Source organism: Macrosteles quadrilineatus, unplaced genomic scaffold (assembly GCF_028750875.1).
Source record: "Macrosteles quadrilineatus isolate MER2022 unplaced genomic scaffold, UCM_ALF_1.0 Scaffold_5__1_contigs__length_97177068, whole genome shotgun sequence".
NCBI lineage: Eukaryota > Metazoa > Arthropoda > Insecta > Hemiptera > Cicadellidae > Macrosteles > Macrosteles quadrilineatus.
Window position 1 is genome coordinate 38,915,854 of NW_026542598.1, and position 117,071 is coordinate 39,032,924.

Consider the following 117,071-nt stretch of genomic DNA (forward strand, 5'->3'; position numbering starts at 1 on the left):
GCATTTTTTTTTATTGCAGATCCATTAATCTAACTGTCACAACCAGTTCCCACACTCCGGACTGCTCGCCTTGACTACTTCCTTCACCACTTCCTACGTCGTAAGCATGTTTCCCTCCCTTCCTATGGAATTTTAGTATTGCGGGTACATTAACCTAACTGTCACAAAGGGTCCCCTACACTCCGGACTGCTCGCCTTGACTACTTCCTTAACCACTCCCTACGTCGTGGACCTGTTTTCCTCCCTTCCTTTAGCATTTTTTTTATTGCAGATCCATTAATCTAACTGTCACAACAGGTTACCACACTCCGGAGCGCTCACCTTGACTACTTTTTTAACCACTTCCTACGTCGTGGACCTGTTTCCCTCGCTTCCTTTAGCATTTTATTATTGCAGATCTATTAATCTAACTGTCACAACCAGTTCCTACACTCCGGACTGCTCGCCTTGACTAATTCCTTCACCACTTCCCACGTCGTAAACATGTCTCCCTCCCTTCCTATGGCATTTTAGTATTGCAGGTACATTAACCTAACTGTCACAAAGGGTCCCCACATTCCAGACTGCTCGCCTTGACTACTTCCTTCACCACTTCCTACGTCGTAGACCTGTTTCCCTCCCTTCCTTTAGAATTTTTTTTATTACAGATTCATTAATCTAACTGTCACAACGGCTTCCCACCCTCCGGACTGCTCCCCTTGACTACTTCCTTCACCACTTCCTACGTCTTAGACCTGTTTCCCTCCCTTCCTTTAGCATTTTATTATTGCAGATACCTTAATGAAACTGTCACAGAGGGTTCCCACACTCCGGACTGCTCGCCTTGACTACTTCCTTCACCACTACCTACGTTGTAGACCTGTTTCCCTCCCTTCCTTTAGCATTTTAATATTGCAGATACATTAATCTAAATGCCACAAAGGGTTCCCACATTCCGGACTGCTCGCCTTGACTACTTCCTTCACCACTCCGTACGTCGTGAACCTGTTTCCCTCCCTTCCTATGGAATTTTAGTATCGCGGGTACATTAACACTGTCACAAAGGGTCCCCACACTCCGGACTGCTCGCCTTGACTACTTCCTTCACCACTTCTTATGTCGTGGACCTGTTTCCCCTTCCTTCCTTTAGCATTTTTTATTGCAGATCCATTAATCTAACTGTCACAACGGGTTCCCATTCTCCGGACTGCTCGCCTTGACTACTTCATTCACCACTTCCTACGTCGTGGACCTGTTTCCCTCCCTTCCTTTAGCATTTTTTATTGCAGTTCCATTAATATAACTGTCACAACGGGTTCCCATCCTCCGGACTGCTTGCCTTGACTACTTCCTTCACCACTTCCTACGTCGTGGACCTGTTTCCCCCCTTACTTTAACATTTTATTATCGCAGATACATTAATCTAACTGTCACAGAGGGTTCCCACACTCCGAACTGCTCGCCTTGACTACTTCCTTCACCACTTCCTACGTCATGGACCTGTTTCCCTCCTTTCCTTTAGCAATTTTTTTATTACAGATCCATTAATCCAACTGTCACAACGGGTTCCCACACTCCGGACTGCTCGCCTTGACTACTTCCTTCACCACTTCCTAGGTCCTGGACCTGTTTCCCTCCCTTCCTTTAGCATTTTACTATTGCAGATCCATTAATCTAACAGTCACAAAGGATTCCTACACTCCGGACTGCTCGCTTTGACTACTTCCTTCACCACTTCCTACGTCGTGGACCTGTTTCTCTCCCTTCCCATAGCATTTTTAGAATTGCAGATACATTATTCTAACTGTCACAAAGGGTTCCCACGCTCCGGAATGGTCGCCTGGACTACTTCCTTCACCACTTCCTACGTCGTGGACCTGTTTTTCTCCCTTACCAATGCGTTTTTAGAATTGTAGATACATTATTATAACTGTCACAAAGGCTTTCCACACTCCGGAGCGCTCGCCTTGACTACTTCCTTCACTACTACTTCCTACATCGTAGACATGTTTCCCTTTCTTTCCATAGCATTTAGTATTACAGACATATTAATTTAACAGTCACAGAGGATTTCCACACTCCGCACTGCTCACCTTTCCGCTTCCTTTACCACTCTCTACGTCGTGGACCTATTTCGCCCCCCCCTTCGCATAGCATTTTAGTATTAGGTACTAACATCTTTGAATATTTAATATTCAACACCAACATTAAATTGAATAATGTAAAAAGCTGCTTTGTTCTAAATATATACATAGGCCTATATATTTTTAGTTTAAAGGTGAATTTTAATACTGAACATAAACGGTATATAACTGCCGATTAATATTGTAAAGTTCAATTTATTATTCAGAAAGTTGTGAAATTTAATTAACTTAAACAACATTATTCTGATACCTGTGAAATTATAATGATATATATTCATAGACGCCAAACTGTTTACTCCATGAATGAAATAGCTTAAAGTAAAAGTCGCTCTCTCTGTCTTAAGTAGACAACAAAATTGTTGGTCGCAAAATGTAAACAAATAAAAAGAAGAAGAAGGTAGCTCCTAATGTTATTCTTATGGGACAAATTAAAAAATGTTTTTAATGTTTTTATAATTACTACTGAACGGAATCGTCTAGAATTTTAATGAGGTCTTCCCACTGGTGTCATAATTATTTGTGCAAAATTTGAACGCTATAAGTGCAACGGTTCTTGAGTTTTTTGTGCGAACACACGGAGTCACGGACTCACAGACAAGCGGACAACTTTTCTCCGACTCCGCTATACACGATACATAGATTTGTTCACTCATCTATTATCTTTCACTGTTATTTGGAGCTTATGTGTAATAAATTAACTTGGTGTAATAGGCGACTGCAAATGTGAGAGTGAGAGGAATAGGCCTATGAGAAAAAATATGCAACACTTCTATTACCACCATGAATCATTTTAAGTTTTAATAAATATTCTTTGTGAAATGTAAAACTCTACCTAAACTTACCTTAACTTTTACATTCGCAATCGAGCCTTTTCATTTTGCTTAGTTTGGTTTGTTTTCTTCTTCATTCGAGGCATCTAGTTGTATCATTAAACCAAAAACATTTGAATTCTATTAGTTAATGTAACAAACTCCAAAACAATAAATAATACCAGACACACTAATTGCTTAATATTACACAGATTATTGTTGTATGTGTCAATTGTATGGGGAAATAAATGTAATACTTACCGGTACGGTACTGTACATCTACATAACAATAATTAAATAACATTTTAGGTTTAATGAATACCTAGGTTTGCTGCTACAAGGAAACTAATAAAGTGTGTATTTTAGTAAAATATTAATAGCTTAGTATAAAATAAATAAATTTCCCAAGTTTGATCAAAATATATCACCAAAACAAGCAAAATACGACAGTTTACAATATTCTCCATAAGAATAACATGGGAATTTTAAATTTACAATTTTTTGAATTTTCTCCGTTACCAATAACCGTACAAAAACACTTTGATATACTAAATTATTTGTTTTTTTAAACTCTTTAAAAAGGTCTAGAGAGAAATTGGGAAATTTTGTGTTTTGAGGGTCAAAAATGAGAAAACCCATTTTTTTACCCCATAAAACCCCGTTGCCATGGTCCGATCATGCTGGTTCGCGAACTCATTCAAGTTTATCCCGCCTTACACCGTTAAGCCAAATTTCATCAAAATCGGACAAAAATTACTCAAGTTATCGCGTTCACGGACGTATATATATATATAAATAAATATATATATATATAAATATATATAAATATAAATATATATATAAATATATATATAAATATACATATATAAACATTTGAACGAATGGTGTTTTTGGCCTCTGGGGACATCAAAATGAAAAAGTAAATCGGTCCCGGGCCTAAGTCTTACCATGCCACCTACGGTAATAGCTACTTCCCTATAGGGAAATTCGCTAAAAGAAGAAGAAGGTAGCTTCTAATGTTATTCTTATGGGACGAATTTAAAAATGTTTTTTTAGGGTTTTATAATTACTACTGAGCGGAATCGTCTAGAATTTTAATGGGGTCTTCCCACTGGTGTAATAGTTATGTGTGCAAAATTTGAACGCTATAAGTGCAACGGTTCTTGAGATTTGACGCGAACACACGGACTCACAGACAAGCGGACAACTTTTCTCCGACTCCGGACTCCGCTATACACGATACATAGATTCGTTCGCTCATCTATTAAAATAGGCTCAAAAATAAGCATAACAAATGAATTTCCATTTTTTTTAATTGACATGGGCCTTGGGTTGCTATGCTTGTGACGAAGTAATGACAAAATGTTAAACAGTAAATCAAATCGAATGGAAGAAACCCAATTTCTTCACGAGCCGTAGGCGAGTGTGGAAAGTTTCTTGAGTGCAGCAAAGGTAGTATGCACTCGTGTTACACGTTATATTTTTCCTACAGTTACTATAAATCATAAATGCTTAGTCTTTCAAACACTGTACAACACATTTTAGGTTAGGTTAACCAAACATTGAACGAAATGGGAAACGCTGTACCAGCTGATCGTAGTCGTAGTATCTTTAAGTGATGCCAACCTATTTCCAAGCGTACACGGATTACGCGAACAAAAAAGCCGCTGTTTTGTGTTGTTTGGTTGGAATACTAGTTTGCGTTGCGACAAAGTTTTTATAATCAGTGCAAGGAAGCCCACTTTGTCAGGTGACTGTAGGAAAACTAATATCCCTGGCAGAAAGTATAGTATTAACGTTATTACATACCTGCATAATGCATTTTAATGTCTGCTCTGTTTAAAATAAAAATTCCAAAGTACCGTTCATGCTGTGTGTTTATAATATAAACTAAGAAACATTTTCAATAATAATCTTCATGACTATTAATTAAATATATATATAAATTTCATTGAATATAGACAAATTCACTTAGATAACACACATAGAGATAATGTCATCCTCCAAATTGTAAAATAATGCCAATTCTATAAAAAAATCTCTCTGAAAACAACACTTGTTGTATAGTATCCATTTGATTTTAGTCGATTCCTTGGTCTTCATTTGGTTCTAGTACTATTTTAACATAATCTGGCCGCTTTACCCGACTAAAAGCAACATAAAGTTGACCATGGGTAAACAAACACTGGTTTTTTCAAATAAATGCCAACTTTTGTGAAGGTTTGGCCTTATGCTTTATTTATAGTAATAGCGAAAGCTAATCGCAAATGTAATTGAATCCTTGTAAGCTTAAACGGCATTAGGATCTGTAGATATTAGTTTTATAGATTATAAGGTTTGGAAGAAGTTAATTTATGTTTAGGTTTAGGAGCAATTGACGAGATAGGAGATACTAATGTACCACATTATGTACTTTACTAACAATAAAGTTCTTGATTCTCATGACGTCCATGTACCCCTGATATCTTCTGGCTGGGAAGAGTTCTTATTTCAATTGCTCGCTTCGGACATTCGCCTATTGGGTCTGATGATGATTGGAGTGTCCAATCAAAATCGATCACCACTTACCATCTTTTAGCGAATTTCCCTATAGGGAAGTAGCTATTACCGTAGGTGGCACGGTAAGACCTAGACCCGGGACCGATTTACTTTTTCATTTTGATGTCCCCAGAGGCCAAAAACACCATTCGTTCAAATTTTTATATATGTATATATATATAGACTTATATATATATATAAGTCCTTATATATATACTTACTTACTTATATATACGCTTACTTACGCTTACTTACTTATATACGCTAATTACTTATATATATATAAGAACGTATATATATACGTCCGTGAACGCGATAACTTGAGTAATTTTTGTCCGATTTCGATGAAATTTGGTTTAAAGGTGTAAAGCGGGATAAACTTGAATGAGTTTGCGAACCAGCACGATCGGACCATGGGAACGGGGCTTTACGGGGGGTTTTATGGGGTAAAAATTGGTTTTTCACACTTTTGATCCTCAAAACACAAAATTTCCCGATTTCTCTTTAGACCTTTTTAAAGAGCTTAAAAAAACAAATAATTTAGTATTTAAAAGTATTTTTGTTCAATTATTAGTAACGGAGAAAATTAAAAAAATTGTAAATTTAAAATTCCCATGTTATTCTTATGGAGAATATTGTCAAATGTTGTAGTTCGCTTGTTTATGGATATATTTTGATCAAACTTGGCAAATTTATTTATTTTGTACTAAGCTATCAATATTTTACTCAAAAACACACTTTATTAGTTTCCTTGTAACAGCAAACCTAGGTACTCGTTAAATCTAATGTTATTAAAATATATTTAACTGAAAATCAATTCAGACAAATGGAAATTCGCTTAGTCGGCAGGTTTGCTGCGGCGGGGGTATTTTGTATATTTACTGTCTTGTGAGTAACAGTATACGCGTAAATATATGTTTTAAGTGTTATAAGACGTTTCTTTTATTTACTTTCCGTAATAAAAAGTTTCAAGACTTTTCATCCTGTTAAATGTAAAATTGTAAATATACACGATTGATAGTGAGCAGGCCTACAGTAAACCCCCTTTTAACCAAATCCAGGTACTTACTTACTTTCCGTGTCCGGACCAAACCCAGGTTAATTGAAACTATGATAAAACAATGATTAAATTAATTGGAAGAAAAATTTTGTAGAAGACGGGAACTGTTCACTAAGGCACAGGCTTGGTCTGACTTGGCCTACGGAATATAAAGGACCAGACGACAGACCTCAAGCAGTAATTAAAATATTCAGGGAACCAATGTCTATTGTTTTAAGAAATTGATTTTGTGTATGCTGATATATTTAAAAACTACTGCTGTAGATGTCTTTGAACAAATATTGACCAACTCAAAAATAGGTTATCCGAAACTAGAAACGGCTTCGGCTCTTTTATTTAAGTTAATCCTGATTTTACTGTTCTCTTTTAAACATGAGTGGTAAAACAAGGAATACTAAATAAAATCAAACAGTACATTTAAATTACTTTATTAAAGTAGTGATCATACTAATATTATAATAAAGAATATAAACGAACAACAGACAACTTCAAATTTAGGAAATTTCTAAAACCTTTGGGGGTTTAAGCATAGGAAAATAGACAAACGAAACATTGTAAAGTAAAAACAAACAACTCTGAGAAAATTGTACTTGAAATGTCATCAAAATAGCTCGTCTTACAAGTGTGTGCAAAAACTACAGGCATTTGTCAGTTCAATTAAAAACAATGCTTGAATCTTTTCAAAAATTTTTACTTGCATGCCAATAAACTGCAATGAAGCCACACACCAGGAAAATAAATACTGTGAAATCTAATATCTTCACAAAAGAATGAAAGTACCGGTACTCTACTTGACATTTTTCATTTTTTAAATCTTAAAACCTAGTGTCACATTATAAAACAAAACATTTTGGAAAACTTGTGTATCAATTAAAACTAAATGGCTTAGTTAATTTCAGTCAGGAATTTAAAATAATTTTTTTGAGAAACGTTAACATTTTGCAAAATTTTAACTTGCTACACAAAACTAAGCGATACCTATACTACACTATATATGTACACAAAATACAAAAATATTGCTTAACCTAATGAGAGCAGGGTACAACTCTTGAGTTCATGTTTTAACTGATTCCACAAAATTGTTCCAAACACTGTTTCTGCACACTTTCCATTAATGATAAACACGACACTGTGCTTTATAAGGTTCAAAGTTCATAATAAGTAGAGTACTTCTCACCAATGGATGTATTTACAAACCATCTTCACTGTCTCTTTATGATGAAATCAACTGTAACAAAAAATAACTGTTATTGATTTTGTATTTAACAATATTAACAATACATAAAGCCGATAGGTCAAATTTGTTGAAAATTCAGTAAAACCTGTAGGTATTGACAACACTCTATCTATGAGTACCTACATCGTAAGGAACTCAATTTTCAACTACTGCTTCAACCATGGCTTCCTCTAATACAAGACAGTGGCGAGACAAAAGAGGCAACGCAAGCAGCCCCAGCCTACCGAAACATCTGTATACCAATTTATAATCTGTACAATGTTTATGTTTACATGTTTGTTATTACTGTTGTTGCCATGGCAATAGGCTGGCTGATGAGACGTTGCAACCACCAATGCCACGGCTTCGTATTAGAGGTGGTTTATTCAATCCATGAATAAACAAAAAAATTTCCCTCTATTCTTTGGAAAATCCCTTGATATTAAAATACATCATTTTATTAAAAAATATAAAAAATTATATTACAGCTGACGAAATTATCAACAGCTTAAAATGTAAAAATACATGGTGACACAAAAATGATTTTTCAGAAACAGTCAATCTTTTATTACTGTGCAACAGCTGTTTTGACAACATTTTGGTGTAGCCCGCAATGCACTGGGATTTACTCAAGGGAGGTACAGAAGAGGATTCGATGACGTCAGCTGTCAGAAAAAAAGTTGTTGACGTAATCGATTGAGCGATCTGTTGAAGGTGGAATATCGTACTCGTACTAAGTTTATCACTATCGTATCGTTTCGACTTTCGTTAATCGTTATTGTATGGCTGTCGGCTGCCGTTTGTTTATGTTTATGTGCTTTCCTCATCACTCTCCTGCTCCTCCTTCACTTCAACTAAGTTACTAAGTTTAAGTTTACTATTTATTTATAGGCCTACATACAGTTTAAAGTTAAAGGTAAGTAATTATTCCTAATTAACTTTTGAGGTATTAATAATTAGGCTTAAGTTATGGCTATTTTTAATTTGTATTAAGGACCACATGATAGTCCAAACCCAGAAAAACCTAATCTTAACCTGATTTGCTTAGTTAATATAGGCATAGGCTAGTCATTGATTTGTGTTTGTAAAAGTCAGGCCCAGAGTAGGATGACCAGGTTGTTTCAGAATAAAAACAGGACATTCAAACAAATCTCGGCCTCCCCCGTAACTTATAACACACACCTGAGTGTCTAATTAAATTACACAGAGGGTCTCTTATTTGCTAATTTTGTTGAGGTAGAAATCAAGTACGTTTAGGCCCTTTTATCAACCTGTTTTTAAGCTTTTAGACCAGTAAACTTACCTAATCTTATTTTACATTAAAACTTATTTACACATCACACGATTGTCATAGTTGTTTTAAAAATACATTAATGGCATGCAGCTAGGGGCTAGGCAAGGTAAATACTTTTGTGAATCACCACAGGCCAACTGAGAATAAAATAATCCAACAAAATTTTTAAGGGTTTTAGATCTTAGGGTACAGTTTCTTAACTGGGCTATGCTAATATCGATTGAAACTATCAATTCGATTAGCAAACTTTCATGCGATTTTTTTCACCATCAGCAAGTTTGGTTGGTTAAGTTAGGTTATGATAGTTTAATTTTATAATAGATATATTTTTAAAAATTTAAAATATATTTTTAAAAAAATATATATTTTAAAAATATTGATTAAGTTATTAATCAACATTTCCAATTCGATAGTTTCAATTGATATAAGCATAGCCCAGTTAAGAAACTGTACCCAGATCTTATTACAAGATTTGTTACGGGTACAGTTTCTTAACTGGGCTATGCTAATATCGATTGAAACTATCGAATTGGAAATATTGGTTAATAATCGATATTTTAAAATTTATCTATTATAATGTAAAATTAAACTATCATAACCTAACCTAACCAACCAAACTTGCTGACGGTGAAAAAATCGCATGAAGGTTTACTAATCGAATCGATAGTTTCAATCGATATCAGCATAGCCCAGTTAAGAAACTGTACCGTACCCTTTATTACTAATAAAACATAGGTGGTAATAGCCTACCGGTATGTGAAACTAAGTTATTGATTTTAAGTATCATGAGCATCTTAAATTGAATTTTGTTATCGTTAATTTGTATGCTGGGAATAAACTTAGGCCTACAGTTAACTTATAAATTACAGAAATTCATAATAAACTAAAAAAATGTTTTCTGTTTTGTTCTAAGAATAACTTGCTCACTTGCTTAAGAATAACATTAGGTTAAGTTATCCTTTTCGCAGAGGATACGCAACCGGGACTGTGGACGTGGATTATGCGTCCGGCAGTTATGCCTACAGTCATAACCTAACCTAACCAACCAAACTTGCTGATAATGAACAAATCAAATGAAGGTTAAATTCTGTTCATAAAATAAAAATAAATGCCAAAAATTCTAACCAAAGATGTACAGTTAAGAAGAAATGGGATTCTAAGCAAAATCTTTGACAAAAAGTTAGTAACTTCTAGGGCCTATCACCGATGTGATTCGATCTAGATACCTCATGTACATCAGCCATGTACTTTATCTACACACCACGAACACCAATGGCTAAATATCGTATCGTTGTGGAAATGGTGTTCCGGTCCCCCACAACCCGGTGACGTCAATGCCGGGTGCCTAAGTAATCCACATTCAATAACCAGACGCGTATCCTCTAATCTGCGTTTTTTTTTTTTTTTATAAAGCAATAGGCCTTATTTACGTATAAAAGTTATAGCCAAACAAATTGAAAAACAAACCAAAGTGAACTTAACCAATTTCAAATAATAATAGGCCTAAGTTAATACTATCTATAACCCTCTAAGATTTAGCCAATACATAGTGTAGGCTAATTGAGTTAAAACTTTGATATTCAAATTCATCGCCTCATATTACTATTGGTGTTTACAAACAAGTCAATCTATTGATTACCGGTACCTAAGTTATTTTACCTTCAATTAGTTACGGTAATCATATAGCAATAATGGTACATTCATTGAGTAGACCTAGGCCTATTTAATGTAAAACAAAAGTAAGAATGTAATGCATAATACGCTATGGTTGACGCGCCGAGACCCTGAGTCCTTATCTAACCCAACCCAACCACAATGCAATAATATCATTGTTTTAAATTATTCAAAAGTGTTATTATCATTAGTCGTAGAATCAAATCCAATCGACAAATTATAAATATGAACGACTAAGATTGATTAGTAAGAACAAAGTAGGCCTAACTTACTTATAGACTAAATTTTGTGTAGGCTACTTCAATGTGTATCGGCAATCAAACTGTCGATGTGTTCACATTTTGTGTTTTTCATACTAACCGATTAAACTGTCAGCACATGCAGGAGCCCGGAACATTTACATTCCAAGATAATGTGTGTTTTTAATAACTTAGCTGATTTGTTGTCACGTCAATTTATTACACGTTCTTATTAGAATATTTTGAAATAATGCCTTAGGCCTATGCAAATATTTAAATAAAATGAATAATGTTAAACTCTACTCTTTGACAAGCACTCCTGATCATTCAAGACCCCAGCATGATTAATATTGACTACAATCATACCGATAATTAAGTTAATCTATTATATTTGTTTCAGGGCAAAAAGTGCTGCTGTCGCAACCATCAATGATTAGGATTGGAGTGGACGAAGAAACATTTATTTCCATTTTATTTGATTTTAAAAGTTTTTGTAATTTCTTTACATAATTTGGTTTTAACTTGCATAGAATATAATAAATAGTTTTGTCTAAACTTTGAGTTTTTATCCACCAAAAGTTGAAAAATAGATTTATTTTTTAATGTAAAATTTATAGTTGAAATAGATAACTGAACCAGACACTTTGTGTGTCACCAAAGATTGCGGCTTTTCACTGTTTTAGTCAAATAATCGTAATGTCCAATTGTACATAAATCGAATTACAGTTTTATATTTCACTGTTTTTAACACTACCTAAAAGGTTTAGGTTTAAAGGGGTTTATCTTATATCAAATTGATCATCAATTGGACTAAATATACACATCAATGTTTGTGACGTTTGTACATTCATTGAACATTAAATAGTCTCAATTTGTACAAACATGAATGTGCATATGATGTTCACTAGATGTCCAATTGAATCTTAATTTAACCTAAATTGAATAACAATTTGATGTAAAATTGATCATCAATTGATCGAGATACGCACATCATATGTATATCGATGTTTGTGACGTTTGTACAATAATTGAACGTTAAATAGTCGTAATTTGTACAAACATGAATGTGCATACGATGTTCAGTTGAACATTCTTGAACATCAATTTAATGTTCAATTGATGTACATGTGTTATATGGGTAGGAACATATTAAAGTGATGCAAACAAATGTTATGTAAACGGTTAAGGCCATTTACCAAATAAAAATATAGACATATGGAATATCAAAATGAAGCTTAGAGTGTGTAGATTTTCTGAAAAGTTTTGATATGGACAAACTCCCTAAGAGGTCTGCCCCACAGACTGATTTCCAAAGGGCTACGCCTTGCATGTTTTGGAAGTTAACGTTATTTGAGTAATTTAGTGAACAACAGCTGGCCAATGCAATTTACAATATAGTTTGTTGGTTTATGTTCTTAAAAGAGGTGCGGTGAATAGACAGTGAAGCTATCTCTAGCCGTTTGATACAAGTGAGTGGTTAAAGGTGTTCGAAACACGATGAATATGAGATTAACAAACCATGTATGTCGTTCGTTCCAAGAGGTTGTAACCGATTTTTAACAGGTTGCCATTTCATTGACAAGTATTTAAGTAAAGTATTAAAGACGTGAAAGAGAGCGGCGAGTTCAGGTACAACCCTACCCACCTTAGGACGTAAGGTTTGAAGGCTCCAATGATTTTTACCATCCTTTCAGATGACAATTTCTCGAACTTGGGCCCTTTAAATGAAATATAAAGTCAAAGTTGATTACCTAAATTAATTTAATGGTGGCTTCTGTACACCCGTGAATTTGCGGGTAGAACCTCTTATATTGTTAATAGCAGTTTTCTTAGACTTAATAATATATTTTATCTAACAAAGTAATGTACCGGTAATGTCAAATCTGACGTGAGAAGCGAAGAGAGGATGATATGTTGTGTAAGTGCTGTATCTTTTCCTGCAATTTCGTTGATCCTTTTTATTCCAAAAACTACAGTTTGAAACTATTTTATGCCAAATTTATTTTCAAAGTTAAGGTAAGTTTTTTGGATCTATTGTGACTCATACAAATTAGTTGGGGTCTATTATTGTTTTCAATTTAGGATTGTTGTTATCTTGCACTAGGCCTATATCATTATTCTGGTGGAAAGGTTGGTGAGATTTACATCCCTGGGTAAATCTTGACACCATCTTTGACCAAATGAAATTATTTGTACAGGAATATTATAGTAGCCTACCCGTTATAGCTTTCCTATATTCGATTAGGTACGTTAGGTGTAGCCTACCTATACATTATTCAAAATTCTTTATTTGGAGGATACAACTTAATAAAAAAAGCAAGACTTTTCCGCTTTAAATTATCAATAGTGCTGATTTATTGATGGCATTCTTAAAAATTAACTCCAAGACAGAAACTGGCCTAAGTTAATATAAATTGGCTTTGGAACCGTAATGAAAATGAATGCCTTTGAACCAGTCTTTAAAAGCTAAACGAAAAAGGGACCTAAATAAACCATTTTTTGCCAAGTTAACCAATCATTTCAAGCTAAAGATTTCTATTTCAACCGGTATATTTAACATAATTGATAAATGATTGATCTTATTTCATGGAAGCCCCTGAGTCTAAGTTTGGCAATGTTTTTGTAAATAGAGTATAAACGTGGTATAAGTTAATACCTTGGATAAAGAACACTCAAACTGATTAATTTTTTTTTATGTTAATACAGTATGAGTATGTTCCCATAGTGAGGGATTTCGCGGTATATTCCATATACACAACTCGCTGTCAATTTTTTTCAAGTGTCTGTCGTAACATAACCACAAACCAACCAGTCCGATTACCGATTACGATGACGTAAGCGTACGACTACGATGGGCAAATATCGATTGTAGTAGGATCTATCGATTATATCGATAGTTGGCGACTGACGACTCGAGTACTCGACCGAATCAACGATGACGTCATGGCCTGCTGTGCTCTCTAATACAGCGCTGTTCACGGAGGAAATTTGAACTAAATTTGCCTCATTTGTACCTCCCTTCAGTCAGACCCCAATGCACTGGTTCCTGATCGTATATTTATAATAGGTTGGGTGACTGCATCTCGGACAGCAGGGTTCGTCATTAATGGTAAATCTACTGGACGTCCACCAATGGCAGTTACTCCAAAAACATCGAGACCGTTAGAGCGCCAGTACTTCAAAGTCTGCTACGTTCTTTTTATGGATTTTTATTTTTATTTTAAAATTTGTATGGTTTGATTAACATGGCCTACTAGCAACTTTGTGTAATGGGGCATTTTAAAGTGTCCAGAAACACAAGTCAATACAATCAATCTTGCGTTATATTAATTTCAAAACCAACCATCCTTTTTGCGCCACCCTGTATTTAACCATCAAAATTTAAAATGCAACAAACATGCACCAACTACAAGCACCTCGATTAAAAACCAATGCGAAAAACCGACGTGAGTGAAACTCACATTTTTGACTGTAGTTTTGATAAAGTCCTTCTTATGCGCGAGGTCGAAGTCTGGATAATGCGCGTACACATCTTGACACACCTTCTTCATCGTGATCAGCTCCAGGTTCGCTCCTTCGAGCAGGCTCTTGACATACGTCTTGATCTCTTCGTCCTGTTGAACCAACAGTCAGTCCGACGGTCATTTTATAAGGTCCCTAATAGTTGCAGCTTTGTTTCCGAAACTAGTTGGCAAATGGAAGAACAAGAGGCATCGCAATGTGTCCAAGCAGGTTTTAGATGGCTGGACCAGGGTAGGCAGCCATGTGTATTTTCAATGGTGTTAAATTTAACTTACAGAATGCTCCATAAAACCTAATTCTCAATGAGTACTGGAAATTAAAAATTTTAACGAAGTTAACTTTTTTCTTAAAACTAGATCGGTATAGGTTCAAACCTTGAAACACAAAAACTTCAGAAACAAAGCTGCAACGTAAAAAGTATTTTTTTTTACTGCCTACCTTTAAATCATAGGGCCTGGAACTGCTTTACACATTACTTCAGGCTAGTCCTGGAGGGTTGCGGCATTATCACATGGATAAAATCCATTGGTGATTGGAGGGATTTGAACCCACGACCTCGGGAACCGAAGGCCCGTGCTCTACCACTAGATCATCTCAATCGCCCAATATAAAGAGTATTATAGGACTAATAAACACTAACACTACGAAAGTTTGCTTGCTTTTTCTAATAAAATGAAAATGAAACCATGTCGGCCCGTGGTACGAAAGCTATTTTTCACCACACTATACCCTATTACCACTATTCACCACAATAATAAAGCACACTGATATTTAACACGACTACAACTTTAAGATTATGTGAAGAAATAATTTGATGCTTCAGCAAAAATAATAATAAATAGTTGCTAGGCAACCGGTGATAATAAAACAATGTTATTGCAATGTTATGGTTACTGCCTGTGTATTTAATATGCATTAATGTTTTAAGAAAGTAAGCGGGCAGCTGATTTTGCGGCCCTAGGGATGTAAAAACCTGCTCGGTCCCCAAATGACAATGACAGCTGGCATGGCCAGCAAAACGTAACTTTCAGCCACCAATTAACATATGTAAAACAGCTAAAAACATCATAGTGTGGTGAAAATTATTGAATATTTTTCTTTATCTTACTCCAACATTTTTAATTAGGTACTTGCCCATTGAAATTTGTCTTACAAAAATTGTCCTAACTTCCATAGATTCTAATGCATATTATCAAAATTGTTGCTTTGCTGAGTTTACCTATAACATGTAGGCCTATTCATTTCCCAATTCATCACATTCTTTATCCTAATGATCAGCATACTACTACGATACTAAAAACTATTTTACTTTTTGTATATTTTAACATTCCCATTTCGTTATGTGTACCTTTAATTAACAAAGTATAATCTTTTATGTTCAATGCATTTACTTTAACAGTGAAGCTTGGTAATGTAGCGATCAGGACCATTTATTGAAAGCCCAATAGTCAAGGACAGCTGGGTCCATGTTTCGAAACATCAACAAGTTACACTTTCCTCAGCATCGAACCTACGACCTCTTGATTAACTATGCGAGCACTACAAACAATGACCTACCCAGCTATAGACCCAGATTTTTGACCTAGAGATGACTGTTATATAGTTAAGTGCAAGTAGTGTGTAATGATTTACTTATACCTTAAAGTTTATGTTATTTTAACCGTGTAATTTTTGTAAAAAAACAATATTATGAAACGATAAAGATTTTTCTGGATTCTGGTATACAACTGATCTTAATATTTTCAAGATAGTTGAACATACATACATAACTTAGTCATTAGGAAGTATAAAGTAAGTTTTTCGCATTGATCGCAAGAAACACATTAGCGGTATGCACTAACTATAACTACACATTCACTTGACAACAATTATTACGCTGTTGGGGGGAATGTTTTTACGACTAGTCACATTGTGAGAAAAACTATACTGTAGTATGTTCAAATAACGAAGGCAGTCGGGGATGGGACCTACCTTTGGCCAATGAACACAACACTTTTTCATTGGCCGAAGTTAAGCCCATACCAGACTGCTTTTGTTATCTATTTTTTAGGTTAGGAAACGTTTTGGATTTTTTTTTTTAACTATGACTGGTTAATATGTAGGCTTAACAAAAACAATTTGAAACAAAATATATGAGTTTTCCATATTTTTTTACCAGGGTGACTATTATTTGTATGGTTTTAACTTTTAACCATAAAAAATGTAAATCAAACTAAGATAAATATGCTTTCCTTATTACTTTTTATTTTTAAAATAGGTATTATAGAAGGTGGAACACCTATAGTTGGATTGTGGTATTGGAAATTTTTCCAGTCAATGGACATCCTGTAAATGTTGAATGTTGACCTTCAAGTTCTTTCTTTGCTTAGGGGAATAACATTATTTTTTACGATTCATAAAAATCACATTATATTTTAAATTAACATAGGTACAAGGTAAGTTTTGGGAGCTGTAATGTGAATTGATAGATGATTTAGCTTCCAATTATAGTCTAAGACTCATAAGACAACACAAGGGTGGTAAATTTTCAAGAATAATAATGGAACGAAAGCTTTCAAAAACAAGACATCTCATAACATTACAAAATATTGCTACATACGGTAGGTGGAGCCTTTGATTTTTTGGCTAATGGTTCGTCGTCTTCCGAATCATCATCACCGTCTGCCTCCGCCTCGCTGTCTGACTTCTTTTCAGCTGCTTTCTTTGCTGCGGCTCGTTTCTTCGGTGGAGCTTTTTTGTCCGCTGTGTCAAATGCTTTCTTGCCTTTCTTTGCTCCTTTCTTCGGCTTCTCCTCTTCTTCCTAAATTTTTTATGAAAGTGATAAACTGGAAATATGTAACTGTCAAAATTGTGCCACACAAAAATCAAAGAAAAGACTTCAGTAATATCATGAACTAATTTAATCAAGTTAATCGTATTCTAATGAGAACTAATATTATTATTTTTATTTCCCACCTTTCATATCCTAGGATGCTAGGTTCTAGCCCTGAACTGTTCTTACACATCACTTCAGGCTAGTCCTAGAAGGTCGAGGCATTATCAGATATGTATTTTTTTAAATTTAAGAGTTCGGTGGCCTCTTTTAATCTTGAATTTGCCCGTCCACATAGACTAACAGCCGGTTCGTGGAACGTATCCAGCAAAGCAAGGGGTGAGCCGGTACAGTACATTGGTGAACTGTACAGATAAAATGTTTGTGGCAGTGATCAGGATCCGAACTCACATCACTGCCTTGGGCCAGAAATCTGTAATGCTATCGACTGAGCCACCGACTCACTTCCATCCATTGGTGATTGTCAGGATTTGAACCCAGGACCTCAAATTGGAAGCCCCACGCTCTACCACTAGTTCAGTTTAATCACTATTTCCATTCAGAGAAAAATGTATGTATTACCCTAACCTTAAACAAATAAACTTAAACTTTTCATCATTAGACACTTGAAAATATTGAATTGAATCCGGTTAAGAACAAAATGCAAAATGTCAAGTAATAAATGTAATTACCTCTTTTTCCTCATCTGACTCTTCGTCTGTTTCAATCTTTTTCTTCTGGTCTTTTTTCTCTACTAAATCTTTCTCTTTCTCCTCCTCCTCTTCTTCATCATCCTCGTCTTCTTTCTCGGACTCTTCAGACTCATCCTCTTTCTTCTTGGCCTTTGTGCTTTTCTTTCTCGATTTGTGTGATTCCTCACTTAAAGTACATTACAACTTATGTTATTGAACGATAGGGTAGCAAAGTCTGAATTACAGTTTGACTAAGGAGAGAAATTTTGTTATTGAAACAGTTTGTCATGCGAATACTGCAGCTTATGAGAGAGAAAGGATTACTAATACGAATAGGTAAGGAAAAGAGAGAAGTAACATGGTGATTGGAAGAGATGGAGAGTTGGAACAACCTTTAAAAGTAGAGGGGGAACTGCTTCAGTTAGTTAACAAATTTACACATTTAGGCAGGGCGTTATAGAATGATGGGAGGATGGCACAAGAGGTAACAGCTAGACTGGGGAAAGGTGAGGGATTTTATTTTATCAAAGTATTAGTCATCTAGTCTGGGATAAAAATAAACCAGAGGACTGCAAAAGTTACTATGTATAAAACATGGTATATAGTGTGTTACATATGGTGCAGAAGTTTGGAATATGAGGGAATGAAGTAAGGTTTAGGCAAGGGAAATGAAGTTTGCAAGAGGTACAGTGGAACCTCGATAAGAACACCCTCGATAACAAGTCACTCTCGATAACAAGTGTCATTTTGAAATCCCCTTGAATTTATTTGACCCTAAATCACATGTAATTGCAAACCTCAATAAGGAGTCAACCTTGATAACAAGTCTCATTTAATAATCCCCTTGAGAGTCTTGTTATCAAGGTTCTACTATTAAAGAGAAAACAAGATTGGATAGAAATAGGAATGAAGAGTTGAGAAGAAAATAGTTGAAGAAAGTTTGAGAGAAACGAGTAGAGAAATCGAGATAGAGATGGTTCGGCCACTTAAGAATGGAAAATGAGAGAATCCCCCCAAAAAATTAGTGAGCTTCACATGAACTGAAGTGAGAAGACCAATAGGAAGACCTAGAAAAAGGTGGATTGACGAGGTAAGACGATATGTGGAAGCAGTAATGAAAGTCGATGTATGTCGATGTAAGTGGAGGAAGAGGAATTATGGAGGGACAAAAGAAGCAGGAGAGGCCTAGTGAGTACACAATCCCGACGATAACCAGAACGGAAGAGGATATGTAAAACCTAACTTTCGACCACTTTTGAAAACCATTCGGACTTCAGCCACAAGTAAATTTGTGGAGTTTCACTTCATTAGAAGTTAAATATAGCTTAAGCTTTACTGAAATAAACTAACTCACCCTTCTTCGTAGTTCTTATTAGAAGCTCCTTTTCGTTTGGACCTCCCCCCTCCCGGTAACTTCTTTCCAGAATCCACAGGGCAAGTTATGAACTTTAATATTCTTTCAATAAGTTCATCTTTAGATCCACTTCGTTCGATGTCAAGAATGTTACAAACATTCTTCAAATGAACAACAGTTACTCTGGAAATAAACAAAATCATAGATTCAACAATTTCAGATACAGTAGACTCCCTCTTATCCCGACTCCTCGGGACCAAGGCCCGACCGGATCACAGGTTTTCCTGTTAACTGACGTCCCCAAAAACTCCTTACAACGGACCGTTTAAATGCATACTGTATACGTCAATAATGATTATTATGTAGGCTATTTAGACTTGTCATCACTGGTCTCAATTCTTTCCAATGAGAACAATCGTTTCAGTACCGCCCACTTCCTGCCAATCTAGTCCGATCTAGGTTAAACCGATGGGCTGATAACAATTGTTTGGTTAAAGATATGTCATTTCTGCCAAGTGTAGTCCGGTTAAACCGATGTCCGGTTAAAAGGTGTCCGGATGAGAGGGAGTCTACTGTAGTGAACTCGGTTACGATTTGTACTTAAAAATAACATTAAAACAGAGGGGAATTTGATTTAGGGAAAGGAATACACAGAGTTAACCGTCCTTTTTACCATACATGTAAACTATGATTTAGACTATAAGTAGGTCTACTACATTTAAATAAATAATATCAGAAATCTGACACATACTTTCTCCCATTAGACAAAAACTCTTATCATGGGGCGGGAGTAGCTATGATTTTGAAAAGAAAAAATCTCAAAAGTTGCAATAACTTTTATGGCAATAATTAGGGTTGTACCTAACTTGTTCAGAGTTAAAAGCGCTTCACTGTAACATAGCCTACATAGGCCTACTTAATTGTTATAAAAATATGCTAGAACATTTTATGGAAATACAATGTTTCTGTTATTTTTTTAGTTTTATGAGAAAAACAACAAAAGTTGCATTGCAATAACTTGCAGGCCTAAAATTTAATTTTACAGCAATAGGGTTTAACATTTACAACAATTTTTTTAAGAGCTATGAGGACTATTAACATAGTAAATTTAAGTCAAAATCGTCCAGGCCATTATTGGAAAAATTCTACTTTTGTTATTTTATTAGGAAAATTACTTACAATTAGAAATCAAAATTTCAAAACCAATGAAATGAAAAAACCGCCTGGTAATACCATGGATTAATACCCACGTACCAAATTTCATCAAAATCGGACCACAGGTGTGGTCTGTACACATCAACATACACAGATATCATCACTTCAAGAACTACTTTCTTTGGGTTTAGCGGGACCCAAATTGAAAATGTTGACGAAAACAATACTTTCTCCAAATAGCCTACTAGGCTAATTGATAACTTGTTTATTTTACATGTGAAGGTTTAGACCAAAGGTCCACTCCACCACCTTGGCAGTGAGGGGGGGGGGAGTAAATAGAAAACCCAATAGGCCTATGTTATTACTTACTTTTTGAAACTTTTGTCTACAAATTCCTTCTTTTTCTTGAATTCTTCTGAGTCCACATTATACTCAAACCCGTTGAATTTCTTTAGAGTTTTTTTCACTGCTGCTGCTTTTCCTGGTTTGCCAAAACATAATCGGTGAAGAAGTTTCAAATCTTCAGGCTTGGCTCTCTATAAAAAAAAATACATGATTAAAAACATCAATAAAAATGCAATTTGACCCAAGGTGTTTCTGGCAATAAGTGTTTATGTTCCCATGGTATTTTTGTTTATACAGTATTAAAGAAATAATGAACAATAAATCTTTACAAACTGTTTAGGCCTATACAAATTGTCGGTGTACCTACATTTTATAACAGTACTGTATAACTTAACATCAAACTCTGATAACGATTAGTTTTTCTGAGATCTTGTAATTTTAAGAACTGAGAATTTGTCTAAAAATAAAAATAATGTTCCATAGTAGGAGTATTATAGTGTAGGTAGTGTTTGCCCTATAGCCTACCTAAAATTTTAAGTTTTATCCACAAATTCAGTACGGTAGCTAGTTCATAATAGCCTATATATATAAGGCTACAGGAAATAAATCAAATTCCAACTCAAATCAATATCATAGGTTTTACCTGAATGTTAAATTCAATCCTCTCGATTTCTCCAAGAACTTTTCCTTTGCCTTCAGGAATCTTTACCTCCTTACTCTCCTCTTCAGGCTCGATAGGTTTAAACCTTTCTACTACTTTACTTCTCCGTTTACCTGTTATCTCCAGAGGTTGGTCCAACAAGGGTACAGCTGTAAAACAATAGCCTATTTTAAACTCTCAGAGCGTCAGAAACAGTTGGATAGTATATATGTTGGGACTAAACAATTTATTTTTATTTTTTAACCCTTCATTTTGTTTACTAATAAAGTGGAACAATAGAGAATTACAATAAAAGGTTAAGACGGTATAGAAACGTTCAACCATGATTTAAGATGAAAACAACAAATTCTTTCTGTTGAGAATCTTTCTGTCCGAAACATGACTTATAAAAAGATCTTTTATCTAGCAATGATTTCTTACGCTTGTGATTTGTATCATTTTCTTCTCCTGACTCCTCATCCTCCTCTTCTTCATCTTCCTCTTCTTGTTCAGCTGCCTTTTTCTTACTTTCTTTTGTATTGTTCTTTTTAGTATCTTTTTCTTCTTGGTCAGATTTCACTCGCTTTTTTGGGGGCTGTTTGATTTTTGGTGGTTCGGCACCTTTCTTCTTGGCTGCAGCTTTGTTGTTTACTTTGTCTTCTTTTGGGGTTTCCTCCTCCTTTTCTTCATTTTCCTCAGCGGATGAGACAACTTCTTTGGAAATCTCATCGACATTCTAGAAAAAAGGTTGATTTTGAGTTAAAAGTTAGAATAGGCCCAACTAAAATAATCACGTAGGCTACCGTACGGAAGCTTATTAAGTTATGCATTGTTGTTGGCCATTCAATGTGAAACTGAACTGTGCACCTTAATTACGTTATTCCACCGTTAGGCCGAAGGCCTAATCCTCCACATTAATGGAGTGGACAAGGTAATTTTTTTTTTCTTTCCTCACAGCCAGTCAATGAAATAGGGTCGCCACTAATTAAAATTTGGAAAAACCACAGTTTAGGTTAGGTTAGAACATCTATGTTACCCCACAAACGTAATGACCAACGTCACCTGCTTGTCCGACACAAAACAGGCTAATGCCATGGAATTCCAGCTATTACAGGTAGCGGCGTCACAAGATAGATTACGTACGGTTGATAAGATAACGCCTGACAACTGAACCTGACTTTCAAAAAGCACCAATGTTGATAGTTTTCAATTCATTTATGACTCACTCAATACCAAGTCCTACTCAAAAACAATTTAATCATCAGGGAAACTTTTAATAGTGGTGGCCCTCTTCTAAAAAAGACCCAAGGGATAAGATAAGCTTCGGGATTAGACTCTGCCATCCATAGGCCTATTTGTTGAGTATCGGCTATAAAACATATTTTTGTAGTCCTAAGTAAACTTTTTAACACTAATAGGCCTACCAAAATCCCAGTCTGACAGACCCACGGGAATTTTTACAAACGCATGTTGGCAACACTGTTTACTTGTAGGATTCTATTCCCCCAATACCTTCCCCCCTTTTTCTCCCCTACCTGTTGATACATTGTTTGTTCATTTTGCGTGGGTGCCGCGACCTTGACAGGTTGTCTGTTCATAACATGCCCGTCTCAGAAGCCCAGCGTTACAGTAGTGTATTTTAAAGCGGGGTCTCACAGGCCCAGGGTTTTGGTTTGTGTGTTTCAAAGCGGAGTCCATTATTTTAAAATGGGGTCTCACAGATTGAGGGTTTCGGTTAGTGCCAGCCTGAGTAAATTAAGTTAGGGTTTTGGTATTAGTGTTAAAATATAACTTCAGTTAGGCCTAGGCCCAAGTGAAAAAACAAATAAACTAAGTTAGCCTAAACGATGCTGGTCGCTCCCCACAACACCGCTCCAGTGCAGTGAATTATTCAATTCTGCTTATGTGCTCCAAGACTCAGGAGTGATTTGTCTGGGGGTCTGGGTCTGAGTTAGAGCGCATTTATTTAACCTAAGGCAAGCGGAGTAACCTGAGTGATAGGCCTAGCCGGAGCTGGATCTAATGGAGAAGATCTGCCGGAGCTACTAAGGCACACATCTAAACTCTTAAGTGATCAGCCTATTTGGCCTAAGCTACAAATCACAATAAGTCAACAAATAGGCCTAGGTCTATTTAAACTTACTGGAAACAAACGGTTAGGTCTAGCCACATTTTACCCATTATAAATAGTCATAGTCAAACAAAACACCCACTAAGTAAACTTAAGTTTAAGTTAATAAGACTTAACTTAATAAGTCGGTAAAGATGCCATACAGTAAGGTGATGTTAAAGATGTTGGTAGCTTTACGCCTAGGCTATGACTTCGGAGGTAGCGTAAATAAGATTTAAATAAGTGTAAAAACAAGTTCAGGGGACATAACAAATAACTTAAGTTACAAGCAAGGAAATATAAGTAATTAAACATTGTTTAAGTGTATTTAGTAGGTGTAACAATGTTCCCGCCTTTTTGGTCACGGTGATGCTGATGTAGACCTAGCACGGACATTTTTATGAGCAGATCCATTCATAAAAAGACCCGGTGCCAATTTTAAAACTATGCAGTATTTATATCAACGCATATTTCTACAATAATACCTTTTGATCCGCTTCGTCAGACGACATTTTAATCCTCAAAATATCACAAAGGTCTTAATCACTTGTAGTAAAATAACACAAACAACGGTGATGACCGGTCGCTAACGCCAATTACGATACGATACGATATGAAAACTGAAAACCGAACCGAAAACGAAACGAACGATGGATGGCTCGGATGGCATTCATTGGCTCCAGCGTTCAGCCGTTCAGCGTCAGTATCAAATCAAGGCGGCAATGTCAACGTTTTTTTCTTTCCTTTTTCTCACTTTTGGCAGGTTAAACTAAATGTCATGTAGTTTCTTTTATTAGTATTTATTTTGTCAGACTGATATATCTGTATTTAGTACTAGCTGTTTGCCCGTTCTACGTACGGGAATATTGTAGTAAGTTGAAACCTTATATTCAGAACAGGAGTTGGTTTGCATATTAGTGTGCATTTTAGCGAATTTCCCATATAGGGAATAAGCTATTACCGTAGTACTCATGGTAAGACCTGGACCCGAGACCGATCTAATTTTTCATTTTGAGGTCCCTAGACGCCAAAAACACCATCCGTTCAATTTCATATATATATATATATATATATATATATATATATATATATATGTGTGTGTGTGTGTGTGTGTGTGTGTGTGTCCGTTAGCGCGATAACTCAAGCAAAAATGATCCGATTTTGATGAAATTTGATACAAACGTGTAAACCTACGTTTATTCGAACGAGTTCGCAATCCAGCATAATCGGACCATGGGAACGGGGGGTTATGGGGGGTTTTATGGGGTAAAAATGGGTTTTTCCCATTTTTGAACCTAAAAACAAAAAATTTTGCGATTTCTTTCTAAAACATTTTGTAGAGTTTAAAAAAAGAAATAATTTAGTATATTGAAGCGCTGTTGTATGCCTAACGGTCACGGAGAAAATTCAAAAATAGTGTAATTAAAAATTCCCATGTTATTCTTATGGAGAAAATGAAAATTGTTGTAGTTTACTTGTTTATGGGTATAGGCCTATATTTGGCAAATTTATTTATTTCATCCTATACTATTGATGTATGGTCAACACTTTTTACCTTCCCCGTAGCAGCAAACCTAAGCACTTGTTAAATCTAATGTTATTTAAATAGGGAATAATATGTCTTATTTATGGAAATATTTTCGCTTAGTAATAAATTCGGAAATAAATTCGCTTAGTCTGCAGGTTTGCTGCGGTGGGGGTATTTCCAGATATGCTAGCAAAACTATTACTGTATAGGAATACAAAGTAACCTTCGCAAATACAATATCTGACAGTTTCAAAGCCAAAACGAATGCTTCGCAATTAAATGTCACCCGATCGTGTTAGTCCATATTTTATATCTAACGATAAAAGGAATTTCTTTATAGATCTATGAGGCATAGCCCTAAGGTAGGCCTGTAATTGAAAGTTACTTTTCACACCGGCAAAAAGTAGTTAAAATACTACCTCAACCTCACTACTGCACACTTTATTCGGGTAATTTTTTGATGTTTACAATTTATTAATAATTATTGTTCCTCTTCTTTATCTTCTGTCAACACCAGCCGGACTATTGACAAGATTCATTAATTTTCAATGCCGTTATCCTTCACTTCATTTTCGTATCTTTTAACTTCTCACTATAAATATTTCTTGCATTTTCATGGTATATAGCATGTAATTGTTGCCATTTCTCGTATAAAAATCGTTTAAAACATTTAAATGAATAAATGTTTAGGTTATAAATTACGATATCGCAGTTGTCAGTACGGTCAATTACAATAATTATCGTATCCTACCATAAAATATCGTATATATGGTAGACCTGACTGAAGCGAGCAGCTGATGCCATTCCCACAATGCAACATTCTCTTCAATTATAAGCTATGCCCCAAAATCAGGATTATAAGGTATGACTCAAAATCAGGATTATAAGCTATAGAACAGAATCGGAATTATAAGCTGCGCCACTATTTGACCATTATAAGTTGTGGAACTGAAAATGTGTCATACCTTATAACGTTTTAGAGAAATTGTGGCATAGCTTATAATTTTTCGTGAAAGTGTGGCATAGCTTATAACTGATTATAAGCTATGCCACATTTTCAACATTATAAGCTATGGAACAAATTCACGATTATAAGCTATGACATTATAAGCTATGACACCCCACGGAAATTTTCATTAACAAAGGTGCTCTTGTCTTTTCCTCCACGAAACACTGAGAAATAAGGACATCAATGCGTTAACAACATACATACACACACAAATACAGAATTGAATTAGGGGATTTGCTACGCTTTAACCAAAGCAAAATACAAACAAAATAATTATTTGAAAGTTTTGATAGTGTCATCAAATGTTATGATAATCGTTTTTAGGCCTAATCAAACTGTAAAATTTGCGTAAATCCGTTGGCAAATATATAAATAAGTAAATAAATACACATTCCACAAACCATTTATACGTTAACAACGCCAAGCTTTAAAAGTTCATGACGTTTTGCTAAAAAAAATCGTTCACTAATGTTATATCATTTTCATAGCATAAACCAACATTTTGGAGTCCAGACAGAAAACACAAAAATTATACATTAAGACATCAATTAAATTTAATCAGAAATAAGGTGAAGTACTAACGATAACTATAGTTGTAAATAGTGATGTGTTTGTACGTAAAAATAATTCTTACTGCTACCACCGGCTCTAAGGAAAAGTAGCAGTTCATCAGATGGAAGAATGGTGCAACGACAACAAATTAGTACTAAATGAAAACAAAACATCAGTTTTAAATTTTTTCAACACAAAGGCACCTGACCATAGCCCTCTCTTAAAATTAAAAAATCAAAACTTAAAAATAAATGATAACGTAAACTATCTTGGAATCAAAATAAGCAATAACCTTAGATGGAATATCCACATTGATCATATAACCTCAAGACTTGTGGTAGTATGTTGTCTTATGCGCAGACTACAAAACATAGTGGATCATCATATCCTGATGAAAGTTTATTATGGCTGCTTTCATAGCGTATTGAGTTATGGCATCGTACTTTGGGGCAACAGCAGTGAAGCAAACAGAGTCTTTCTACTACAGAAGAGAATTATTAGAATATAATTTGTAAAACCCATTTTTTAGAACATTGCAGACCACTTTTTATTAATCTTAAAGTTCCCACCCTTACCTCCGTTTATATATTGGAATCAGCTATGATGATATGGAAATTTCCGGAAGTCTTCAAACGCAACCACGAAGTACATAATTACAACACCAGGCAACAAAACCATATACACCTGAATTGTCACCGAACATCATTAGTGACAGCTGGACCACATCACACTGCAAGTAAGATATACAATAAATTGCCGGAAGAAATAAGAAGCTGCCAAGACAAAAATTTATTCAAGAAAAACCTCAAAAATTATTTAATAGAAAAGGCCTATTACAAGTTGGAAGAATTTTGGGAGGAGTAAGAGAAGATAGGCCCTACCTGAAAATTAAACAACTTTGACGACCACGGCTGGAAAGCTACTAGTGGGATCAACACAAGTATACAAGTAAGTAAGTAAGTATACAAGTAGCAGTACCAAAAATCAACGTTTACATTGAAGAAAAGAACTATATAGTACTTACGACCAATTCAAACTGTCCTTCTAATCAAACTGTATTATAGGTGTTAATACGTTGGCAAATATATAAATAAATAAATACACAGGTCACAGAACATGTAACATGTAACGTTAACAACGTAAAGCTTTAAAACTCACTATGGTTTGCTCATAAAAAACTTTCACTTGATGTGGTGCAGTACCGAAGTTATTAATCTTCCTTGGTTTTTAAGTTTTCGAAAATCAAAGTTATTTCCCATTAATATCATTATTTGTAAGCAACTTTTATAATGACAGTTTCAAGTAACCACCTTTTCCTACAGTCACCTAACAATGTACATGTTCTCTCACTGATTTGAGAAAGCAAAGTGGCCAATTCGCTATCAGTGAGACAATGTTAACATCGGCTGATCAGCTGTTGTACTGCTGTATTTGTCATTTCACATTAAATGTCATATTAAAAGTTCACTTCTGTGTTAAAATATGTTACGTTTCTTTACTAATTTATTTGTTTTATGGTAACTGTAGGAAAAATATAATGTGCAACTTTAGTGCTAAGTGCAATTGACTCACTCGAGAGAAATCCTTACTCACGAGCCGTAGGCGAGTGAGGAATGGTTTCTCTCGAGTGAGTCAATTGCTCACTTTTCTCACTAGTAGCACAAATATCTATTTTCCAAACAAAGGTTTCTTATTTAAAATATTACGTAATCACTAAACCATAATCGGTACACATATCTACCAGACATTCGGAGGAAATGTGACAAAAAACGCAAAAATCTGGGGTTTTGGACGTTTATAGTTTTACTTCCTAAGTAGGAAAGGTACCGTTATCGTTGTCGAAATGTAAGTAAGTAGAAACCAAAAGTGACACATTGGAAAAGCGAGTTTAGCTACATCTGTAAGTTGAACCTCTGTTACGATCACAGTGAAATCAGAAAGATCTTTCAAGATCACAGCAACATCCACGATCACCCACTGCAGTTGTGATTTTGTTTACTTTACACTTTACACAACTGTCCTTGAAGCGCCGTCAATGAGTGGAAACCTTTTTTGTAAGCTATTGATGACGATGATAAAAAAATGTAAGTTTCCCAGCACTAATACAACACTGATTCACCTTATTTTCCCCGGTTATCAAACTCAAGAACAATCGTTGCACTTGCGATTAATTAAATCGGTTAATTAAGGCACAACGTGTTTAATCTCACTTGGTTTGGATGTGCTAACAAAACTTGATCGGAAATGGTTGCGGTATTTGTAAACAACTTTAAATGTAAACATATCAGTGACAGCTAGAAGGGAGAACTAATCCAAACAGCTGATCGTTATTTCATCGGTGGGGCACACGGGAGGGACTAAGGCTAACATATCTTGTAGTGTCAGCGTTCGCCGCTAGAACCGCTAAGTTGAAATTTTTTTTTTATTTTTAGTTATAAAATTTACTTTTTAATTATAAAATATTGTTTTAAAACTAAAAAATAATTTTTTTTTATAAAACTGTCATAACTTAACCTAACCAACCAGACTTGCTGATAATATAAAAACTGTTATAGTATAAGATAATAATCTAATTAATGATTACTTATAATTTTTAATTAATTATAAAATTAATTTTAAAATTTAGTATTATAAAATTAAACTGTCATAACCTAACCTAACCAACCAAACTTGCTGATATGAAAAATTTGTTGACAAAAAGTTAGTGCCACCAGCGAGATTTGAACCCGGGAACTCCTGAACACCAAAACGAAGCGCTACTAACTACGCTACGAACGCCGCTGAAAACACATCGTTTCGTTACGGTAATCGTATTGCCTCAAGAGTATACATTAGCTACTAGAGACATGACGTCACTACACCTTTAGCCTTAGTCCCTTCCGTGTGCCCATTCCGTTATTTCATAAAATGTAATAGTAAACATTGGGAGAAAATTTGAAAAAAAATCGAACAAAATTGGGTTTTTGATGGTTTGTTATTTTGTTTTCAAAGAAGCAAGGCCATGTTTTTATAGCCAAAGACACTCTCGCCAATCCAAAAAATGCAGAAAAATGATTAGAACCTTGATCGGTACTCTAGTTTTCTAGGAGTAGGCCGCGTAAAATTTTGGCGTCACAGACGGAATCACAGAATGGACAGACAAACAGACATACAGACAGAAATTGAGATAAGACTCGTTTCGGCTTTCTTAGGCTATGAAACGTAAAAATAACCAAAAACTGCATGATTCTAAGCAATGTACAGACAAAACTGTAATTTTATTTATATAGATGGATATTTATAGTATAGTATTTAGATTGATATCATCAGACTGCGTGCTGATTAATTTCTCAAATTGCTGCATTTATGACTTTGAAAAATATCTTAAATAAACATCACAAATAGGGTAGGAGTTCACTTTGTACACACGAAAAACTAGGGCCTACCTATATTATGTTGGTGTATACGTGTATTCAATTACTGTAACATTTTACTGAAATTACTAGACCCCGCTAGCCTTTAAATCATTGATTGGGCTTTATACAAATAACCATGGCTAAAGAAACAGTCGTAAGCTAAAGAAACATGTACCTGAAGCTGACGATGGTGTTTTAACACCGAAACATGTCCTGAATAGACATATTTTATCGAGCTGTGACGGGAATTACGTAAGTAATTTAGTCTTACATTATGTCCAACAGCTCAGGGGCTACACACATGGATTTAAATTAAAGAAACAGTTTTTGATCTTAGTCAGTGACTAAGTTAACCCCATAAACATATGAAAAAATCTTGTAAACATAACATTTTCCCACTGTTTTCACGATAATCTGTCAATGAAATAATTCACGTGAGATTAATTTTTAAAACTTAAAGACAGAGTCTAGATTAAGCATGTCCTTCCTTCACATCAACGAAACTAGGCTTTAGCTCAGTGCTCAGAACACCGGGCCAGTTTTACTCATTGATCCACACTAGATCTAGACTAAAGGGTCACGGCATTATTACAGCCATGTTATTGGTGGTATTTGAACCCAGGACCTCGGGAACCGAATCCCCGTGTACGAGGTCTACCACTGTACCAGCTCGGTCACTCTTTGTGTCGAGCTTACTGATGACAAACAAAGAATGAATCAGAAAAAGATGTAATCACAATTTTAACAACAAATACCAGGGTTAGATTGTGCAGAATTGCGCTTTATGTTTGAAGCTAAGCTAGGCCATCCGTAGCGACGGGGCGTCTATCATCGAGCCTTGGATTGATACCTAATTCCCGTTCACCATAAATTACATTTTGTTACGGGATAAAGTGTTGTAGCAAGGTGGTTCGTGGTTCGAAGACTAACTCAAGGTTAAGGACCTCAAGGTTATGTAAAAAAAGAGACGTGCTATTACTATCAATGCACGGAAGGAAGCAAGCCCGTTTTGTAAGGTAGCTGTAAGGTTATTTTCTTTACTGATTTGTCCCCCTTTTCATTAAATTTATTTCTAGAGTTCACTTTCAAAGATCCAGTGGCGCTTACCAACTCTCTTTATGACATTAAAATGTGATCCAACAGCTGATCTTTCAGTTCAATGTTTAACCACAGTCACAATGTAAACTAGATACGAAACAGTTTATGAAAATTGATATTAAATAGGATACATCTTGAAAACTGTAACCTAATTGAGGTAAATCGCCCTAATGGTGTAGATAAAAAATACTACAAATTAGGAGTTTTATTAACTATCCTTAATAGACATAACCTTTGAAGGAAAGGCGTAATTTGCAACGCGTCTCCTCGTCAACTTAAAATCAGTCGAGAAACCCATTGCATTTTGGACACCTTTATAAAATCACACCAAAATTATCTCACTACAGATAAGTGAAAAGAATTAAGGGTTGAAAGGGGAATTTAACTTCGATATGTGACTTCATTGTGAAGTTAAGTCCAGAACCCAGAAGATCCAGAACTAATCTCCCAGGATCCGAAGTCGGGATGCACCAGCGTGGAAACTCCTGATAACACGTGAGGGGTTCTTGAGCCGTCAGTAAATTAACGTAAGTAAACTTTTTGTTACAAAACCCCTTGAATTAGAAAGATTGTATATTTTCAATTAATTTCTTTGCAGTATGGTTATTTTTGTAAACTGGTCCAAGCTATCCTTATCATTAGGCAAAAGTGATCCTGACCAATAAACAACTGATCTTAGTCAATAACAAACATCACACTCATCCTTAAATTTAATCCTAGCCATTTTCCTTCAAGTAATTTAACATAAAGTCTTATTGTGATTATAATTTAAATGATTTGGGATATATTCTTACTTATTTTTTAACACATACCACAGAAAAATTTAAATTTAAATTGAAAAATTCATTATTTTAGGCAAAGTTAGACAGAAAAGAGCCTAGGGAGAAGCTGAAATTGTACAATTTTACAAGTAATTTTTTGTTATTGAGAAATCATTTAGATAAACTGAAATATAGAAAATATAATATAAAAATATAAGTATATGTATCTATCGTTAGTATCGTTGTTGGTCCTGTTTTGATACTTTTAATCTAAATGATTGTACCAAATATTGTTATGATTCTATTGAATCGCGACTTCTAGACACGGATGAAGATTAACTATAGATTATGAAACCCTTATTTCTTATTCTAAGAATAAGTAAACCCTATGCTACAAGGAAAGTGTATTTCTCTGTACACTTCATCGTCACTCAGAATTTCTTTCAACGCCAGGCCTATTTTTATTACAGAATCACATAAGAAAATAACGGTAACTTTAGATAAGGTATAACTGTAAAAAGGCTAGGTGATTGGAAGTTAACTTAAGTATTTGTAAGAAAGTAATTGTTAATAAGTATTTGTTTAAACATTAACGTTGGTGTTATTAGAAAAAGGTTCAAATTATAATTGAAAATGGATTTTAATTATTTATTTCCAGAATAGAATTACCTTACACATCTGCAGGAAACCTAAAATTAATAAAAATATGAGTAACCAGTTGCAAGTGGAAGACGGTAAGAGGAATGGGAAGGTTTTTGGAAACTTCAATTTTTCCCTCTTTTTAATTCAGATGAATTCCGTTCATCGTCCTCAGCAAATTGTTAGTTTTAAATAGGCTACAACATGCAAGTGTGTCAATTTTTCAGTAGACTTTGGATTAAGTGGATAAGAGTTTTGCGTGATCAAAATTCCATCATGGCCGTTATTTTCCAAGTATTCAAATCTGAAAATGGAATTATTGAGGAAAATCGTTATAGCAAAATTTTGATTACTCTCAATCGTGGGTATATTTATATTTAATGTAAATATGTCCACGTTTGAGAGTAATCATTTAATTATTGTCAAGTTATGTATCTAAAGCTCAAACTAACTGAAAAAATACTAGGAAATGGGCATTTGGGAATACATAAATGTAAAAGCGAAAGAGTAAAATGTTTAATACCTGGATGTAATTTCACAACTTATAGTTAAGTTTTCGCTGTCTCCGCCAATAAAAAAGGTAAAAAATAAGCACTAGGAAACATAAAATGGTATTAACTAAGCCTGCCGAAATAGGGAGAAAAGTCCGGACTCGGATTTGTGTGTAGTAAACTGTATGGGGGTGAAAGGTGTAAGGGGGGGAGGGGGGGCATGTTGGGGGGGGGGTGGGTCTGTAGGATTACGTGCTCGTACAGCGCGTGCTCGTACAGCGCACCAAAAAATGGCGGAATATAGTGCTCGTACAGCGCAGTCTACTTGGAACGCCCGTCTGTCTATCTGTCTGTCTACCTGCTCTGTATTTCAATGAACTAGTGGTGCGAGCTTTGGGATTTGTCTAATTTTTGAATGGCCGTATAAGTCCTAATTAAAACAACCGCCACCAAAATCGTAGTTTGAGGATCCAGATTTGCACTTTATGTGAGAGTCAATAAATTTAAGCTACGGTATGTCTTTAATACTTTTTAAAATATTTAACTGGCCCAAGACTTTTTTCCACCCTGTATATACAGTACATGTATGTATATAATATAGAGTGAGAGAGAGAAAGAGTGACCGGATATAACATGTCATATTAACTCCCGTGATCGTTGTAACTTAATTGTATTATTGGTCATTATTATCCAATACTTATTCTTTTGTTTTGGTTAAGATTGTATTCCCATGTTCGGTTATTACATGATATTCTTCAACCAAGCCCATACAAAAAAGATCAAATTGTCATTATTATAAAAAAAAAAAAACAGCATTTGCACCAAAACCGTTTACAACAACAAATCGAACGATTAGTGTTTTGACAGGAGACATATAGTTATAATCAATTATATTAAGAAATAGTTTATATTTTGGGTTAAATTTTTTTAAAGTTTTTAAACAATAACATTTCTATGCGCCCTGAAAAACAAGCAAATAATATTCTGCGAAATTATTTTTAAGCACATCTAAAGAGATGAGTGGTATATTATACATTTCGTACTGGCATTTGATTTGTCCCTTTCATATTTTTCACTCATATTTAACTTATACCTTATTGTAACTAATGGAAGGTTAAGAAAACTCAACCCCTGAATAATAAGAATTGAACTTGATTGAAATCAAAGAAGTACCTACTAGAGAAGTTCTTCACAATCAATAAAGGTCAAAATACTATAGCCTAAAACTAAATGTATACTGTAATAACATAAGCCCTCAGAAAAGTGTGGTCTTTAGTCATTATCAAATTGTGATTAAAACTAGACAAATTATACATAGCAGTATACGGAAATATGTAGTTAGATTGTATAAAATTTTCAGAATATTTAACGTATTTACTGTTTGGTATTCAATTAATGAAAATTATTACATCTGAATAACGTATTTTTTTAATGTACCGTACGTGCTTAAGATTTAAAAGAAAATCTATATCTATCTATCTATATATACTTATTTAATACGCAAGCAGGTTTTTTGTGACAATTACTCCTCCGAAACTACTGAACCGATTGACATGTTTTTGGTGTCATTGTAAAGAGCGTAACGTGAAGTTGTGCAGGAAACTTTCTTTTTAGGGAAATAATTAGAGAGTCAGGCCCTGAGGCCCTTCAAAGTTTTGTATTTCCCCATAAGGATAACGTGGGAGATAATTTTTATTTACAGAAACATATGTTTGTTAGGCTAATTGAAATTTGCAGATTTAATGTATTTTTGTTATTTTTTACTTTTTCTCCACAAATATTTAATAAAATCTCAATTGTATAATTATTTGCAAATCTACATGAGTTAGGCTTTCAAATGACCCATTAACTAACAAAATCGGTCCAGTAGAAGTCTAGATTTAGTTGTACAAAGTTTAACAAAAATATTTCAAACTCAATATTTTCTCATTACTATAAATTCGGATGTTGCTTAGCTTTTGTGCAAATAACTTTTAAATGGTGAGGAAATCGACCAAAGTGAAAGGTGATATTCTGAAAGAGAATAAAATTTCCTACAATTTGATACCATGCACTTCTTGTAAATATTAAAAAATGGCAGCTGAAAGTCGCACCCAAATAAAAAGTGTGAAAACGCCGTTTTTAATGTATTTCTTATGGAAAACATGTTTTTTTTTATTTTTCCCCATAAATCATAACAAAAACAAACTTTTATAATTATTTGCAAATTTACACGACCTAAGCTTTCCAACGACCCATTAATTAATCAAATCGGTCCAGTAGAACTCTAGATTTAGTTGTACAAAGATTTTTTAAACTGAATTATATATAGAATAGATTATTATTTATTATAAATCTATTTTAATGATTATGAAACAGATTTTTCCCGTTGCGAAGCAAAAATTAAAGTGAGAAGAAGAACATGTTAATTGTAAACAGTCAACGTGTAAATTATCTATGTTGTATTAAAAATGTGTATAGTTTTGGATGTTGGTTTGCGTTTAGTGATATAAGTTATTAATTATTGAATTTAATAAAAATCCTAGATCCTAAATCCTCAATCCTAAATCCTATGATAAATAACATCATTTCAGAGTTCTGCGAGTTTTTGCCTAACTCTGTTCTGTAAAGTTTAAAGTAGCCTACACCTTGTTGTCTACAAATTGGCTAAATAACAAGTACGGTACATTATAAAAGCTGACAGCCTTTTTACGTTGACTTAAATCGTATTAAGCTTACCTTTGCCCGTCCATGGGCAATTTGATAGTTATAAAAAAATAAATAAATAAAAATAAAAATTAAAAATTAACTGGAATAGGACTGTTATGTAAATTATGAGTATTTCCATTAGTTAATAATCTTTTAGTCGACTCTTTCAAAATCATCGGAAATTATGACTGTTACTAGTTTTGAAACAAGCCATTTGTTTATAAATAACTCCTGTACTTCTTTGCAATTGCTCGATTTAGAGCAACATGTACACTAGTGTTTTGTTTAAATAACGTTAGAATTCTAAGTAATCTCTTTGAATTTGGCTCTTCTATCCGACCGATTCTCATGATTGAGTTCTCAAATTGAAGTTGTGCACTCTCAGACATCACATCAAGCATCGGCATATATGCGATTTACTGTATTACTCGATCAAAACACATAAATTTGATTTATTTTCGAATTCTTACTTCAATTTAAGGTGCATTTCACCAGTTATAATTATAAAATCCTATATATTATGGTCTAAGAACCTCCAGTGAAATACCGGCTATCATTTGAGCTATTAGTTATTCAAATCGGACGAGTTTCAAGCAAACGCAAAGTAAACAATTAACATAACTTTTTATAAGGTATTTCTATGATTGAAAATCAATACCTTCAGTATTGTTTAGGTATTTTTATATATTATCGACTCAAAATAATCAGTAAATTATAGGCAATAATTTAAGCCATTGATCATTTGAATCCGTTAATTTCAAGATACTGTATTATTCAATCAATATCATAGATTTGAATATTTCTCGGATATTACATTACATTTATTTTAACGCTGCTGTGTAGCATGGGTAATCTAGTTTAGTTTTTATTTTAATCAGTAGAATAATAAGTACTGTACAACTGCTACCTTAACGGCTACAAAATCAACACACAATATTCATCCAGTAACTGGTGACACTGGGAAGGTGCATCGGCCGCTTTGCTACCCTCCTGCAGGTAATCGGGGTTGAGATATTCGGACTTAAAAATATTAACTGTAAGACATGATCTAGGGGTTACATTGGGAAGGGTCAGTGTTAGGTCTTTCGTGGAAATTAGACGGGTGAATGATTAGTCCTTCCTGGAATTAGGGACACCAAGATAACTGCGCCGTACGAGCACTGCGCTGTACGAGCACGCGCTGAAACAGCACGACACCGGTCTGTAGGGAACAGAAAGTTATCGGCAACATTCTCGTTATCTGTCTATTGTCCGCTTTTCAGTTGAACCGTCGTCAAGAATGGTCATTGGAACGGGAAATTAAATTAAACTTTTCTTGGGTAACATTTAGAATCACCACAACTAATCCATAGAGAATAGCGTTATAAAACTAGCTTATGTGTAATATGTTTTTGTGGACAATAATAAAATTGTTAGTGACATTTGAAACTAGATCTTTCCCAAGTAATATTGCAATATGATTCATCATATCTAGTCCAATCTTAATACCGTTATGAAACTAGCCTTTGTGAAATATTTATATAAGAAAAGAATAGAAAAGAAAAGAATTTTCAGTAAAATTTGAAACGAGATTAATTTTTTCTTAGATAAAATTACAATATGATTCACCATAATAAATCCGATGTTAGAGAATATAGCTATGAAACTAGCTTTTGTGAAATATTAAATATTTCCGCTGACAAGAAAAAAATTGTCAATAAAAATTGAAACGAGATTACATTTTTCCTAGGTAAAATTACAATATGAATCACCATTAAATTAAATTAGCTTTACTTTGATATGCTACAAGCAACGGTTGTTTGAAATGATAAAAATAAAAAAAATCATTTTTGAAAATTAGCGAATGCTCATTTAAAAAAAAATTTAAATAGCAACATATGTCAAGTGGCACATCATTTTATAAGTTTTTTAATTCCTAACAACTTTGTAATTTACACTTACTTTGTATCTCTTTTAGGTTTTGCGTAAATAACAAAAAACCTAATTTTCCTATATCAAATGCATGTTATTTGGGTTTGACGTGGTTTAACACTTAATGAAATGGGGCCTTTAGTGTTAAACCCAAATAACATGCATTTGATACAGGAAAATTAGGTTTTTGTTATTTACACAAAAACTAAAAGAGATTCGAAGTAAGTGTAAACTACAAATTTGTTAGGAGCTTAAAAACCTTTAAAATGATGTGCCACTTGACATATGTTGCTATTTAAAAATTTTGAACAATAAACATTCGCAAATTTTCAAAATTTTTTTTATCATTTCAAATAACCGTTGCTTGTAGCATATCAAAGTAAAGCTAATTTCATAACGAGTAAGAAAATTCAACCGGAGAAGCGCTAAATGCATTGGTATAGGAAACACAGAGTATTAAACAAATATAGATTTTTTTCAAAACAACTGCCACCATTTTGAAACAGAAAAAGATCATTAATTTCTGTTTTCGCCTAAATGTTTGTCTATCAAATACCTTTAAAATGATGTATAACATGACATATGTTTACATTTGAAAATTCCGAGATTCGAACTAGTGATCCTTAGTTTTTGGCACACCCTGTAGTGGGGAAAAGTTAAAAATATTTTTACGTTATTCCTTGGGGTCAATTTAGCGGGAAATAATTGTATTTCATCCTTGTACGTTAAGCTGTTTTTCCGTAATCAATTTGAGACACCTCTCGTGAAACACCCTGTATAGTTATGAAACTAGCTTTTGTGAAATATTAATATTTTCTACGGTCAAGAACATAATTGTCAGTCAAATTTGAAACAAGATTACATTTTTCTTAGGTAACATTACAATATGATTCATCATATCTAATCCAATGTTAGAGAATACAGTTATGAAACTAGCATGTATGTGAAATATTAAATGTTTGCTACAAAAAATAAAATTGTTAGTGAGGTGTGAAACGAGGTAAATTATTCTTTATAGCGCAGATCGCTATTAAGTAGAAGTGTTCTTTGGTAACGTATACAAGACAAATAAATATAATATGTAAAAAAATAATTCGTTATCCAACAAGAATAAAGCATTATTCCTGATTTAATGTGTCCATGTGTAACAAGTTCGAACCTTTTAGAGATTCTTGCTAAGACAAGTTGAAGTTATACTGATGTATTTATGTCCTATACTTTTTACTGTGGTAATAATGTCTCCTTTAGGAAGAAACGCTTTAAAAACACAAAGTTATAGATAATGAATTGCTATTAAAAATCCTTTGTTTTTTTGAGAATATGTATGTTTTTTTCAAGCAATTATTCCGAAAGAAGTCTTTGGTACCGCAGTCTTCTTGTTTCAGAATTATTATTGACATATGAAACGTAATTAAAGCTTTCGTAGGTTAAATTTTAATTTCTCTCAAGATTCCTTTATTGTTATAGCTCTGTTAAATTTGTTCGTACATATTATTCCACACTCCTCAGCGTCAGGACAATTCACTATTTGGTATTTTCTTCTATGCTATTAAGGAACTTCCAATAAAGGAAGTTCTTATTAACTTCATGGACCAAAATGATTATTGAAGTGTGAAATGGAATGGAACAGTGATATTTGAAACATACTCATAAATATATTGCCAGGAAGTATATTTGTTTAGTCATTTCGCCTATTTAATTAAAATAGTCACCAATAATTTTTAATTTTTAGAAACAAATAATTCTAAAAGTATTTGTATAATTTAAAGTTACTCAAGGATGAATTCAAGCTTAACCGTTATCAATACTGATTCACCACTCTCACGGCATTATACAATTGACTGTTATATTACTTATACTTCCAACTGTAACTGTTCAGCGGAATGATCTGTAATGGGAATCAGTTATTCATCATTTGATGTCATTAAGGTGATAAATTCAGTTGGTTACATTGCACTCAGGCCGTTCTCGATTTCCATCAATAGTTTGTATATTCCGCTTGATCTCTATAGAGCATTTGTAATCAGCTGCTGCCTCATCAATATGGAGCTCACCCAGTCGTGTTTCTGGGACTGATACAATGTGGGTCGACTAAACACCAGTTACGACGTAATATCCACATTGTGAGTCGACTAAACACCGGTTACGACGTAATATCCACAATGTGAGTCGACTAAACACAGGTTACGACGTAATATCATAGATAAAAGGGTAATATCCACAATTTGGCTCGACTAAACACCAGTTACGACATAATATCCACATTGTGAGTCGACTAAACACCGGTTACGACGTAATATCCACATTGTGAATCGACTAAACACCGGTTACGACCTAATATCCACATTGTGAGTCGACTAAACATCGGTTACGACGTAATATCCACAATTTGGCTCGACTAAACACCGGTTATGACGTGTAATATCGACAATGAGAGTCGACTAAATCACCGGTTACGAAATAATATCCACATTGTGAGTTGACTAAATACCGGTTACGATGTAATATCCACAATGTGAGTCGACTAAACACAGGTTACGACGTAATATCCACATTGTGAGTCGACTAAACACCGGTTACGACGTAATATCCACAATGTGAGTCGACTAAACACAGGTTACGACGTAATATCCACAATTTGGCTCGACTAAACACCAGTTACGACATAATATCCACATTGTGAGTCGACTAAACACCGGTTACGACGTAATATCCACATTGTGAATCGACTAAACACCGGTTACGACCTAATATCCACATTGTGAGTCGACTAAACATCGGTTACGACGTTATATCCACAATTTGGCTCGACTAAACACCGGTTATGACGTGTAATATCGACAATGAGAGTCGACTAAATCACCGGTTACGAAATAATATCCACATTGTGAGTTGACTAAACACCGGTTACGACGTAATATCCACATTGTGGGGCGACTAAACACCGGTTATGACGTGTAATATCGACAACGAGAGTCGACTAAATCACCGGTTACGAAATAATATCCACATTGTGAGTTGACTAAACACCGGTTACGATGTAATATCCACATTATGAGTCGACTAAACACCGGTTACGCCGCAATATCCACATTGTGAGTCGACTAAACACCGGTTAAGATATAATATCCACAATGTGGGTCGACTAAACACTGGTTAAGACATAATATCCACAATGTGGGTCGACTAAACACAAGTTACGACGTAATATTCACAATATGAATCGACTAGGATGGATTGCAATATCGAACATAAAAATTCGATTTACTAAAATTAACAAAACCTGAATATATTTGTTTACAAAAATTATATTCAATTACATAATGTTAATAATTAGATACAAACATACAAATGGCATTTCACTGTGTCAAAAGCAATTTATTGCTATTCCGAGAGCGCTCATTAAAGTAATATAAACCGATTTCGTGCAATTTGTTCACTGCTACTTAGAGTGGCTTGTTTAACTGATGTATTGCGCCAATAAAAACATCCCAATATAGTTTTACATTTACATTTTGTCATTAATTTAAATATTATGTTTCGGTAATAATTATCCATATTGTTATAATAATGGAAATTATAAAACGTTTTAGAGCCATAAACAAAGTAACATTCAATGTTTTGAAATTGGAATCTTACGCATATCCTAATCATGTTCAGTTTTCAGAGATTATATCTTCCTTTTAAAGTCGAATCAACTTGTCTTGAAGCAATTAGAAACAAAATGAGCTAACGGATTAGATAAGAGTAATCTTCTAATACTACTCAATTTACACTTGTATTATTTACAAAATGGCAAATAAAAAAAATATGTCACAGCCCTGATAGTGCCTTCTTACTATGAAATTTAATAGAAATAAACATTATAGCAAACTGACACATACATTATGTCTTTAGCTATCGTTATACTATGGATTGATACGCAAAAACGGCCCCACCTAAAAGAAACGGCCCCGTATAATAGGTTATTTAGGCTATTTACTTTTAGGACGGTGTTTTTGGCCTATTGGGACCTAAAAGTGATCGGTCCAGGTCTTACCATAAGACCTACTGTAGCTTATTCCCTTTCAGCTTTCCTTTCTTTGGGTTTTAATCCTATCGAAACTCAAAACATCGAAGACAGGAAACAAGTATTCACATTTTCCTTGGTCAATTAATCTTTAGCGTTTTATAATCGATACAACTTCCACGTCCAAAGTTGACTGTATTCTGTTACACGTAAACAGTAAGCTCTAAGCTTATCTTTGGGTAATTGATAGAGGGCTTTACTGGGGCTAAGCTCTCCCGCATAACCTACAACTCAACGCAAGCTTAATTTTTAACTGAAGCTTAATTGTCTCCAACTTTTCACATCACAGAAAAAGATCCATTGACATAGTTGGCATTTTGTATAAAACAGTCACAAACATTTTTAAGGTACAATTTAAAATTGTTGATATACTGGTGAATGAGTACGGTGTTCTAATATCGAAGTCCAAAACGGGTTAACCACACCCAAATTAATATGCTGGGTAGCTGAGTGGTTATAGTGCTCGCCCATGGTGGAAGGAAAAAACATAAGTGTGCTATTCCCGTCATATTCTGACGTCACTCGGATTGCAAACAAAATATCACCTGATTGTGACTGTCAAATTATTATGTATTTGTTTTGATTTGATTGTTATGGTTTTTTTTTATAAAAAACACACATTATAAAAACAATAACAACCAAATCAAAACAAATATATAAACTAATTTGACAGTTACAATCAGGTGATCTTTTGTTTGCAATCCGAGTGACGTCAGAATATGACGGGAATAGCACACCTATGTTTTTTCCTTCCACCATATATAGTGCTCGCCTAACAATCTAAAGGTCGTTGGTTCGATCCCGAGAAAAGTCTGTAGCTTTATGATGGTTCGAAACTGGACCCAGCTGTCCTTGATCATTGGGCTTTTAATAAATAGCCCTGACCAATGAAACAGCTGATCTTATTCATTGACAAAGCTTCACAAAGCTCACTTTATTCTACACCCATCCTTCACTCATCCCATGGTGGCGTCCCCATCTCGTAATGATAATAATATGGAGAAAATAATGAAAAAGTTGTGTTGAGTATTCACAAAGTTTAAACAAAATGACATCATGATATCATTTAAATTTCATTCATCCCAACAGAGACCATAATGTAACAAGTTAATAAATGTGTCAAAAAGGATGTATTTAAAAAATCCATTATCTTCTCAAAAGTGTACAATGTAAGGTAGTAACCCTTAATTTCTGATTTAAAGTAACTATTGCCATAGAAGAACTAAAATTTGTTATTATATTAGTTTATTTATGTTATTGCTGTATATTTTTAAATGAAATTCTTTCACATCCTGGTCGCTCGTCACCAGTCCGGAACCGGTTTACACATTACTTCAGGCTAGACCCAGCGTGGAATTACCAGCTAAAAGCCATTGGTGTTTGGCGAGATTTGAACCCGGGACCTTGAAACCGAAGCCGTGCGCTCTACAAGACAGGCAAGTGATGTGCTATCGGCCAGGTGGATTGCATTTGGGAGACTGTTACTGACAGTGACACTGACAGAACAGTCAAACATAATACATCTGTTTATCTCAACCATGAGCTCGTCATTTTCAATGAGATAGCTCATAGGAGATATGTGTACAAGACAGTACAGAGGATATACGATATCCTTGTATCAATAATCTTCAGTTTGACCCCATCAAAAGTAGTATTTCGTTTTTAGTATAAGGTTTGTCTATATCAATAGTTTTAGGACGTTTAAAGTCATGCGACTTTAAATGGCATGTAAATAAATATAACTTTTTGTCAATAACTAGTATTATTTATTTAGTATTTTTACACCTCGTTTACACCGAAGTCGACAACAGCCCAGAGGACGCTAACCTTTTTTAAATTGATCGTATGAAGATAATACTAGCAAGTAGTAAACAATTCATTTATGGTATACAGTAACACTTGAGACATTTTTAGTTTTTCCTGTTCCTAGAAGATAAAATTACTTCTTATGAAAAATTAAAAAATGTCACTTTAAATTGTAAAAACCCATCATAGAAAGCTTTTGAAGTCTTTTAAATAAAAATAAGTTCAAGTTGTTTGCTTTGATGTTTTCCGTAATGAATACTGACTACATAATAAAAAAGATATATTCCTTTAAAGTTTGTAATGTCCAATATTTAATTAAATATGTTAAAAGTATTAAAGATTCTTCTCAGAAACGTCTTTAATAATTTAATAAAGTTCAACAAAGACTTAATGTTGAAATTGTACAAATCCTCTTTTGGAATGAACTAACAAAGTGTTCTAGGTCATAAACAAATAGTTTTGAACGAATCAAACATCAGTTTTAACTAGATTAAGGGTTTGAATGTTTTACTCATGTCCTCGGCAAGTTGAAAACTTTTTGTTGGTTACTCTAACTTTACTAGACAACTGTGGTTTAATCTACTCTCAGTCTAGAGCATCAGTCGTATTTAGCAACAATAAATAGTTAAGTTATGTTGGTTACTCGGTTACTGTTTTGGTAATAGCTTGAATTAGCAGATAACATTGAAAAAAAAAAAAAATTGTGTAAGACAACAACACCTGACGGTTACTCTACGCTTATGCTCTGCAAACAGCATATTTATGTGACATTGATTTCTTGAAAAATTTATATTTACTCTTACAGCAAACACTTGGCTATGCAGAAATCACTGTAACCCACTGACAACAGTACATAGTGAAATACTGTGTGTGTGGTGACATAGAATACTTGATGTTATTCTCTCTCACAGCAAACACTTGACTATGCAGCAATTACTGTAACCCACTGACAACAGTACATAGTGAAATACTGTGTGTGGTGACATAGAATACTTGATGTTATTCTCTCTCACAGCAAACACTTGACTATGCAGCAATCACTGTAACCCACTGATAACAGTACATAGTGAAATACTGTGTGTCGTGACATAGAATACTTAAAGTTATTCTCTCTCACAGCAAACGCTTGACTATGCAGCAATCACTGTAACCCACTGACAACAGTACGTAGCGAAATACTGTGTGTGGCGACATTGAATACTTGATGGTATTCTCTCTCACAGTAAACACTTGACTATGCAGCAATTACTGTAACCCACTGACAACAGTACATAGCGAAATACTGTGTGTGGTGACATAGAATACTTGATGCTATTTACTCTCACAGCAAACACTTGACTATGCAGCAATTACTGTAACCCACTGACAACAGTACATAGTGAAATCCTGTGTGTGGCGAAATTGAATACTTGATGTTATTCTCTCTCACAGCAAACACTTGACTATGCAGCAATTACTGTAACCCACTGACAACAGTACGTAGCGAAATACTGTGTGTGGCGACATAGAATACTTGATGCTATTTACTCTCACAGCAAACACTTGACTATGCAGCATTTACTGTAACCCACTGACAACGGTACATAGTGAAATCCTGTGTGTGGCGACATTGAATACTTGATGGTATTCTCTCTCACAGTAAACACTTGACTATGCAGCAATTACTGTAACCCACTGACAACAGTACATAGTGAAATACTGTGTGTGTGGTGACATTGAATACTTGATGGTATTCTCTCTCACAGCAATCACTTGACTATGCAGCAATTACTGTAACCCACTGACAACAGTACATAGTGAAATACTGTGTGTGTGGTGACATTGAATACTTGATATTATTCTCTCTCACAGCAACCACTTGACTATGCAGCAATTACTGTAACCCACTGACAACAGTACATAGTGAAATACTGTGTGTGGGGTGACATTGAATACTTGATGGTATTCTCTCTCACAGCAATCACTTGACTATGCAGCAATTACTGTAACCCACTGACAACAGTACATAGTGAAATACTGTGTGTGTGGCGACATTGAATACTTGATGGTATTCTCTCTCACAGCAAACACTTGACTATGCAGCAATTACTTTAATCCACTGACAACAGTACATAGTGAAATACTGTGTGTGTGGCGACATTGAATACTTGATGGTATTCTCTCTCACAGCAAACACTTGACTATGCAGCAATTACTTTAATCCACTGACAACAGTACATAGTGAAATACTGTGTGTGTGGTGACATTGAATACTTGATGTTATTCTCTCTCATAGCAAACACTTGACTATGCAGCAATTACTGTAACCCACTGACAACAGTACGTAGTGAAATACTGTGTGTGGTGACATTGAATACCTACTTAATGTTATTCTCTCTCACAGCAATCACTTGACTATGCAGCAATTACTGTAACCCACTGACAACAGTACATAGTGAAATACTGTGTGTGTCGTGATATAGAATACTTGATGTTATTCTCTCTCACAGCAACCACTTGACTATGCAGCAATCACTGTAACCCACTGACAACAGTACATAGTGAAATACTGTGTTTGTGGTGACATTGAATACTTGATGTTATTCTCTCTCACAGCAAACACTTGACTATGCAGCAATCACTGTAACCCACTGACAACAGTACATAGTGAAATACTGTGTGTGTGGTGACATAGAATACTTGATGTTATTCTCTCTCACAGCAACCACTTGACTATGCAGCAATCACTGTAACCCACTGACAACAGTACGTAGTGAAATACTGTGTGTGGTGACATAGAATACTTGATGTTATTCTCTCTCACAGCAACCACTTGACTATGCAGCAATTACTGTAACCCACTGACAACAGTACATAGTGAAATACTGTGTGTGGTGACATAGAATACTTGATGTTATTCTCTCTCACAGCAACCACTTGACTATGCAGCAATTACTGAAACCCACTGACAACAACAGTACATAGTGAAATACTGTGTGTGGTGACATAGAATACTTGATGTTATTCTCTCTCACAGCAAACACTTGACTATGCAGCAATTACTGTAACCCACTGACAACAGTACATAGTGAAATACTGTGTGTGGTGACATAGAATACTTGATGTTATTCTCTCTCACAGCAAACACTTGACTATGCAGCAATTACTGTAACCCACTGACAACAGTACATAGTGAAATACTGTGTGTGGTGACATAGAATACTTGATGTTATTCTCTCTCACAGCAACCACTTGACTATGCAGCAATCACTGTAACCCACTGACAACAGTACATAGTGAAATACTGTGTGTGGTGACATAGAATACTTGATGTTATTCTCTCTCACAGCAACCACTTGACTATGCAGCTATTACTGAAACCCACTGACAACAGTACATAGTGAAATACTGTGTGTGTGGTGACATAGAATACTTGATGTTATTCTCTCTCAAAGCAACCACTTGACTATGCAGCAATTACTGAAACCCACTGACAACAACAGTACATAGTGAAATACTGTGTGTGGTGACATAGAATACTTGATGTTATTCTCTCTCACAGCAAACACTTGACTATGCAGCAATTACTGTAACCCACTGACAACAGTACATAGTGAAATACTGTGTGTGTGGTGACATTGAATACTTGATGTTATTCTCTCTCACAGCAACCACTTGACTATGCAGCAATCACTGTAACCCACTGACAACAGTACATAGTGAAATACTGTATGTGTGGTGACATAGAATACTTGATGTTATTCTCTCTCACAGCAACCACTTGACTATGCAGCAATTACTGTAACCCACTGACAACAGTACATAGTGAAATACTGTGTGTGTCGTGATATAGAATACTTGATGTTATTCTCTCTCACAGCAACCACTTGACTATGCAGCAATCACTGTAACCCACTGACAACAGTACATAGTGAAATACTGTGTTTGTGGTGACATTGAATACTTGATGTTATTCTCTCTCACAGCAAACACTTGACTATGCAGCAATCACTGTAACCCACTGACAACAGTACATAGTGAAATACTGTGTGTGTGGTGACATAGAATACTTGATGTTATTCTCTCTCACAGCAACCACTTGACTATGCAGCAATCACTGTAACCCACTGACAACAGTACATAGTGAAATACTGTGTGTGGTGACATAGAATACTTGATGTTATTCTCTCTCACAGCAACCACTTGACTATGCAGCAATCACTGTAACCCACTGACAACAGTACATAGTGAAATACTGTGTGTGGTGACATAGAATACTTGATGTTATTCTCTCTCACAGCAACCACTTGACTATGCAGCTATTACTGAAACCCACTGACAACAGTACATAGTGAAATACTGTGTGTGTGGTGACATAGAATACTTGATGTTATTCTCTCTCAAAGCAACCACTTGACTATGCAGCAATTACTGAAACCCACTGACAACAACAGTACATAGTGAAATACTGTGTGTGGTGACATAGAATACTTGATGTTATTCTCTCTCACAGCAACCACTTGACTATGCAGCAATTACTGTAACCCACTGACAACAGTACATAGTGAAATACTGTGTGTGTGGTGACATTGAATACTTGATGTTATTCTCTCTCACAGCAACCACTTGACTATGCAGCAATCACTGTAACCCACTGACAACAGTACATAGTGAAATACTGTGTGTGGTGACATAGAATACTTGATGTTATTCTCTCTCACAGCAAACACTTGACTATGCAGCAATTACTGTAACCCACTGACAACAGTACATAGTGAAATACTGTGTGTGGTGACATAGAATACTTGATGTTATTCTCTCTCACAGCAACCACTTGACTATGCAGCAATTACTGAAACCCACTGACAACAGTACATAGTGAAATACTGTGCGTGGTGACATAGAATACTTGATGTTATTCTCTCTCACAGCAAACACTTGACTATGCAGCAATTACTGTAACCCACTGACAACAGTACATTGTGAAATACTGTGTGTGGTGACATAGAATACTTGATGTTACTGTATTCTCTCTCACAGCAAACACTTGACTATGCAGCAATTACTGAAACCCACTATCAACAGTACCATAGTGAAATAGTGTGTGTGTGGGGACATAGAATACTTGATGTTATTCTCTCTCACAGCAAATACTTGACTATGCAGCAATTACTGAAACCCACTGACAACAGTACATAGTGAAATACTGTGTGTGTCGTGATATAGAATACTTGATGTTATTCTCTCTCACAGCAAACACTTGACTGTGGAGCAATTACTGAAACCCACTATCAACAGTACATTGTGAAATACTGTGTGTGGTGACATAGAATACTTCATGTTATTCTCTCTCACAGCAACCACTTGACTATGCAGCAATTACTGAAACCCACTGACAACAGTACATAGTGAAATACTGTGTGTGTCGTGATATAGAATACTTGATGTTATTTTTCTCTCACAGCAAATACTTGACATAGTGAAATACTTTATGTTTGGTCGTTTGGTGATAATGATAACTCTATAATACTCTATCTTATAGCATATTATATTATCGTTATATTGAACACCATTAGCAAGAATTCAGCCTAAGCTATAACCAACTAAATCAATCGAAGTTTACAACAGCTGACTTTTAGGTACTCCCTAAGGACTAAGGCTTAAATTCTTTATTCGTTTCCGTCTAGTGTAAGCACTGTAACTTGACTATGCAGCCATGCTTTCAGATATTCTAGGACAGGACCTATATAGCACATCAGTCAGTGTTAGGTGACATTGAATAATTGAGTTCGGTTACTTTCAGCGATTATTTAACCATGCAGCTATGGTTGAAACTCTACAACATGCACATCATTCTCTTTCGGGCCACATTAATAATTATTCATTTTAGTTTACCTTGCAGCATTCACTTAGCTAACTAAACCCATTCTACAAACTTACCTTGGACTTCGCTTGTTTTGTGTTTGAGTTCTTGATTTCTACAATCATTTGGAAGCACGCGATTCGAAACTAATCAATAGATTTTGAAATTCTACTGCATTGAGTGTTTGGATTACTAACGAATCGTTTGCATTCAGATTAAATTAGTTGAAGAATCGTATGCAAATTCGTATACATTAAAACTACATTTGGACACAATACAATTGTGTCTTATGAATATTTGTGGCCTACGCTAGGTGTTGAGGGAGCGTACAGTTTCATGCAGAAAACCTTTCCAGTTGTTACCAGAGCAAACAAGGACGGAAACAGCTGTTTGAATATTGTTTCAAGTGTGTAAGTGTAAATTTGTGATCAACTCTACATTTTAGTTTTCTACGAAGATAACACACCAGAATACGTATTTCATGGATAAATTCAATGAAGGATGATTGTTAAATGAATGATATAGCTTTGACTACGATTACCTGGTTCTCTATCAGGACAATTTAAGCTCAAAAAGAGGTTTAGGTTAGGTTAGGTTAGGTTAGGTAAGGTTAGGTAAGGCTAGGTTAGGATATGTTAGGATGACAAGTAAACAAGGTTATTCCTTCTGTCGGCAACTCACCCCTACCTGGGTTGGGCTTGTCGGAACTAAGAACATTTTTTGGACCAGAGGGCATGGCGCAATTAAGGAACTCTTTGGCGCAACTAATGTGCCGCAAAAACGTGACCGAAAAAGTTACTCATGTTAATTGTACAAACAACTCTAACAAAGTCTAAGCTAGGATTGATTTTGTTAAAGATTAAAAGGATACATTACATTTTTTGCCAAAGGTCAACTAAAATAGCTCAATAACATGTTCACTGTACAATTTCTGAAGCCATGTTTTACGAAATCAATATTACTGTATATCCATCCCGGTATGTTTTATGCGATCTAAAATATCTAAAATAACGTACACATTTCCATAGTGTAGTTGGAATTTGTATGATATTCGAACAGGTATCCATAAATAGCTAAATTAAAAATACACACGCTGGATACATCTCGAATATCAGATTTCAAATGTTCAAGTCCAATTAATATTGAGCATGGTATCGCTATCAAATAGATTTGTTGAGATCTTAAATCAAACCAATGGTGCTTATATTGAATTATAGTCTAGTATTGTAATTTTTTATATGTTAAAATAGGACACCTCATATATTTCGAACATGCCTGGATAAATCCCTCAAATTTGTGAAGTGTAAAATAATTAGTAAAGTGAAATTATTAAATTATGACTTACAATTACAATTGTTTACTTAGAGGCCTACCATTTATTCTTTTACGGCAATTGTAATAGTATAGAATAAATTCTTTATACCGTATAAAGTTTAGTACTATTATTTTAATTCCATGTAGGCCTACTTATACTTTTATTGTTTTAACAGACTAATCTAGTAAATAGTGTTTTTTATATACACCATTTCTCAATCATTATTCTCTAAAATGTAGTTAAACCATGTTAAAATTTATCTTTTAAAGGAGTGCTGCGGATATTTCAAACTACCTTTTTAAAAATAATAATTTTTTACTTCTACATACATAAACAAATAAATGCATGGATTAATCTTTCTTCATAGAAAAAGACTCAGAAAAAATCATTCTATTTTATATCGACGTGAAATTGGGCCTGATAAGTATGAATATGATGTTTTAATTTATACACTAAAGGTTTTGGTATATAAATTAGAAGTTTGCAGTAAAGAAATTTCCCCAGGGATTGCAGCAAAGGAAAGTTTTCATCGACAAACAAGATACTTTGAAATAATTTATAATGTTCTAACAATTTCTTTCTATAGAAGTTCAATAGATCATTTTAGTGAAAACATTTTACATATACAACGTAATGTTTTCATTTTATTTAAATCCCTTGTCTTAATGTGTCAGATTTATGTGTTACCGATTACAAACATTTACTTTGATTTTTTTAGGCTTTATTTTGAAGGATTATTGTTTACTATTTTTATCATCATGGGTTCGTATAAATTACATGAAAACGACGACAACCTAAGACATAAGGTTCATGTAAAGACATAAAATAAATGAAATACTCCTAAATAAATGCTCATTTTCAGGAAGCAATGCTTTTATCTTTACTGTGGTTGGGACAATTTTAAAACGAACTCTAGTTTACGTGCAAAAACATACTTTGAAACTATATTCAGCTGGTCCAAATGTACGACACTATTGTATGTTTAATTTATGCTGATACTCCAATATAGTGTACATATAACAGTAGCTGTAAAAAAGAATCATCGGTTTGGTAAATTTTAAATTTACATTGTATAGTTCAATACTGTTGTCATTTGGTGAGTCGGTAGCTTCACGGGCTTGGGGCCCAAGGCAGCGATGTCGTGGGTTCGGATCCTGGTCACTGCCACTAATTTTTATCAGTACACTTCACCCTTGTACTGTACCGGATCACCTTTTGATTTGATACGCTCCATAGCCTATGTGGGTGGGCAAATACAAGGCTAAAAGAGACAGTCAACCTCTTAAAAAAGTGAAGGAATTATTATTTTACCTCTAACGAAAGCAAACGATGCATTTAAATATTTATCGCGCAAAAACAGACCTTATTCATGATATTATTCATACATTCACAAGACACCCCCATTGATTGTGTTATGCCGTTACAATGTTTTACGTCAAATACACGCACAACACCGATACAAACCAGGCGCTACCTTTGTACATTACGATTTTACGCTTGTATGAATTGCGTAGTCATATCACAAAGGACGAGTTACGCTAACGGAAAAGCGATGTATTGAACAGAGAACTGAAACGGGGAACTTAGTAGATCTGTTAAGCTTCCGGTGCTGCTTAAGCTAAGTTAACACACGGGCTTTTCTCTTGCAATCACATTTTATGACACTGACAATTATGTAGCACAATTCATAAGACTTTTTTTAATTACTTTCACTAATATAATAAAACGAATGTAACGATTAACGATGGCGAAACGATTTATTTTAATATCCCATTACTTTCCAAAAATTATGTTTGGACAGTTATTAAATGGATAAAACTACTGCTAAATTATTTTTTTGATTTTAGATCTAAAACGTGAAGGGAGAGTTTGCTTCGATCGGGTTACAATTGTAAAAAAATAGGAGCCTATTTAGAAATACATTTTCCTACAGTCACCCGACAAAGTTGGCTTCCATGTACGTTTTATAGTACAGAAAGCTGCTAATTGCTGCATATTTATACTTTGTCGTACGGTTTATACTTCGTCGTGCGGTTTATACTTTGGCGCACATCAGGAAACGAATCATCCAACGGGCACATCCAACGAAACAACACAAAATAGCGTGGTTCTATTATGCACGTAATCCGTGTACGCTTGGAAATAGGCTGGCAACACTTAAAGATAATAATACTATGAGCAGCTGATCGATTTTTTTCTTTAGTTTAAGTCCTGACTTGAGTCAATTTGTAAAACAGTTTTGTAACTGAAATTCGCTCATGAATAAATACCTTATTTATTTATTTTATTTATTGACTATTATAACTACGATTTAACCTGTCATTTCGTGTTAATAGTTTCGGTATTTCTGAACTTTCTGGACTTTTTTTTAAACGTTTTTAAAACATTCCTACGATCTTAATAAACAAGAAAATACCTTTAAAGCATTTTTTTAGGCACGGAAACCACTTTAAATTACAAAAACATACGGAACTATATTCTCAAGTCGCGGAGCACATTTCTTGCCGAGGAAAAAATAGCGGAGTGGTACGGACCGGGACCGGGTACTACTTTCTCTTGGGCACCTATTTGTGTTGCCAGCTGAACCTAAAAACGTGTTGTATAGTGTTTGAAAGACTAATTATTTATATGATTTATAGTGACTGTATGAAAAATATAATGTGTAACACGAGTGCAAAAGGCCTTTGCTGCACTCGAGATCATTCCTCTCAAACATTGCTCTCGTGTGCAGCAAAGTGCCACTTTGCCCACTATCTACAAAAATAACTATTTCATAAACTGTTTTGCCTCTTGTTTACAATCTCACTACGGATAAACATTCAACTGAAAGATCAGCTGATCACATTTAAATTTTCAACCGTTACAAAGAATAGTATATTACGTTACTAGTCCTGAAAATAAGTGTTTACCGGACGAGTGTGGTCGTTCCCGTGCGAGACGAAGTCGAGTACGGGATTACCATACGAGTCCGGTACACACATTTTGGACGAGTGACGTACGATAGTTTACGCCATACTACTAAATCTGTACAGATCCTTATATATTTCCACCAACTAAAGGACTAAAAATCACTAGTCATTGAGAGGTTATGTTTTTGTTTATAACCACTCATTGCCACATAAATACTAAATACAGTACATTCAGCTGATTGGTGTCCGGTAAAACTCATTGCAGCACAGTAGTACGCAATGAAACCCCATTTGAATAAGCTGGCGGCAAACAGCTGTTTTCTGGACTAAATACTTGCGTGGGAAGTTCGTCAAAATAATGTAGTGTGGCGTAAAGTGTTTTACCATCATTGAATCTTTGAAAACAATATAACGTTAGGCCACCGTAAGGCCCTAAAAGAAATGACATTTCTAGTTATTCATCACCCCGCTAGAGGGTGAGCTTCACAATGACACCTCAATCGCACAGATCGCTTGACTATAGCTGAAAAAAGATGTTACAGGGAAAACCTTAAAGTATGTATACATAGATAGATATATAGAAGATGTGTTGGATAAAACTCAAATACTACCGAGTTTTAATCGATCATCCGGTTGGGAGCGAGCTGGTTTAGTGGTTAGAGAGCGGAACTTCGGTCCCTGAGGTCCCGGGTTCAAATCCCGCCAAATCACCAATGGATAATGATCTAAGTGATAATGCCGCAACCCCTAGGTCTAGCCTGAATTAATGTGAAAAACAATCCCGGGTTCGTGCCTAACGTCCTGGGAAACAATTATCCTCTACTGTTTTAAATTCCCGATTTCAGATTGTACATGACTGATTTAGTCAGCACAAGAAGGCACAAAGCAAGATGTAATTGAGACAAAGTTGTACAAATAAAGCAATTGCAGTGATGCCTTCGGGCTTCATCACCAAGTTAATTATACTTGTTTAACACACAAAGGATGTGGGAGTTTGAGATATTAAGAAAGATGTTACAATTTGTATACCAAAATGAGAGAAAATAAATGGATTTCTTGGAAACATCCTGTGATTGTGTACGTTATTTAATTGCTACTTTACTTTGGAAGAACCTTGGCATTGTCATTTTTTAGTTTTCAGCTATACCAGGTTCAGGAACTTTAATATGTAAGTAGTTATTACCATTTTGTTCTTGAGTATATACAAACTCCCACTCAAGAACAAAGGGAATACAAGTACTAACTACTTTAATGGGGTTTTCTTGCATGTGGATTAGATTCCAGAGCCCAAAAATTAAAAAAAAAAATTGTTTTATACGTTTTATTGTTTTTATAGAAGCTAAAATGTTCTAAAGAATCCCTGAAATAACCAATAACTTGCCTTCTTTTGCTATTACTAAAAGAACATATTTTTTGGATTTGTTTCAACTGATATATCTTTTCTAATAAACGCATTTAGTCAATAGTTTTTCTTTCAAATGAAATAGGTTTACATACCTTACGTCGTCAATCCTTACTGTAGTCACAGGTGACAAGTTTCGAAACAATTGTTGTTTCATTACCAAGCCTTCGTCGTCAAACTCAAACATCAAATTATTTAAACACATTGTCGTGGTTGGAATAAACGTCATCTTAAGTTAGTGTAGAAACGAACGATAGAGGGTTTTTTTCTCATAGGTAAGCTATCTATGAAAATCATTTAATGTTGTTTGTTTGTCGAAAAGTAGAAGCATAGATAAAACAGTAAACTTCTCATCCTTATGGAACAGCTGAAGCCAATTTTATTGTTAGTTCCTCCCGGTGCACTGTAGGGGTCGTGTTTTGTTTAAAATTTTTTTCTTGTTATTTCAGTCATTTTATAATCTCGTTGAACCAAATAATACAATCTTATCATAAACCCATCCTCTAGTTATATAATCACAAACAGTAAATCACAAATCATGGAATTAAATCTAAAATAATAGTTTCATTTTTTTCGAATGGGTAGCCTCCGGATTATCGAGATACAATTAAAGTGGTTTAAATACCTGTAATGTCGACAATCCCAAGTGGTTGTGAAACAACTAGTTTCGGCTCATTACGGAGCCATCTTCAGGTTTTCCAAGGACATTATCACTTCTTCCGAAGGTCGTCAAAGTTCACAAATAATTTACATAGGTACATTAAAAACATTTAATACCCCCGCCGCAGCAAACCTGCAGACTGACCGAATTTCCATTTCCCTGAATGGATTTACACTAAAATGTCTCCTTAAAATTATCACATTTATTCCCTATTTAAATAGAATCAGTTTAAAACATACTTAGGTTTGCTGCAACAGGGAGGGTAAAAGTGTTTTTTATGTAAAATGTTAATAGTTAGTAAGAAATAAAAACATTTTCCAAATTTGGGCAAAATATGTTTATAAACAAGCAAACTACAACAGTTTACTTATTCTCCATAAGAATAACATGGGAATTTTAAATTTACAATTTTTTGGAATTTTCTCCGTAACCATTAGGCGCATTATAACGCTTCAATATACTAAATGATTTGTTTTTTTAAGCTCTACAAAATAGTTTCAAAAGAAATTGCAAAATTTTATGTTTTTTGGGTAAAAAATGGGGAAAACCCATTTTTTCCCATAAAAGCCCCCATAAACCCCCGTTCCCATGGTCCGATCATGCTTTTTTTTTTTTTTTTTTTTTTTTTTTAAGGGAGAGGAGGTAAAAATGCTTTTACGCACACAGGTAGCCAGCCTGTAGTGTGAGACTCCTGAATCTATCGCAGACTACTCACTAAAAAACCCCCTCTACTCTGTTGGACACAGACCTGGAATTGTTTGTCACATTACTTCAAGTCAGGCCAACATGTTACCTAAGCCCTCAGGGCTCTCACCGTTTATGGCATTTGGATACTTTAAGACCTACACCGCATCCCGGTCAAGGTCGAGCTTCTTGGCGCGGAGAATACCCTGGATGTAATGTGACACACAGGTCCAATTGTCCTCACCCTCCGTCATCATCGGTATGACCGTGTCCACCGACAGCAGTCCTACTAACTGTTGAGCCTCCAGGCGGGGCCTTTCCCAACGCTGGCAGTGGAAAAATGTATGTTCCACGTCATCGGGAATGCCTGGGCAGTATATGCAATCGGGTGACACGGCTTTGCCCATCCTGAACAGGTACGACCGGAAAAAGCCGTGACCCGTCAGAAATTGGGTGAGGTAGAAGTCCACCTCTCCGCACCGCCGATTAACCCAAGGTTGGACTTGCTTTATCAGTCGCCTGGTCCAGCGTCCCCGAGTCTCCTGTTCCCAGCTCTCTTGCCACAGCTGGTAGGTGCGGGTGCGTTCCTCTGTTCGTGCCTGGTCCTCCCCACGGCGCTGATAAATTGCTTTTCTCTCCGCCGCCAAAAGTTTGACGGGGATGACTCCAGCAACCACCAGGACGGCGGGTTCGGACACTGTTCGGTAGGCGGATGCAACTCTTAGTGCTGCCTGACGCTGCACTCGGGCAAGCCGCATCCTATATACCTCCTTATTTAGAGCGTCTGCCCACACCTCAGCACCGTACAAGAGTACGGACTGGACAGAAGACATTAACAGCCTTCTACGGCTGGACCGAGGCCCTCCGACATTGGCCATCAACCGGCTAAGAGAGGAGACCACCCTAGCGGCCTTGTCCGCCGTACGGAAAATCTGATCCCGCCAGCTAAGCTTGCTGTCCACCATAATCCCAAGGTACTTGGCAGAACGAACGGTCTGGACTTCAACGGCCCCTACCCTCAACGGCACGATGGTGTCAATCCGTTTTTTTGTTAATATCACGATCTCAGTTTTGCTCAAAGCAAGCGAGAGACCGTGGTCTGTCATCCATGCGTTTATAGTACGCATAACTCGGTTCAGCTTTAGCTGAGCCAGCTCAACGCTACGTGCAGCTATCAAAACTGCAACGTCGTCCGCGTACCCAACCAAAACAGTTTCCTCAGGCATTTCAGACCTCAGGAGGCTGTCATACGCGACATTCCAGAGGTCCGGGCCGAGTATGGAACCTTGGGCAGCACCGGAAGTGACACTCATCGTCCGTGGGCCCTCTGTAGTGTCATACAAGAGGAGGCGGAACCGGAGATAATCCTCTATGATACGCATGAGGTATGCCGGGACGTGAAAGGTGTTCTCCAGAGCATCCAGCATATCGCACCACCTCGCCGAATTAAATGCGTTTCGCACATCGAGAGTGACGAGCAGCACAACCCTTCGAGAGTAGTGGTTAAAATCCTCAGCTCTCATCACGGCTTGCTTCACCTCTTCAACAGCGTCAACCGTAGATCGCCCCATCCTAAATCCATACTGCCGAGGGGACAGGTCCCCCGCAGCGACTACGGCTGAATTCAGTCGGGAACGTATCAACTTCTCGAGGACTTTTCCAGCCGTATCCAACATACACAGAGGTCTGTAAGAGGATGGCAGGTCTGGATCTCCCTTCCCCTTCCCAACAAGCACAAGCCTAGCTGTTTTCCAGCACGAAGGGAAAACTCCTTCGACTAGGCAGGCATTGTACATGCGTAAAAGGATCAAGGGGTTAATAGTCAAAACCTTTTTGAGAACTTCGCCGGGTACCCCATCGGGTCCAGGAGCCTTATTGTTCTTCAGGGATAGGACGGCCGCCTCCACCTCTCCAAGACTGAAAAGTGGTACGTCATCCACCCTTCCGAAATCCCGCAGTGGGCGCAACGTGTGAGCCGGGAAAAGGGACTCGACTATCCTCTCCATAGTGGCCCCATCCATGACGGAAGGTGGAGAGCGGGTGCCAAGTTTCTTGGTTACCAGTTTGTAACCCAAGCCCCACGGATTGGAATCGATATCGTCCCTTAATGTCTCCCAGCAACTACGTTTACTCCGGTTGATGGCTCGACGAAGAGACCTCCTAGCCACTCTGTAAGCATCCGACTTACGACGTCTGTCTACAGGTTCTCTGGCCCTGGTAGCAAGTCTTCTGGCTCTCAATGCTGACCGACGCAATTCCGCAATCTCGGCAGTCCACCAGTACACAGGTCGCTTATTGCACCGGGATCTTCCGCGAGGCATAGACTCATCGCAAGCGGAGACGATTAGTCCCATCATGGATGTAACTAACACCTCTGCATGAGCCACACTAGTTGCGGGGGGAACCACCGGTGTTCCTCGTAAGATGGCTTCATTGAATTTTGCCACGTCCAATTTTTTAATATTCCATCGAACGGGCACTTGACGAAACGCGGCTACTTGTCTCTGATGACCATCCAGGACATCAAAAATAATGTACTGGTGGTCACTGCCCGTGTAATCCTCCAGAACTCTCCAGGCTCTGATCCTTGGCAAAAGGGACTCAGATGCAAGGGTTATGTCTGGGATCGTTCCCCGCATCCCGGGGCGCCGGAAAGTTGGCGTGTTTCCCTCGTTGACGACAACGAGTCCGGCTCTGGCAGCAAAGTCCAGAATGTACTTGCCCCGGGAATTGGTGAGGGTCATTCCCCACTCGACAGCCCTAGCATTAAAATCCCCACCCACGACGACGTGTCCTGTGGTATTGCGCACGCTCTCTTCCAGGCGGTCTATCTTCTCACGAAATTCACGGATGGCCTCGTTGGGAGTGAGGTAGACACTAAAGTAAGTGACATCCCGGCACCGAACCCAAACGAAACCTCGGCCCTTCGCGTGACCCCGTACTTGTACTTTCGCTGCATTACGCGCCCAGAATGCAGCAGTACCAAGACTATCAGGGAACCAAAAAGATGGGTCCCTATCACGGTACTGGTACTGTTCGCTGACTAAGAGCGCGTCGACATCGTGTTCTAGGGCAAGCTGACATAGAAGTGCGTCAGCCGACCTGGATCGCTCAAGATTGCACTGAAGGATTCTTATCTTCGTGAAAGGACTTTCGCTTGCTGTAGTGCAGATTTGAATACACTACACTGTCCAGACCCAGCTATATGCTTCAAGTGTTTGTCAGCGAGCCCATTTTCTTTGCAAAGGAAACAGGACTCGACTTGGCAGTCCTTACGGACGTGACCGACCTCCCCGCACCGAAGGCAGTTCTTGCTTCGGTCGGGTCCCTTGCAGTTTCGGGAGGAATGGCCGAAACAGAGGCATTTAAAACACCTCTTCACTTCCACTCTCCGTCTGAGCCTGCAGTTGACCCAGCCGACTCTCAGATGCTGGAGTCCCAGCACTTTCGTGGCATGTGCGTCTGCCATTTCGGCGACCGCCATCCGCTGCTGACTCCTGTTCGGTTTTGTGAGCCACACCTTAAATAAAGCCGTTTGCCCGCCAAGCTCGGGGACAGCTTTCTTCAGGGCCTCAACAACATCAACCTCCGTCGACACACAATCAATGTCTCGAACCTCGACTGATGTCTTTGGTTCAAGAGCACGGACGGTGCCCTGGCCTTCAACAGCTGCCTTCAGTTCGGCAGTAAAGGCTGCTTTGTCTTTCGACTTACCCAGTTCAAGGAGAACGTCCCCGTCCCGGGTTCGTCTAATCGACCGTACAACCGTATCGGTCTGCTCTGGCTTAGCCTTGGCCTTAATTGCACCCAAGACCTCGGCGAAAGATCTCCCCCCTGAGGGCTTGACCAGGATTGCCTCCGTCCTGGGCTTTTTTGGCCGGGACTTTTTCGGAGCAGAGACCGAGCCGGGCCCAGTTTGGGCCACGCCGGTCGGCTGTGCCTTCACTGCCACATTCTTTATAGAGGCGACCTCCGCCCGCCTCAACTGCCTCTTCTCCTTTCGGGAACGACGTTTTTCCCACGCAGCCCCAGGTGTCTCTACGACTGACCCCTTTCGGGAACTTCCCTGAAGGGGGGTCGTAGGTAGCTGTGGTTGTTGGCTCTTTGCAGGAGCTGCAGCTATGTCCGAAAAGGATCTGGGCACAGCAGACAATAGATCAGTCTGAGTTGCCTTGGCCTTTACCGTGGTCCTTTTGGTTTGGACGCCTTCTTCTCTTTTTTGAGGACTGTCCGATGTGGAAGGCCTTTTACGTTTCTTAGAAGGCAGTGTTCTTTCGTCAGACAGAGACACAACCTTCTCGGCAATCTTCTCCATGGCTGCCTTACTCACCACCCGGCAGGCAAAAACGAAGCCAAGGTCATCCTCCAGTTTGGCCATGCCGTTTTTGACCACTTGATTTACGGCTTTCTGGGTCCGGAAGGTGTCCAGCATAGCCTTGATCGTAGCTTCCATGTCTTGGAGCCGGGTTTCAATGTCACTCTCTGCGTCAAGATATTCCTGACGCAGAAGCACCATCTCAGAGCCTTCCGACCTCAGCGGTGCTTTGAATGGCTCCTCCGGCATCCCTACAGCAGAACTGGCAGAGTGGGGGAGAGTTGCTGGCAACACCAGCTCGACACCTACATCTCCGACGCTTTCCGCACCGTTCCCAGCTCCACTTTCCGAAGGAGCTCCTAAATGGGGGAACTCCTTGGTGCATTTGAAGGTGGCAGGTGGGGGAGATGTTCTCACGTTTTTCGGTGGTGGCGACCGCTGCACCTTGGAGCTACGGACAAAAGCGTTCCGCTCCACTTCCAACGTCTTTTCTGGCTCATTTGAGCTCTTAATCAAAAATGTGTTATGAGGGGTTTTATTTAAATCCATCGTGTTTATTCCAGCGCATCGTGCGGCAAGGAGCGGCCCGGAATCAGTCAGGAACGGGTATACCCTCGGGGACAAAGACCCCTACCCCAGTTCCCCGGGGCCTGACCTCCGTTTGCCCAGCACCGGATACCTGACGTGCCGGGGGTCGCCCGTCACAATGCAGAGCCCGACCTCTACATCCATGCCGCACTCCCTGACCAAGGACCGAAGTGGCTGGCTTCTCACGACCCACTAAGAATACCCATCGGCAGTGCAGAGCACACATCAACCCCTGCAACACAACAGGGGCACTCCCAGGGACTCCCAGTGAGTTCGTCGGTCACCCTTTTAGTCGCCTCTTACGACAAGCCCGAGAAGGCTGCGGTGCTATTCTAACCCGGTACCGCACGGGAGGGTCCGATCATGCTGGTTCGCGAACTCGTTCGAATAAACGTAGGTTTACACGTTTGTACCAAATTTCATCAAAATCGGATCATTTTTGCTCGAGTTATCGCGCTAACGGACACACACACATATATATATATATAAATAAATATATATATATATATATATATATATATATATATATATATATATATGAATTTGAACGGATGGTGTTTTTGACCTCTAGGGACCTCAAAACGAAAAAAAAAATCGGTCCCGGGTCCAGGTCTTACCGTGAGTACTACGGTAATAGCTTATTCCCTATATGGGAAATTCGCTAAAAACACGTAACACGCATGTCTAGGCCTAGCTTTAACGACGTGACCGGCGGGAGTTTACGTCTAGACTCTATCTTTGTTTTTAATGTTTTTAATGTACCTATGTAAATTATTTGTGAACTTTGACGACCTTCGGAAGAAGTGATAATGTCCTTGGAAAACCTGAAGATGGCTCCGTAATGAGCCGAAACTAGTTGTTTCTCAACCACTTGGGATTGTCGACATTACAGGTATTTAAACCACTTTAATATTAAATAATAGTAACAGAATTTCGTCGACACTAGCAGTCAGTGTCACCAAACATGAACTAGACACGAAAAACAAGCTTCAAAATTTACAATGGGATAACAAGTCTACTTTTGTGTTGGTTGGTCTATTATGGTCGAAGTATAGTATGTTAATCTCGGTTTGGCCCAGGAAACACTGCTAAATAAGAATATCTATCTGCATTGTATATTGTATGCAAATTACAATAGAGCAGAATTAAACAGCTGATTGCAGAAGTGACGTAATTCTACGTTGCTAATTAATTACCACAACTCTTGTTAGGCTTAAAACCACACAACTCAAAGGTACTTTCACAAAGTTACTGCTACACGCTGGCTAATTGTACTTGGTCATACGTCATACTTACTGTAATAATACCAAGCTTTGTTGTTATAATTACTTTGGAGCGTGAAACAGTGTTTAACTACGATGGTTTTTTTAAAGTAGCCGTTTCAGTCCAGTTCTTAGAATTGAAAAGTTTCACATAACAGCATTGTTTAATTAACAGCATAGTGTTTTTACTTAACAACACGGGTAACGGACCAATGAGGTTCAAGAATTGAGAGAAGAAGTAAAATTGTAATGCTTTGAACTTCAACTAATCAGCTGTTTACCAATTTATATTGTTTACGATTGGTACAATTAGTGTTTGGTACAATGTTTAGTTGGATCAATATTTTTAAGGCAATGAGAGGTTGTAAACGAAAACATAGCCTCACTTAGAATTTATGATTCGTGGTCTTTAGAAAGACTGTCGTAGGGAAAGGTAGTGTACGCAAACGCAACTCGTGTAAATAGTGTTAACGACACTCGTAAAAGTTTTTGAGGCACTCGCCAAGGCTCGTACCTTAAATTTTCTACTCGTGTCATTAACACTATCTTTACACAATCGTCGCGTAAACTACTAAAATAACTAACTGCATCACATTTTTACTCACTTAGATATTTACGATGAAATTTCTTGATAATTAATGTTTAGGCGTACAAAGGTACACAAGTACCCCACCATTTTTTAAGTCTTACATTTATTATTTGGGCAACCCAGCAGAGAATTAAAAAAATTATTTTATGATTATATTCATGCAACGTATTTTAAGGCGAGTATGAACGAATGATGTGTTATTAAGAACGAATTGGCTAGTTAAAAAACGGCCGTAGGTAAAATACCGTAATTAACGTAGGTAAAATACCGTAATTAATTATGCCGCAGTTACAGTTTCCGTCCATGAAATTTAAGATTTCTAATCTATTCATCCAGAGTAGTTTTTACAGGATGTTAATTGGTGGTGTTGACGATTCTAAAAAAAGGTTTACGGGATTGTCTGGGTTTTGAAAAAGTTTGATGAAAATAATATTAGATAGAACAAATCACAATGGAGGATCTTTGAAAAGTTACCGATTCTAAAATTAATTAAATCCTTATTATTTTAACACCAGAATTATTGAATATGTCCAACAAATTCATTTAAATTTCTTCTAAATACAAAAGACACATGCAAATATTTGTTTATGAAAATATAATCATTTAGGCTACATCTTTCTTCAGTATGATATGGTATTGAATATGATGAATAATTTGTATTTATTTATATATTGGTTGGTTACAATGTTTTTCTCCTTTAAGAAGGGGTAGTGGGAGGTTGGGAGGTTGGGAGGAAATGACTTTTTGGATTAAACGCTGAGAGCAAAACTGCTAAAACGGAGACCCAACAAAACACACTCTGCTTCTATATACTGTACTCGAGTATATTTAATTAAATAAATAAGTTTACTGTTCAAGCTTGTGATAATTTACGAGTAGTTGTCTTAGAAATCGAGCACTGTATTTCCAACATTTATTTCTACGAATTAAGCTTTGTGACGTCTAAATAACGCAAACACGTACTCCGATCAAGTCATGCATAACTAGGTAGATGGTAGCGTGGTAGCTTGCCCGTTTCTCGCAACGAAGTTTAAACCCAGAATAAAACTGCTTGTAAGCCATCTGGCAAAAACGACTATCATTACGATTGATTAGCACTAGTAAATATGCAATCAATGGTATCACTTAGAATAAATAGATCTCTTTTACAAAACATCCATTTTCAGGTGTTTCTAATTAGTTGTTTCTAGTATAAAATTAGTGGAATATCAAAATCGTAATTTACGACCTGTTAAAACTTTTCAAATTAAAAATTTGTCCATTAGAATGTTTACGGACACTGATCAGTCACGGATAATGAAAATGAAAACGGAAACTCAACGGAAACGAGAACGGTAAAAAAAGTAAAATACCTCCGCCGCAGCAAACCTGCAGACTAAGCGAATTTCCATTTGACTGATGGATTTACACTGAAATGTCTACTTAAAAATATAACATTTATTCCCTATTTAAATATAATTATTTTAACAAGTACTTAGGTTTGTACTTAGGTTTGCTGCATCAGGGAGGGTAAAACTGTTTTTTTTGTAAAATTTTAATAGTTAGTAAGAAATAAAAACATCTTCCAAATTTAATCAAAATATGTTCATAAACAAGCAAACTACAACAGTTTACTTATTCTCCATAAGAATAACATGGGAATTTTAAATTTACTATTTTTTGGAATTTTCTCCGTAACCATTAGGCGCATAATAACGCTTCAATATACTAAATTATTTGTTTTTTTAAGCTCTACAAAATGGTTTGGAAAGAAATTGCTAAATTTTATGTTTTTTGGGTCAAAAATGGGTAAAACCTATTTTTACCCCATAAAACCCCCCGTAAACCCCCGTTCCCATGGTCCGATCATGCTGGATCGCGAACTCGTTCGAATTAACGTAGGTTTACACGTTTGTACCAAATTTCATCAAAATCGGATCATTTTTGCTCGAGTTATCGTGCTGACGGACACATATATATATATATATATATAAATATATAAATATATAAATATATAAATATATATATATATATATATGAATTTGAACGGATGGTGTTTTTGGCCTCTAGGGACCTCAAAACGAAAAAAAAAATCGGTCCCGCGTCCAGGTCTTACCATGAGTACTACGGTAATAGCTTATTCCCTATATGGGAAATTCGCTAAAAGTAAAAAAAGAAAAAGAAAAAGGTAATATAAATGGAAATGGAAACGGAAATGGAAATGGAAAATGGAAACGGAAACTGAAACTGAAACTAAAATAAAAACGAAAATGAAAATGAAAATCTTTATCTTCATTTTTAAGCATGTACTGTACATGCAATGGGCATCGTCATTACAATAAAAATAGCTTCTTCATCAGCTTTGTACGGTACATGTTATTAAATTTACGGAAAGTAAATAAAAACATGCTTAATAACACTTAAATCATATACTTAAACAGTTAACTCACAAGACGGCAAATGTTATTCGCCTATCGGGTTTGATGATGACTGGAGTGTCCAATAGAAATCGATCACCACTTACCATATTTTATGTACGTCTTGTGAATTAAGAGCATAATTGTCAATAAGTGGTTCAAGTGTTATTAGATGTGTGTTAACATGTACAATGCTGATCAAGAAGTAATTTCCTGACTAGTTAAACATGTTTTAAGCTTAACATGGTAGCTTAAAAAATTGACAAGCAGAGTCCATAGGTACTTAAAATGTGTAAAACGGTGAATTTTTAGTTGAAAGCAACAATACAATATGGTATTTCATCTAAATTTTCCATCTCAATAATTTGAGCCACCAGATTTGTGTTCTTATTTACCTTCCCAGCTTTAAACTACAGATTAAAGAGTAGACACTTTTTAATCTGTACTTAAACATAACCCTTAGATTTCAGAATTTTTGTCAATTTCAAAAAGTGTAGGCCTAACCCCGATCATAAGAGCAGTTTTAATGCATAAAAGACTTATATACATACAATTATATTCATAAAATGTCTTATGAATTACCCTGATACACTGCAGTATACAATTTTATCCTTTTATAACATGATTCTGTTTTAAAAGTCACATTATCTCCATTATTTTTAGATCTAAAGAATATTTTTCACTCACAGCCATTGAGCTCAATTTGTTATTATAATTTATCAAGACTTTGTTAACGGAAATTGTTCACTATGTAGCTAATGTATAGAAAAAATAATAATAATATAAGATAAGATAGACTGAAAATGTTATTTATATTTTAGATGGATATTTTAGTAGTATAGTGCTAAAAGCCCTCCTAAAGTAGTTGTAAATGGTTTGCAATGTTCTTTGATGTGAGTAATGAAACAATAACATTGTAGGATGAAATCTACATTAGCTCCAGAAGTGCACTTTGACCTTTGGAACAAACCACTAACATTTACTGGCTACAGAACTCCCTTCTTGTCCTTTTCATATATATTTTATTTTCTATTTCCTGCTAAGTCTTTCCTGGAGTAGAAAATATCAATTACTTTTCCCTGAACTATACTTCAAAAAATTTTTATTTGTTGACAGTAACCTTGATAAAAAGGAGTTTAGTGAAGTTTTACAGTGACAAGTTCTTGAGAAAAACTGTCCCATAAAATCCAAACTTTAGAATCTCCTAAACTGTCAAAAAATTAAAACAAATTAAAACAATAACTTTACATTTATTTTGGTAATTTCACAAGGACACTACAATATGTAGAACTCATAAATAAAGTATTGTATCCACTTACTAATTATATGCAAGAAAGCTTTTCTAACCATGCAGCCAGTATTTTTTTTTAATCTCACAAATAAACTAAAAAAATCTTTACTAGTGATATATTTGTTATTTTATTACAAAGACACATCAAAATCAACACATAATCAAATTTCAGATTCATATGACATAACTGCTGACTTTTATCAGTAGTATGTTTTCTGTGCTTTTATGAACTAAACAGTTTTGAAAAGTGGGGTGAATTTGATAAATTATAGCAAGTTTAACACATGCTTTGTAAAGCATAGGTATTCTATTTTAATTAAAAAGGAAACATTTATGGTTTTTATTTGTTGGAAGAATATATGAAGTTTTAAAAATGTTGCACTTCTACGTTGAGTCCTATGAATGGTTTTGTTTGGTATGCATAATAAAAAATCAGTAAAACGGATTTTTCTTAACTGAAGGACTATTTCCGCGGATAAATTATGAATTGAGAAATATTTACGATTGAGAAATGAAATGCACCTTGACCAGTTGGGGAATATGCAAGGTTTTCTTTTACGTATCATGTTTAGAACAAGATTGATTGTTGACTGAACTGAACAATATAAAATGACTTGAATATTGTGATAGGTTGAGTTTAAAAAGGAAAAAATAAAGTAAATATCTCTTTCACATCTACAATGCTCTTCTTTCAGTCTTATTATGTTCACTCAATACGAGACAGGTTAAAATGTAATATTTTAAGGAAACAGTCAAGGGGAATAAACGGTTTTTGTATGTGTATGTACATATTTTTATTTTATTAAAAACATGTGCGTTTTCAAATAAATACCATCAACATAAAAAATAAAACATATAGTACAACTTAATATTATGTATGGTTTATTTAAAATACTACTTGTTAAAACTAATTATTTTAAATGCCGGACAGATGTTTAATTTTTAAGTCACAATTACACACTCAGTTTTGAGTTTAGATATTACTACTTTTTTGGTAACTGCCATTACTGTACTTTGTTGGAACAATGCTACAATTTGTAGCTTTTCCAACTCTAAAAACTAAATGTCTTACAATGATGATTTTAACAACGTTAAGTGCATTTAAAACACTCGTATGTACAATATAATAATACCTAGTTATGTACTAAGAATCTTAAAACTTTATTCGGGGCACTTTTATCTTGAATAAAAATCAAGATATAAGATCAGCCATTTATTAGGACGGCAGAGAATTACACATTAAATTAAAAAATAAATATTACAGCTATATCAAATATTTTTAAAGCTAAAAAAACATCAATAAAATTTGTGCTTTAACCAAATAAAAAGGTCTAAAAACATCTTAAGCAACATCTTAACATCTAATAACATCTTGTGTCTAAAGGTCAAACAAATTCCAGAGAGAAAACACATTTTATTATTCTTTTTTGAAAAAATTGTTCATGTTATAAAACAGTGCTTGTGGTATGTTAAAAAAACAAAACTGTTAAAAAGCTTTTAAGAATTTCTAATGATAACCAATTCAGTACTGTCAGTACTTAACTAGTAAAATGCAATGGTTGAAATAATAAGCTACAAAACTTGTCTCTTTTTCTGATAGGACAAATTTGTGATAATTCAGAGTAAAAACACATTCATACATATACAGTCTCACAAAGAATAAACTAACCACTTCCTACTTCAAACTTCAGAGTATGTTACACTGTACAATATTCTATTTACATCTATTACAACTATTTTTGGCAATTAATTGTTATTTCTAAATCTAGTGACTATATACATTTTACTTTGAAAACATCAGCTACGTCCAAAACTAATTTAATCTTGTCAGGTTGAATTATTAACACATATACAATCTAATTTGACTAGTTCCGACGACTACCTTGAAAAACTAAACTAGGGACAATGTTTGGTACAGTCAAATGGAAAGGCATTGTTTATTTTTTTGAAAACATTGATCACAAAATGTACTACTTCGCTAAAAACCGGCGATTAAAAAGTAAAATTTAAAATGGGATATTTTACAACAAATATTGACAGGAAAACACAGCACCATTAATTTTGTTTAGACAAAACAAAATGTTTACACAAAATTTTGGGAAAAAATATTTCCGAAGGAAAGTCTTCCAATTAAGTTAAATGTCTACGTAAAATTAAAAGCCTTTAACTTAACTTATAGATTAATTACAAAATATTATCATACGTTTGTTTAAAATACGCATCTGGGACAATTCCAAAGTTTTGTTCAGAATCACTGAATGTTTATAACTAATAGTGAGTCTACGCTGCGGCAGGTTGAGCGTTTCCGCGATGCCTGCGACTTCTGACTTTCATCTCTGATCTTGCGACTGCAATCCATTCATTGCGACCCGCATCAAACCACGTCAGCCCCAGGTTGTAGCGGCCGTTTAGATTTGCGTGTTGGCAATGTGAAAACCACCTAAAACCAAAATGTTTGCCATGAACAATTTAAAATTTTAAATAATCAAAAACAAAACATTTTTTAAACTATTACTACCATAGCAGCTCACCAGTGGTATGTTAAGCTTAGTCAGTGGTATGAACAAAGGTCCTTTACAAATTTAAAGCTTCCTAAGTATGAATCAAGTTCTGTAGATTTCTGTAGCTTAAGGGTTTAACTTCAAAGTCTATTGCCACTTGACAGGTGTGAATGAATAAAATATTAAAAAAATATGGAAAGTGATTGGGCGTAGAGAATAGTTTTGTCTGTTTTGGGTAACACTGGTTATGAAAATCCTTATTATTTTATACCTACAAGAATTTGTCAACAGGGACGTAGTAAATGTAGGTAGAATGTGGTGGAATTTCAGAAGTGATCATAAATATTTACATTATCTTCTAATATTATTATCGGTCACTGAGACGAGGATAATCTTCATATTAATATGGGAACCATCTAAGATAGTGGCGGAAGTAGTAAAAAACATGGAGTTGGTGTCAAATTACTCGTTGTAGACCTTAACTTAAAGATAATCCTTGCTTACAAACATTAATTTGGTTACAAATTTGAAAAGAATCTTTTTCAAATAAATTTTAATGCTGAAACTTACCATCCTCCCTCGTAGTTGGCCGCGCAGTGAGTGTTGCTAACATCTCTATCAGAATCAATGGCACTGAACTGCATGTGGTTCTGGTAGTCGAGGGCGTCACTAGCGTTACCATGGTAACCGGCAACATTGAGTCTGTAGCCGTCACTAGCGTTGCCGACGCTGAACTGATCGTACTCCGCGTACCAAGCTTTGCCGTAGATATCCACAAGGTCTACTCGGAGAGACGACTCGTTGGCTGCTGTCAGTCTGTGCAGAGCTTCATTGCCAATCCAAAACTCTCCTGATAACAGAATGAGCCAAGTTAGTTACTTCAACATACAGGCTGTTCCTTTTTTAAATTCATAATTTGTGAAAATAGTAAATAACTTTTATTGTGTTGTTCAGACAGTTTTTATGTGTTGTCAATCTGTTTTGGGTTTACCCATGGAAACTTTCACCTGCCCTGGTTAATGTCAAAAATTATGAATTTCTGACTGCTTTTGTATAGCTAGTTCTGATTGCATTTGAGATATCCTTACTAAATATATGAACAGTAATTTAACTGCCATATACTGTAGCCACTCCTAGTGGGAACTGAATCTAATTTAGAATAGTTAATTTTTTTTTAAATTACGACCATATGATGAAAAAAAATCTGGATCAAGTTTGAGTAGCCCACAAAGTGTTTTGGCTGAAGAAACCTTATAAATATGTCCTACAACTCAAATATTAGGGATGAATACTTATTGCAAAGCAAAAGCAATACAGAACCTATATATTACTCTGTTTTATTCTAAACTATTGACTGATACAGAAACTTGTAATTGTAATGCTTTCTATCGGTTTAAGACATCAAGTTTCGAAGAATGCACAAAGCCTTTCTAATCTCTTTGACTCGAACTAGCCTTTTCAATCACTTGGAACTTTCTTGGTTATTACAAAACTTCCGGACTTCTGAACTGTCAAAACTTTTCCTAATTTAAACTCCATGTTTCTTAATCCACGTGAAAAGTGGACGTAAACTGTAAGTCTCTTAAGTTTAGAAAGTAGGAAGTGAATAATTTAAAGTGTTTGCAAACTGTAATGACTGGGTTAATGATTTGGGTTGTTTATGTTTTTCTTTAGTTGTTTAACTATTAAGAGACCAATTTAATGTATTTTTCAAGTTTGAAAAAAAAAGAAAGCTTGATACGTATATAACAAAGCAATCGATAAGTCAATGGTATAATTTACTCATACATTCACGAAAGTACATTCAAATTTTCTAACACAATATTTACCTAAAGCAGAGCCGAATCCTTTAGCGTATTGTTGCCAGTTGTTGTTGAAGTCTTGCGAGCCGTCTTGTCGGCGCTGCACCAGAGTCCAACCGCCCGCGCCAGTAGTTTGGTCACAGAAAGTAACCAATGGTGTGCCTTTACCCGGTGCTACGATATACAGACCTGACGGACCATTCACCCAACTGCAATCTGTAGAAACAGATAATTTATTAATAAATTTAAGTACTGTAAATGGTAAATTTTGATCTTCAAACTGGAATATAAAACTGTACAGAAGGACTATGGTAAAAAAATTACCTACTCATCCATATTTAACTTTTTGAGTTCCAATGGTCAGTAAACTGTATAAGAGTAGAAAAATCTATCCTTCACTTAAAAGGAGAGTACCTATAACCTTTGACAATTAATAGCACTAGACATTCTGGAATTAACATTTTAACTAAAATTCAATGTGAACTATAATTGCATCCTCTTGTTTAAGTTTTCTCCAGGATTTTAATTAAAATGGACGTAGTTTAAGTGAGCCGACAGAACACCCTGATTTAAATTACTGGTTTCTATCACATGTGCAGAATTTTTTAACCAAATTAAACTGATAGGATGACCAATTTTGTAACCTATACCATCTTTTAATTATGTATACTATCTCAACAAGAAAAAAATAAGGTAGACTATATAATTTTAGACACTAGCGCAATCTCTAAATGGTTCACACTCTACTATGTTTTTAACAAAATTGGCGACAGCTGATCCATATAATGGAATGTCTACTTTAGTTTAAAGAAATTAGTAATGACGCAAACTACTGACATGTGCATAAACATCGGAGTAAAGTTTGGTACTTCTATGTTTCGTCTTTGGGTTAACCAGTAAATAGTGTATAGACATCCAAAGAACAAAACAACCTGTGCAGAAACAAAAATATCTTGTGGTTCGCGCCGGTAGATGGGGCATACCCTTCAAACCTGCGCGGCTTGAAATGGCCCAGGGTTCTTTTGTTTCTGGTGTCTATAGTGTAGTAGACTGTCATTTCTTATCAATAACCCAGCAGTGTAATTTGTGCCCCTTTCCAGTAAACGGAACCGTAAAAGTGTAATATAAACTTTAGGATTACCCTCACTACTGTGTACTAACCGTGAGGTAAATCAGCGACAATGGAGTCATAATCTTGCACAACATGAGTCAGTCGTTCCACAAGACCCGAGAGTCGTTCAGAGTGCTGAGGCAGAGTCAGCGGCACCTCGCGCGAGGCTTTCTTTTCGGACAGGGCTGCTAGCCTCGCGTGGTCGTGGTTCACCTTCTCCTGCATGGTCGACATAGCCTCTCCCATAGCCTTCACCATACTACGCTGGTTCTCCTGTGGTTTAAGAAAGAGTTGTAATGGTGTATAATAGTATTTCAAAGGGTAATAGACATTAAGTGATGGGGAAGATCATTAAAAATGTTATAAATATTTGTTACAACTAGACCCAATGTTAACTATAAATCAGGCCCGTAGTTTTAATGTACCTAAGGTTATGGGCCCAAAAGATAATTGGGCCCCTCCCCCTTCCTTGCGGGGGAATTCATCTCTTTCTGGCCCCCCCAAGAAACCTTTCGCACTTCTCATTTACTAAAGTTGTACTGCTATAAATAATGTTTTATTTTGTTGTAAGTTTTTCTATCAATATTGGATTAACTACTTTTTATAGACAAAAACCGAATCTGCCATAGTATTGTTCTGATAGTCGGGTCAGTTTATCTTGTTTGTACCTGCTACAATGATGAAAAATAAAAGTGAATCAGACTTATACTTTACACAAGATAAGTTTGGTATTTTGTACAGAGTTCGTTAACGTGCTTGATGAAAAATCATTCTAAGTAGAGCATAACTTACTTATGTTTAAGTGAAATATTAGTTGTACATTCCACTCATTTAAGACAGAAGTTTATTCACGAATTTAATATAAAACGTACCATTTTCTACTTTGATGGGAGTAACAAAATTATAGCCTCTTTGATCATGTGTTCTGTCAAGACTGAGGACAATTTCTCTCAATACATCAATGTCAGACTTTCTCCATCCCTTTTCCTCTGTTTTAATTAAACTCTCGTTTTCAATTTCCCTCTAAAAACAGACCCAGCCGCCCAGAGTAAATACTCTTTGTGTTGTGATCAGGAAAAACAAAACTTTAATACAATAATTTTGTATTTACTTTGAATTTCTTTATCGAACGGTTAGCATAAAATAAAAAATCATTTCATTGTACCTAAATTTGGTTTCATTGTTGTACTAGTTTTTTTTTTCATCCAGTACTTATATATTTTAAGAAAGTGACAGTGAAAATTACAGGGTGAAAGTAGGTGGAATCCATGCAGCTTACTGAATAAAATCAGCTGTTATCTGTAGTCATGACTATTGATTAAAAACATAAATTATGAAGAACAGCTGGATTTATTCAAAACATGAACTGACTTTTATTTATTTTTTTCAAATGTTCAATGTTTTTCAATTTCCACCAACCTGATCTTCCTTGGTGATGCTGACAGTTGAGGTCAACTGAGCCAAGCTGAACTCCAATCTGCTGATTTCCTTGCGGAAGGAAGGAACTGTGTCGTCTACCTTGGCCTCCAAGCTCTCCACAGACTCTAGAAGCTCTAGCATAGACACATGCAGCTTGCTGAGGCCGGCCACCTGTGCGACAAAATGATCATTCAGTGCTGCCACCTTAACTCAACATAAATTGACTAAAATCAACACTTAATCAATTCAACCAACATCAAGAGTAACGTAACTGGCATGAAGAGGCCACTGTGGATTGAGACTTTTCGCTATAATGTTCCTAATCTTTACTGTGTGTGCGCTTCAATACGACGGGGTTATGAAATCAACAAATAATCTGTGACTAAGGCAAATAATGAACAAAAATAATGTATTTTGGCAAAAACAAATTAAGTTAGTAACTTTTAGGACCAAAGTCAAAAGTTGATAATTAACAGATTCTGTTGGGGGGTAAAGGAGGGAAATGTTTCAACTTAGTTATATTACAGGCTTGATTCAAGAGGAACACAGTGTACTGGTTGGATAACAATCTGGAGCCTATCTCTTAAGATTTTTTTTAAGTTCACACCTAATTTAAAAATCATTTTACAAACAAAATGCTGATGCCGTATTATTTTATTGATTTTTGTTAAGCTAACCACAAAAATTGTCTCTGCGAGGAAGGTAGTTAGAGGTCATAATCGTTTCCTCTTACAATCCTCAATTTCTGGAAATCAAGAACTTTTAAAAAAATTAATTGAAGTCATACTTTTAATTCTCCAAGGATGTATCAACGATATTACTGTATCTAAATACATGATGCCAATTAGTACACAAAATGTCGGTTTCAATCTAATGTCATGAAATTTAACTCACCTGGCGTGTTATGTTGAAGAGGGACTTTGCAGTTTTCCTGTTCTCATTCTCCAGCTGAGAAACCCGGAGAGCCAAGTCTTCCTCCAGGACTTCATTGTCGGTCACCCGCTGGAACCTGGCTACTGGAGCTGGAGTCTGGAGTTTCTTCTCCAGACGCTGAACCTGCAACTCCAACCGTGCCTGAGCCGAGGTCAGCGTCTCCATCTTCTTCTTCAACAATCGCTGATGACGATATTTCTTGTTGTCTTCTGGCGTGTCTTCTGCAGGTGTTATTCTGGAGTCCTTTTTGTGCTGAAACAGGAGACGATAATGTAATTTTTGTTATAACTGAACAGCAGCTTTTAAGTTTTTTTGTTAAGCAATATGGTGATATTGTAATAATAAAATGTTCTGGGTACATGATGAAGTTGTAACAAATTTGTTTGTGGTTTGTGGTAGGCCTACTCCTTACTGATTAAATATTAAAAAAATAAAACAAAGGTAGGTATAGATTTTGATGTTGGCCTATATTGTTTAATACAGGTTGTTTAGCATTCATTGACCTTTGCTTGTAAACAATGAAATATTTTTGACATTTAAATACAAGGAGGTGTTGTTTAGAATTTTCGAATAATATTTTGGTATTTTGATTTATAATCAATTCCTGGAACAGTAAAGAAAAAAAAACAGTAAAAAATTGAAAACAATTTAAATTACATAACATTAACCCCACACCTTCAGCTAAAAGTGATCAACTTTTGCTTTTAGCCTCAATAAAACATATCTAATATTCACTACATAAAATCAACAAGGCTATGGAAAAACTGTGAAACTCCTCATCCTTGAGAATTTAATATTAATGTTTGAGACTTTCATGTTTACATTTGCATGATGAAGAGGTTATCTGCACCCTAATAACAACCTGTATCTATACATTGAATACATTATCGTTCTGTTTAAATGTTTTAACATACAAGTTCCTAGAGTTGGCATTAACAAAGGGAATATAAATCAGAAGAAGTTGGCCATATTAGTTCATATATCATAAAAACTGCACATTTCCCTAAACATAACTTTACCTCACTGCAATGAAAATAAGGTCATACATTACTTCCACCACATCAAGGCCGTGGAATAGCTCTGGCTACTTCAAGAGCTCTCTAGTTTTCTCTTCTAATCTATTTACACAAAATGTTATATTCAAAGTTTGAATTAAATATTTTGTTATTGTTTGAAAAATATTTTACTTAATAATACGTGCATAAAAGAATATTAAAAACCACAATCACTGGAAATATTGAATCGGTTTAAAAAAATTGTGTTTTATATTTACAAAACAATGAAATATAAAAATTTGAAAACACCTCCCCTTGTCTTTATTTTGTGTAATGATGCTTAGCAAACCCTTATTTTTCAAAAATGATTTCCTAATAATTTTATTATGAATATGTTTTCTTTAAGCAATGAAACATCAACAAAAATCAGAAAGCTATGTTTTACCTTGAACATAATTATAGCATAGTTTATTAACAGAGTTTATTTTTGATTTCTCTAGGATATTTTAGTTAAAACTTAAAAAAAAATCCTCAATGATTTATAAATTCAAGATATTTCGGCTACACAATAAAAAAAACACAATTGGAAAACCAAGAAACGTAGATTTATTTTTGTAACTTGAATTTCTTTTGGTTAAATTTAATCGCACTTACTTTATCATCTATTTATTTATTCATTCATTCATTCATAGTCGTATAGGTTAAAACTTGGAAACGCTCGTTAAACATTATTTTCTCATTTAAACACGAGTAGACATATTTTTCCTCCGAACAATTAAACTTTCATAAATATCAGAGAGAAACTACCTTTGTGCCTTCAACAATTTTTCCCCCTTTTTGAATGCGATTGATTCACACGTTGCTTCTAGCTTAGGTCATAAGTATGAAACGTCAAACACAAAATCACTCGTCCGAAATGATTTCTCGAGTGTATTTCTCATGAACAATGAAACAATGAAACATCAACTTTTAGCTGTGACACAGTTTCTTCCGTAAATATATAAATCAATTCTCGGAAGCCGGTTTCTCGTAGCCCGAGGCAAGGCAGGTGCTACAGTGGACAGCCTCCGTGCCTCCCAATTAGCCGCGTATTATCAAATCTCGGGATCCGTTAGGGAAGAGAATGTGTCAAAGTACCGAATCCTATTGAAATCCAAAATTAATAAATCGGTTTAAATTTCCCACAGCACCTAAACATTTTTTAAAACGTCTTAAAACACCGAAAATCGGAACCACGGGATTTTTGTTTGGATCGTGTTTACACCAGTGGTATTTTTAAATAAAGTTCAAGTTAGATCAAACGGTTTTAAGAGATATTCTCAAACATTGACTAAAACTAAACAAAATAAGGGGGGAAATAAAGAATTCGTTGTTATGGGATCTATTTTAATTCATGTGGAATTCTGTGCTGTAAGACCAGACCGTAACTGTCTGGCCACATTCGGTTGGGAGGATCTTTTGATAGAAATTACTTAACAACCAACCGATGCTAACCTGCAATTGATCTCACACTCGCTGGGTCGTGATAATAGGCGCCGTTTGTCAAAGGGATCACTCATCTGTTTATCACGCAACGCTCTCAACACTCCCACAGTTTGAAAAGTGATAACAGTTCAACTATTCGGTGAGTCAAAGTTACAAATATAGATAACTAACTAACTATAACTAGTGCTACAACTTTTTTCCTTTTGGTGTACGCAGTGAGGCGAGTTTACAGATTTGTCTGTTGGTTACCAATACATAAATAGTTCTTTTAATCAAGATCAAGAAGGAGGGCCCATACGCAAATTGCACGGTTTAATATGCAAAATTAAAAAAAAGTTCTATGAAAATATTCCATCAACATTTCCCACAACTTTTTAAGAGGAAAAATTAACCCAGTACAAATCCCATTAACAGTTAGGCGAATAGAACTACTAATTTACAATTAATTTGTTGATTTTAGATCTTAACAGTAAAGAGTGATTTACCTCAATCAGGTCACAGTTGTCAAAAAGAAAAAGGTAGCCTATTATAAATACAAAATTAAATTATTGGGTCTAAGCTTAAGATAACGCGAGAGGGATATTTCCACTTATAACTGCATCAATAAATCATTGCATGGTTACCAAACTATGACTTCTTGACCATTCATTAAATAATTCCTGGTTTCAACCACACCGAACTGAATTCCTGCTTCATGTTTGCTCTGTTTTCGTCGGGTAACAGTTTTTTAATCAGTCTAGGAACCTTTCTAACCGATTACTAGAGAAAAGTAAGCAAAATCACGAAATGACAGATTAAATTAAAGTACAACTGAATTAAAACAGTAAAAATGCAATATTTTTGCTGACGTGACAGCTCTAGCGCCTGACCGCTGTGGGTATGCAATCCAAACACATCATAACTATTGCCTATCCGACGACTGGGCACTGTTGGACTAAATCGACAGTCTAAGTTTACAGATTAATAACTAATAAAACATTAATAGTGTTTAAAAGTAAATGTTTTAAATTGAGTTTATAAGCTAATCAGTGTATTCAAGTTTTCTGTTTTGAACAAATAAATTTGTCAACGTTTACGTAGTTTGCAGTATTTACAATTGTCTACGAGTTTTAATTTGCCAAACTAATTGAAAACGAGTATAGTTTTGTACAACAAAATTCTATAAGAAATCTACGTACTTGCGAGTGCTATACCTAAGAATAATGATTAAAAACCACTTATTATGTTTAATTTGTTTGGTTAATAATGTAAATCGTATTACTACTTCTCGGGAAATTACAGAAAGCGTTATACACTTTAATAATATGCCTACCACAAGATAAATAACAGTTCCCAAATACATAGTTTTATTCGATCAATTTAACAGGATATAATCATGGCAAATAATAAAAAGTCGCCAAAACACATATAGGTCCACTAAAGAGAAACTCGGAAAAGAGCCGGTCTACTGGTAGAGCGCGGGACTTCAGTTCCTGAGGTAGTGGGTTCAAATCCAGCCAATCAACAATGAAGTTTGTCTAAGTGACAATTCAGCGACCCCCTAGACCTAGCCTGAAGTAACGTGTAACATAATCCCGGGTTGGAACCTGGGAGAAACTAGAGGGAAACATTCAAGATTGTCTTCAGCTTGGCCATAAGTAAGATAAATCTGATCTATTCAATCAGTAGAGGTAGTTTTCAATTCAAACCTTCATCCATCACCTGGCTAACTCTTGGCCAGGTAACACAGTTAAGTTACGAGTTACGGCCACGGGAAGTAGTTAAGTTCTGCAGGGAGGAGTTGAGCGGTTCACGGACCATGACTTGATATAGGTCCGCGCACTCGGCTGTGACGAATATAAATTGCATCTCTTTATTTTTATTTTCTTTAACCACTTCAAATTATGTAGTTCAAAGAGCTATGTAACGAAAATCGTCAAGGGTAACGTATTTTATAAACTTCTAAAATCTTGTGAATTTAATTTTCTAGTTATAGTAGGTGTTCCAAATGTTATAGAGTTTTGGCGTTTATTTATTTTTTTGAATCCTCTAGGTTCTTTTTATCTCTTAGACAAAAGGCGGAATTTGAACCCGGGACCTCGGGGACTGAAATCCCAAGCCATATCACATAGACCAGCTCGCTTACGATTTTGGGGGAAGGAGACCTCATTACGTTAAAGTTATTATCAGTTTTTTATTAAAAGTTATGTATATCTACAACAGAATGTACAGTTTGTATACTGGTTTCATATAGAAATTTAGTTTACAACACAACAGATATATCGGCGTATGTCAATATTCTTAAAATAACCAAAAACACTTTTGTTAAAAAAAACTTCAGTACTAGCACGGTTGTACTGGACGGAGGGTGAATGTTGATTGAATAATAGTTTTGTTCGTGACAAAACAAGTTAAAAAACCATTATTACAAATATTTATACCATAATAATTGATTTGTTGCATACAATCGGGTACAAATTGAGTGTTTCAAGTTGTAACAACATTTTACTATACGCATCAAATAACTATTTACAAAAAGTAATAAACGAGTTAATCAATATTATGGTGTATATTTTCACAGTCAAAAGCTCCCCGGCAAATCTGAACACGGAAGTTTCTGTAATTACTTTGCCTCCTACATATGGAATGTTGGATCCAATGATTGGAATTGGATTGGAGCTCGACCTTTGCTCTCCAATTAACTATTCGTCCGTGTCCTTTATTCGATAATAAGCTTACCGTCAATTTGATCAGTTTATAAAGTGGCCAATTATCTCAGTTTGTCGACTTCTCGCTCCAAATGTTCACTCAAGTGATTTTACTACAATTCAATTAAATTAGGACGTCACTAGAACGATTGTTACTTCTTTTGTTCGGAGTAATATTTTCCATTTTTATCTTAGACTATGCATTTTATAGGAAGACACTTTAATGGTAGAACTGATAGTCAATGGCAAAGCATTTGTAGACCAAAGCAATATATTATTACAATAGTTATTTGTGTAACTAGTTTGCTACACACGAGAGGAATGTTTAAGCACGAACAGTAGGCGAGTGTGGAAAGATTCTCGAGTGCAGCAAAGGCAGTTTGCACTCGCGTTATATTTTTTTACACATTATATTTTTCCTACAGTTACTATAAAGCATATACTGTAAATAGTAAGTCTTTCAAACACTATACAACACGTTTTTAGGTTAGGTTAAATCCAAACATTGAACGAAATGGGAAACGCTGCACCAGCTGATCGTAGTCATAATATATTTAAGTGTTGCCAACCTATTTCCAACTTATTTTCAATCGTACGCGTATTACGCCTAATCTTGGAATTATTATCACGTTATTACCTACGTGTTCTTTGTTTGGAATACTGGTATGAGGAAAAAACATTAAAACAGTGCCGCAAAAGTAAAAAACGAGCGACAAAATAAAGTAGTTGCAGCAATTGGCAACTATCTGCGCTATAATCAGTGCAAGGAAGGCTACTTTGTCAGGTGACTATAGGAAAGAATATTTTGATTATTACTTGTCAACAGTTCATTTGAAAGTACATTATTCTGGTCGTATTGTCGTCACTTCAGTTAAGGTTTCTGGTCACATCGATTGATAACGTCGCCTCTGTCTTGTGTGTGTGCGTGTGTGTGTGTGTGTGTGTGTGTGTGTGTGTGTGTGTGTTCGGTTGCCGGGAGGGGGGGGGGACAGGTGGCTCTCGCACCTGCCGACCACTGTCAGGACCCGGCATACTTTCATCCCATCTCAACAAGAATGTTTTATAACTCAAAGGATGTGGGTAAAACCATGTTAAAATTTGAAATAGTATAAAATATAATTTGCGATGTTTAATGTTAATTGCACGTGATCCACTTCGAGTTCCACTTTATAAATCGAGTACTCGTGATGAAGAGCACATGAAAGTATAATGTTGTATAATATTTATAAAAAGAAAGACCAAGTGTACTATTCCAATACTAATGTTTAACAATAATTTACACTAGTTATTTGTGTGACTAGTGCGCGAAGTTTCTCGAGTGCAGCAAATGCACTTTGCACTCGCGTTACACATTATATTTTTCCTACAGTTAATAAAAATCATGTAGATTTGTTGTCTTTCAAACACTAAATAAGTTTTAGGTTAGGTTAAATCCAAACGTTGAACGATAATATAATGTTAACAACAGGTTAAAAGTTGCACCCTTCGTACACGTATTACATGCCTAATAAAAGCACACTTTTTTGTGTTGTTTGGTTGGAATACTGGAGTGCGACAAAAGTAAGTAAATGCAGCAATTAGCTACTTTGCGTGCAATAATCACTAATCAGTGCAATGAAGCCTGCTCTGGCATACATACAGGGTGATTGATATAAGTGTGCCAGCCGTTTTATTCGAAAACTATAAAAGATATCAGAAAAAGTTAAATGGTAAGTGCCTTGGATTTTTTATTAAAAAAATTGTAGTCAAGTCAAAAAAATTATTTTAGCCACCATTTTTCCAATATGGCCGCCAACTTTGATTTTTCTTATGGAACACCCTGTATTTTATGATGTATTCTGGTAGGAAATGTAATTTTAAGACGATTTTATTCTTGTAATTTTTTTCATAAACCTAACCGTTTCAAAGATAATAATGGTTAAAGTTTTGAAATTTCTGCATGAGAAAGAGTTTCGATGAAGGCCTAAGCAAGCATGCCAGCTGTTTTATTCGAAAACCATTCAAAATTTCACAACTTAAACCATTATTATCTTTGAAACGGTTAGGTTTATGAAAAAAATCACAAGAATAAAATCGTCTTAAAATTACATTTTCTACCAGAATACATCATAAAATACAGGGTGTTCCATAAGAAAAATCAAAGTTGGCGGCCATATTGGAAAAATGGCGGCTAAAATAATGTTTTCGACTTTACTACATTTTTTAAAATAAAAAGTCCAAGGCACTTACCATTTAACTTTTTTTGATATCTCTTATGGTTTTCGAATAAAACGGCTGGCACACTTATATCAATCACCCTGTATATAGGAAACGCTATTTAGAACGTGTTTATCTAAACCGTGTGGCCTTTGTGTAAGAACTCATGTCAATTAATTGGTTTTCAAAGTTAAAATCTGAAACAACTAAGTTTAAGCTCTGATGAAATTTTATCTTTTAGCTCTAGCTTGAGAAGGCTGAACAGATTTAAGTCAAAAGACTCACTGAACTGATCTCAAATATCGTTAAGCCTTGAACAGAGCCGAGACTTTGTCAAAGGAAAACAAACAACAAACAGGGAAACATGTGAACTCTCTCGTTTTAAACTCTCTGACGCAAGTAGTCCATACTTAGACTTTAGCCAGGTTTCCACGATATGAACATTTTTGTGCATTTGTAAAAATTAAATAATTAAACACAGTGCAGGGACAGAAAGTTTTCCAATAAAAACGTGTAAAGCTTTCCAAAACAAGATTCTGTTGTTAACATTTTTAACCCTCCATTTTACACGTTGTAGACGTAAAAAATTGCGTAAATTGAATTTCTTGGTGCAAACCTCATTCTGTGTATATAAAATACACGGTAAATTATAGTGGTTTGTATTATCCAGATCGGCCATATTTAATCGACAAAATTTATATGTTCAAAATATATATTTAAAAAACTAATAACAGTCAACCGATTCAACTTTTTCTGCAAGGTCATCAGAAATAAGACAACATTGTTACAGAAATAAGATTTTATATTCATCCACTTGTTTGCATTTCAAATAACTTTCATTTCGGTTAATTTAGTATGGCATAAAAATTAAAACCTAACGAAATAACGAAACAAATGTCAGCCAACAAAAACAATCTACAATGCCCCATTATTACGGTAAACAAATGTTATTCACCAATTGTTCTGTCAAATAACTCGAGGCTAGTAATAAATTCAAGTCGGGACCGTCAAGCCGGGGGATATAAATATGTAACGCTTATCAGGGCATCCGCATGGCTGACAACTTGACAACAAATCATAACAATGTTGTACATACATCACTTCTGCCAACTTTACACAATAGAGGTTCAACGATATGTTTATCATGTCAAAATATGTTCGACAATAATCGCGCGGTTCGATAAAACGAAAAGTCCAATTAATTAAAAATATTTGTAATCAAACGCCAGTGGATTGGTTTCATTGGCTCGAATGATTGTATCGTTGTGGTCAGGTGTATTGTTTTATTTTCGATGCATACATTGATAAAGTGGCATTGTTTATATTTTCCATAGAAATTAATATGAGGTGTTTTATTCCACTATCAGATCGGTGCTAAATTAAATTTAAACTCGTAATTTCATTTGTGTAGTAAAATGTTTTGTGGAAAAGAGAATGTATTATACATTTCCAGCGAACATTTGTGACGACGATTCCTCTAAAACCTTCTAATATTCTATGCTATGAAAGTACATTGAACCTAATGCATTAAACAGTTTTTTTTTTTTTTTTACTTTTGGAACAATCGATATATTGGCTAATGTATTAATTTACCTTCAGTTTCCAGTTCAAAATACGTAGATTTTAGTGACCTAGGCTTCATCACGAAGTTTTGCTATCAGGCGTTCCAGTTCAAAATGCTAGTCCATTGGACGTAGTTTAGTTAAAAAATATATTGGTTTACATTTACATTAAACGCAAACATCCGCCAGTAAAAAGTACAGATGTTTTTGAAATCCTATCATCTCATAAATTACCTCCATAGTTTTCTCAATTAAAAAATCACAGTGATTATGTCCTAAAACATATCAATGATATCAAAATGTTATCTCTATTTTGACAGTCAAGAATTTTGTTGACGACTAAATGAAATTTAGTTTATTCTCATACAATAAACCAACAGAGAATCGACTGGAGCAATGAGAAGTTTCAAGGAATGTTCCCATTTAAGGTCCACATTCTGCGATGGAACTGCCAGAATAGTTCAGTGTCTTCCCGATTCCCAGATGGTATCATGTGGGAAGCGATGGGAATATCCCACGGGACTCCAAGGTCTGGGTTGTCTGTACATAGATCTACAGTGTGTGAGATTCTAACTGACAATCGTACAAGAAAACCGCCGAGAATACCAAACTGATTAGTATGTTTACTGTTGAGGTTGGGTTCAAAATATTTCGGAACGTTGACATTTTTTCAATTGATCCTTCAATTTGATCTCCGAAAAAGCTATTCAAATTTAGCTTTTTAAATTTAGATTTTAGATAGGTACGATATTTTACCCTATAGTGTTGAAAACTACTAGCATTGACTATACACCTCTACTCTCTCTGTAGAGGTGTCAATGCTACTAGTAGTGTCAAAGGAAGGGTTCGAGTTTGCTTCTGCAGCAAACTTATTGTGACTTATGGATCCAAAATCTGAGTAGTATTCGTGAAATATATTATACACTCTACTACAAAAAACTATTATGTGAAAAATTAGAAAGGATCTAAAATTGTTCTAAGTATTGCAGCGCAGTTATTCTATGTTTGGGACCTTAATATAAAACTGAAGAATTAAAATTTGTCTTGTTTCAAAATAAATGATAACTTCTACCCTATACCTAACTATAGTCCAACAAGTAAGGTAGAATAAAAAAAAATGATTTCTAGGTATTGTAGCACATTTATCAGCCTTTGTTTGTGTTCTTGACATAAAACAATTCAACCACAATTCAACAATACAAACTTTTATTGTTTCAATATACAACTTCAGAGAAAGTTATTTTCAGCAAAGCACCGTGTCAAAGATAAAATTAAATCCGAAATTTGATTTCTGGAAACTGAAGTGCATTTGACATTGTTTTTTGTGTTTGACCTACGAAATAGTCATTCAAACTTCTCTTGTTTAAGTATTATTTCGAGAAATACAACCCTGTTGTAAACTATTGTGTCTAAGGCAGGTCGCGTGAGACCATTACGTAAGCAAGGGTGATGTTTGTATGCGCTCCATGTAGCGCCAAAATTTGGCTTTGCAACACCTGAAGCGAATACAAATCGAGAGGACTGGAACTATGATATTACTTGTTTTAATTGTATAACAGACGTTTTATAGTAATTAAAAAGTAGGTTATGTAACCATTTTCGCTGATTAAACCAAGTACAGTGAAATTCTTTGCTGGGTAAGAGTGGGCAGCTGGCAAGTTTTTAAGCTCTTTACAGTCAATATAAATGCCAAGTACGTGCTGTGCCAGTGCCTTTGAATAACATAATAAAAAAATGTTTAAACTCAGATAGATATTTAGTTTTGTGTTTAAATTCGGGGAGCGAGCTGGTCTAGTGACAGAGCGTGGGCCTTCGGTCCCCGAGGTCTCGGGTTCAAATCCCGCCAACCACTAATGAATTAACCTATGCAATAACCGCAACACTCTAGGCCTAGTTTAAAGTTGAGTGTAAAATGGTTCTGTACTAAAGCCTAGCGTCCTTAGTGTAAAAAAGTTAAAAAAATAAACTAACACAAAAAAGGTGTAGTCCTTTTGAACATTAACGAACCTTCTAATATTTTCAATCGTACAATCATCATGTTAATGTATGTGCACCATTGCTTGCAGTATTATATACTTGTGTAAACACTCCGACTTTGAATTTCCCCTATAAGAAGCGAGCTGAGTGAATAATAAAAGTCCCATTGTTTCCAGCAAGTAAGCTTGAATCACGTCTCAAATCTCGTAGAGGTTTTGTGAAGCTACTTGAAGTATGTAACGACCAAACGTCCTCTGCGGAGACAGAACAAATTGTAACGTACGACCAATGTAGCTTGCAGGGCGGATGTTTTGTTTCGTTGAATCTTATGAGGATTTATACTTTAAACGTGTCTCATTCTACTTTTAGTAACTAGAGGGGTAACAGTGTTGTTTCTTTGTATTTGAGTATTAATAATATTAACATGTTTAATAAGTGCGTTAATTTTACCTACAACACACAACTAGACTCCAGTTTGCTGGTTTGATATAACGATGAGTGTAAAAAAAACTGTTACCATGAATTAGAAATTGTTTCTACCATTGTTCATTCCTGAGCATGTATTTGACGAGAATTTTGGATCTGGTAAAAAGGCCTGAATGTGAAACGCGAATGAATAGGACTACTTTTCAGCTCCTCTGAAAAACTCAGGGCCTTAGGCCTTATTTAGCGTTGGGCTACGTTAGGAGACTATACTCTACCTAAGTTTGGATTAATTTATGGGGGGGGGCATTAATTGCGCCAATTGACCGAGTCAGGTAGTCGGGTGTTCCTGAATTACGCCAACTACTCCAGGAAGCCACCCGATACGTTCATTAACTGCGCCAAGTGGCGGCCCTCTTTGACTGTATAATTGAGTAGGTTAGGTTAGGTTAGGTGAGGTTACGTTAGGATGACATGTAAACAATGAAATTCCTTCTGCCGGCAACTCACCTCTACCTGGCTTGGTCTTGGTAACTAAGGAAAATTTTCGGAACCCTTTGAGGGCTTGGCGCAACTAAGAGACTCTTTGGTGCAATCTTTAAGCTCGTTTATGTATGACAATATTGAATATGCTAGGGGATAATTTCTTCTGGAAAAGTCTCTTGGAAGACTATATCTCCATACATAACCCCAATAAAGATGTATTAAATTATGCAATGTTAGATTATTCAACGGAATCCTTAATTTTCGAAAGTGACCAGAATGTATTAATTAGTAGCCTCAAACTGTTTTAATATTTCATTGGAAACGCAAAAGTAAAATATTGGCTTTTGCAATGTTAACGCTGCGCCGGTTCAAACAAGAGACATAATCCCAAAGTAATCACAGAATGTTCAGACTTTACGTTCTTGTGTTTATTTATGAACAAAGCTGCACCTGTACTGAATAATCCTGAAATGGCTCCAACAAAACCCAGCCCTTTCACATGTTCTCATTGTGCACTCGTACAGCTCTCCTACATATGTTAGGTTCTTTGTTAAAATGTTCGTTTGCCTTATATCGAAGTAATCCGCAAATGTGCAGTTAATTTATCGACAATACCTTATCGGAAAGCTTACTGGAAACCGTATTGTTCAGGAGGTTTGTTCAAGATCTTTTTAACTGTAACTGTTTTGTTGCAAGCTAATGGTTATTGGGAGTACATTTTATTTCTGTTGGTCTAATTAACAGTTTTATGGTGGTGAATATATTAAATATATATGTAACTGGTGTATAAATGTTACTAAAAAACCGTACGACTTAAATTTTCAAACAAAAATAAAATAATTTATTCTCATAATCTACAAACTTAATATTTACTGATAAACAATCTAAAGCACTAAACATTAAGATGGTAATAACAAAAGTAGTAATGTATATACATTTGGGAAAACCGAGCCACAACCCCCTTTTTACCTCAAATATTACATCCCCCTTATTATTCAACTTCCTAACATAAAGGAACTGTACACAGCAGGGAAAGTTTATGTCGAGGTAAGCAGGTTTGCCAAGTGGAAATACTGTTGTTTGGTTGGCGGCCTGTTTTTACACCTGCCAGCTGGTCCTGGCGCCCAATTCAAACAGCTGTTCCTCTCCCTCCTCTTCCCCTCTCATCCACTCACGCCGTTCTGCGACTTCTAATATCGGTAAAATACACCCTGGCGCACCATCTCGTCTTGACATCAAGAACCTTATAAAGGTAAACTGGATTACGCGCTTGTCTGTCAAAATGAGTTTCATAAGATAGTTTTTTACGGTTGTTTTGTTTGACACATTATTTGATTATTTTAATAATGAAGATTTACACTTTTGCTGGAATTTCACATGGATATTTAAAATATTAATTGAACATGTAAACTCTGAATTCTCATTTAGGGGATTCCTTGCTTGGATGATATTTATATGTTCCACAATCCAACTAAAATTATTTAGCTAACATTTAGTATAATTTGTAGCTTTCAAATAATATTTCACAGTAATGTTCAACAATCTGTACTCAAGATACTCAAAACCCTAAATAGGTCAAATAACGAAAATAAATCGTGACATTAGATAAAAATAAAATTATGGAATCAGCTTTACTACAATTCTGTTTGCAAATGTAAATTTTCTCACAAAAATTATTATTTTTGACATAGTTGAAGATTGTTCAACTCAATATCAAAATTGATAATTACTGTATTATATCTAATTTTGTTTATTCCTTAGCCTTCACCACGCTGTGAAGAATATTTTCTCACTCGACGTGCGGTACTTTTGAAGTCATGCACAAACTAGTGTTGACCACACGGGCGACCACGCGGGGGGCAATGCGTGCCCAAGGGACCGCGGGGGGCTTTAGACACGCAGTACCCGAGGGGGGGGGGGGTACGGCAGGTGGGCCTCCCGGGCGCGCTTGGGGAAACTTTCAAACTCCGCAGCGCAAAAGCAACAGCTTCCTTATAACGCATTCTTAATAAACCCCAATCATGATCCTGACAAATAAAAAATTTTCTTGGAATTTAGCTGAAAGTTTTCTGCACGGATGAAGTTCTTCCCGGGTAACAAATCTACAGTTTTCCCAATTCACAGAAAAAGTCTTCCTTAGAACGCATGCTTCATGAAACTTGTGCAAAATACTGATATTAAATTTAAATTACTTATGTCCAGCGAATCGAACCCCGAGCACGCTATAGCGAACCTTCCTTTGACCGTTTATATTTTTTCTATTCTTCATGTGATGGCTTTCTCTTAAAGGTTTCTAACACATAACAAGTCCTTCAAGTGTGGGAAATATTTTTAAAAGGTGCAGATACAGATTAAGGTAGACACCTTGAACACTATGTTAACATTATATGATAGATGACAGTCAAAAATTGATTGGTGGGATTTGAACCCGGAGCTTTAGAGAAGAAATGTACAGAGCTCTTAACTCTAGACTCTAGTCTTGATAAATCGCCCCCCCCTAATCGTCTAAGATCTAATCAATGAAAATGCTCAAAACAGGTTCAAACTTGTTTTGTAATAGCAAAAATAAATTTTATTTACCACAAAATATAAAGATTTTTCAGTGCGGTATCTAAATAAATTGTCCATAAAATTCGAATTTGTCGTATTTTAGAATCGAAATGCGAAAACAAAATGAGTATGGAAGGATAGCTAAGGTATTCTGTATTAAATTGAACGTTCCTCATTTTGTTCAAAGCGTTGTGGTCGACTAACAAACAGTAATAGCTCGGTTATCGTCCAGGTTAATCCGTCTGAGTCTGAGTCTTTACTTTAAACGATTCTCTTGTTGGTAATATCATATTGACTGTATCACTACTGGACCCAGCAATGGTTGGTTTACAAATAAATTAAAGAGTCCTCATTGTAAATTATTTGTTTTTACCATAACATTGATCAATGAACACTAACATAAAGATAAAATATTTTGTATCGAGTTATTTTTAATTTGATTATACATCGGAATATGGCAATATTATGTTTAACTACACAGATGGGTAGCATTCGTATCGCACATAACTACTGTTTGAACTTAACATTTGTTTAAGTATAAAATAAAAAAAATTATAAGTATGTACGTGTTCTGGGAACTAAGTTAACGATTTTACAATACACCTATTAGAAGGGTCATTTGTGTTCACAATTTTGAGCACGAAATCAAATAAATAATCGTGCTTACCACTAAAATTATAGTACTAAATACATATCGCTTTTAACCCCAACTTTTAACAAACTCCAACCTTTTTTCACACACAAACCGAGCATTCCAATATAGAATTACAGAGGTAGGAAGTATGGGAAGCGGCGACTGAGGGAAAGTTCACAGGAAAAGAATCTAAAGCTGAAACAATTCGGGAAGATAAATAAGAAGTTTAATATGGCTGTGAACCGTCTCACGATGCTATCTAGGAGGCAGGGCGAGGGCCAAGGCCTCCTCAATAGCAGCTGTCGTGCCTCGATCACAAGATCGGAGATTGTGATGGCAGTGGACAATAAACGCTACCTGGACCAGGTTATCAATGGAAATACCTTCCTTTCACAACACCCTGGCCTGGAATGTATCGACAATGCTGGAGGTTGATCCATCAGTTTTATAGCATCCCTTAGTCGGCTCAGTAGCCCTACGGAATGTGCAAGGGCATCAATCTTTGCGTGCTATTGTTAGTTCCAAACTCGATATTTCGTAATGTGTCCATTTTCAGGATTAGGATTGTCAAATGGTTATTTATTTTTTTACAAATTCAAATATTTCCTAATAGAAGAGCCCATGTCCAAGAACACAACTATCCAATTTTTATTTATTTAATTTTTAGGAATTAGTACCATGATGAAATTTTCATATTTTAAAGGGAATTCATAATTATTTAGTTTAAAATATGATATTTTTGTGTATTTTGAAACATCTAAGTTCTTATCATAAGTAAAAGATTAGGATTGATCTCAAAATTTTTCTGTTTTGTGTTTTATTGTTCGCATTATTTATAGTATTTTAACCTCCATTATGAAACATGAATTTATTTTTTAAAGTTTCACCCTGTACGATTTTCAACAGTCAATTTCATAAAATCAAATTTCTTAGTATTAATATTTTTTTAAGTGGACTTAACACAATTCATTTAAAAAGGGTTTACTTCACAAAATTATTTCGTGAAATGTGTGTGTACACAGTTTAGGTTCTTATCAAGTATTCAGATTATATTTTAATCTCATTCGAGAATTTATTTAACTCTTATTCGTCTGTAGTCAAACAGTATAAGCCCCACTCCAATAATATACGTATGTTCTATTCAGTTTTAGTATGTAAAATGTGTAAATGTATTCACTGTGAAGTATGCTTTACAGTTAAATGTTACTTTGATAAAATAGAGGTTCTTATCACAAGCCTACGGATTATATTAATCCGAAAAGTTAAACCATTTTCTGTTATTTGTCCAGTAAATAGATTAGGTTTCCAATATACTCATATATTGGAATGATTATGATATTATTCCAATACATGTGTATATTAGACATCAAAATCATTCCAATGAATATGTATATTTTACATCATAATCATTCCAATATGTATATTTTACATCATAATCATTCCAATACATATGTATATTTTACATCATAATCGTTCCAATACACACGTATATTTTACATCGTAATCGTTCCAATACACACGTATATTATTTATTTTTATTTGTTTGAACAGATTGTAAAATAAATTATGATAAAAAAAATTCTTTAGCAGTTAACGCTTCAAAATTGTTTAATTAAAAATACCCTTTTATACAACTCATCATATTTAATTTTATAGCTTGACATAACCTCTACAAACCAAGCTTTGAGCAAAGTTAATTTCCCCGAAAATATTTCTTAGGGTTACCCAGCATTACAGCGCTATCTATACCAATAAATACAAAATGTATTTAAGTATATAGAGATAAAATGTAAGATACGTTGGACAGGTTCCCTCCATAAACCGAGCGTGGTTGCGAAGATAAGAGTGTATTATCATAGCAACGAGCACGCCCGCTGACTACCAAGTAGCGAGGCTACATGGTTAAGTGAACAAACAACAGCTGAGTAGACTGCTTCATGGAGAAAAGGACAAACTTGTGTAAACCGATTAACTTTAGATTAGGATACTTTGTGAACTCAATAGACTAAGAGCCCTTGTGATAGTCTCGTCTAAAAGTAGAATTTCTAATTTATAAGTTGTCATAAAAATAGGTTCATGTGAATCTGTATGTTTTGGGTAAAACAATTAAAACGTCCACTGCTAAGTGCGTCATAAATATGTCAGCAGGTATATAAATGTATGATGTATATAATTTTATAATATATTTTTCTTAAAAATTTATAGAATAGCGCGCCACATAGATGATTGTGTTTATGTTTTTAGCCAAATATATAAATTATTACATATTATTATCAGTGAATGTGTTACCGTCTTCACTGACATGTTAACAATCGTAGTTCATGAAATTGATCAACACAAACGCTTATTCAATTCCTTTAATTACATCAGACTACAACCTCATGAAGTTTCAAGAGTTTAGGAAATATTGATCGGTCTTATGTCAACAAAAATGCATGTTTAAACTGATTTTTTTTCAAAATTTACCTTGGTAAAATTGTGAAAAGTTAACAACTGTCTAATAATAATCTCTTCCTAGGAAAACAAGCTCTTGAAGACGAGAATTTTGCGTTCTTATAATTTGCTCCTATAAAATCATCGCAGTATCCTTTAATTTTATTTAGTCTGTGCTCGCTACCCACACAGAGGATCTTTACAACGCACACTTCGAGAAAAATAACCATAGTAAGTATAATTTAAAGTACTAATAATAAAGTGTATACTGTAGTTTCGAATTTCAACAGTTGGTAGTTGGTTTAATCGAATATTATGGAAATCGTACACTATTTACCTGAATCATTTGGCACAGAAAAAACGACGAAGAGTTTTCAACAAGAACCGGGTTTGGACCGTTCCCTCACAACAATCGTTAACAACAACAACAATAATCGTTATACACTGGTGTAAATTCGCACAAATTAAATCAAACCGTAACAAAGTAAATACAGTGTGACCACAACAAAAACTAAATTCTGAGAAAGATAAAACTACAGTAGTACTTTATGTAAAGGAAATCCGCAAAAACTCCCTTTCCAAATTAACTTGTTAGGGTAGATAAATTCGTATTAAACCTCCAGTTGGGGGTAAGGTGGTCACAATACATTGTAGCAGGTTGCTAGTTTTACGCCCAGGTTTGGAGCAAGTCTAGCGTACTTTATGCCTCCCTGTGGGACCTCAGCCAGAGAATAAACCGGACCTTTGAAATGAGCAGTTTTTGTTCCAAGCCAACATGGAATTACCAACGCGTTGATAACCGATTTTACTCTATACACGAATATTAATTAGTTCTTTGTTATGACAACATTTGTATAAACATCCTTGTCGTTTACACGTGAGGTATGTCCTTCAATAATGAAAAAAAAATTCTTCATAAATTACGTTGAAAATATTTATTCAAAGATAACTTCTAGGGTACTGTACCGAGTTATACTACATTTTCTTCTTGTAAGACTAGCTTGGGTTCGTTTCACACATACTTCAGGCTAGACCTAGGGATTGCAGCAATATCATTTAGATAAAATCCATTGGTGATATGGCGGGATTTGAACCCGGAATCTCAGGACCGAAGTCCCACTCTACCACTAGACCAGCTCGCTCACCTACTACAGTATAAGCTTGTTCTCGCTTCGATATCGACCAGAACTTGCTCCTGAGCTTTCAAAGTTATGTGTGTTTTTAAGTATTAATCGATTAACTTCTATGACAACAAAGAATGCTTATAAGGTTTACTTTTTCCCAGTAGGACTTTTGTAAGTTAGTAAACGTATTCTATCACAAAGCTGAGGAGTTTACAAAAACATGTCTCATTAAAAGTGATTCGTAATGAGCCCGTGCTCTGGGCTACAAGGCCACAGCAGCTACGATTATAAAATTATAATAATTATGGAAACAATTTACTTATTTAAAACGATTCTTCAGTTTTCCTATGACATTCCGTTGCTAATACCCAAAATAGGTAGTGTCGGCCTAGGCATTTTCGTCCTTAACCCGTATTAAACTTAGCTTTAGATAATACCTCGCGATGGAAATATATCACAAGTAGTTTTGCGATTTTAAACCTCGCTTCGATTTCCCAGCAACTTTCCACCTTTCCAAGAATTCCCAGCACAAACCAAAATAATTATTTGAATCACTTGGTTATTCCTTGGCGGATAACCCTATGACATCCGCAAGAGTGCGAACAAGGGGGTTTAGCGCTCCAAGTAAGGTAAGCTCATTGAACCGCTCTTTTAAACGAATCGTTCACCTGTTTCGGCTCACATATTGTACACTTTCATCCAACTATCACTGTGATTCTCATAGTTTTTAAATCCATCAACCAACAAATATTAAAGAGAGTAAAATATTTTTTTGCTTATATAACCTCTCTATAGCCTATTTGACTATATGTTGACAACCCAGATAGGTTCGATAAGGTTAGATTAGGTTAGGTTAAGTTAGGTTAGGTTTGGCTAGTTCATGCTTGGTTAGGAAAACGCGCAGAATATTCTATTATGTCAACTGAACTCATCTGGAACTTGAAAAACGGTCAAAAATAGATGTTCAGAATTTAGCACAGATTTGTTTATAACACATTGATCTTACCCGAAGTATGAAAAATTGAGAGTACTGTACAGAATTTTCAGAGCTAGACTGAACCATACCTTGGCCAACCATACTTGACTGTTTTGAAAAACTTTTAAGCCTTATGAGTATACTTCAAGCCAAATGTATAGTAGCTCTATGTGAACTGAAATAGAGAACGATTCATTTCGAAGAGTCGTTTACAAGCTCTCGGCTCACACCCTTTTTGAGCGCAACCCAAATCATTCCCTACTTCACCCTCCCGTGTAAGCAAAATTTATGCTACTAAAACTACATTTTCAGGTAAAATAACACATACCTGCACTCTACACTTGACAGCCAAATCCCTCAGGTCGTCCGCCAATACTGACACCCTAGCCTCGGTCTGCGCCCTCAGGACATCCACGTCACGACGAACAGCGATGACGTCACTCCTCACCACTCGCACCTCCTCACCCAGGGTGTCCCCTCGGCTGCGGAGCTCCGTGACGTTCACAGAGGCGGATATCTCCGCCAGCTCCGACCTCAGCTCCGCAACGGCTCCGGACACCCAGGCCACCTTCAGCTGCTCGTTCTTCGCAGCAGCGCCACTGCGGAGTCGCTCCACCTCCGACCTGAAGACAAGATAAGTTAGGGTAAGGTCTTTGGTCTAGGTGGAACACCAATCATAGTTTTGCACAATAAGCTCATAACCCACCACAGGATGAAAAGTTTTAGAAGGAGATGAAGAAGAAGAAGTTTTATTTTAGAAGCCACAACCCAACGTCGTCCATCGGGAAATCATGATTACTAAAGTTCTCAAGATTTATACGGTTAAAGGAGAAGATTTCCTGGGATCCCACCACACTACACTACTTTTTAGCTTAATGTGTATATCAGCTGTCATCTGTTTAAAAGTTAGATTGAGGCATAGACTGATAGACTAACCAACACAAGTAGACTTCTCATCCCATTGTAAATTTTGAAGCTCGTTTTTTGTTTCCGGACATCGTCCGGTGACAATGATCGCTAGTTTCGACGAAATTATGTTTATATTATTTTATGGTTCATAATTTACTGTTTTTTTGTTTGGTTATGAAACTAGGGAGCGAGTAATTGTTTATGATTAGATCGTTTATTGGTTAAACGAGGTTTTAAATGACTGCAATAACAACTAATTGTAAACAATTCTACAGTGCACCGGGAAGAACTAACAATAAAATTGGCTTTAGATGTTCCATAAGTATGAGAAATCTACTAAGTATGTTTTATCTATGGTTGAGGTGAAAATGATGGAGTCGCTTCCCCTCAAACCGTCCAATCTTTGTGTAGTAGATTAGAACTAAAAAACCAAACAGATCTGAACATCTTTGTGTACTGCAGGCTTATAATGCTACAGTAAAATTCGAAGTATTTTTATGTGTCTGATGTCCGTAAGGCAAGTGAATACATCAACCCTTAGAAATTATGTAAAAACTGCATAAATTATAATCAATCTGCATGCATTTACCGAGAATCCTTTCGGGCTGCACTTACAAATATTAAACTGAATGTAGATGAGAGTGTTTAAAATTGAAGGGAAAAAGGTTTGTCTAAAAAGAAAGAAAAGGTGTGTAAAGAAAGAAATAGTGGAGAGTGTAATTGACTTTGCATACTACAAGTATGCACTACAGTATACTACAGTTAATCATGAAACAATATTTATTGTGTTTTATGCCATAATAATATTGAATGCGTTGAAGTTGAATGGTTGCTTTTTCTTTTCAGGTACGTTTTACAGTTAGCCCATTACTTTATGGTTATAATATCAAAGTTCAAGCAAAAGGTTATGGATAGGTATTTGGTTAACAGTGTTTCAAAGTTGGTGAAACAACAAGAAATTTTAAACGCCAAAAGGTTTTCTACAAATATCTGTAGAAAACTATTGTTCTTCACCTGACCCATAAAGACAAATCTATGATATTAGTTTAGTATCTTTTGGAGGCTTAGAGTATTCATGCAAGGGACCTATTCTGTCAACTCAATACCACTAGTGGAATGTGGTTAAGTCAGGTTAGGGTAAGGTTATGATATGTTAGGTTAGGTTAGGTTACCCTATGTTATGTTAGGTTAGGTTTTGCTAACTATATACTAAACTCTATACTAGCCTAACCTAACCTAACCAAATTTTAATTCACTACCACTTCTAATCCTAATAATCTATTGATCACTCCCCCCCACTACTAGTTTATACAATTTATTCATTTAAATATAAATTGTTACTAGTGTTTATAATTGTGGTAGTGAATCAACGGATAAGGTCCCATGTAAGTTAGCATAATATATCATGTTCTAGGTCTGTTGAGTTGAGAGGTAAAGAAATCAATAGGGTTTCAAAAGTAATCGATAGGGTTGTAGGAAGCAGTCAAAGGGGTTTCCCGAATGAGAAATGAAGTGTCCGAGGGCTATTTTGTGGTCACGGTCGCCTAGGGGGGAGTTGCTGCTAAGAGGGGAGTTGCTAGACCGAAACTCCTCGTGTAGCACATGTGATCGATCTTAAACACTAATGCACTGTCATGATCTGGCCTGACAACACCTTCGAGCCTAACAACTTACAGTAGTTACGTCTAATGGAACTGACGTTTTAACGAACTTAAAACGGGGATGCGGAATACTATCCCCCGGAAAACTACCCCCCAGGTGAAACGTGACGTCACAAAATCTGCTAACTAACCAATATGGAAGCCGTGTCCGTGACTGGAATACTACACCCCCAGACAAATCATGCTATGTAATTTTAATTCAAGTAATTCCTTTGGATAATAGAAAAGGCGTGGTGAATATAAAACAGATTTTCGAAATGTTACAGCAAGTTTGGTTGGTTAGGTTTAGATTAGAACTGTTTGACAACTAAATTTGAGTGCCCTTGACTGAAAAACTGCCACCCCCGGTCTCTGACGTCAATATGACGTAGGAACCTGCCTGGGGGGTAGTTTTCCGGGGGGAAGTCTTCCGGCGACCCCTTAAAACACCATGTTTGCCAAATAAGTATCCTGTCAAAAGACAATTCTGCAATGCACCACTTCAACTTTAGCTTTTTTTATAACTTAAGCCAATATAATTAGCACTCTCGTACACAACACCGGTCATAGTCTCCGGATTTGTCTTAAATTATCAAGAATTATTTTAGATGCAGGCACCACCTAGCGTATTTTAACCATAGAACTATAGACAATTTTAACCCAAGGATTAGTGTGGAAAGAGTTGTCAGATGATCTGTGCAGCTTTGTTGCTGAATAAGATCAGCTGTTTCATCAGTCAGGATTATTTATTTAAAGCCCAATGATCAGGGACAACTGGGTTCGGTTTCGAAACATCAAAACGCTACTGACTTTTCTCAGGATCAAACCGGTGACCTTTTGATTATTGACACATCCACTCAGCTACCCGGCCAGTCCGTTCTGAAATTGCCATCTGCATAGAGTATTTCTTGCACTTCCACCATTGCCTACTATAAAGTAAAACTTCCAGATTATAACAAATTTTCACATCAGTACTGCATAATCAGTACAATCAAAGAGGAAGATCAAAAATATTAATTATTATTTTAGCGTTATTCGAGCAAGAATTTACTACCTTTATTCCAACACTCGGTGATTTCCACTTTACCTTGCTTGGGGCTTTGCTACGTAATTGATATCGGAAACTCAAATTGATATCAGGAGTTAGCCGAGAGTTTGAAGTGAATAATTACCAACTGACTCCCCTTGGAGATTCGGCGGGGGGGGGGGGCGAACAATAGCGTGGATACGGCGTTAACTTTGTGTAAAAGTTGTGTTGAATTGTTATAACATTTAATTTTGAACATACCTGACTCATTGTCTGACATGTCGTGAGATTTGCACATTTTGTACTCAAAGAGATCTAGTGCAGAAATTTAATTCTCATCCGACTACTTTTTCATAACTTTTAGTTGTAGATAACATCGTGAACCAGTTGAAAATGTATATTAACTCACAGAGTGGGTACTCTGTGATAAACTTATAAGCATAAGTATGAAATTTGACGTCTGTAGATCCCAGATTTCTAACCAATATAACCTCATTGTCTTTCGAATTGTGGATTTGACATCGCATTTTCAGGATTCAGCTGTACAAAATATTTTATTAAAAAAGGGATACAGTACAAATTTTATTTTCCCCCTGTAGTGTGATAGTTGTAATGAAATAAAAGATGATATTTACAAAAGTTCCCCTTTTAATTGGACTTGGTCGACACGGTTAACAAGTTGGCGAATTCAACGAAATTAGTAATTTACATTACCGGAGCTGTAGTTTCGACTCAACCAGTTCAATTGTGTTCTACATTTTGCTGCAGCTTTTGAATAGAAATGGATTGGCTAATCATAATCAACGGAAATACAAATATTCTTTATTTATCTATAACACGAGTTTACTCGAATTTTATTCAATCCAGAGACCGAATATTATTAATTTAATCCTATCGTGAGAGCAAATCAAGATATAGGAGATGTGAGATTAGGCTTAAATATCGATAAGGGGTTTAAATTGATATCAGGCTTTGATACGCTCTAGGGTTCAGCTGAATTATTGTACAGTTGATCAGCTTAGCTCAGTAGCTCAGATGTTCAGGTTCAATGGGCACAGAATTGGTTGGTATACACTTGTCCAAATACTCAACCCCACGCTTTGGGTTCAAGAGTAAGAGTTGAGTTACACCAAACCCCTTTATTATAAATTTGATGTTGCACGTTCAACGGAGTTTGAACTTAGGAATACAAGTCAATTATATCTGTTTAACATACTGTGCATACTACTATTGGTTATAGAATTATGTGAGCGTTCTATAACCAATAACAACACGTAAAATGAATATACATACTAAATGTAAAAACATTCTAATCATCATATCGTGTGTGGGGGCATAAATGGTGATTTTCCCATAAACACATTAAATAACGGAAATATTTTACGGATTTTCCCCAAAACAGCTTGATCAGTTTTGAAAAAAAAGCTGTAATCACCGTTCATGTATTGAAATAAAATATCATAGTTACTCCCATCATTATAAGGGTTGTTGACAGGCTAATGGAAAAAAATACGTCTTATTGCTGATACCGTTTATTTAATAAATAGTTGTAGGTGGTTTGTTATAAGTATTGATCTAAAAAAGCATATTTTGAATATGCGAATTTTTTTTCTTAATACAGAGAAGAGGACTGAGAAACAAAAGAATATGTTTGATGGTAATGAATATTAATTATTGATATGGGGACGCTACCTAGGTGCGCATTTTAACCTAAAGATGAGTGTAGAATGGTGTGAGATCTGTGTAGCTTTGTTACTGACTAAGATCAGCTGTTTCATTAGTCAGGATAATTTATTTAAAGCCCAATAAGGACAGCTGGGTTCGGTTTCGAACCATCAAAAAGCTACTGACTTGTAGTCTTTTTTAGTAGTATTAGGAATTTCTCGTTTGTGAACGATCAATAACTGAATGAATGACAGTCTAAGGACAAAATAACAATGCAAACGTAAAATCAAGCAAATTCCCTCATACATGCAACCTTTCATGTTATTCTTGTTATCTCCACTACATACAATGTGGTATGAATTGGGTTCACCAAATGTAGAGAGGTCATCTGATCCCTGTATCCGAACAGTTTGTTTACCTGACCAGCATTAATTATTACTGCGCCGGATTGTTTATTGACCATTGTTTATTGTTTATTCACCGGAGCGCTCGTATGACGGGTGTGATTCGTTTACAAGCAATGGCCCAGACTGTCAATTTGGCAACGTTCAGTTAAAAACGCACTCGGTTCAGCTGTAGTTGTATTAGTGTTTCGAATTGAAAAATTACCGAGTAAATGGAGTAATTACTGGACGAATTGTTTCATTAAATAGTTTCTTTTGGTACCTATAGTAATTATAACATTGTAATGTGAGTATGATTATTATTGATAATCGTATGGTTTTATCTAACAAACTATTAGTTTAACCTGTGAATTACATCGTAAAGCCAACTTGAGCTGAAACTAACTTTAAATTTATACATACCCAACTATATTGTGTTTTAACAGGTAGTACGGTATTTATAAAGTTCGTAAAATATTTTGGTAAATATTATTTATTATAACATAACCCAATATAGATTACATGAATATAATCTGTAAAATACTGTACCTATTCGATTCGTGGCCACTATCCGAAAGTGTATCCTTTGTACTGTTGTCGTATATTGTCTTGATCCTATGCTATGATTCTTTGTTTTGTTTAGATTTTGTAGCCATCATGGCAACCCATAAATAAACAAACCCTAGAGTTACTTTTAAATATAGGCATTATCAAAAAATTGTTTCTTCTAAACCTTCCAAGCATTTCTCTAAATAGCCTTGGCAAGTTTGGCTAAAATATGTTAAGCCGGTATTAGTGATAGTGTTAGTTTGCATTGAAGTCGATCCCAAAGAGCTTCACTTCGCTCCGCTCAGTAAAAAAACATTGAAATTTGAACATTTAAAATCAATTGAATTTTGCCACGTAGACAAATCAATAAAACAGAGCACTGTAAATATTTTAAAAAAAATTAGTGTTTTCATAATTATGCCTACTTATGAGTATTTTGAAGTAAGTAAAATGCTATAAAGTATCAAGGGAACTATATAATTTGGACAGAGATGTAACATTTAGCTTGGAGTAAAGTCCTGTTTGGTAACTAAGTAAATACAGAAAACAAATAAACCTGTATCAAAAACCTAACATTTACCTCAGTTAGTTTAGTGATAATATTGAATAAGGCTGTTCAAGTCACATTTCAAAAACACTTAATTTTGATGAAAACTTTTCCTCATTCACCGGACGAGAAAATCACTTTATTTTGTAATTAGCTGTGTTTAAATTAGAAATTAAAATTAGCAGACAATATTTAACGGTTAAGAACACATTATCTTATCATAATGCAATTAGTATAACGTTAAGGTCTACTTAAAACGCAAAGAATTTATAATGACACGACATCATGAAACAGCTTAAAATAACGGTGCAGGCCTCTATAGAATAAAAACTGTCAAATTACGCTGATTTCCACGATATACTAGCTTAGTGACCTGAAAAAATTCTCTTAGGTTTTTAGTTCTGTATAGTCCAACTTTTTTAGCACAATGAGTGACAAAATCCATTATTTTTTATCTACAAAACATCAATTTTAATCCTACGAATTAAATCGCACATATCTACCTCATCATTACATGTACCTATAACTTATTTTTATACTGAACAATAACATATAGCTTTTGATGTTTTCAATTTTTTGACAATTAAAAGATTTGAAGCCACTCAAGGTAAAAACCTATGACATCTATTTTCAACGCCAAAATAAAAATCGACGAGAAGAGTTAAAACGTATGAATTAAATATTTTATACGACCTAATGCATTGAAGTATTTTACACTATAACGATCTAAAGCACAATTTAAGTTTTTCACACCTTAAGGGGATTTGCCACTGAAAATAGGTAAAAATCATGAAAAATTTTAAAAATATTTATTTACATTTCTTTGTACATTGGACCCTATTACATCCAAAAAGTATGATATAATTCATGTATGAATGTTATTATATGTTATAACCAAGGGGTTTTGCTCTTTACGATAGCTACAAGATCATAGGACACCTTCTTATTTAAACGCGGTTTTCCGCAACATTGAAATTTCACGTTTTTCAATACAAAATTGGATATATCTTGAGAGCCACTAAAGGTGCATTGTTGAAATTTTTACTACTTATTCTTGACAGAATTAGGAAAATATTTAGGTAGAATTAGGTATCTAAGTTAATTAGGTACTGAACAATAATTTTTTTTTCAAACTAATTCTTTTTTCTGAAGAAAAATTATATTTAATGTGTCACAGCAAAAAAAGTATCTGAGATATTATTATGAATCTACCTAAATATTAAGTTTAGATAATTGTCTTTAAAAAAACACCAAATTTATCAAAATCCATAAAGAACTCTCTTCAGAATATCGATTTTTAAAACCCCTTACAAATTGATCGAAAAACCTCTATTTTATTTTTTTACCACCTATAATTTATATTTAGAAGTAAACCAAAATTTTTCCATTTTTTGTTAAACTATACCCTACTAGAAAAAAAATAGTTTCACCACTTTCCTCATTAAATAAAAAAAATCACCCTTTTCAGTGGCGAATCCCCTTAAGAAGTAAATATTTTACACGATCTAGAGCACAATTAAAGTATTTTTACACTTTAAGAACTAAACATTTTACACGATCCAAAGCACAATTTAAGTATTTTTGCACTTTAAGATCTAAACATTTTACACGATCCAACAAAGCACAATAATTAAAGTATTTTTACACTTTAAGAACTAAACATTTTACACGATCCAAAGCACAATTAAAGTATTTTTACCCTTTAAGAACTAAACATTTTACACGATTTAAAGCACAATTTAAGTATTTTTACACTTTAAGAACTAAACATTTTACACGATCCAAAGCACAATTAAAGTATTTTTACACTTTATGAACTAAACATTTTACACGATCCAAAGCACAATTAAAGTTTTTCACACTTTATGAAGTAACTATTTTACAAGATCTAGAACACAATTTAAGTTTTGCACACTTGAAGAAGTAAATATTCTACACGATCTAAAGCATTTAAGTTTTGTACAGAAGAAGAAATATTCATACATTCTAATGCATTATTGAAGCTTTGTATTAGCTTGGCAAAATAATCATAAATAATATACTATTTTACTATTTTACAATCTTTCCGCTATTTGACATACACATTATTTAAGATTTCAAGGGTGTAAAAAACCGCACGAATCCATAAAAATCGTACTTGCATAGTTTAGTTGTTAACAATGCTCCATGTTGGGCGATCATATTCATGTAATCATATTCAGTAGGCACACATTGTCATATTCAGTGGTTGGTCTCAGTTCAGTGGTTTCACATCATGTGGACATTTGGCGTCCATCTGCGCATCAATTAATATTCCCCTCTTGATGATTTACAAAAATCACCCCTCTCTTCCGACCGTGACCGCCTGATGTTCCGACAAGTTCTCATCCGTAACAAGTGTAAAGGGACTTTTATCAAACATTTTGTGGTGTAAAACCACAACATTAACACTTTGAATTAATTCGTTGAGGAGCATCTCGGTGTAAAAATGGATGTCTATAAGGTTGTAAAAGGGGAGAAAATGAGGTATGAGAAAAAATGGAGGAGGTAATTGATTTTGGAAGTGTATGTAGAGTTCTAATAACATTGCAAAATTCAATTACCTAATTGATGTTTCATTTACGTTTCAGTGCACTAATATGGACTAAATATTTTCTCTTATTTTACGGTTAAATTTACAGTGTGCGATTAACTTAGTTGTAATAGAGGAGAATGGTTTTCAATAGTTTAATTGTCTATGAAATAGTTTAAGTTGATAAAAAAAAGATGAAGTAGTAATCGTCAAAACTCAACTCTCCATTCGAAAGAAACACATACTTTGTGATACTAAAGTACATACTAAAGTGTCTTTGATGATCTACAAGGGCAACAAACATGGAATTCCTTGGTTGTGTATACTAAAATGATTGAAAATTAAATTTCCCAACTAAATAAAAATCCAAACGGGATTTCTAACACCAATAGGAAAGGATCGATGACTAATAACCAATCGACTTACAATTCAAAATGTTGGAAAAGTTACACTAAAAACGTACACGATATAGTGTAATCAATTTCAGTTATAGAATAGGAGGCAGAGTGAGATATATTTAGCATAAGCAAACAATAGAGTTGAAACTATCAACAGAATTCGAGGAAAATTCAATTCTATTCCAGTACAGCCCAGACCCAAGGCGAGGGAAGCCAGATATGGGTCCAATAACATTACTTGAGCTTTAGAGCTTGCCGTCTCGCACATACAGGGTGTGTAATGTCTTCCATTCCGCTGCCGTTTCATTTCTACATCCAGGAGGAGTTCGGATACATTTCATACAAAATATACAGTTTAAAATGCGTTTTAGCGTTTGAGTCTTAGTTTCAACTAGGATTCGAACAGTGTTGAATATAAGTTGTAAGACCCCGAACACCTTTAAATCATGTGTGAGTACAGTACTTATGGGTATTGAGTAAAATTAAGTGAGAATTAAATCCAATACTGAGTTTTTGTGGGAAAATGTATCTAATATATACAAAAGTGTGGAATTCATCACTGGGGTGTGCATGGAGTATTTTATATTATTCGGTTTGATGAGAATATACGAACAGAAAAAATCAATTATTGGCAGAATTTATAAAAAAAATCCTGCCCTTACCAAATTTACAAACAAACCGGTATCGATTTTCCCTTTTAGTCAGGTTGGCTAGTAGCCCCTTACTTAGTAAACCGTATTCGTAAGCATGACCCTCTACCAAAATAACAAAGTTTACGCCAAATGGAAATCCTTAAACTCCAATGCTTCAACCTTGGTGTACCTTGCTCGAAATCGATCAAAATCATGGTATTTATGTTTATTTCGCCAATATCACAACTATATCACATTATCAAAAACATTGTATTTTGTTTTCGACAATCAAATGCTAGAAAACGACAATAGTATGAAATAGCACACATAAGCGAGACTAAACCCCAAGATTTTCGCAACGCTTTTATTTCTTCCCCTGATAATTAAGAAGAAACAGGCCATTAACAAGATAAAGGGTCACACTGGAGCGGGGGCCGGAGTAAATTGGAACATTGGAAAAGAGAGGAGATATATCTTGGAACCGCGACTCCAGTGGCAAGCGAAATAATGAGAAAAGGCAGAGAGAACAGGGGCTGGAAATAACAATCACTCATTTACGACCAGGGGAAATTGTACTTATTGTAACGAAATATCAAATATTGCTTGATACTTTATTGTACTGTACAACACCATCTTTTCACACGTGTAAGATTAATCCGTTTTAAAATATATCATTCGATGATATCTATATTTTAAAATTAACTTCATACTTAGCAAATTTCTCTGCATCCTACAACTCCAATACAACTGTATTTTTCCGTTTTAGTGTCCCCAGTATCATGATTTTATCGTGGTGCAATCTTAGGAGTAAATTTTCTAAGAATTGGTCATCGAAACACAATTATTACCTCACTTGGTTTCTTATATTAACGAAAAATGTTGTACACTCACAAATACTTTGTCTCGTAAATGCTTAGTCATGTATCGATCTCCTTTATAATTTTCTAATATCTTTACGGGGATCGATCTGGCCTACTGTTACAGCGCGGAACTTCGGTCCGTGAGGTCCCGGGTTCAAATCCTACCAAATCACCAATGAGTTTTATCCATGTGATAATGCCGCAAGCCCTAGGTCTAGTCCAAAGTAATGTGAAAAACAATACAAACAAAATCTTGACTCATCTGGTAAATTTATTGTGTAATTTAGTCTCAACAATATGATGTTTCCCGTGAAGGTGTCTAGGAAAGTTAAGTTTAGTAACACTAAAGACAGTATTTTACAAAGCTTTTCCAGTTAGCTCATCCCGTACGCATAAATAGAAGAGTGTAGGTGCGACGAATAAGAAGAATAAAAGTTTCCACTCTAAAAACCTACGAAATATTCGTGGAAGAGCTGCCTAAGCCCGTAATCCCTACAGGAGTTTCCTAATCAACAAATCTAATAGGTAATCCGTATTATACCTAGCTTGTTTTTTCCTTTCTAAATTTATTCCTTCTAAAAATGTAACATGACTTGTAAAACCCTAGGAAAAATAAACCTGTAATAAGTCAGCTTTAATAAAGGTTGTGAATTAAATATTCGTAGTGCTTCTTTTCAATAATGAAGTCTTCTGTACTTTTAATTAAAATAGTGAACAAATTGTAAGTTGTTTTCCTTCTTTCTGCTGAAAAAATATAAAACTTGCTATACTTCCTGAGATGTATTACAACTTTAGGCTATGTAAGTATATACATTTTATCCCCATGTTAAGGTTGTGAAGTTTATTTTAAAATAGAAATGAACGAAGCTAAACTGAACCACGGATTGAGTGAGTAAATTAATAACGCGTTATTCGGTCGAGTAGCAAACTTTTAGTCAAGCCAAACTGAAATTACGATTTAAATCTATATAAATAAAATTAGAGTTTTGTCTGTACATTGCTTAGAATAATGAACTTTTTGGTTATTTTTACATTTCATAGGTCAGAGAAACCGAATCAAACCTTATCTCAATTTCTGTCTGTCTGTCTGTCTGTCTGTCTGTCTGTCTATCTGTCATTCTCTTGGTAACGCTAAAATACGCACTTTATTACAACTACTCCTCAATAACTATAGCACTGTCCCGCCTGAAACTTATTTTCCAAATACTATACATATATGAGATGGTTTTAGACGTATTTCATCGAATATGAGACAGTTAGATATTTAACAGTAAACCCTTGAAAATCAAGTTTTTGTCGATTTTTGACGTGGAATTTCTGGAAGCCCATGTTAACCTTATGAGAAATGAAATTATTGAATCTTAACAGCTGTTTCAATTAAACAAGTTGGTTCTGTTCTGTGATGTTCAATAGCATTAAAGTTACAAGGATTACCAACAGGGTGCAGCACTAGCACTATTATTTCTTTTACATTTATGACAACAGCTAATTTGCAACCTGGAGGCGAGTGAGCGTAGCGAACGAGCTAACCTGAAGGCAAGTGAGCGTAGCGAACGAGCTAACCTGAAGGAAAGTGAGCGCAGCGAACGAGCTCCAACATACAGGTGAGTGAGCGTAGCGAACGAACTTCAACCAGGACGTGATTGAGCCATGCAAACGAGATCAGATAGTAAAAATAAAAGTAAGCCTACCGTTATAGGATCGACCGGCAGACACAGAGGTAATTTAACCTTTTATTGATTGTCATACCGATCCGGAACAACAAAAAACAACATAAAATGAAGCTATGTATAATAGTTTGGCCAGCATATCTTAAAATATGCAAACCAACTGCTGTTCGTTATATAAGAAGGTTTCAACTGAATATTATAAGATCCCCGTGCGTAGAACGGGTACACAGCTAGTTATTTACTAACGTAACCGTTGCATACAGATGACATCGGATCAATCATGAGAAAAGTCGATAACGTTTTGATAATGTGAAACTGGACCCAATTGTGCCTGATGATTGGGCTTCAAAATTATCCTGGCTAAGAAACAGCTGATCTTAGTAAAAAGTTACACATCAGACACTATTCTACACTTCACTCAAGGATTAAAATACACAAATAGGTGGAGTTGCTTACTTGATTATAATGATAATACTGTGTATACTTCCAAAAGGTAACGATATAACAGCTATGAGGCAATTATTTTTTAAGCCATGCTGCAGCAAAAACAGCCATTATGGGTCTAAAGTAGCATTTTTCCTCTCTAGGGAATACAAACCAGCTGTTGTAAATAGTTGTAAATTTCGATTGTGGCAATCGTATCGATCTATATTATTTATCGATTGATTTATTAGGTAAAGTAGCCTATTGTTAACGATTGATCGACATATCTATGGTATAATGTACCGTAACACAATCGTAATAGACGAAATGATTGGATCACTTACAAAACAGCTGCTTATTTGCAGCAGAATTGAAAACAAGCTCGAAGTCGTTTTGAGAGGTTATCTTTACATATAACTTATTTCGTTTTCTAGCTTTTTGTTAACTAATTATGCAATATGACGAAAAATTTACCCACAATGGGCAAAAGGTGACTTTTTAACCATTGCTCATTTTCCGACCCTCGGGTCAATGAAATATAAATACCATATGTGTACCATACATTGTTTATTATAATGTTTGAACACGTTTCTTCCAATATTGTGGAACCACTAATCGTAATTTTTACCAAACCAGATAAACCAAAAATTATAAAATTAAAATAATGGATTCAATATTCAATGACTGTATGTAAATGTGAGACTTTCACCAGTTTCATCCCCAGAGCGGCAATTTGACCGGAATTTGACCATAACCATTACGCGGGCATCGTGTTCAAAGACGCTAAGTCGTTAAAACTCTTAATTATGAAAGCCTGTTTATAGCCTTAATGAAGCAGCGTGCTGTGAGCCGACCCCTTTATGTATTGTGTGACGCTTTGCGGCGGAACATCCTCCAATATTCTTTATTAAAATGTAGAGCACACATTTACAACTCTACTTTACCTGTTTTGTGTATCAAAATCTATCAAATCTAAACGTATAATGTGGATAAACTATGTATTCGAATCCCAACAACTATACTTGTCGTATTCCTAAAACAGGTTAATAAATCGTTTCAATATTGGATTATTCTTATTTTTTTAACGTGGTAACGAACAAAGAAACACAATTTCTTGATATCAGAATATCTTTATACCGGAATCTAAAATACTACTACTATTAATTAGTATACAACTAATAAAGTACTACTCTAATACCACGCACGAAAATTATAACACAATATTTAATAAACGCTTTTAGTGAGAATGCATTATATCCACACTCATCCCCGAATGCACATTTCGTCAGAGCTAATGGATGAATAATACCAACCACTAACTTTGCCATTCACGCCACATAATTTATTTTTCTGTGAATCGGTTGAAATTGATAAAGCGTCAGCGACGCATTAAAAGCCGATATGTGACACATTTCATATTTCACGACTATTTGTTATTTTCGTGCCAATGTGAAAAGGCAACTCAGTTTTCATCATTTGACCTTTGCCAGTGAATTATTTATTCACAACTCTCACAAAGTAAAGGTTAAAATGTTAAAATTGAATATGCACAAGATTGCTCTATGTGCTGTATGTGTTTTTTTGTACCGATTCGTTTAATAATGCCTAAAATTGTTTATTAAAATTTTCTACAGATACACTTATCATCCGATTGCAACATTTTGGGTGTTTTTAAATCAGTTTTACAACTGTATCATTAATATTCGGACATAGTTTAGGGCAAACAATAAATAAATCACTAAACTCATTCAACCGTCTAAGCAACCGATTGGTTATCAGTATTTTACCTTCAAATAGAAGGTTCCCGGTTCAATTCTGAGGAGAGTCGATTCTGAATCCAGATGAATTCGTCACATGGCTATATATCTTTGATCTTTTATTTATTATTTATATATTATTTATTTATTTGATTTATTATCTTTTATTTTATTTATTCACGTTATGACCATTTTACGATAATTTATAATACTCATGCATTTGCTCAAGATAATAAATAATGCGACAAAAAATCATTATATTACAAAATAACAATATTGTAAACCAGTTACAGATGACTATTTCGTTGATGTCTAACAAAGTGCCGATGTTCAGTGGTAACAAGACATGTATTTGCGCCGTATCCTTAGAAAAATTAAAAAAAATCCAATGGCGTCAAAAACACACAAAATGATTTTTAAATACTATAGTTATTAAGAGTCTTCATCAGTGGTAGTCCCATAAGAGCAATGTTAACTTTGTAACAGAATTTCTAAAAAAACCTGCTGTGAATAATGATTGAGGTATTAAAATTAAGGATTAGTGGTCCTCTAGGGAGTGAAGATTTTAGTTTTGCCATTTTCCCTCCACTTAATAAGTTAATGATCATTAATTAAGCCTTTAATTAAATAGTTTATTAATAAAAGACAAAAACAAATATTTGAAATATCATTTCTTTATTCCATTGTACTATATGTTATGAACCTAAAAATATATTTTCAAAACTATATCTTTATAAATAACAACGGCATACTACTCAAAATGATGATATACTAGTGTACATGTTGCTCGAATTCGAGCAATTGCAAAGCATTACAGGAGTTTCAAAACGAATAACAGTCATATTTACAATGAGTTAAAAAGAGTCAACTCAAAGATTACCGGTGTGTAACTCAGACCATGTTTATCTTCGTTATTTATAAACCTAAATCATTCCGGCTGGTTTTCTCCTTCTCAAAATGCCTCGCTGTACATGCAACCATAGATAAAACATACTCCAACACAGGTCATTGCTAGAGGGCCAATTGAGAACGAAAAGTCGTTTTGGGGTAGTGTTAGGGTGCATTTGTAACCTAATAGTTCAGATTGTCCAGGGTCAGATGCTGACTGAAGCCTATTACGCGCCACTGTAGCTGCGGTCGTTATCACGATTACGCCTGCTGTCTATGTTTCGTTGTCGTCGCGTCGGAGGCATAAATTATAGCTACACAAAACAACGATAAACGCACAAATTTAAGTTACAATCATGCTAACACGATCCGTCACAGCGACACAAAACAACGATAAATACACAAATTTAAGATACAACCATACTAACACGATCCGTCTTGGGGGTTATGTTTACACAAACTCAAATAGTAAATATACTCAATGCGTTTCATTGAATTGAAAAATAAATAACAGCAATTAAATTATACAGCTGATCAAAATGTAAACAATTATGTTCTCCATAAGGATAACATGGGAACTTTCAAAGCCACTGGGGCAGAGCCCAAGGGACGCTTTCAAAAATGTAAGGCCAGTTTGCAAATCTACACGACACGCTCTTTCCAATGAGTCGTCAATGGATAAAATCGGTTAAGAAATGGCGGAGGAGTTCAACCGACAAAGTTTCATGTAGCGTATTAATTATATAGATTTTGTCAAATTTAACATTGCTCTTATAGGAATAAAATACAAAATGGCTACCACTGATGAAGGCTCTTAATTACAAAACCAAAAATATAAAAATTAAAAGAAAGACAAACCTGTGAAAATTCAAACCACCACATTAAAAAATACTTTATAAAGTAAAAGCTAAATCAAATATTGTTTTAACCAAGTGGCGTTGATTTATCCAGGGATTAAAGCAGCAAAAGGCAAATGGGTCAGTTTATTTTCCCGGCTTAAACAGAACGGGGGCGTAGAAAACAAACCAGCTTACGGCAAATAAATACAATAATGCAAAACCCTACTTCTCCAAGCAATAGACTCAGCAACTCTTGAACTTATACAGCACTTGCAAACGTCAATCACTTGTCTTTTTAAATCTTAAATCAATAAAGGGGTTTCTGAGTCAAACTGAGGCAAAAATGCAGGAAGGAAATGTCATCAACCGATTAACCTTTTACATGTTGACTACTTTATTTCCTCAATACATTTGTGATACGAGAATTTTTTTAGAATGACTTTAAATGAAGACGGTTTTCATATCTTCCGCATTTTTTTCAATGCAAACATTTCCACAGCCTAAATTTGGCTCTGATCCACCAGGCTACAAATTCGAAATTCAACACGACACTAACATTGGTGGTTGGGGAGATTCAAACCCGGGGCGTCTAGCCAGGAGGTCCGCGCAATACGGCCATTTGTACAATGACTCTCTGGAAATGAAAATCTGCTGTGCTAAACAAATTAGAACCAACACTGTTGCAAATACAAACTAATTAGATGAGAAGACACAATCTACCATTAATCTACATTGAGGAAATATTCGACACCATAATATATACTCGTATATTACTAGCCTATAATAAATACGTGCCACATCAGGCCTAAACATGAACAAACAAGAATTTTGTTTAGGCAAAATGTCACAATCATGTTCATTTATGAAAGCCTTGATATGGTTTTCTGACATGGCTTGATCTTTTTCCTTAATTAGAATTCCCTTTCTGTCCTGTCAGAATCTGTTATGGCAAGCACCTTTAATCACAAATACGTCAGTTTCAATAATTTAATTAGTTCATGTCACAACTAACTGGTATCAGCGTAATTGAATCAATATGTTATGTTATGCTACTAGTTACCAAGCTATCAATCTATGTACATTACATTTAAATCCATTAAAGGGATTGGTTTGACTATTGGCAACACTTAAACATGTTTACATGACGTTAATTAATTAATTTGGTTGCTTAACAGCCGAACATTAAAGTGGTCCAATATACTAGCAATAATAGTAGCAATATTTTGTCAGATTTTTGTGTGAGCGTTTTTTGTCTATAACTACAGAATTTTACTATGTACATCTGTATACACAGCAATATTAATAACTAATATTTATAAAATAAAATATAAATACGACACGATCAATTAGGTATGTTTGGAGCACTCAGCATGATGATACATAATTAGGATGAAACTAAATAAAATAAATGGAAAACAACGGTATAAGATGTCTTAAAGGTCAGTTAATCTCATTTTACCTGTGACAGTTGCTCTAAAATAACACGGAAACTCGACTTCATTGCGTATAAAAAACACAATTCGCTAGCCGCTTTTCTAGTGTTTTATTTAAGTAGAGTGCTGTGTAGAAATTGTGTAATTGACAGTTGCTAGCGGGAAACCTAATAATTATTATATTAGTTGTAAACGTTCTCTGATATTATATAATAGTATATTTTACTTCATATGGAAAAACGTTTCATATTACACTAAAATACGGCTGAGACCCCAATCAAAATTCATAATAAATAACAATATGGGATAAAAAAGTGTATAGAAATTTAAATGATCTCTAGGTATTCTTTCGTAACAAAATTATGAACACACGTTAATGTTTTACAGAGAAAAATATTTGTTTATTACACCCCACTTATCTTTACTTTTTATTCATACAGCAGGGACTTAACCTAAACAAATATACTATCAAATCAAATTATAATATAAAAATAAAATGTACTTAGAAAAACTCACTTCAAACTCAACACCTCTTCTCTGAGCGCGGCAAACTCTGAGTTTTTCTCCATAACTATCCTGAGCGCCTGCTGAAGGACATGAGGGTCCAGCTGAGCAGGTTCGTCAGCAAGAACAGCAGCGACAACAGTCAGCACGAGGCAAAATGCAGAGCACACACGTCCGTCCATGGCGGTGGCGCGCACACAACTGACGACAGGTGCGAGCTAGCGCGCATGCTCGGCGCGGTGGTGGGGGCAGAGGATAGTGGAGGGGGGGGGGCGCGTGCCGGCTGCTGGCCGTAGCTCCGGGCGCAACACCTTTATCGCGATCAACGATTCTAATTAAGGCCAAATTAAGGCGCATTGCTGCGACAAGATTCGAGACGATCGCGGGATTTTAATTGTTTTTCACGGAGAAATAATATTAGAAGGCTTTGACCTGGAGGTAATTTTGCGCAATTAACAACGTCGCTCTTTTGAAGATGTCAATGAGATGTAGTGAAAATTTGTGAAATTTCCTCTCTTTGAATTGAGACGCGTATCCATTACGAGTAATATTAATTGTATGTGATTCTGATGAATGCATGGAGTAAATATTATACGATAAGAAATTAGAGAAGCGCCAAATTGTTTTGATACCGTAACCGAAACATAAATAGTTTGTCGATACTTTGTTTTAGGGATAAACACGTTGAAAATCGTTCAAGCATGAGTAAAATGAGTGAGTTGACACATGTTTGAATATTATAAGAAATGTATGCGGTGGACAAAATGTACAGTAAGTTGATTTTGATTACGTAAAACATGTCAATTATTTGTAATAGAAAGAAAACCAATAACAATACAAATAAATGATTTCTAGGTCAAATTTGTGAAATAGTTCTCTCACTTATAAAACGCTAATCTAAAAGAACTAAAATTGTAGTACACGTAAACCGTGTAAATTGTTTTCGATAACGAAAACAAAAAAAAACTAATTATTATTGTTATAGAAGTACTTGCATAATGCTACTTACTTGCAAACACTGGGGTACTTCGGTCCCTGAGGCCCTGGATGCAAAATCACCAATGGACTTTTATCTGATAGTGCCGCAACCTCTACGTCTAGCCTGAAGTAATGTGCAACACGTTCCCTGGCTCGTGCCAAGCGTCCTAGGACAAAAAAAAACTTACTTGCACCCTACACATACAAATAGCCTATATTGTCAGCCTATATACTCAAAATGGAAACCTAATAACCGCACTGCTAACAAGTGATTTAGGTGAAAGCTTACAACACATAAATTAAAATACAGGAACAACGAAAGTGTAGAATTGTATTAAATTTAAACATTGTAACTTAAATAGAAGAAATGTCTGTGCTATCTTAGATTTAAAAATTTCACGAGCAATTTTATACAAACTATCATTCACCTTACCTTCTTAGTCATTTGTCACATAGACGAGTTTGGAGATGATCAAAAGGTCTGTGATCATTTTTTTCTCAAAGAGCAAACAGATTGCAAGCCTGGAGCGGTACAATCAGGCCCCGGAAGTGAACAAACAGACGCTGCTGATTGGCTGTTCTGATCAGCGATACCAACGTTGCCGCCTGAAATCATTGGAAATTCGCAAAACATATATAAAATTAAAGTTGGTGTGTTTGTATTATGCAGTAAGATTTTATTGATCATCTTCGATAGCGCAATTACTCTACCTGCGCCTTGAATTAAATATTATTGATCAAATCATTATAATTATTATAATTTAATAACCATAAAAGAACGAGAATTTCTTTAAAAGTTGTACTGTATTCCAAAAACTAAACTTAAGATGTTGAAGGTACTGGCACAAATTTGTTAATAAAATTACATAGTTACCTAATAATTATTATTCTTTGAAGATAAATTTAAATATATAAAGAATGTATACAACTAAAGAACAATATAAAATAAATTTAAAACTCCATCAAGAAACAAAACGGGCAAGGACATCTTCTTCCTAAATATAAGTTTGATTTCCATTTAAGATTTAAAATTTATATAGTTAACATTTGTCTATGCCATACAGTAACATAAGTAGCTTACTTGCTATGGTTTTTTTGCAGATCCAAACAACGCCCCCCCCCCCAAAAAAAAAATTCAAATCGTTTCATTTGAAAACTTATTAAAGCAATATGTCAGCACATTATAGAATGGTATTTTAAACTGTAGCTTTGCTAACAAAGAATTAGTTCGTTACAATTTCCCACGGTTTAAATGGCCAACTGCCACATTGGGAGGCGAACCGTATCAAAACAAGAGTTAAAAGGGAAATGCACCCACAGGTGGTTGATACAATAGGCACGAGCAATGACCATACCAGCTGCATGAGGGCTGTAATCTATGTTGTAGATCAATAGTTAGTTATTTGTGTAACTAGTGTGAGGCACTTTGCTGCACACGAGAGAAATGAGCCACAGGCGAGTGCGGAAAGTTTCTCGAGTGCAGCAAAGACACTTTGCGCCCGTGTTACATATTATATTTTTCCTACAGCTACTATAAAGCATATAAATAGTCTTTCAAACGCTGTACAACACGTTTTTAGGATAGGTTAAATCCAAGCGTCAAACGAAATGAGAAACACTTTAACAGCTGATCGTAGTCGTAGTATATTTAGTTGCCAACTTATTTTCAAGCGTACACGTACTACGTGCCTAATAAAAACACGCTGATTTGTGTTGTTAGGTTGGAATACTGGAGTGCGGCAAAAAATGAGTGCGGCAAAAGGAAATAAATGTAGAAATTAGCTATTTTGCGGGCTATATTAGTACAAGAAATCCCGTTTTGTCAGGTAACTGTAGGAAAAACTAATAACTTTAAATATTGGTATTGAATTGATTGAAGGTACCGGTACGTAAATAGTATCATTGACTATATATACATACAGTACTGTAGGTATATATAGTCAATGATAGTATTACCATAGTTATGTTATAACATAGGCACACTCCCTTAGCAAATTTATCATCCTCATGGAACAGCTGAAGCTAGTTTTATTGTTAGTTTCGTCTGGTACACTGTATGTTTGTATGTATGTACACTGTTTTATTAAAAATTTGTTTCTTGTTCAGTAATTAAAAACCTCGTTTAGCCAAATAAAACTATATAATCATAAACAATAACTCGCCCCCTAGTTATAAAATAAAACAGTAAAGGACAAATTATAAAATTAACCCACAAATAATAGAATAAAGATTCGTCAACACTATAGCGATCAGCGTCACCGGACATAAACTAAAACTAGCTCCAAAATATACAATGGGATGAGAAATCTACTTGTGTTGGTTAGTCTATCTCTATGTATATCGTATTACCTTCAATATCCAATAGTCAATGGTATTACCCTAATTAATGTTCATTTACAGCTGAAAGTGTGCAATGATTACAAAGAGATATACAATATATATATATATATATATATATATATATATATATATATATATATATGTATATATATATATGTATATATATATATATATTGATTGCACTTTATGGGTTTTAATGTTCCTAGACAATAATTTATTTAACAATGATCCATCGAGGTTTAATTTGTATTTTTATTGGTCTTAATAAGATGTTCTATTTTCAAATTGTATTTATTCAAACTAGTATACTGAATTATTTAATTGTTACTTTCTTTGGTTTGGTTTTTAATTCTGCAACGCTTTAAAACGTTTTTATGACGAGAATATTTGTATTATATTAAAGTCACTTGGCACTATAAACGAGAAACAAATTAAGATCAAAACAAATACTGCAGAGTTAGAAGTATAAGTCGTCATTTGAACAGCTGCAACCAAGCTTCAAATCTCCGCTTTGATTTTATATTGCTTCGCGATTGCGATGCCGGCGTCAATATTGCGTTTATATTAAATATGAGAAGACAAATTTCTGCTTTATACAATTTTGGAAATTAATAAATAACTTCTTGATCAGCATCGTACGTGAAATTAATAACACAACAAATTTAAACATTTAAACCTTGTAAACCTAATATTTGAAATATGTATTTTAAACTAAAATACAGGTTTTAATACAGCCAACGTACAACATGGTATGTATTGGGCTTTGATGTTAATTTTATTATTAAAATGACGTCTACGAAGAAGCTCCATACCAAATACAGGTAAAAATACACCCGCCGCAGCAAAGCTGCAGACTGGGCGAATTTCCATTTTACCTGAACAAATTTAAATTTTGAATACAATTTATATAAGACCATTAGGTTTAACAAGTACCTAGGTTTGCTGCTACAGGGAGGCTAATAAAGTGTATTTTTAATAAAATATTAATAGCTTAGTATAA

At 35.2% G+C, this 117,071-nt stretch overlaps 2 protein-coding genes and 1 long non-coding RNA gene across 4 annotated transcripts; 1 reads left to right on the forward strand and 2 right to left on the reverse strand.

The window, feature by feature from the left end:
- Positions 1-6,961: 6,961 nt before the first annotated feature.
- Positions 6,962-24,170, reverse strand: LOC128993862 (protein DEK-like). 2 transcript variants are annotated; one of them, XM_054417922.1, is made up of 9 exons: positions 24,069-24,170; positions 21,915-22,209; positions 21,477-21,643; positions 20,858-21,024; positions 19,334-19,516; positions 17,980-18,166; positions 17,075-17,275; positions 14,415-14,567; positions 6,962-7,758 (listed from the first exon to the last, which is right to left on the reverse strand). In XM_054417922.1, the coding sequence occupies exons 1-9, from the start codon at positions 24,093-24,095 to the stop codon at positions 7,744-7,746; spliced, it is 1,395 nt and encodes a 464-aa protein (XP_054273897.1). In that variant the 5' UTR covers positions 24,096-24,170; the 3' UTR covers positions 6,962-7,743. The 2 variants fall into 2 exon arrangements, with proteins under 2 accessions (XP_054273897.1, XP_054273898.1); XM_054417923.1 differs by lacking the exon at positions 14,415-14,567.
- On the forward strand, positions 8,584-11,508 carry LOC128993867 (uncharacterized). Its single transcript, XR_008490842.1, has 2 exons — positions 8,584-8,662; positions 11,354-11,508. It is a non-coding gene; the product is annotated as an uncharacterized LOC128993867 (long non-coding RNA).
- A 43,452-nt stretch (positions 24,171-67,622) lies between the features above and the next one.
- On the reverse strand, positions 67,623-112,934 carry LOC128993861 (protein scabrous-like). The gene is made up of 8 exons (XM_054417921.1): positions 112,766-112,934; positions 94,407-94,701; positions 74,512-74,802; positions 73,618-73,788; positions 72,249-72,471; positions 71,115-71,303; positions 69,856-70,135; positions 67,623-69,224 (listed from the first exon to the last, which is right to left on the reverse strand). Exons 1-8 carry the CDS (start codon positions 112,816-112,818, stop codon positions 69,065-69,067), a joined length of 1,662 nt encoding a protein of 553 aa, XP_054273896.1. The 5' UTR covers positions 112,819-112,934; the 3' UTR covers positions 67,623-69,064.
- Between the last annotated feature and the right edge of the window lie 4,137 nt (positions 112,935-117,071).

Coding starts and splice junctions, on each gene's coding strand:
- LOC128993862 (XM_054417922.1), bottom strand. CDS start 24,095: ATGTCGTCTGACGAAGCGGATCAAAAG. Junction 21,025..21,476: donor GGATTGAATTTAACATTCAG/GTAAAACCTATG, acceptor TTTTTTTTATAG/AGAGCCAAGCCTGAAGATTT. Junction 14,568..17,074: donor AATCAAAGGCTCCACCTACC/GTATGTAGCAAT, acceptor TTGGTTCAACAG/GACGAAGAGATCAAGACGTA.
- LOC128993861 (XM_054417921.1), bottom strand. CDS start 112,818: ATGGAGAAAAACTCAGAGTTTGCCGCGCTCAGAGAAGAGGTGTTGAGT. Junction 94,702..112,765: donor GAAGAGGTGTTGAGTTTGAA/GTGAGTTTTTCT, acceptor TCTTGTCTTCAG/GTCGGAGGTGGAGCGACTCC. Junction 74,803..94,406: donor CTGTCAAGTGTAGAGTGCAG/GTATGTGTTATT, acceptor CTCCTGTTTCAG/CACAAAAAGGACTCCAGAAT.